The 119,920-nt window shown below is 41.1% G+C and overlaps 1 protein-coding gene across 4 annotated transcripts; it reads right to left on the reverse strand.

Moving 5' to 3' along the window:
• Positions 1-9,424: 9,424 nt before the first annotated feature.
• Positions 9,425-107,392, reverse strand: UVRAG (UV radiation resistance associated). 4 transcript variants are annotated; one of them, XM_075140349.1, is made up of 15 exons: positions 107,145-107,391; positions 90,491-90,608; positions 89,010-89,044; positions 86,506-86,667; positions 84,678-84,752; positions 79,005-79,090; positions 65,359-65,464; positions 62,924-63,050; positions 61,880-61,964; positions 61,312-61,399; positions 60,673-60,733; positions 58,408-58,573; positions 42,075-42,153; positions 24,701-24,792; positions 9,425-13,109 (listed from the first exon to the last, which is right to left on the reverse strand). In XM_075140349.1, the coding sequence occupies exons 1-15, from the start codon at positions 107,223-107,225 to the stop codon at positions 12,407-12,409; spliced, it is 2,064 nt and encodes a 687-aa protein (XP_074996450.1). In that variant the 5' UTR covers positions 107,226-107,391; the 3' UTR covers positions 9,425-12,406. The 4 variants fall into 4 exon arrangements, with proteins under 4 accessions (XP_074996450.1, XP_074996451.1, XP_074996452.1 ...); XM_075140350.1 differs by lacking the exon at positions 89,010-89,044; XM_075140351.1 differs by lacking the exons at positions 90,491-90,608; positions 107,145-107,391 and adding an exon at positions 89,707-89,764.
• Between the last annotated feature and the right edge of the window lie 12,528 nt (positions 107,393-119,920).

Raw genomic sequence — 119,920 nt, forward strand, 5'->3', positions numbered from 1 at the left:
CTGGGAGATGCTCAGCGATGGGAAGTCACTCAACAGCCCAAGTTAGAACATAAGAAATTCCCATTAGGAAATACTTTTCCCCATGAAGGTGGTCAAATGCTGGAACAGGGGTCCAGGCTGTGGGACCTCCATCTTCGAAGATATTAAAAACTCTCCTGAGAAAACCCTGGCCAACCTCAAATCAAACTTCAAAGCTGGCCTTTCCAGTCCTGGTTACTCTATATGTCTTTGCCTGTTCTCAAACTATCCAGTAGCGGGGATTACTATGTCCTTGGATTTTCTCCTCTAGTATTTTCTACTTCTACAGGTCTGAAATTTTCCTAAAACATACCATATGCCACGTGCGCATGCATTTCTTCTTGCCAGAAGGCAGTGGATGTGGAGAAATGAGACCTTTCCTGCTCTCTTCTTTGCATCCCATCTTGTTGATGCTTTGCAAGAGATGCATCTTTTTTATTTGTAACATCATCACCTCTGGCTCTTGCTCCGCCTGTGATGGGGGACCTTTCAGCTCTTCTTCCACCACTCAGCGAAGCTACTTCAGATTTCCCCTTTGGGACACAGCAACGTTTTCTCCTCGTCTTATTAGAAAACCAGCTTCAAATTCCACTGGTAGTTTGAAAATCCCAGCTGAGACCCATCGGACGGAGAGAGCCGTATCTGTTTTTATAAGGTATCAGTTTCATCGAGGGGAGGAGGTGGAAACGGAAGAGATGCTGTCCATGTGCCAGATGGGCATGGAAAAGTCCCAGGCCAAGTTCACACCTCATCATAACAGCTTATTAACCGGCAGGTCAAGGGCTTGAGTAGTAACCCCACTGTGTTGCAACCCTCATGTAGACATGGGAAGGTCCCACTCATGGAGGTAATGGGGATATCTAAAGTCTTATCTGCTTGTGGAGTTCATCGTGGCTGATCGCAGGCTGTTTTGGTAAGATGCTGTGCAGATTTTTCTCTTGCTCTTTAGAAAGTGGGATAAGAGGCAATTTTAGGTTCCAAAAACACACTCAAGAAACGTGTTTAGCCACAGGATTGTGGATTCATCCGCTGCTTTTTAATGAGCTCCCCTGGAGAGCAGCACCAAGACCTTGTTTGGGAGCTGTGCAGGGCAGGGGCCTCCGCCTCCGGTCCCAGGCAACAAGGGCGGATAAGGCATCACTGTGCTGGACAGAAAATACAGCTCCGCTTCAGCTCCAAAAACATTTTGGCATAACTTGCTAACTTGAATTTTATCTGCAAACATTTTCAGCCCGATACCACTGGGAATCCTGATTTTTCCGAGACTTACCAACAGGAAATCCCTGAGCCGGAGGGTTTAGCTGTAATGAACTTATTGTATATTCAAGCACTGAATGTCAATTTGGATTACGATGTCAAAAATAAGCACTGAGAACATGCAACCGTACCCTGGGGTCACCTGTCAGGAACTCCAGACTGAAATTGGCCAGATATAGACCAGCGCAGCTTTGATTTATATTTTTCCCTGTGCAAATACAACAGCTAAGACTGAACGAACCTACTGCATCTTGGAGATGAGCCCCCTCCTCCTCTCCCCAGCGCCTTCTTCCATTTTGCACGGGGCTTCCTTGGCTGGGGATGCTTCGTTAGAGGCTGCCCAAAGAGCTCAGGACGAGTCAGATGCGTTGGGAGGCTAAATCCTTCTATTAGTGCACGCCTAAATCACTGCCACTTGTGTCATTCTGGGACCCAAAGTCCCAGGCACAGTCAGGATTCCCATCCTCCCAGAAACTCAGCATGCACAGGTGAAGACAAGCTCTTGCTCCCCGGCTTTGGGCTAAAGACACACAGGAATTCATGCGGAGCATGGGATGCAAGAGGAGAGCTGCGTAGGAGCAGGAGGGATAATTTACACCTTCCTTTTTGGGCACGTGGCCGCAGCCCTGCCCCTGTTCAGGGGCTGCAGGCAACTTGTACCTGTCTTTCCATCCATCCCCTTTTCTCCACAGCCCGGATGCAGGCAGAAGAAGGGAGGCTGGACCAGAAAGCTGGAGATCTCCATTCGTTTTTCATGCTCCATCCCAAGCACTCTGGGGTGAGAGCTGATCCTCTTCTGCTGCCCATTGCTCACTGCAACCACGGAGCAGCACCCATGGGCCGGGCAGAGCCGGCAGCACGAGCTCACCTCTGCAGAAGGGGTAATACCATCACAGGGGGATGAGAAAAGGTACCCTACCAAGGGGATGCAAAGTGGAAGTTTAAATCCCAGGTACAAGTCCTGTTCTGGATTTTAAAGTCATTCCAAAATAGAAGACAAGAATCAGATGCAAATACACACCTTCTCTAAATAAATGCTTTTGCTAAAGCTTCTATGAGCTAGGTGCTAACGTTATTACCTGCAACCTTGGTGTTCTCCCCAATTAATGTCACGTTCCCTGAGATTTCCTCCTAAATCTTTCTCATGAAGACTCTACAGCTTCTTATGGTTAGCTGGATGGGGAAGATACTTGGAGAAAAGGAAGGTGAAATTTAGTTCCTCCAATGGAAAGTCACGAGACTGGAGTCTTTAAATAAATAAATAAATCAATCAATCTTCCTTCAGAAACCCAGATCTCCCCTCTCTCCCCCATAATTCTCTAACCAGTTTGTTGTGAAGCTGGCAATGAGATTAGACCTTTATTTGCTTTGAGGAAACGCTGAGCTTCCTCTCCCTTGTGTGTGCCCACACACTCAACCACCTGGGAGACCGCGGCCACGGGCCCCAGTGCAGCGATCGAGGTCAGAGGTGGGGTTTGCAGGGCACCTGCAGCCTCTTTTCCTCCCAGCCACATGAGGAGCCGGTCACCTCCATCCCTTCATCCATCCATCCGTCCCTCTGGCTTCCAGTCACTGGGAAGCATTTGCCCCAGTCAAGTAATTAAGAATTCCCCTTGGAGACTCCATGCTCTCCCTTTCCTCCTCTGCTTCGGTGATGGAGCCTCTGATTCACTCCTCTCTCACAAACTACACCAGTACCAAAATGAAGGTCAGGGATATTGGGTCAGACTAAAGCCACCACCTGTTTTACATTGGTTTTGTCAGGGAAGAAGGTAGATCATAGAATTTCTTAGGTTGGAAAAGACCCCTAAGATCATCAAGTCCAACCATAAACCTAGCACTGCCAAGTCCACCACTAAACCATGTCCCTAAGCACCACATCTACACGTCTTTTAAATACCTCCAGGGACGGTGACTCAACCACTTCCCCAGGCAGCCTGTTCCAGTGCTTGACAACCCTTTAATGAAAATGATGAAAAGCCTTGGGTCTCCTTTGCTTTGGCAGGTAGGGAAGGGCCGATGGTATCTGGTTTACTTGTTCATCTTATGCTGAAAATCACAGCAGAGGCGGAGGTTCAGAGATGCTCAGCCAAAGAGCATGAAAAATGCTGCTCTGCTGGTCCCCAACTTGACAAATACTCACTCGAGGCAGGAACGCTTTTCATTAACGCTGGAAGTTTTGCTGCACAGAGCAAGCCCACGCTAATCAGCCCACGTACTCCAGTGCCTGATATCTGGCTAATGTCAGGGCAGGGAGGATTACAGCTTCCCTCTTCGGTCGTCTGCAGTTCCCAGCAAAGCTGACAGCATCTTGGACTTCTCACCCAGGACAAATCCTACCCCAATTTAGCAAGTCTCCTCCGTGGACGAAGGGGTAGCCAAACAACCGCTTCGTGTTGTCACACTACGCGCTGTTGACAAAGTTATCGCTGTAAAAACAAGCCGGAGCCAAGCCAACCGGGGCCCTCCGCCTACTCCAGCATGAGAGCATTTCCTGCTAGCGCAGGGGAAAAGGTTATTAAAGATACGCGTGGAGGCAAAGGTAAAGACTGCTGCTGCAGGTTGTGGAGCTGCACTTGCTGTATGTCAGTGCTCAGGCTCTGAGAAAGGCCATCTGTAAAAGGAGGGCTCCATCCGGTAGATGATGAGTATGAAATCCAAAGGCTAGATGTTAAAACTAGACTAGGTAGGTGATAAAAAGGCACAACAGGACCATGGTTGAATGTGCTTAAGCTCAAGTGGGAATTAAAAGAGAAGATGTTGCGGTTGCAAGCACGAGTTTTCAGCTGCCCAATGCTCCGAACAGTCTTTGTCTCTTCCTCACCGTCTGCGACGCTAGGAAGGATTTCCACGCTTTCCTGAAATACTGTGGCTTATATTGCAAATAATACACTGAAAAATCTAGGCGGCCCATCCAGTATATCTGGTTAGGCAAGACCAGCCTAAAAACTCAGCCTAGCCCGTTGGCACACGCTCTTCTAGCAAATGCAGCTGGGAAGTGGAAACGCGTGTGATGTTACATGACCATTAAGAACCCCTTCCACAGAAGATCTATGAAGCAGAACATCTCGGTGCCTCTTGCCCTTTATCCACATGCAGCTGGATCTCCTCGTTTAGCGGTCGCTCCACACGCGCATGACCAGCTCTTCGCAACCGCGATACTCATTTTTCACTCCAGCATCAAGCCTATGGTTTCAGCTGATGGGAACGCGCTTAAACCTTGCTGATGGTTCGTGGTTTGGCAAGCATCCGAGGAGAGAAATATCCAGCTAGATTTTTTTTATTAAGAGTTGCTGGTAGAGCCCAGCAACTGCAGAGCTTGTAATTAATTGGGTTGCAAAGACCTGTTACAAAACAGTGCTAATGACAGGAAAAAAGGCAGAGGTGACAGACATCAACGGCTGGAGAAGCCCTACAGAATCTATAGGTCACTCTTTCCTTTGAAGGCCATCTCAAGATACATGAAATAAATTAACCTTTTTTTGAAACAAATGAATTCAATTCTTTTTTTTGTTACAAATGTGACTAAGAAACAGAAAATAAGGAATGTTTTCAGAGATCCCCAGCTATCCTTCAACCTGCCAATGCTGTTTTAAACAAAGGGTTCCCGGACCGCAGGAAACCACCATCCTGTTGCTTTTGTCCTTCTCTCGCACGGGAACTGAAGGTGTCCTGCCTGAACAGCCAACACAACCCGCGAGAGGGGAGGAACCGCCCGTCACCAAGGGAGAGTCGTGATCCTGCTCTTCAAACCAAACATCTTGTAGCCAGAAGCACAGTCCTGCATTTCTGATCGCCAGGAGAGGGGCTGCGCTTGCGCGCTGCCCCGATTGCCCTTACAACCAGTGTGGCGTTACCTTTATCTGCTTCCAGAAAGGTGCTTTTTAATTCCAGCCTGGCAGCTGAAACTCCTCCTGTTAACCCATCTCGCCACACAAGGTCCACCAACGCGATGCCCACCCCAAGGCAATCGCAGCCAGGTCGTAAGGAGGGACCTGTAGCTCAGCTCTGCATTCGCTGCTGGAGCGTTATCTGTAGTGAACATGTGAAAATAAAATAAAAAAAAAAAATCAAACCAGCGTTGTAACCAGTGTTTTGTTTTTGAGGTGAAGGAACAGGACACTGATGCTGTGCAGATCATAGAATCATAGAAAGGTTTGGGTTGGAAGGGACCTTTTAAAGGCCATCTAGTCCAGCCCCCCTGCCGTGGGCAGGGACATCTTCAACCAAATGAGGTTGCTCAGAGCCCTGTCCAACCTGACCTGGAATCTGTCCAGGGATGGGGCATCTACCACCTCTCTGGGCAACCTCTGCCAGTGTTTCACCACCCTCATCGTAAACAATTTCTTCCTTAAATCTAGTCTCATGCTGGATGTTGCAATACAGCAGAGAGCATCTCTGCTGCTGCAAAGGACTGGCGTCCGGCATTTCAGAGGAACCCCAACGCACTTCTGCAGCTGCATAAAACCAGCAATTGCAGTGCTAAAAGCTCAAACTCCTCCACACCCAGAGCTGTAGCTGCCCAGAGATCTTTTAAAACCAGGCATATTTGATTTCTGGTCTCTAAGGGAGAGGCGTTAAGCTGTGGCCAGGAGAACAGTGGTCCATTAACAGGAATCCTCATCGTCTTTCAGATCAGACATCAAGACATGGGGGATCTTTGTAGTTAGACAGAGGTGAACTTGGTTTATTGCCACTCCTTCCAGCATCGGTTTAAACAGCTGTGAAAGAAAGGAGGAACTCTATGAGATTACTATGAAGCTGAGATGTTATCAAAACATCTGCGTTGTGTCTATCAGATGCCCAATCTCCCCTCGAGGAATCGTTCCCTCTCGGTCCCGCATAGGGCACATACAACCGAAGCCACAGAAAACAGATACACATAAGGGTCCTCTGTCTTTCTGCCAGCACGCTCATGTCTCCAATTAAACCATCGAGGATGTTATCGGGTTGCAGTGAAATTTCACCATCAGTGCAAATTTGCAGGGAGAAGAAGATTAGTATGAGAAAATGATTTCCAAACCCAGGAGCCATGTTCTGAGCAGTGCTAGCCAGGTCAGATGAAACCGCAGAAGACAAGCCCAAACTCTGCCAAGACTCTTTCTAATTTCAGACCAACGACCGAAACCAGTCTCTTGAAAGCAAAACCAGAAAAGCAAGGGCTGAAAAGAAGAGACAGACAGATTTCTGCTGCAGAGCTTCACCGAGGAAGGGCAAAGACGTCCATGCACGTCCTCCATCAGGAGATACCCTGCAAGGAAAAGGAGATTTTCTTCCCAAAAAGTGCCTCACTTGCTTGTAGCATGTGCAATTCTCAGCTGAAAACAGAAGCACTCAGCACCGGCAGCATTGGCAGCAACGAGCCGGCCAGCTGGAGGGACATTGCCTTCCCAAGCGGAGAAGCCCAAGGAGACTCACAAGCAGAACAGTTGCTGAGAGAGAGAGCTGGGATTAAAATCTGGGTAGGCATGGGTAACCCAACCATCGCACCACGCTGCCCTGGTCTGCCACCTTCTGTAGGAAGGAAGATGAAGAGAGAAACTTCTCAACGGCTGGATTTCTTCTGCCCGTCCTGCCCACGGCTGCAGTCCCCAGACCCAGGCCAAGGTGCCTGGCAGAAGCGTGACGGCTGGGCTGGCAGGTTTTCCACCTGTACCAACTGCACGTTCAAGCTTAAGAGCTTTTCGTGCATATGCAGCTTAATCGACTGAACTACCTTATTACGCTATTTAAAAAATACAGGCATTTTATATGAAATTTTTTGGCAGCTGGGACTGTTTTATGTTTATAGATCTATTTATACCAGCATTAACATACAGCACTTCAGGAGTTGTCCATTAGGAGTTGTCCATGATTTCAGTTTAACGCTTGAGATGTGACCATGCAACCTGATCCGCAAACACTTTTTTAAACAGAGCCACGGAAAACACCCCGCGTAAGACAGCCGACGAGATTGACTCGAGCAGTTCGGGCTCAGCTCACATTTCAAGCACCATCACCAAAAGGCATCCGCTGCTTTCCGTGATATTCGTTGAAGAGCGCTATCCCTCTCACAAAACGGGGATGAAGGTTTTGCTGGCACTGCCTGCAACTGAGCCATCAGCACAAGCCCCTTCCGACAGGTACCTTGCAGGAGCCGAGGGCCGGTTGCTGCAACGACACGATGCCTCCGGCGCTGGCGCGCAGACCCTGTGCCGCTGCTGGCAGGCGGACGCGTGACGGAAAGCCAGAGCGTCGTTGCCAAAAGGCCCCAAATCAATAATTAGAGCAAGTGTTAGATTTATTCCCCATCTCGCCTCTGCCCGGCCAAGGAAACTACATTTAGTTTTGCCTAAAAAAACAGCCTGAGCTTGTTTCAGTTACCGTGGGTGATCAATATAGGCGCTCAGCATCAGGCTGGGGGCTGCTGCCCCGCTCTCCTGCAAGAGCTGGCTGGCCGTCCGGGCTGGCAGGCACAGCCGAAAACACGGGTTACCTTCTCCTCCGCTAACGTTCTTGGGAGGGAGAACGCTTCCCCTGTGCAAGAGCAGAAAGCGTCCGCTTGCTGTAGCTGGGGAAAGTTCACCGGGGTTACTCGAGCCAATTCAAGGCTTAATGGAGCTGTGTCAGTGAAACCTTTGTAATACCCGACTACCAGAAAGCATTTTTCCTTTTTAAAATTTTAAATTTTTTTTTTTATTGTTATTTTTTGATGGCCAGTGCTTTAGTTTCTTTTAACAAGTCAGTGCCACACAGAAAGGGACTTCTGTCCCTGCTAAAACCAAGACAATCCAGACCAGCATGGATACGGCTGTTCTAGAAGTCAGAAATTCAGCAATTCAAGTATGGTTTTATCAAAACAACCTATTGAAGGTAACCTAATAAAGCTGGATTGAAGAGTTCATCAGATTAAATGACAAGCTAGTCAACGCAATACATACAGGACAAATTTCAGCAGCAGCAGAGCTGACGTCCGACAATCAATTCCTTACCGGGAAAAAAGTTTTCATACTATTTAATGAAAAATTGTAAAACAATGTTGCATTCTGCCATACACAAAATAAGCCGATATCAAAATAATCAGCAATTAAAAGAAGTCTTAGCTAGTTTTTTTTTTTCCCCGCTGGAAAATTAGAGTCCTTTTTTCAGCTGGGGTGAAGACCCCCTGCCTGCAGACAGGAGGGGCTCGCGGCTGCCCAAAGACACCAGCTAACCCAGATCCACGCAGAGGACACAGAGCACATGCAAACACTTCCACCTGAAAAAGGTCAAAACCCAGAAACCGAGGAGAAATACCCTCTTCAGCCGTTTGAAAGGTGACAAAATGAGGTGGAGAAGAGCCCAAGGTTTATCTAGAACAAGACCACTCTCAAGCAGCACCTCCAGCTATATTCCAGTAAAAACCTTTACCATTCCTAGTTTATTATTCACTTTAACGCAGCTACATTTCGATAAAGCTGTTCAATATTGCAAAACAGCTTAAAGTACAATTTCTCTCCTGCATCTTCCCACTTCGGCTCCAGGACTATCCAGTTGGCGTCTTGGCGTTTTACTCTCTGCTGACAGACAGATTGGGTGGGAGAAAATAAAAAAAAAAAAAACAAAACCACCCACACCACTAAAAAACCTGTTGCTCTGATGATGCCTGGGGAGTCCCTGTAGCTCTTCACATTACGCTGCTTCCCACCAGCGACTCGGTGTCGAGGACAGTCTCCTCCCAAGACTTGTGCAGCAGACTCCTGTTCAAGGGGAACGTAAGTTTTTTAGGCAGACATATGTTGCTTATTAGCTCGGCTCACAGAAGGTGCTGGATGAGTAGCAGTGCCTCCCTGATGAGGGAACACGGCCTTTCCACTATCCATAAAAGTTTTGCAAATCCAGCTGTCTCCCAGCCCCACCGTAGGGTGTTTTTCCAGCTGCGTGCCATCTTTTTGGAAGGAGAGTGAAAAACAACTGCAGTACCATCTCGTGTGAAATAGGATTTGGAGCCAAGAAGGCAGTCAGGTCTTCTAGCAAACCCTCTTGCCCAAATATTGCCACTTTGATCAATATGGGCTTGATGGACCATAAGCCAAAGATTTTGGGGGGGGAGCTGAGGAGGACACCGTGGTTCAAATCAGGCTTGTAAAGAAAACAAACACAAAGGAGCCATTAAGAGAAGACACACAAGTTGAGAGATACTAATCAGTTTTATTTTATAAATACAGATGAGCTTTCCCGCAATTACCAACATAGTTTTAATGTGTCATTTACTATGGGATATTCTGCTGTTGCTTATTTTAAATACCTGGTCAAGCAAGGATAAGCCAATGCTGTTGTGCTTGCTATAAAAATATAGTGGGATATGATCTTCCAAAACTAATATTCTCAAAAATCTTCGGAATTCCTAGTGAGGGGAAAAGATTGCAATGAAATGTTTTCTCCACTTGAAGACATTTGCAGACATTTAACAGTGTCACAGCTGTGCAGGAACTGAAAGGCTCTTGACAGTTTAAAGCACACTGTGATATATCATCTCACCTTCAAACCTACTATTTGTTTCTCTCCCACTACGCTATTTTCAAAGTAATTTACGGGGGCGGGGGGGGAAATAATCACAAAAAAGAAAGCCACGAGGTGGCTGCAGTCCATACAATCCCCCATCCTCAGAGCAACGAGAAGTTTGCCAAGGCTTTAATCAGCCCTACGATGCTGTCCCCCTTCACACCACCTTCTATATAGAAAGCGATGAAAGTGGAAGAGAAACATGGGGACAATTTAAGGCCTACTAAAGATACATCCACAGAAAGCCCGTCAAAGAAGCTTTGTGCGACAGATGCGGAAATCAACCATCGCGTTTGACACGTTAACAATTACAAGGCTCAAACAGGAACAGCAACACAACATCAGGGAGGAAAACTAGACTTCATTTGGTCGGGTGCAACCTGAGAAAATGCGCAACTAATGAAAAAAAAAATCCAAAGCCCCGCTGATGCTCTACGAACCTAATTTCACGCGTCGCTTAATTGCATTGAGACGCTCCGTGTTTGCCTACGAAACATAGCGACTTCACGACGACTCTTTGGGTTGCTTTGAAAAAAGTCACCACCACAGACAAGCTAATGCCTTTCCGTTAGAGAGGAAACCCAGCGTGCCTACGAAGAGGTCTGGGCTGCTTTGAGCGCGCCAGACCCCACCCCGCAGGGTGCGCGACTGACTCAGCGTTACCCCATTTCACCTGAAGTTATACTGCTACCAGAAGATGGTAAGATATAGTCACAGGACAGAGCATCTTATGCCCACTTCATGAATAAGTGCTATGCTTTCAGGTGTTCATTTCTGGCTCTCAGGATGCCAAAGCACAGTGAGAACTTCCTACCTATCTCTTCTCAAAGATGACGGCAGTACTTTAAGATGCTGCAGCGTTTCCTTTAGGGAAGCTTTTCATGAGGTTGGAACAGAGGAGCCTATTCAGGGGTGAAGATACTCATGAACGTGTCCAACTTCATGCCCAAGTTTGCACCTGGAACCACGTTCAATGCCTTATGGAATCGAGGTCTCTGCTTCTGAGCGCTTCCATCTAGCACATCGTACTGGGCCAGACCAAAGAGAATGAATCGCTGTAGAAAGGCTTGATCCAACAACTCAATTGCAGACATAACCGTTAAAAGCTAACAGAAGAAATGTGAATATTAATTTTAATACAATCATTAAGGTGTTACCTGGAAAAATGCATATTCTAGAACAGTGCTATTATGTATATTGGTTCTCACATACACATCTTGTTTTGACAACAGATAGTTGAGATTATACATATCCACATTTTAAAAAGTTAATTTAGGCTAGCCTTACGGTGAAGTTAGGAAAAAGACTAGGTCATTGGTTCAAAAGAAAGCATAGACCAGAGAGGAAAAAAAAAAACCAGGCATGATGAAGTGTTTTTTATTCTGCTATATATTTTTATATTTAAGAGCTCACAACTGAGCCCAAATTCTTGGGTATACAATATAGAAAGCAAGAGCAATGAAATCCGAACTGAAACAAATACCAGGAATCACAAAGCAGGCTGCAAATTGCTTTCCCATTAGTGCAGCTGAACACATGTGCCAGTGGGAACCTACCTAACAGCAAACCGCACCTCCAGCGAACCGCTGAAGTTTCTTCCTTTAAAGTACAGATGGTTAAAAGGATATTAATTTAGAGGAATAACGTTAGGTGCCTCCTTTCTACAGAGCACGGAGCGATTCCACCAATTCGCCTAATTCCGAAGTGCTGACTGCATTTTCAGTCTGGGTTTTTACGAAGATGTCTGTGAAGTGCCTCACAGCAACGCTGTCCCCGTTAGACACCTCGGAGGGTGGCAGCTGAACCCCACTTAGGTCGTGCATTTGTTACGAGGTCTGTGCCCAGCTGAAGTGGGGAATGGTCAGGCTGAGATTTTTATAAGAAACCTTGGAGGTGATTTAGTCCTCAAGGCTTCTACTGGTAGGAACAGTGAGTATGGAGGAAAAGGTGGGAAAAAAATGTCATTTCTGATTAATGTGGTGCAAGGAAACTGCAGATACCACACAGGGTGCTCACTCTCTGGCAAGTTTACACCACCAACTGAAGACCCATCAGTGCAAACTAGAACTGCAAAGGCTACAGAGCACAGCCAAGAGAAAGCTGTCCAATTGTAACAAATTCATGGTATTTCTATAACACTGACTACATTGCTCAAGAAAACACAGGAGTACATGGGAGAAGGTAAAGAGGTCTTACCATAAATGTATTTTTAAATTAACTTTTTTTTCTTCTGAGAAGATTAAAATAAATTTCACTCTAAATAATAATTAAGAAATTAACAAATATTCATAGAAGGGCCTGATCAGCACTAGAAGTTGTTTCCAGGAAACCCTTTTATAAATGGATTCCAATGGCTAAAAAAAAAAAAAAATTCCAACCGATTATAAATACCAGACATAAGAGGACTGGAAGCAGAATCAAAATTTACCTGGCCTGTGAATATACCATGATCCTGTGTTATCGTGCTTAAGTCCGTTTGTCTAACACCATAGGAATAGCTTTAGCTTTTTATTTTTTTTATAATTAATATAAAGAATAAGTGCAATTTTATCTCTATTCCAGATCACTGATTTCACCTCAATGTCTGCTACCAAATCCCTGTCCAAGCTCACTTGTCCGAACTTTTACGCGGTCTGCGGAAGCTGGACATGTTTTCATTCAGTGCATAGATCCTTCGAGAGAACTCCTCAAACTCCCCTAGGACTTGTTCATCACACTCCACTGCCACGGCGTGCTCCACCGGGATGGAGTTAAAGTCTTCTAGCTGATCTCCCGTGCTGAACCCCGTTGCTTCCATCCCCATGATCTCCTCTGCTTGCTCCACGGTGCAGCAAAGGACAGGGCCGAGCGAGGGACGAAACTCACAGGGCTGCTCGTTGCTTGCAGTGCCAGAGCACTCACCCGGCAGAAACGCCCCATTTATTGCACTAGTATGTCCTAGGAAAGACTCCTGCCGGTCTTGGGTATTGTTTAGGCTCCCGTTTTCTCCATTTAAACTGCTGCACAAGTCCTCGCCTTTCTTGGTATTTCCTTTTGAGGAGTCCATAGAGGTATCCAAGGAGGAAGATATCGATCCAGGTTTTTTATCTAACTCTCCTACACGGGCTGTGATGGCAACAGGCTGTGTTAAAGCAGAGTTGTAACTAGGAGGAGGAGTTTTGTACTGTAGTCTTTCATTTCCCGTGCTGGCTCGTTTTCGGAGTCCTTTATCTGGAGAAGGAAGCCCACTGGAAAAGCCAATATCCAATCTGCCAAAGCTAGAGCTCTGTCTCTTTGGAACGGGAATTGCACTGGATGTATGGTGCCGATCACTATAAAAGAAGGAAAGGATAAATCACAGCTGTCAGGCATGCTCACGAGCAATACAGATGTTTAACCAAAGGCTGAAGCAATTATTTTATCACAACTCCGGGCTCTGTTTGGCCAATTACTTGTATCCTAAAGTGCTAAAACCCCAAATGTGTTTAGTGCTATATGAACTACAGAAGACACCCCAGAGGACAACTTTACTGAAAACCGGTAAGATCGTGTAGGAACATTTACAAAGCTCCATGGTTTGAAGAGTCAATCACCCAAGAAACCACCACGTTATGTTAATTCATACTGTTAACACCATTTTATAGGACCAAGCTGTACTTTATGAATTATTACTGTTGACCATATATTTATGTATTTATGGCCTGTACTAGGCCATCATAAACTCTTCAAAAGTGAGTAATAATGGCCGAATCCTCCAAGAGCAACTTCTTCCAACAGTGGACTTCCCTGACAGCTGCACAAAGGAGAAAAAACACACTAACTTTGCTATTTGCAGAGGACTATTTTTTCCAGATCTTCTGCTTTTCTGTGCCAATCGTTCCAAAACTTTTTGGACAAACGTCAACCTCGGTTTCTTGAGGAACATGAACTAATCAAGCTTAATTTACAAGTTTGATTTTATTATTTAATACCCTTCCACAGACCACTTACACTGTCTCAGGGTCTATAATTTGGAACATCCGGTTTATGTCATCTGGGGTGTGTTATATGAATTTTCCTTCATCGGCTTAATCCTTATCCAAATATAATCACCATTCTATATGCAAATAGTATATTGTACATTAACATATGCAACTGGTTCATTTTCCTTCCAAATTAAAAAAAAAAAAATTACAGCTATTACTGATCTGCTGAATATATAACTCCAAGATTCAACTGCTGTCAGTATGAGTCTCCTTCATTAACTCAGTTTTAAAGAAACTCCTTCTACTCAAGGCCTGATACGTTTTGGGATGTGTCTTGCAGGCAAAAATCTTGGAATAGCAGTTATGAGTAGTCCCTAGCGTGGATCCTTTTCCACATTATTTTTCTTTTTTAGCTCCCCTTTGTAAATAGAATAAGCTACATTGCAAAAAGTCCCTCTGTGAAAAATAAGCATCCCCACGGGAGGGCAGTGTGGAGGACTACTGCTCTTTAATTTCCTCTCCCATCTTACTTACCTCCTCCCAGGCTGCCCCTTAATACATGTGTAGGGCTTCCTTCTCTTCCATAAAAACCTCAAATTACCTTAAGGAAAAAACTGCTTTTCAGAATTTCCAGTTGCGGACAGTGAAGTGGAGATAAGCGCCACACATGCAGCCAGCAGCAAAAACATCAACTTTCTTTTTAGATTTCAACTGCTGTTTCAGACCTTTTTAATGCAAATTCTGCATAGCATTTGCAGCATTGTTGGCAAAGGTTTGGAGCATTCCCAGCAGAGGTGACAAAACAGAAATCAGTATGTGCCACAGATGCTGTTTACGTGGTCTTGGAGATTAGCCCTCAAGTCTCTTACTGACCAGAGACTTTAAAATACTTTAACCAACCCCTAACACAATCAACCATTTATTTTTAAAATGATGTAATACGACAAACACAAGAATCTGAGGCAGGACACTTGTGAACTTTACTCAGGCAATGTGCACTGCAGACATACTGGTGATGGTCTGTTTTCCCCTCGCCTTCCCCCAGCTTAGTGCTTTCAGCCTCGATTCAGAAAATACATGAATACTCGGTATTATTTATTTGATTAGATTCTGTTTATCTTAAATCTTAGATAAGAAACTTTTTGATATTACCTCTAGGTTTGCTGAATCTTCCTTAAGAAAAAGCACAGGAAATAAAATAGAGTGCTATGTTTTCAGCTTTAACAGCAAAATGCAGCAAAACAATGTATTTTGCTCTGTATCGAGTTATTAGAAACTTTACAATTAAATGGTAAGTTTCAGGAATTTACCCAAATTCCAAAATGTGCATGTATTCACAAAGCCGGATAACATTCAAGACACTTCTCTGGGTCCAAGGGCGCATCATCCTATGTTTATGTGAACTAATTCCTCACGGACAAGTGATAACTGACTACTGCAGATCACTGATCAAATTATAAGACACGATGCAATCAAGTAGATGGTGCTTTTCAGTGCAAGATATCTAAGGTTTTGCTGCTTTTCCCATTCCAGATATAGAGATGTTGCGGAGCTGAATTATCTCCCTTCTACTTGGATGAGATAACATGTAACATGGTGATCTGCATGTCTTACCAAAGAGATGTGGCAAGACGCATGTCTCAAGGCCAAGCACTGGCTGTGTGTTGAGGAACTCGGCAGGAAAGGCCTCCCTCCTCCCCTCTTCCTTACAAAACGGAGTCCAAAGCACAGGCTAGGACCCGTCTTGCAGCTAAGAGGAGCCTAAGCCTGCCACGAGTCTTGAGGAGTACAAGGGGGAGCCTCAAGGCAGGAGAGCTATGAGCTTTGTGCTACAAGAGTTTGGCCATGTGCACTGTGCTGATCCATCACCTTTTGGCTCTAAATGCTCAGAAAAAAGAGATAGGCAAAAAGGAGAGATGGGTTCTGCGCTCAGTCTAGTATTTTAGGTGGTAGTGGGGGGGGGAAAGCCCTGTTGCTAAAGTTTGCTTTGTTTTATTTGTACTGTATTGACAATTTAAGATCCAAAGGGCAACACACTTGCTTTTTGCAGCTCTAGAATGAGCTGTACGTTCCTAAGTCTGGACCTATTTGATAAATCAGTTGTCTTATATCATGTAAAATAGTGAGCACGTATGCAATTCAGAAAGAAGATGGGCTGTATGAGAACACCATTCTCATACAAGCTCCTTTTCAAACTCGAAGACCACTTATTGCCATCCCTTTCTAAAAGAAATGGGCTATTCCCAGAACTGATTCCAGTATTACATCCCCTGCAACAATAAAGATAAAGATCATTCTTCTTGGTTTCTATCAAGATGTCAGGGATGAGTCAAACAGGAATGTATTCCAGCTGAACTGGAACCTAGAAGGGCTGCAGATTCCAGGGAAACAGACCCCACGCATTTGAAATAGAAAGCAAGACTAGGAACAGATAAAATAACACAAGATACACAGGCAAAAAAGGATAACTTTTTTCCCCATGTACAACAGATGGCAGATGCATCATGTTAGTTGTTCTGTAGAGTATCCTTTGCAAAGCACCAGATCTGCAACACCCACTATCGCAGTGAGGGCTTCCTATCTCCTGATCTAGGCACAATGACAAGAAGGGTTTATAGGAAATTCTGCCATTTGTCTGGATTTTATTCAATCATCCACAGCCTTGGGACAGGCATTTAAGAGATTAAAATCTAATCCAGGAAGAATTTCAAGCTGTACCTTGTGGATTTAAGTACAGATGAGTGTTTCTCAAAACAATCACAAGGATATCTACTCTTTACACATTATTTTAGTGATAAAAGCTTTTGCCTGAAATGTAAGCAGTCAGAAGAGGGTCCAGACAAGTTACAAACACAGTGGCCTGAACACCAGCCTATACACGCTTGGAGTGGCTCCTCCTGTTGAATATATCACCTTACAGCACAAGATGCAAGATCTCACAAGAGTAGGATCCATCTCTGATGAGGATGACGTGTCAGGAAAGAAGTAAGCAATCCTAGGTTTAATCCTAGCTCCTGCAGCTGCAGGGGCACACCATTGTGCAAAACGCAAGTAATTCTTGGAGAGATCAAACCCAAGGCAAAGCCTCTTCACCATCTGAAAGAGTTAATACCTGCTACTCTTGTTTGTTGCGCTGGACTGTGCTTTAAACTTGCTCAAATTCATTTTTCTTAGATGCTTTAAAGGGCAAAGACAAGTACGGCATGAGACTGTCTAACTGGTAAACCCCAAATTACCTTCAGCAAGTGCTGTTCAGTCCAATTTAGGCACAAGAGCAACTTTTCTATGAAGCAGAAGAAAGAAGCAACAGCTGAAGAAATTTAAGTGTCTGAGTAACCAACATGAAAACTGTGGTGCCTAATTAGTTTGAGAGAAGCAGCTTTACAAACTGTTCCGGTGGGCACGTAAATTTAACTTCCTCCTAAAAAGAAACATGCCTAAATTCCTTTGTAAATCTAGGCCTTACAGGCAAATGGGTGAGAAATTAATTAGTTTGTAGGACCAGGAGAGTTTTTAAAGAGCTTGTTATGACAAGGCTATTCAAGCTAACACCTTACGTATGCCTGAACAATACCTCTTTAGTCCAGCAGCCAAAAAAAATCTTCCCTTCCTTAGTAAGTTGAACTGGCAGAATGATCTATACTAAGTGATCTAACAGCCTAAATGTAGCAGCAATACAAAGCTAATCTCCCTCATCTACAAAATAACTTCCCAGTTAATAGAGTACATAAGGGCTGCCCCATAGGGCAGTAAAGCAGGAATGATCTTCATTTATCATGCAAGCGTTCAAACTAATGAATTAGAACAAAAAGCACTTGCAGCCAGGTTCCTTAAACTACATGCAATGAAATGGACCTTACGTAAGACAGCAAAACCAGGTTTTAAGCTGCTGGAGACATACGCAGGCAGATTTCTGAAACCGTCCATTGCTGCCAAGAAATATGAATAGGATGGGTTTAGCTTCAGTCAGGAATAAATACGGGGATAACAGCCCAAATGTGAGAAAGCCGGAATGGAGTCAATAGAATGGCTAAACTGCTCATCAAATATTATCTAAGGAATTTAGATAAAAGTAAAAATGCACGAAGGACTTTGGAGATCAGCCATCTGAGAGTTCATTGCCTAGGCTCCTTCCACAGTCACTGGAGAAAGAACACAAGCACTGGCAAGAAGGGTGGGTAAAACCCTATTGAGAGCCATTTATGACCAGCGGGACGGTCACCCTCTCCGGATGCCTCCTCTTGACCACAGGGGCAACCTAGGCAACTAGTTTAGGCTGAGTGACGAGTGTCTAGAAGGCAAACATGAGAAGATGAATAGCTCTCTGTATACTTTTAAGCAGAACAATGGTCATAGTCTTACAGGCAAGTAAAATAAAAACAAAATGGGTCTAGGTACAGTGGGTTAATCAGTTAAGTCAAGGGGTCTTTTCCAGTTCCATCACCTCCCTTCCAGGTGAGAATGAGAAGTCAAACTGAGGTTTTGGTTCAAAAGTAATGTTTACCGAGAGGCACAGAGCTCAGAAATACTAGATTGCTATTAATCTTCATGAAAACAAGCTGCTGACGGAGGGTCTCCATTCCATTTGCATTTTCCTTGAGGAAAAGGCTGTACTGTTATCAGAATTCATAGCACTGCATCGAGGCAAAGTCCAGAGAAAGAGATGTTTTATCAGCTTCACAGCTCATGGAATTAATAAAATATATTAAAAAAGCAAGTCATGTTAGAAAACTACCATCCAATTGCCCAGAAACTTTAGAGACTGTAAGGTGTCGTCACCAGTGAAAAGAGTTTGGCTTGCAGGAGCATAACCCTTTACTCTACGGTACAACCTTGACCTGAATTACTAGGGTTGAGCTGATTCAGCTTCCAGCCGCAATTACTTGGTCAATCTTCTGAGACAGCAAACAGATGTGGACACCTGTCCAAAAAGAATGGCCTGCGACTAGTGGAGGATAAAAACTGATTTGATGAACTGTCATCAGGCCTTAATGACTTTTAGTCATCAAGTTGGATCAGACTAGAACTGGTTACGTATAGGCGTATGCTGAATTGCTATCAGGAAGCAGGGTTTCTAAATTTAAAAAAAAAAAAGAAGAGAAACCTCAGATTTATTGGACATTATAGATAAGAGAATTACATCATCACCAATTTCAATGTTTCAATTGCATCCAAATCTCAAAAGCCAATTCATAATAGTCTAACTTCAGCTCTAAGTTTTACTGCCAGCAAAACTATAAAGTAGCTGTGTTCTCCCCAAAATACTAGTTTTCACTAGTCAGTAATTAGACCATTTGGGCATTCTTACAGACCTAAGGCTCAAGACACAGACTCCGTGCTGTAAACAGACGAGATAAAGTGATTAAAGTAGGACACAAACATTTCTAAAGTTATTTTCTTAGTGAACAGATTCTGGTTGTAATCCGTTTGCAGTTCTGATAAAATGAAAAAAGTTTCTTCAGTCAGATTCACTTGCGATTATTTAATCTGTCTACAAGGGGCTCAGAGAAACTGTAAAGCAGTATGAGAGACAGAATACAATTCACAGGCTCAAATATGTATCTTTTCCTCCCCACAAAATGTTTCCTCTGAGGAACATTACTGGATCACAGCTGGTCAAAATACTAAATCTTGATTGTCTGGCCAAAAGCCAAAATCCACAGCTACAGCTCTTTGGTATGAGAATACTTTAAAAAAAATAACTTAAACACCATTTGATCTTTTTTGTTGCAAACTATGACCTCATGGCAGTAAGAACGCTAAATGAAGGTGTTTAAGTTGGTTTATAGCCATCTGAAATGTTTGAAGCTCCAAGAGCAGCTCCGAGCCAATATCATGTCAACTGTGCTAAAAAGCAATAATAGTTTCTCACCTTCTTCGAGATTACTGGTTAAATAACACACAATAGTGACAGGGCTGCAAAGGGAGGTTGCCAATATGAAGTTAAGGTGAAATTGCGTCTTTTGGCAGCTAAGAAATTCTGACACACGCTTTAAAAAAAAAAAAAAAAATCTTCATAAAGTAAGCTACCAGAGTTTTCTTAACTCAAACATTAAGTTTTAGTCTCCTCTTGAATCTAGCAGTGTATTAATCAAGACATACCTTTGAAACACAAATTTAAGCCTTGGCATGCAAGTATTTTCGGGTAAAGCTTTTAAATGCAGGCTCAAAAGGACATCTCCCTGACTACAGGCAAGACTTTCTAAAGGAATATCTTGTATTTGCCAGCATTAGATAAGCCTATTGTCTAATTTTTTCACTAGGAAAAAAACTTCTCACTGGACTGCTCAAGTTTGCAGCGTGCTCTTTACTTGCCATTAATAATCACAAATGCTATCCCTCAAAAGTTACACAGAGGAAATTAAGCTGAAGAATAGGAGAGAAAATGAAAGAGTCTCTTGATTTAATGCAACCATGATCTAAAGAGCCTGACTTGTGAAAGATAAATCTGAACATGCAAAAAGGAATAAAACAATGTTCAAAAGGTACAGACTACGTGTAAGTAAAGATTTGGTGTGTCTCAAAAGCTGGAATAAACTGCATACTCAAAAGAATTTAACAGAAAAACTGCATAGGGCCTTTTGCATGAGGAAAAGCTAATCTTAAAAATGAGCTGCTTTTCTGGAAGCCAGTGAGACTCCAGGACTAAAGAGCTGGAAACAGAGAGAATTATTCCCAAAAGGAAACAGAAAAGATTTGGGGGACCACAACTGGGATAGTCTAAATCAACAACAACGTTGGCTCATCATCTTTCACCTTAAGAGTCAACATCCAGATTTTATATCAGAAAAATAAGTTTTTGCAGTTCTGTAGCCTCCATAACAGTGTGTGCAGGAACCAACAGATCTGTCTTGATTTCGTCTACGTACCGTACAAATAATATTTTGCAGCAGGGGTAAGGGGGAAGAAAAGTAAACACAGCAGAATATAGGTGCCAGGAGAGATATGAAGAGGGAAGCAGAGCTTGTAGACCTGCAAGCTTGCTGCAATAACTCACGCGTGTTGGGATGTGAAAACACGTATTAATCATTTAAGTGTCATACCTGAGAAACCAAAACAACACAAATCTCAGCAGGCAGAGGGACCCAGCAGCAACGCAATTAAACCTCGATGCAAAGGCACCGGACTCCGCAGACCTTCAACAGGGCCAAGGGCTGCCCCAGAGCTCCAGGCAGAACAACGGAGTTCATGAAAGCCCAAAGCCGAGACTTTAAAGACAACTGCCAAAATTGTTCTGAAAGAAGTATGAAATAGGTGGGCTCTTCTACAAAAGCTGTGGGGTTTTTTTGTTTGGTTGGTTTTTAATCTGAAGGGGTAAAGAAGCTATTTAGTACTCAAATCTAAACTGATGCTTACCAGAGAAAGAGGTTAAGCCTGAAATAACTATGTATTTCAGTTACGCTGAATAACTAGGGGATTCAATTCCATTCCAGACTGCAGAGGAATATAGATGTCTCTAAATAAAAGCAAAAATGAGGACGATGCATGGGCTAGGAGTTAAAACCAGTCCTGGTCAACAAGAAACTAAGTACAATGTAAGTATTGTTTTTTTACCAGCGTGACTATGATTTGACAGAACTTAAATTCAGCAAAACCCAGCTACAGCACTAAGAAAGGAAACTGAAGACCAGCAACAAGAAAACAAAACAAACCAGGCAGTGCAAGTGAACCTGTAGATAAGAAAAACCCATCACTGCCTCGTATGTTCCTGCTCTCATCCTGCAAATGAAGGATAAACTGGAAATACTTTACTGACTACGGTTTGCGGCAGAGGGTATCACATGACTCACCTACAGCACCCTGAAAACAAAAAATTCCTTCAACTCTCCATTTTAACAGCTGTGGCTTTTATGCTTGTTTAAATACATGTAATCAGATATTATCCACAAGACAGTGGGCATCTGTACTCTGCTATGGATGTGCTCAACTGCAATGCCCGATTATGAAAGTCTAGCCAGTTTTCCCCTTGAGCTAGACTCCCTGTAAAGCCTCATTTCCATTTATATTATTAGGAAGTACTAAGAAGCATTGTTTAGAATCATTAGCCTTAAAAAAAAAAAGTTTAAAATGAACAACTATTCATAAAAGTTTTGGAGGTGAGAAGGAAATGAGGCATAGACATTCATGGCGGGGGGAAAGGAGGGAATGCGATACTCCCAGAGAACGATGCTTAATATTCCTACATGTTTTGAAATATTATCCAGCCAAAAAAATGTGTTTTGTCTTGCTAATGACTGTGTATCACCTATAGGAAAAAAAAAAACCCTGGTTGTATGATGGCAAAGCCTCTAAGGCATAACTAAAGGTTCCATTATCGGTTCTTCAAAGCCAGCACACACCAGAAGGGAAGAACAGATACCTACGCTTTGAAAACGATTCCCATTTAACATGTCCCAGAGTCATCCACCTCCTCTTACTCAAGACTGAAGGAGACATCCACGACCTGCACCCCTCCCACTCTACTGGTGAGTACACACAAGTGCCATGGAAGTCAGGGTTTAGGTATTTTGCCCCTTCATTTTCAGATTTGCTTAGGGGGACCGCACGTCATCTTAGGACTTTACATCACAGCGATGGATACCCCATGAAAACTCACGGTAGTATTTTCCCTGATGAAGAAAGCTTTTCTTTATGCATCTTGCTAAGGGATAAGAAGAAAAGCAGGGAGAATCTTTTCAGCTGTGCTTGAAATCACTGACAGAATAAAACTGCACAAGGGACTGAGCTTCCTTTTCTCAGGGCCTGTTTACTTCCACTGTTTTGTTGGCCGAGTTGAATTTCCATCAGGCAACACTTTTTACAGTATTGCTCAAAGATGATACTTTTTCCTACTACTGTATTTGTTTTCCTTTGCCAAGACTCTCCTCCCAAAGTAAGTGATTTGGAAACTAGCTTAGCGTTCACATTGATCAGCGTTTCTGTGCAAGGAATGAAAGATAACAAAGGCAAAGAGTGACACAGAAATCAGGGCTGGAAATAGCTGCGGCAGGACGACGTCCCATAGGATTTTCACCACTGTTACCCACTTTTGTCCCAAAGGTCCGATATATTGAGCTGTGCTACTCTGAGGCACTAACCCTGTTTGAAGCCTGCTCTTATAATTTTCAAATAGAGCAATAACAAAAAGCTTGGTTTTGTTTTTGCATAAAAGGACGTGTGATCACATACTGTCTTTAGAACTGATGTGTTGTTCTTCCCATGTTCTACATATTGCAGGGTGGGGGGAAAGAAGAGATTTTTAGAGCTTAGCAATGTTTTAAGACCCTACTAAAATACAGCAATAAGAATCCTGTTGGAATAGTAAAATCAGAACAGAGTTTGCCCGCTGTTATTCAACCCAAGACTTTTTATCACATAACGCTTTTTCTGCATTAATTTCAGAGAAGTATTTCCATCACCAGAAAAATTCACCTTACGCTGTGCTGCCTCTATACCTGTCGTGCAGAACATGACGAGACTAGTCTGCGTTACACTAATAGAGGCTCTGCTACTTCTGCTGGTTTAAGATGAAAGGAATTCAGATATAATATGAATAGCACTAGAAAGCTTTAACTCCGCCGTTAAAGAAGGGCCAGTGCCACAGTGTTTAGTGTCATTTCACATCAGATTTAAAAACTAGCTCAAGCTTGGTTTTGAGTCTCCCTCAAAAGCCATATACTAGTCCAAAAATACTAAGGTTTGGCTATTAGTGTTTTGTAGTTCGTTATCTTATTAGGAAGAACTAGTTTCCTTTAGGAAGACTGGAAGCACTCTTTCTCTTCAATTTAACATAATATGTGCCAAAAGAAATTATTTCTCAGATCAGCTGAAGCAGCGAGGGAGTGCATATCCATCACCAGAACATCACCAGATCTTCTGGCAGCAAAACCTGGTGGGGTTAGCTCATAGTGGATGGTATTTTCAATACTTTGGAGTATCCAGAGCATCAGCATGAGGCCAGGTATGACACAGGGACCACACAAGACCTGTGCAATTTTGGGGCAGTGAATAATTAACCTAGGGATCCTAGAATGGCACAATGCTATGTTTGGGTGGGGTTCAGGCATCCAAAGAATGGAGATAAGAATGCAAGACAAAATAACTGTTTAAGGAAGAGGCTCGTGAGCGCACACAATTCAAAGAACATAAATTAAAAAATGAGAATACAAAGCATCTAACACCTGCGGAAATACACTTGCTAGGGAATCGCCTTCCACATTTCTGAAGTTTATCTCAGTGGGTTTAAGGAGAATTCGTCAAGCCTCATGCTCAAATAACTGCTGCAAGATAAGCCTACACTAACTTTAGTCTTACAACATAGAAACCAGTCTGCTTTGATTTTCTACACAGACAGTGGAGAGCAAGTCTGGATCCTCCAGAGTGCATCAGAGCAGAAGCATCAAGAATTTCCCTAGAAGGTTATTATAACCTTCAGTTACTCATTAATGTAGCTTCCCATTTAGCAGCAACACTCAACATGCAACAGCTATTTTCAACACAAATTATGCTGATTATAATTCACAGATTCCCATGCAGCTCACAGGAGTTACACATTTAAAGCAAATGGGAAGCCAGGTACTGACCAGGCTAAGAGCTGTTCTGCTAAGGTTGTTACACCTTTCTACCCTCCTGGACTATCGTAATACAGAAGGTGCATCTGCCACCAACCCTTAGATACAGTCTTAAGGGAATGATTAATTCACCTCCCTTTAGAGAAGAGCATTGCTTTTCAAATAGTCTTCCCCCCGCCTCCCACTCCTGCAAGAAGTGTTGTGGGCCCATCACACGGATGATATTAAAAGAGCAGAAGAAAACAGTAGAATATTGTGGACATCTTACTTAGCCTATATTTTGTGGAAGTCACAATCTTCACCAAGCATGCTTAACTCTTATGAAGAGGAGCTGCTTGTCTGTGAAAAATTTTTACAGCTAAATTTTTTGTGGCATCCACCTCTTTTTAATTATGAAAAAATACTTACCATCTAACCATTAGCCCAAGCTCCATGAAGTTTTTCAGGTTAGGAAGAGTTTGCCTTAGATCTGGAGTACTCAGCCCATGTTGATATCTAAGCTACAAGAACAGAAAAAACTAAAATTAGCACAGCTTTCCAAATCCCAGATTCCAATGAATATAACTTTATGGTCAGTTAATTTACTAGGTTTTCAAAGAAAGTGTAGGATAATCAAGCAGTTTCGAGAGATCTATTCCCCTTAAGGAAATGTTCCATTTAATACTCATAACCTCGTATTAGCAAAACCCACCCAAGAACAGAGACAAAATAATCAGTCAATCTGACTGTTAACCTTATTACACCTTTTCCGTTTCCAATCTGTAACAGGAGAGCAGCCACACAGCTTAATAAAAATAGAGCCATTAAGTGAAAAGACCAAATTTCAACACAATGTTCTATATTCACTGATTCAAAACATTTATTTGTGTGCAAGTATCATCTGTCATCCTGAGCCTATCAATGTATGCTGGAATCAGTAGTGGAATTATTACAGTAATATCAACCAGTAAAAATACATACTGTCACACAACTGATCTAAATCTGTGTTCCTTATACAGTTCACATCAACATTTAAACTGCTGCTGCTATTCTCATAATTAAACCCAGCATTCAAATACAATGCCATGTAGCTAAGAGAAAGGCTTCAAACATTGACTTGCTTTAACCCAAGTATTGACTCCTATGTGGGTGCAGACGTAAATGAAAAGATTCAATACGTTGACTCCATGCAAACCGCAACTTGCTTTTACCCTCAGATAATCAAATGAAGTACACATGACATAACTGTCACTGCTGGTAATGATAAACTACTTATTTAAGAAGAACCCAAACTAAAAATACCTCCAAAGAAAACAGCACATGGAAAGAAAGAAAGACTTTTTCCCTTCAAGTTTCAATTTCAAAACTTCAGGGGAACTTTGCAGGGAAATTTGTCCCTTGTGTGGTTAAAACATTAAAAAAAAAATCCCTAAATTCCAATACCTTTAAGACTATTGGAATGAAGCAGTATCAATGTGATATGCAGTCCTCAGCGGATGTTAACACCCTCCAGAAGTCACAGCTGGCCTCCAATATACACACACAGTAACTGATACTGAGCGCGCTTCTTGCTGAAACATGGAACAATCCCACTCAAAGTTAAATTTGCTTTTTAGAATTACACACCTGTTTCCCTAATTCATGAAAGTAAGGTGTAGGCAAGCATCCTCTAAGTTAGAAAGATTTCTGACTTCTCCCAAACAATGGACCAATCAGTTTTTCACAGAAAAAGACTCTTGAAATTGGGAATGATTTCTATGCTTGTCTGAGTTTTAGAAAGAAAAATTGCTTTGGAAGAAAATCATCCTCAGTACTGTATTGTACAACAGGAGGCCATTTATTACACAGTTTATTATTTCCATATGGACACAGTCAAGTCATATGGTGGGCTTGGATTCATATTTTCTGCTACAATGACAGAACCTGGATTAAGACAACCATACAATATAAATTACTAAACGATCACCACATTCTCCTGATGGGATTACAGTGGATTTGGTTAACCAAAGAACTAGCCTGGGGCAAAAGAAATTAAAAAAAAGAAAAAAAAATCAAAACCATTACATTTGTTCCTCCTACTACAATCAAATGTTCATAGAATACCCCTTTTTATAGTCATCCTTAAATTCTAAGGTTTCAGAGCATGAAGAGAATGGGATTAAGGGATCTCTTATTTCCAACAGCCAAGATCAGAGGAATGCATGTGAGACACTCTTGCATCAAAATACGAGCAAAACCACTGTTCCTGCTAAAACACATTTTCATACTGCAAATAGTAGAGATGCATAGTAAGTAAAATTAGGATGTAAGTTTTGTGAAACCTCTAGAAAAAAATGATTTAACTTTATAAACTGCATTCTATTTTGGCTTTGTAATAGCTTAAAAACAAAGCACTATTGCCTTATGTGTCTGTATCAATACAAGCTGACAGCGATGTATTTATGAAACAAACCTACAAGTAATCCCAAAAGCTGTTGAAAAAAACTCATCTGCCTTCTAGCGACAGGAGGAAAAAAGAAGAAAAGAAAAAAAAAAAAATCAGTTGAGGCATCAGAGCCATGAGTTACTTCCCAGGTTTTAGTCTGGTTCAAAATTACCTCCTCATTAATGCATCAAAGTTAACTCCTGCTTCGCAGTGGTCTGCAGTAGTTTCACATACCCCAAAACCAGAAATCTCTCTACCTCTATTGAATGCGAGAACCCACTACACGTATAGCACACAGCAAATGGGAGCATGCAGGGAGGGAAAAAAAAAAATAATTCTCTTTTACTTAAGAGAGCAGAACTCTTATTCCTCCTGCTCTCACCCTCTGACAATGCTGCATCATTAGTACAGACTGTTTTTTTCCCCAAACCGTAAAGCATTTCTCATACACCCTTCCTTAAGTTTAATATTTTTTAACAGCCAACACCACACATACCAGGGTAGTTACTCCACCTCATCCAATAAATAGCAAGACACTGAACAACAGTAATAACCTTCACCTGTGACCCGTTACAACAGGATTCATACAAGTACCCTTTAACACATCAAAATCAAATTTAAAAAGAGAAAAACATAGGGAGAGGACAGCTGCTTTGCCCATGAGAATTAAAAGGGGCTTAGAGCTTAGCATTCTGGAAGATGTAAAGAGAAAAGAGGCAAGAAGGAGAGCAGTGAAACCTGACGTCTGGGTAGGAAAACAAAAGCGGAGAGAGGTGACCGTGTGCTGTCTTGATTCTCCTAAGAAACTGAGTCCACATTTCAATTGTTGCTATTAAACACCACCCATCTCCACCCGCCCCACACTAAGTTTCCACAGGATCCAAGTATCATTTGCAAAAGCAGCATTTTATTTAAAGATTAGATTGTTCCTTCAGGATATTACAGACCCGGCCATCCAAAGGAAATGTGCCTGGTTTACTCTGAGTGAGCAAGTGTCCAAGATTTGTGTTCACATTTATGACCGTGTATTCTCCATGGGACTGTGAATAAATCATTAATGATGTTCAACTAATAAAATATTAATTGCCATTTCCTTACAAATATTTAGCTCCTATATACAGCTTTGTTTTCCCAAGCGCTGTGTGAAATGTCACTTGATTGAACAAAAACACGTAGTAAACATGAACTGGAAAACAAATAAGCTGAGGACATCAGGCACTTCAGACAGGAGTCTGAGTCTGCTCTCATACCAGTTACCAGCTACACTTATTCCACAGAAACAAGTGTTGCAGATGAGATGCAGCATATTTTATGAACAGTTCAAGACAGAATAACTTAAGGGTACTGATATTTAAGGGGGGGAGGGGGGGGAAATCTCACTTTGTAATTTCTTTCAATTACACAGATTTATTCCTTCTACTCATCTCAAAAAGAGAAAGTTTCAACATTTTATTGTTCTTTGTTGCTTTGGCTTCTGTGTTAACTGACATCACTCCAAGTTATTCAATTAGAGATGTAAAGAAGTGGCTAGTAAACTGTAACTGGGAGGGGAAAAAAAAAAACACCAAGAAAAAAACATATTCATGTTTCTACAGGATTTCAGAAAACAAATCTAGGTTCATCCAGTTTGAATCCTTTCTCAGAAAGCTTGTATCCCAAACCCTTGACACTACAAATCCACCGTGATAAACTTAAGAATTTCAGCATTATGAAAATACTTTGAAAAGAGGATAGACAGTATTTATAACTGTCAGTAGGTAACTGCCTAGACTGCTTTTGTAAAATCTGAGTTTTTTGTTTGTCCTAAGACAATTTCAGGAAGCACCTGTACAGAAGAATCTGTAGAAAGAGGAGATTAAATTTATGTTAAGGCCAACTCTACCTCTAGAGAAGACCAGCCTATCATACCAGTGGGTATTTTATATTATACTTGCTATTTATTCCAACATTACAGAAAACCATAAATGTTGAAATAAGCTGCGTTTAAAACAATGGTTCTTAGAGTGAAAGGTAGATTTATTCTTAAAACTTGTATAGCATTCTAATAAAATGTTTAAACACTTAATTTCCATCAAAGACTAAGAAAATTGTTCCAGCTAACACAACCACAGTATTAGCTGTAGATGAGGCAAGACAAACAAATTAAAGTTAACTCATAACAAGCCAGGCATCGTTGGTTTAGACTCTTTAGGAAGAGGAAAAAAAAAGAAATAATATTCAGTTACTCCAGTTTCTACCTGCATTTCCTTCTGTGCAATGGTTTGAACTTGTACTGGAAGGAAGCTGTCTGTCCTCAGCAGTGAATCAGCTCCATCCTGAGCGTCTCTAAACCACTCCTGCCATCCAAGCACCTTCCACGTAATTTATTTTGTCAGCTAGACTGTTACACTTAATTAAAATCATGTCAGACAATAAAAAAGCTTACCACCTTCCTAAAGGTAACAATTCCACAATAAAACATTCATTCATCAAATCATGACAAGTGTAGCTACCTCATTTGTTAACTAATTAAAATAGAAACCTGCAAAGGTTCAGTTACTCTCCTATAAAGTTCATAAGATAAGAAGTACTAGAACTATTAAAGCTTTTAAAAAATTAAGTTGGCTTAAAAAGAAACCATTTAGCCATCTTTCTATTTCTGGGTAATATCAGATTGCACCCAAGATCAAAATTAGGGCTTTTGCCACTAAGGGGCTGCCTCTTAAGAAAAATAATGATATCCTGCATTTACGTGCAAAGAAGAATAGCCCATTTCCTATACTAATTCCTGTAACAGTATTTAATGAGTAATGGTATACAAGCACATATATTTACTTCCAGCCAGACACCACAAAGTACCTTGACTGGAATATCCTTTTTTGGGAGTGCAGAATGACTCCAGTTCTCAACTCATCTGTTCATCGTTTACCATATTGTTTCCCCAGCCATATCCCTCTTGTTTTAAGACATGTGGAAGCATTCTTACATCTCAGACTATGTTAATAAAGTTCAAAATACCAGCCACTTCAGTACATGTTGTGCATAATACTCGAGCCTACACTGAAACCTCCAGCATTTTTGATGCACTTCCCTTAGTCTCTACTGCAGGCAACTGGTCCTTGATGTTGTAGCACCGACTGTACCTATACAAGAGGTGGACCCAACCCACTACTACACTGTGCAAGCTCATGTACTGATGTTAAGGCAGTCAAGAGCAATTTTGAATTATTTTCAGTTAAATGAGGAGTTTTTCTTGATAGCATCAAGCATTTAAAAGGACATCTGCTCCACAAATGTGAAAACCCACAAACAAAAATAGAAGCAAAAGTGTACTTCCAATCAAGTTCATGGTATTGGTTAGAAGCCAAGCATTTACATAAGGTTTTCAGAGGATGTCAAATGCTGGGACAGAAATATAAAATGCAAGTTTTAATAAAATGACATAGTTAATTGTTTTACAAGATCCTGGATGACTTTTCAGAGTATGAAGGAGCACTGGCTGGGATTCAGATGACTAAGCACTGCAATAATGAAAACAGAAAGTGTTGTTATAATGCCTGTTGCTATATAAACAACCTTGGGGGATCAGTGAAATAATGCCTGCTGCTATATAAACAGTTGTGTGTGTTTATACCTTTTAGGGGAAATTATAAAATTTTAGATTATTTGCACTCTTAACATGTTGCTTGCCTTTGTTTTATTAAATCTAGCTAGTTGTTCTAGCTCTGAACAGCTATGTGGGTTTACTGAAAAACCCTTAAGATGCAACATTAGTGAAACACATTGTGGTATCCATTAGCTCTTTAGATACCATATCTCAAAACTAAACATTTAAAACTCATTTTTATTTTTCATATTTAGAAGACTGTCAGTATACATCTATCACAGTTGGGAAGTAAATATAACCAAGGCTGCTTTTTTCTTTTTCTTTTTTTTTTTTTTTTTTTTAAAGCTTCTTGGAGAAGTAGGAGAGGAAAAAAGCAACATAGCAAGTACTGTGATTATAACAAGTCCTTAAGTCCTCAATCTTGCTTTCACAAAGAGCAAATAGAAGACTGCCACAGTAGTGACAGCCCTCATCCAAACAAGAGGAAATACACAGCTATTTTTATGGAAATGCCGACTTGTATCTTGATATGCCAACGCCTGCCTCCTTCTCCCAAGTGGACTTCAGTGCTGTTCAGAGGTCCACCCTGAAAAGCAGATGTTTACTTTGCAATTCTTCTAAGAGTACTAAACTAACAAGAAAAACAAGTTACATCAACATCCTTGAAGACCCATGTCCTTCATTAATCCATTGGGCACACGCTTTAAAGTTCCTCAAGCTGACCCAGCGTACTTAAAAAAGCCTTCGTTAAAGCCATCTTAAAGGACTCCCATCACAATTTTGATTTAGCAATAACAAATAAGGCATACAAACAGCAATCAAAGCAGTAACAGGAGATAACAATTCCATTTTATGCTGCCCCTGCAAAGGCTGCTTACAATCACGCTGTTATTTTTCAAAAAATGCTTAGTCAAAACTAGTCTGATTTCCCCCCATCTACAAGGTAGATGCTGCTATCAATAAGATACAGATCGAAGTAAGAGAAGAGGAAAGTAACAGTGACAACTAACCACCGAGATGCTCAAAGCCACTGGTCCAAGAGAGCCAATACTACAGTTAGGAAACGTTGATCTCTCCATTATGGCTAAGTGCCTGCACACATTAGGTTTGCATGGAGCCCTAACTGATTCAGTTCTTACAAACTGCATCAAATTCATATGGTAACTTTTTTTCACCCACTGGTTCCTGCTACCCCAAGAACAGCCGGTCTCCTTTCCTCTCCTCTCAAGCTGGAGAATTTTAATTCACTTCCATCTGAAAGGCAGGGGAAATTCATGCATGAAATCTAAGTACAGGAGTGATTCAGCAGTGAGCAGGAAAACTATATTCTCATCCGATAACAGATCAGGTTCTGTTTTACCTTCTTTGATTTGCCTTAGAATTATATTAAGCTGCTTCTTCCCCTCACATCCACCAAAACACAAAGTCTGATCATTATTCAAACACAGCAGCAGCCTGGACACCAACGCTCAGCAACTTGTAATACTCTGCCAAACATTTTCAAAGTAGTTTTCTTCTAATTTTTAAAACTGAAATGTGATAATAGGCAACATTTAATACTGGATTTTGGTTTCACAGCAATAGTGTTTATTGGAGATAGACCACAAGAAAATAAGGAAATAGGAGTACGTGTTTGAGTACATGCAGAAAACACTGTAGAACTAAATATTTAGACGAGCCAAAACCCGTGTTTCCTCCAGGACTCTCTCGCTCGTATTCGTGAAGCCCTTCCTGAGAGTAAACACAACACCCCTCCAGAGAGGTCTCAAACGTTAGCCTTCATGGTTCGAGTCTGGTGTCCCAGTAAGGATATGGGAAACCATCGTCAAAGACAGGCTGGGGGAAACAGCCACTTACATAAGTAAACTATTCCTGTAAAATTTGGTGGTTAGTGGTCTTGTTATAAAAATAACATATATGGGCCCCCTTGCCCATAAAGGTGCCTCTCATATACCATGACCATTTTACAGAAAGAACATTAGAAAAAGCAATTTAGAAGATAGAGCAATTACTGGCCTCAGAAAAGCTTCCCCCCTTCCCCACTGAAGCACTCAAATAACTAAAACCATGTTTACCGTTTGGCTGTAGTCTTGCTGCATTATAGCTTGATGAGATGAAACTATACAGCATAACCTTTCCCGGTTCAGGTCAGGACTTCTTAAAACGCCTCGGTATCACAAAGTGATGTTTATTGGATTATAAGACATGGGCACACTTACTTCCTATGACCTCATTCATCCTGAACTTTTGTATTAAAAATCATTACATCAGGCACGGAACAAAAGGTCAGATGTGCAAAAGCCAGAAGGAGAAAGACAAGTAACATTTTGTACCTACATCTTAGACATGACGTTTTCTTTATGCATTTAGCTCCCCAAGCGTAATTTTGTACGGCACAAGAACACCTGAAGCTTGCTTTTTACCTACAAACACCAAAAGGGCAATAATCTCAGGAGTGCACAGGCAGCTACAGAGAACTCACCCACCTTGTCCTGGCTGGAAATCAGAGTGAATGTAGCACAGAGCCCAAACTCATCAGCCAGGCGGAAAGGCTGCATGGCTGCACCAGGGCTATTCCATCAGCTTCGGGGGTGGACGAGCATCCACACCCATCTGCACAAGCCGGCGAATTCCCCTCTGCTAGTGATGAGGTTTCATTGCTCAATGACAGTTCAGAGCAACATAGTAAAGTTTCCAAATAAGTTTCTGGAATTTTCCATATGGTGCCACTCATTCCGCCTACATTCATTCATTACCTTCATATTATGATAAATCCACTCCAAAACCAGGCAATTTTCCCATTTGGCATCAGTCTAGCTTTACCTTGTACCTTAAGATGTTGCAGGAAAGGAACCCACAGAATTGTTCCAGTGTGCACAAACAATGCACTCCGTTAGGTATTGCAAACACAGTCTCCCAGCTATTTGTTCTCTCATGCTATGTTGGGAAAGTCCTTGTTTTAAAATGGGTAGAAATTGAGCTTTTGGCAGTTTTTCTAAAGCATTCATCCAGGTTTGTGAAACCTCTTCCTTCAAGTGAAAAGACTCTTGCTTCGAGAAAGCATTACTCAAAGAGCAAGCGATTCGCCCATGCCACAGAGCCTAAATGTAGGAAGAATTTGGGGATTTTCAGCTCCCAGCCCCATGTTTCACCCAAGCTGAACTGCTTCCCAGGTATCCATTATGCTGCTTTTAGTGGGCAAAGGAGACTGACTTCTAAAAAAAGATAAGATTGTGAATTAAATGGGAAAACCTCTCATTCGAGGAGTATGGAATCAGTAGTTTAACCTGTGTAAGACTTGCTTCCTATCAGGATAACACCGTCATTCAGTGAACACCAAATGGCACTAGGACACACCAATACTGCAAATCTTTTCTCATATGATGGAAGATATTTCAAACTTAAAAGCTGAGGTCAGGGAGCATTAAACCAAGGTCTGTTCAGCAATGGCCCTCCTGAAAACAACTAGCAACTTATATTTGCTAAATTGAACCAGAGCTTGTTTTTTCTATTTACACAATATTAACTTGAGAAATATTCACACGAATTACGCATGAGGCCAGCAAAGAAAGATACAATAGCCCCTTTAGTATTTCCAGTCTCTTGAAAAACAAAATACTTTAAAGCTCTGGATTTCCAAGCGTTCTGGACTGATCAAAAAGTAAATAAGCCAATACATATCAGACACTTTTATTCCTTTTATTGAGAACAACTTGCTCTAAGCTTCAACCACAACATATAATAAGCCTGAAAGGCATTTATGGATGATTAAGCAGCTGTCATACCCATAGCTTTCACAGGATTTGTGCCCTGATGTGCCAAATCCTATGCATAGAAGTATGAGACAAATCCTGCCTCACGGAGCACAAAACATACATATTAAAATATACAACAGAAGAACAAAGGACGTGGGTGGATGGCGAAGTGAAAATAACAGAAACTCAGCAAAAAAAAAAAAGAAGTCACAGCTTGTCACTTGCTCGTGAATGACAGATAAGTGTAATTTTTATGCATTAAAACAAGCAAAGTTTCAGGAAACACTATGCATTTTAGCATGATTTTTTCCCCATTAAGAGATGGCAACGTGGCAGAAAGTGAGCAGGCTCCTGAAGGAAGAGATGGACTCACAAATGAGGTCCATGAATTTCACAGGTGTTTACACTTCATATCTGAAAGTCAAGCCGTGTCTCCAGAGCACACACCCTACTGATTAGGAAAAATTATACACTACATCTTTTTCCTACACTAACACAGTGTGCCATGGCTGGATAACAGACTTCCTACTTTTCTATCTTTTTCAATTTCAAAATGTAGTGCTTATACACACTACAAAGCAGTTTAAGCTGGCAAATCACATGTGTTTATGTCAGCTTAACTGTATCAGGAATCCATTTTCCTTTTGATTACTAAATTTTGGTTCCATTTTAAACACATACTCATTTTTTAAAAAAAAACTTAGCTGAAGAGTTAACGCACAGAGACGATGACAGCTACGTAGTACACAAGTGACCTAACACACAGAGCATGCTTGCAGGGGGTGGTCCCCAAAATTATTTGGGAGAAGTGACTCTAGGCACAGCTGGTGATGCCACCTCTCCTATTCCACCCAACCATGTTGTTCACCCCACAAAGCGACTCTAGGCACAGCTGGTGATGCCACCTCTCCTGTGGCACAACAACCACATTGTTCACCCCACCTCATCTGCTCCGTCCTCTCTGCAACCAGAGCAAGAAGCACAGCCTCCAGCGCTGCCTGGGCTCAAGCTGCAGGTGCAGTGATCAGCACAGGTTGGAGGGCCAAGATCTGCTCCTCCACAGAGCAAGTTAACCTTGGTCTTTGCTGATCAGTACAGATTGCCTATGGGCAAGGGTAGGCAGGCTTTCATCTGAATGAAAGGGTGACTGTTGTTACAGCTAATCCAGTCTCATTTCAACCTATTTTATCTTGGCATAGGTGATAGGAAAGGAAAAAAAGAGAGCCTTCCAACAAGTTTGCAAAAAACATATGTAAATTCCCCAATTCTAAATGATCTGGCTAGGTATCAGCCCATTGCTACCCTAGGAGACTTTCAGGAATGAAACCTCTGCTAAAAGTTTTTGGCTCTACGCAGCTGGAGAAGGTACTTTGTGGTTTTTCAGGTGCAGTCCCTTCCTCTTAACATTAAAATGAACGCTTGGCACTTTACAAGATGAGGACTCAACTCTGGCTTCAACCTGTGCTCTTTCAAGAACACTTTTCCCTATGCAGTTAAATTGGCCACAAATTCAGACAGTGCATTCTTTCTGAACTGTACATTTTATGATCTTAGTTTAGAGGCCTCATAAAAGATGTAGTGTGCAAGTCACAGTATCCTACATTCAAAGGGTCATAACCACTGCATCTACACCGATACCCACAGAACTCTTAAAGACACTTCTGCTCGGTAGTGTTTATTGCCAAAACAAATTTCTAGTCCTAACATTTCTGCCGTTCAACTTCCCATGGAAAAGTTTAATAGTTTCTATTATAAAGTTGATTTTCTCACATGTTAGATAGTCTAATAGAGCCAGGAACTGGACATCTTGCCTCATTTCACATTTAAGAGCTGAATTTCAGTTCAGTTTTTTTACATATGGCACTAGTATATAAGCATTCAACTTTTATTCCATGCAACTATTAGAAAGATATCAGTTTGACTGCAACTAAAATACATCAAGAAGTATTTTGCTTTTCTTCTATGCTTCTGTGAATGTTGCTTGTCCAATACACGAGGTAAGTAACGCTGAAACAATAACCGTCACTCCTGCGAGAGCACTGGCGGATCAACATCTCTAGCAGGTTACATAAAGCACGTAAATGTTGTCTGCCACCATGTGGACACAGCAACTCACAAGTTACTTGCGTGGATCTGTATTGCATTGATGTGAAAACAAACATCCTTGGCGGAACTAACGAAAGATTGTTTGATTTTTTCGTGTCAAATAGCAAAGTTCATCTGTTGCTAATGACTGTCAGATGAAAGCAGAACTATTCTTTGGCCAGGGCTGAGCAAATCATGCCAACGTGAATAGGAGTATCAGACTAACATCACTCAACAGTCGTCTGACAAAACAAATCAAGGCTGGATCAGAAGAGAAGCCTTGCCTCGTGAGGCGATCGTGAGCACACATTCAACATGAACAGGAAAAAACCTTAACTCATGCAGTGTAACAAATCAAAAAGATTTCACAAAACCTGGAAGTGATGTCTGGGGAGGTATGCTCTCACTGCCACCAACTGCAGAGCCTCCCTGACAAACACCAGTGATGAACTGGGGTAGAAACTAGACACACTCACTCCTTAGCTTGGTCCCAGGGAATTAAACAGCTGTAGAACACCAAATTCATTTGATACCCAGTTTTGCGAGTCTCTTTTCAAGAGCTAGTAGTGTAGGCCAGGCCAGAACACCACCACTTCTGAAGCCACATCCACTAAAGCCAGATGGAGGTAGTGACCAAGGTCACAGCAACGACAAGACTCAAAGGGGTCTCGCAGTGATCACAGTTCTGGCCTATGGTTCTATATGGAAGCTGGGCTGAGACTCAGAATAAGAAATCCAGATGACCAAAAGACAAATTAACTTCCACCCCCTTCAGTGGCTGACCAAAATACCAAATCATCATTTGATACTCAGAGTTGCAAATAAGTTGATTGTCCCGCGCAAGAAAATAGCTGCAGTAAATTCCCTTCTGATCGGGACCAGAAGAAACTAGCCCTACAGCTATAAAGCAATTATTTCCTCTCTGAGGAATCTTGCAACTGGGTGAGGAATAGTGACTGTCAAGTATCACGCAAGAGAAAACCTCTTGAATACCTAAAGGAATTGGACGTTTCACAAACAAGATGGTCACTGCTCTCTTCAATGGCTACACATCATACACACGTGGATTAGAAATAACGATCAATACAGGAAAGAAACCACGTAATATCATCTTGTATACAACTTTGGGCCAGATTTTCTCCAGTAGTGACACTGTGCGTGCTCACTAAGGACTCACCTCAAGAAGGATGGTCACTAAAATAAGATCATCTCTTCATATGTAGTGAAGAGCCTACACTGAAGTCAAGCCCAAGCAAACAAGGCTCTGGGAATGAAGCAAAGAGATAGCAAAAACAGCCAGTAAAGAAGCGATAAAGCTTCTTCCCTTCTACAGCCCTGAGATTTGAAACTCAAAGCCACTGCACTCTCACCCCCCATACTCTAAGGTTAAGAAAAATTTTGAACAACTGAGAGGAGCACCAAGACCAATGCTCAAGGACTTGTGAGAGCTCAGCTTAGCAAGACCCATGTCTATGCCCTAGCTGAGCTGTGTGCCACATGCATTATGTTCAGAGCAAGGAGAGCTCTCTGAGATGCTAGCTTGCCCGTGCTGGGTGTTTGCTTATCACCCACAAAAACCCTCACAATGTTTCAGTGAGTTCCTAATATTCATCCACTATAACAGGAGGTTTTCACGATGTAATCTCAACTCCTCTACTGTGAAAACCAATGCAAGAGTTCATTTCATTTTCCTACTAAAGCCTCATCTTTCTCAGACACTCCACACACATCCATAACTTAGCAGCTGCAGAGTTTGTGGGGCCAGCTACCTACTGAATGATCTCCCAGTGCCTAACGCTTTCGAGAGCTGAGCAATTCACTCCCATTTTTAGCAACTGTATTGTGCTTCACCTTTGACAATGCTGTGGAATGAGAGTGATTTTTTCGGTTGGTATTATTAAACATAAGTCACTAATTTCCCTATGAAAAAAATAACACATTTGTATGTTCATTAGAGTCGAAGAGCTGAAATCTTAACTGGAAATTTATGGTCTTACCTAATATTATCCAACATAAAAAAGCTACTCTGTGAACTTCGTGAGGGATTCAATTTTACAAATAGAAAATAGGGGGATTGAAACAATTTGTGCTCACGTACAGATGGAAGTTATTATGAACTCTCGGAATTAACACACATTGTTTTGACTTCGGAATGTAACAGCAAAGCAAGTTTCTCCAAATAAATGCTCTACCAAGCTAGCACTGAGCTGCTTCTAATTCCAGCTGAATTCCCCAAGTGCAAGATGTGGTTTTCATTGTTATTATCCTGCTGTTTTACAAAACAGTACCACTTTATCTCTAGAAGAGTTTTTATTTCAGTAATTTTACTTCGTATCAACCCAGCCTCACTTCTTCCCTACTCGCGTTTCTTCTTGCTGCCAGAACTCCAGGTAATTGTGAAAGAAAAAAAAAATACAGAAAACTCTGAAATCAGGGAAGCTTATACAAATCCTTTCAAGTATTTCTTTAAGTTGATACAAGTTTTCCTGGGCTCTGTTTCTCACCCACAGTGGTCAAGACTTGCATGAATGATTTAAGTAAGGTGTTGGAGACCCAACCTCTTCTCTTAACGCTCCAGTAGAGTCAGCACTGTTCCTCCCTGACACCTCCAATCTTCCCACAGCAGCCAGAGGGAATTAAGCAACCGATCCGCATTCATTCACAACAGAATAATTTGCAGGACTCGTTCCTTGAATTAAGGCCAACACCTTTGGGCCTTAAAAGGATTCCCTCACAGGTTGTGATGGTCTAGAAATGGGAGGTAGCTGCTCACTCTCCATCCAAACTTCATTATTTTCACACATTCACATGAACTAAGCATATCTGGAAGCTTCTCTCAAAGCAGCCTTAAGATCTTCTAAAAGCAACTTAAATTCAACAGTTCCAACCTTCAATGGAACACACAAAGGATTCAAACAATCTCAGGTTTCTAGATCAAGTCAGCCCCTAAGTACAGATGTTTTGTGATATATTTCTACATGTTATCTACCTGTTCTGCTTTCACACTGCATTCACAATGGAATTTCCCCTTGGCAGAACTATAAAAAGCTGCAATACTTGACCAAGGATATCAAAACAAAGGTGACTACAACAGTTTATATGGACTTCAGTAACACTTTCCTGATTAAATAAGTAATAGAAGCCCCCAACAAATCCCGATTTGTTTTTATTATGTTTTTATATTTAGCAGCATGCGATCTCAAGCATTAACATGTGAACCACTGGTGTTGCACAAACCACTTCAAAGTTTGGCCACTGACTACTCTAGCTTGTACCAGCACCAGTGACCTCACGTAAATTTGGAAACTTTTTTATACAAATACGTACTTAAAGTCTTCATTTACTTTTATGAGTTTAAACAGATGCCAGTGATTTCAGAAACCAACTGCAAGGACTTGGAAGGCAACATGGATGAGTGACCATGTGTTCAACTCTTCACAGTCATTTAGAAATAAGACAAGAACAAAATCAGAACGAGAGATTTCAGTAGGTCTAACATCTCAGAGACAAGTCAAAAATAGGAAAACAAGTGAAGTGGTGGCAGTTACTATAAAGAAAGATACTATGGCACAAGTGCCAACTAACCCAGACTACATGAGATAATGGAAAGGCTACCGACTTGGGCTCAATGAAGAGTTCATAATTTCAGTCAAGAAAGAAGCACAGAGCACTTGCATCACATAACTGGACAGCAAACTCCAGAATAGGAACAAAAACATGAAAAGCAAGCAGCATCACGACTCACAAGTTACAGAATGAACTAATGTATTTACATAAGTAGAGATTAAGGAAAGTGTTGATTTGATAGCAATGGAGAGAGAAAGCTATCAAAGCATTTGAAGGAAAGAGATTTAATCCCTTTTTCTCACTAGTCTTCCCTATGAAAGTCAAGTGTGAAGAGCTGGCTGCCACTGTTAATACCAGCAACAAAGAGGCACAGTCTAAGTTACATTAACAGCTTGGTTAAGTGAATTTCCAAGATTAGCAGGACTTGATTAACTTCATCTTAAGATATTTCAGAGCCATTGGAGGTTATCTTCCAAAATACACTAAGCACGGGCAAGATACCAAAAGTCTGGAAAATGGTAAATGCAATCCAAGCTTAAAAAACAAACACCACAAAAAGATCCAGAAGCTTTTCTTCAATTTGGGGTAGGGAATGGGGAAAAAGTGGTGGAAGAGAACTGGAAAGAGAAAAACAAACCGAACAACTATAAGCATAAAAAAGACCAGATTTTTCAAGAGTAAAACTGTCAGACCAATCTAATTTCAAGCCTTACAAACAGGTTAGAAACTGAAATGTCATATTTCTGTTGGAATTTAAATAAATCTCCTGGCACTTTATGGTGTAATATGCGCGCAAGCATGCTGGGGAAATGGGATACGGATGAAGTATGAATGAATACAGAGCAAGTAAGTACTCTGTGTGTACTTAAACAATGGTTCACTGATGAAAATGGAAGTGCTAGTGAAGCGGGGCTCCACCTGGGTCTAAGCTTTTCCCCAGTCCTATTCAATATTTTTATTAGGTGACCTGGATAGAGAATAGGCTCACAGGCAGAAAGCACAAAGCTGAGACTGAGTTCCCAACCTACCTTTCCCCATCTTCTGGAGTTACGTCACCAAATCAGAGACATGATTAAGAAAAAGGGGCATCTAAGGTACATTCAAGGTACAGCATGTAAAACATGAATTAAATGAGTCACCTGCACAAATTCAGAATGGGCTATTTTGTTGCTGTGCAGAAAAGACTTGGGGTTGCTGGTTGCACTGAATCACAAAATTCACCGTTTCAGGCTGTTAAGAGTACAAATCTATTGGAACATAATGAACTGAAAAAAAAAATAAAAGACCTGTGAAGCATTTCTCCCATCTTACTCAATGTTTTGAAGGCAACAGTTGCACAGCTTTGGGCACTGCACTTCAAGAAAGATGTGGATTCAGATGGAGAGTAGGAGACAACAAGAATGCTCAGAAATTAAGAGTCATGACCCATGGGATAACACTTCAGAAAGGAGAAGTTGTCTTTCAATGCATAAAAGTTTACAAAGAGGAAAAGAATTAAATGAACAGATTATTATAGTAAGTGATTATGTGATTAAACAGAAGCAAGACAGTTTTGGATTAGATGTCAGAAAAGACTTTAATGGCCAGGACAGCCAATCACTGGAAAAGACTACTTAGATCGCAGGCTTTCCTTCAGGGAAAGCTATACAAACATCTACCAGGGATGGCATAAGAGCAGCTGACCCAGCCCTAGGACCAGGCAATAGTCTAAATGGCCTCCCCAGGTCCCTTTCAGACCAACTTTTTGAACATTGTCTGAATTCCATACCAAATGAGTTAGCAGCAGGTATTAGTACCATCTCAAATACAAGTTTGTAAACTTGTAAATTCTGATGCGCTTGCCAAATTAAAGGATGATTTTTAAAATACATTATGAGAAAGGAAGTAAGGATGATTAGAGGTTTTGGGTTTTTTTTCTTTTTTTTTTTTTTTAAATATAAAGCCATGCATTGGCAAGACTTAAGGTTTTACAGCTTCTTGTGTTTTCTTATCGTAAAAGTAGAATACTAGTTAAGGGAATAATACAGCAAAATTAAAGCAGCAATGAGAATGACACGAATGGATCTTCAAGTATGACAGAATAAAAAAAAAAGAAAACCAGAAAACATTTACAATTTTCAAAACAGTGTGTACAGACTCAAAGTACTTATTTGAAAAGGAAAAGATTCATTATTAGCTGGCAAGACCACTCCAAGCACCACAAGAGAAAGTCTCAAGCCCAAAGCAGTAAGTTAAGTGAAAACAAGGATTTGAAGAACGCCTCCACTAGTTCACAGATGTTCGCCATAGAGAACAGCGTCACAAGACAGTAGATGCACACTCATGCCCTACTGACACTAAGCAGATTATGAATACTCATAAAAAAAAAAATCTCAGTGTACCAACCTGTGCAATATTTTTGTTGAGAAGATACACTCCATATTCAAACTGAAGCTTCTCCCCTCCTTTTGGATATAAAGGAAATCTGATGGGAAAGAAAAAAAGAAAAAAGCATTTAAGGTGAAATTATTTAGATGCTTCAGTAAACTTTAAAAAGCCACAGACTCCTTTTCTGAGAAGGTAAAGCTTTAAAAAGCCTCCCTTGCTGACTTCTCCCAGGAACCCCCTCCACAGGATGTACTTAGGAATCCTCTGCAACTCCGCTCAATCAGCCTTTAAAAAAACTGATGTCAAAATTCAGCTAATTAATTACATTTTCTAAAGTATTTTAGGTTTTTAAAAGATGCTTTATGACTCTCCCAGTGAGAGGAATGTTGCAGCACTAAGTGAAGCATGTTTTAAGAAGCATGCAGCATAATACCAGGTCCTACCTTATCCCTTTGTATTCAGCCATTCACATTTGGTTAGCTCATTTCCAAATAGAAATAATCTTCTAAGAAAGGTGTTTTCTTTTGATTGTTATTTTGTGATTGAAAGAGCACAAATCTCTTCCCACACAGAAGACATTTGCAGGCTCATTTACCAACACACCAGAAGACGACTTAGAGAATCCAAGCAACTCCTTTCCTTTCAACAAGCTTCACACAGACACCAAAGGCTAAAGTCAGTTACAGCCCTTGCAAATATTATATTCCTAATGTTTATCTCTCCTATTTAATAAGTAAAGCATTTTTCACAATTTTAAATACCTAGGTGTAGTAAATAGCTTATAAGAAAGTAGCGCAGCTTATTTTTGTCTTAACTGCTGCGTGAGATCAGAAAACCAAAACTTAGCCCCTACATTATTGAAACTGTTTGACAGTCTGCATTAAAGAATATAATTTTATGGAATCTCTGCTTAAGTAAAGCAGTTCTCATCAACAGTTTTAATATTTGCACACTGCATTTCTTAGTATTGTCTTTTGACTTTCCTTACCACCAGAGGTTATGAGGTCATCATGGTCAATAGAGTAATCTTAGTACAATCTAAAATTTATGTTTATGGGAACTACACCATGAAACGAGCTTTTGCCTTTTCAAGAACCGTATGTTCTGTAGCTCCTAATCAAGATGCTGGGCGTATTATCTGCACAAAACCCACATTACATCAGAAACCGAAGTCTCTCTCAAATATAAGACAACAAATATAGGAGATCGATATCTGCTAGAAACAACACACATTCTAGAGGGATGATTACACAAAGCGTATTTTATCATCAATCAGCCCCACAGTAGAGTACATTTGCAAGTTTTAAGGAGAATTATATAGCGCCATTAAAGCTAAAGGTTAACAGGTCATGATCACAGCAGATCAAATATTAAGATGTCAGCTTCAAGTTTTACACGATTTTCAAACTCACTAGGTCACTTCAAGTTGAGGAATATAAAAATCACTGTGAATAGTATAGATCTAGCTCACCTTACTTAATAGATCTATAAATCCAACTAGTTCCCCATGCAAGAAAACCAAACTTTCAAAGTGAACGCATGCTACAAAAATTCCACGATGCATTATCCTAAGTGTAAAATACAAACCAAAAGGAATTCATTTCAATATCTACAATTACACTACCCAAATAGCAGGATTTCGATTTAAAGGATACCTTTGCAATTAAAAGTATAAAATTCACTCAAGCCTGACAATAAAAGTACCATTAGGAACACAAGCCACGTTTCACTAGAAGATAGAATTTCATTAAGTCACTAGTAATGGGAACCATGTACTCTATTATTAGACACAGAGCTCTTCGATACATGCAGTAGAGAAAAGAGGATAAAAACTCTTTTACAGTGCTCGCTACCATTCTCCCACACACAGTTTCTTTTAAGTGGTAAAGACTAAGCTTATCACATTGGTCCTGCTTTTTTGCTAATATTCACATTTCTGTCCTCTAACTTCCATTAATTAATCTTGAAAGACTCTAAACTCTAAACATACATCCTCATGTCAGCTTTCATAACACAATCATTTGCATGAAAGTCTTGAAAAACATCAGTGGATGTCTTCGTGTATGCACATTTATGATGCGGAGAAAAATACTACCAACTTTTACATCTCTCTCTTTCTGTGTTATCTTGCTTGCCCATTAAGCCTGGTCACAAGCCATAAACTTAAGGAAGAGGATCCACGACACTTTATACAGTGCTTCATTGAGTATAATTGAATGCAACTTTAACTGCTGGCTCCCTATGTGAAATTCTTGCCTGCTCCTTAGAAAAGCACGACTGTAAGCTAAATCTCTCACTTTGGCATGCAGCAAAAAGTTAAGTCTACTGTGAAAGGTTTTAGTTATACTTGCTCAAAAAATACATTTGAAAACTACTATTTCAGTATTTTTATAATCACGAAGCACTCAAAATGCAAAATGGCATCCACCTGCCCAGTCTACTCCATGTACCTTCCTTGTTTCCATTCTTGCTGATATGTTTGGGAAAAAAAAAAATTATTTAGATCCTTTAAAATGGAACAGATACTTATTCTAAGATGACAAATTCAAAGGAATAAGTATGATGTGTTTAGTGGAAAAAAGAAAAAAAAACAAGCTATGGGTGTCTGTTGTGTAATCACCAGAAGCGATCATCTGAGAGAAGTTATCAAGTAGTAGGAAACTTGTTCTGAGTACACGCAGAAGCTGAGCTCTGGTCCTCCTCAGAGCAGTACGCGTACACGCTGTAAGGAAACCATACACCTACCATGCTAGCAGGCGGTAATTATGAACAAAACAGCCACTGCTCTGTGAGGTTCAAAGGGTGCCCTTGTAAAAATACATTGATATTTATCTTATGACTATGGAATATTACTTTTCAATAGTGTGTAGACTACTTAAAACACAGCCCTAATATACCCTTGAGTTTACAGTAGATATTCTATTCCTGTATATAAAGAGCACACTGCTCAGCTGGCATACAGCAGTAATAATTTTAACAGTGACTTACAAAGAAGTTCTTAGTTCAGAGAATACTAACTTAATGCAGGAAAAAAAAAAAACCACATTTAGTAACTTATAACAGGTTAACCCCATTTGGAGTTGTTTTTGCACCTCGTGTTTCCACTGTACTCAAGGCTATTCTTGCTTCACTTAAGACATCTGACATGTCAGTGGAAAGGCAGTTTTAGGATCTATGACAATTGTGCCAAAGATGCTGAAATTAAACAAGTCCCACTCTGAATTCAGAAGGTGGAGAACACTGTATAAGAGGGATCCAAACTGCACACAAGACTGATTTTAACCAGATGGTCAATATGTGCCTTTCAGATCTAAGATAACATAAAGAGGATTCTCAATCTTAAAAGCTTACGTTTGTTTTGGAAGTTTTATGTTTTGCTTATTTAATGCTGAAGACTGTGATAAATGCAAAGTTTTTATTAATTTCTTTGAGTCATGTGTCCTGTTTTATAGGACTTACCGGGATACAAGTCAGATGACCAGTGTTATCCAGCTGTACCACACTGCAGGAACAGAGGCAAATCCATAATAAACCACAAAACATACACATGCATGATATTTTTCGACACACAGCTCACCTCCCCTTCCATAGCATGTTGCTTTGCACAAAAATTTTATTTTTCTACTTGTGATACCACAATGACAGAACAGTTTCTTCCACAGTGAACTAGAACAATATCATGCTTAGAGCCGCAAAGCACGCACAGGCTTCTACTAACATTAATACGTTCAAGACCCAAGGTTTTTAAGTCTCACAAGAAGAGGTTTTGATTGCCGTTTCTCATGGGAGACAGTATATATAGGAAAAAAAAAATAGAAGCGGTTACAAGGCACTTTTAATCATCTCTGAATAATTGGAATAGAGATAGCTACTCATCTGCCTCCACCTTACCTCTCTCCCATCTCTCCTGCCTGCGGAGTTCCTAAGAATAAGCATCTCCCCTCTACCTGCAATCTTAATTCCAACAAGTCAACATCAACTGCTTTATTTCAACCTATCCCTTATTAATTACTGCCACACTTCCTAAGCAGTCGTCAGCTGCTGGATAAAGAACTCTTCAGCTTAAACCTGGTCCAAGAAAAAACAGCATGGAAGTCGGAAGGGACCACATTATTAACAGCTGGTCAAGAAACTCTCCTCTGCCATCGACGGCACCTAATATTCAAACCAGATACTATTCTTAGCACTGAAATCTTGTGTTTAACACAACTGGCTGCTAATAACCACTGAGCAATTCTAAGAATAAAGAACCGTTGGGTTTTTGAAGTACATAGGGCAACTTAGTTTCATTCTATTTACACATAAGGAGGTTTTGCTGATAGGCAATGAGTAAGCAAACAAGCATGAGCAGGTCAAGGCTTAGAGTACTGCTGATCTACATAACCAAATATATCTACCTGTAAGAAGCTGAAGTGAGACCGACAAATCAAAGTGTGCACTCAAGTATCAGAATACAGATTAGTGCAAGCCTAAGAGGAAGAATCTCTAATTTCCTTGTAAACTGCCCAGGCAAACAGGGGTGGAAAAGGAAGAAATCCTAACAGGAGTGGCTAAGTGAAGTGTCAACATCGGTGTTATTTTACGCTGTGGACCCTATGTAAAAGTTTCTAGAGTATAGGCCTCATTAAACCCTCCCAAAAGAGCTGTGAAAAGGAAAAAGCGAGGCGAAGGTTATGTGCTTTGTTCACAGAAACTCTGATGGGGAAAATTAATCCCAAATTTGCCTTTTAAATAAAAAAACAGGGCTGAAAGTCTACTTTCTCTCCAAGTTAAAACTACAGAACCAGCACCCTACCATCAATAACGGAATTAAATTTTGAGTTCTTCAAGGATTTCGCAATACTTCACAAATGCTAAGTTTTAAAATAGTCAGTTTGAACATTTGCATGAGAAATACCAGTCTGATAGGTATCAAGCTTACAGGTACCCAACTACACCATCAACAGCACTCTTAGGAAGCTGTTATGTTGGAGCCAGTCTTTAATGAGATTTTTTTTCTAACATGTTATTTATTCAAGTAGCACACATCTTAGGCATAACAAGCACGCAGCTATACATCAAACTGAAATGAAAAGCATAATCTTACTACAGTAAGATCACATTTATAAGGTTACAAAGAACGTAGACACAGTACTAAATTGTCAACTCTGGTTTAAAAGTCTTTCTATAAAAAAAAAAGAAACTCAGTAGATGTATTTCCAGTCAATATGGAAAACTAACAGCTAGTTGCCTTGATTTCCACTCCAGTTGAATCATTAAGATGCAAACAGCTGAACAGAAATGTCAGTGTTAAACCAAGGCAAATTTCAATTTTCAGTTCAAGATGTATTCTTGAATACATCTAAAAATGGTCTAAAAACATTTGTGATCTGGGAGCAGTATAGGATGAGCAGACAGGAGTTTCAATGACTGCCTTTGCCAGCTGTACCTGTCCAGGGGCCTGAAGACATTTCTATGGACTCTACGACATTTTTGCAGCAACCCAATCCAAAAGCTGCAGCGTGCCACATGAGACCACCAGCCATGGCCCCGTGTTGCTGAAACTACCTGTTCATCCAGACACAAGCAGATCATCTTATAATCATACAGCTACCGGCACAAAGAAGTCTCATGTGTCGTCTCTAAGGCAAGTTCAAACCACCCTATGGTGGTAACACTGCTCTCTAAATAAACTTCATCCCTCCTTGGGGTAGGAAGACTGTCTAAATTACTTTCCAGTGTTGATTCCAGCCTTATTTTCTATGATTCAAGGCATAACGAAGGAGACTATGCTTATGTGCTGCTGAAAGTAAGCCTGAGAAATTTCAGGGGCAGATGGTAGAGAAAAGCCTCTTGCAAGGATTTTTCTTTTTCATATTTACAGTTTAAGATGAGATGCCTACAGTTTGGATCAATCAGGTTTGGTGGTTTATTTCCTCATAAAAAGTATTAGTTACTTCTTAATAAAAGAAAGGGTTTTAACCCATCTCTTAGTGACTTTGATTACAGGGACTAAACCAATGGTTTTGATAAGACAGCATGGGCAGGAAGTTTGCTACTACAGTGTTCAGAAAACTGACGACAGAAAAAAGGTCTTTTAAAGATTGCTTATGTTGCCCACAGATCTTGATTGTGAAAAACTAGAGCTTTTTTCAAAGCTAAAAATTTGGAATTAGCCTCATTTCAGTGTTTTAAGCATCAGGACCACCCTTCTTACAGCTCATAAATAAAGTGTCTTAATGATTCTACTCGAACCACTAAGAACTTCTCTTCACTGTCCTACCTTTTTCAGCTGACCTTAGATAATTACTTATCAGCCACCAAGATCTCGTTTAATTTTATCTCCTCAGCTAATCTTTAGCTGTTTTACACAGTAACTTCAGTGTTTGATGAACATGCAGTAAATCACCACAGGACTCTTGGTTCAGTCAGATGGTAACTGTTAGGAAAAGCTGAAAGAATCTTTATTCCATACATTTATTTCAGACCTCAAGTATCTCTTATGAATTCAAGTCCAAATACATTTACTCTTGTGTTCTGTGATTTATGAACTCCTCCCTATCCAGAAAAATCACATATGTACCAATATATTGGTGGCCAATTTTTATTGTCTATAACCGCCTGTCTTTAATACAAACTATTTTTAAAGCTTAAGGAATTGCTTCATTTTTAACTGCTTTCACCTGCTTCTGCTTTGGTATTACACCATATGTTTTAGATCTTTTATTCTCTCTTCTGTTCAGACTTCTGCCATATCCCAAATTATATTAAAGTCTCAAAGTTTAATCTCTACTTCAGAAAGCTCTTTAGGGAAGAAATCAGTAAAATAATGATTTTTACACATCACATCTAACTGTTTTCCACAGGCTGAAGTGTGACACAATTTAAATAGCATATTTCATCCCATTTGGTAAACGTAGGTAAAATTCCCAATCTAGTTTGGAATTGTGTTAGATAACCTTAATTTTCAAAGGATACAAAAGTTCAGGGACTGCTAATATTTGTAGCTTTGCAAGCTAAATTAACAGCAAGGACATTCATGTTTTAAGAACACTTAATTATCCAGTAGTTAGCTGAAGACCAGAAACTTAGTCCATCGACTAAACGAAGCCGATACCGCTGTATTTTCTTATCACCGTATTTGCAGTACCTTTGATACTTCCTGCCCAACTGCATCCACTGAATTTGTCAGAGAACAAACTTGACATGGCTTTTTCCTTCACTTCTTATTTTCAAGGACATAAGCAGAATGGCTGCGGGGAGATGACTGTAGAGCAGACTTGGCAGAATGCAGCTGAAACCCAATTACTCACTATTATACAGATAAAGAAGTGATGTAGTTTCTGACTGTAACAGTCACTGGTGTGATAGCAGAGAGTCATCCATCAGATCTAGGGAACAACTGTGCCTCACACAGCTCTACCAAAAAATAGGGCAGTTTATAAAATTATGAATTGCAAGCTCAAGTCCATGGATAGGACACCCTATACGAAGAAAGAATTAAATAGCCCAACCCAGATAAGATAATGACCTGAAAAAGTCACAAGTTCTTGCTTGATATGACTGAAGTATGAGGAGTGTACAAGAATAAGGTTTAAATATTTACTGACGTTTGAGTTATTTCAACCTCACCCCCTTTCGGGGGGCTGCGAGGGGGGCAGGCAGGGGAGGAAGGAGCTAGTGTTTTCCCTCCAACCTAACCACATCCTGTTTGCTCATCGTAAAGGAATGCTGTATCCAGAGAAGAAAGCTTGAGCTATTTAAAAGTGCTGGGACTTTTCTCAACCAGAATAAAGCAAACCTTGAAAGGCTTTTAAGTGAGAAGGACTACCATTGTCCAGCCAGCTCACTTGAAATCACTATTCCCCAGGACACTTCGAATCGAGTATTAGGAAAAGGAGGCTGCTAAAGGGGCACAGGCACCAAAATATCCAGCGCTTCCAACCTTTTAGCACTCCACCAGAAGACCAAACACAAGAAGCTTTGGCTGCACAGCTTCAAAACCTGTTTCTTTCTCAGATAAGCTGTACCACGGTTATATCGGCTTCAGAGCAGAGACTGGCACAGATCTTACATAGCAGACCCAGGCAGCTGAGTGCTTGTTGGAAGGAACACAACTAAAATGCAATAGTATGAAACTGCCTTCAGTACCAGACTTCTCAATTATAGAGATACAACACAGAGCACTTCAGATCCTTTTTAGATCAAGCTACTAGTTGACGGTGGAGGCCACAAACTGACCTTAGGGTGACTACTAGCCTACCAAGAACAGCTAACTAGTCTGCCAACAATCAGCATGATTGGAAAAGTTTTAAACGAAAAAGTAAGATCCCCACCTGGTGAGCAACGCTGAAATCAAATGAAAAGGCAGAAAAAAGGATTACAAGTGTGCACTTTGCTTTGTTAGAGATGAGATTAAGACATGAATATGAATCACAAATCACAAGTGAATTCAGATTTGATTACTATATGGTTTTTAGTTTCTACTTGAGAGAAAAAGCTATACTTGTAAAACAAACTTGATGACAAAAATACAGACTGCCAAGGGAAAGCATATCCTCATTCAAGCTTTATACAATACAAAGATAATTAGTTTACTGGGAAAGGAAGACATATTGGCAGTTTAACTTTATGAAATGTATTTTCAAAATGCCTATCTGAATAGCTCAACAAGAAGATAATCGAAAGCAGAAGTACTGCCATCTTTCTATTAAGAAGTGTAACTGCTGTGACCTTGCTCTTGGAGAATGTACAATAGCTTCAATATGTACAGGCTATATACAGGAAAAGAAAGCAAAGACCCAGATTATGAAAATCAGGCAGTTCTTGATAAGACAGTCACCAATTTATGTAAGAGGGTATCATTCTACTAGTTCAGCAAATAACGCTTTCAAACACCTCAAAAACACAGCCAGCAAACCACGGAACAAGCGACACTGATGGCTTTTTGTAGATTGTGCATTTCCGTGACATATTTCAGCTTGAATTCAAGGCTTGCTACATACACGCTGTGATGGATATCACAACGCAAGGACTATCTGTAAGGACAGAGCAGACAACCTCGCTATCAGAACTTTAAATCTCCCTGCCACTGAAGGATCATTTTTAACTAGAGGACATGTTATACAGGTCAAGTCCCTGCTTACTGAAAAATGAAGTAATGTTTTGAAAAATAATCTCATCAGGAGTATAGTGTTCCAATGGGAGTAAATTAAGACTAGTATGTCTTCACAGAAACATTTCTCAGCTGTAGATGTCGGGGGTCAGTGGTCTCATCTAGTGCAGTAAACAAAATCTGCTTTCTCAGACTGGCCAGGAGCATGTAAAAGATTCTAGTTGCCAGAAATAGTATTAACAATATCTAAATTCATTAAAGAACACCTGATCTAATTCTTAATCCACGCACAGTAATATTTGCTGACCCAATGAAGGCAAAAGCATTATTTTGGTGATCAAGAATAAAATAACCCTGGATTCTAGCTAAATATCCTCAGGAATGTGGAACGTAAAAATACAGTTCAAGATAAGTTCATGGCAAAAAGCATTCTTTGAGCAATATAGTTGAACACTTAACACACACTCAATCTACCACAAAGAATCAACTTTGCTTTGACAGCTATTAGATTTCTCAACAAACCATCTCCCTCCATCTGATTTAAGTTTGCCAAGATTTCTTCCCAAAGCTGCCATTTTATTATCTCAGCCGAAGTACCAAATATGATTGAAGACTTCTTGATTGAGTTGGAAGATGTTAATGTCAGTGAAAAGTTATTCTTCACTTGCTTGTGCCATGATTTTTCAGATTGCTTTGTTGCAAGTGGCTTATCTGTTGCCAGGCCCAAAGCAATAACCACCTTCAGCTGTAGTAAGTCTACTACAGCCGAAACTCTGATTTTCCCCTTCTTCGAAACAGGAGCAAGGCCACAGTAGTGAAGACCACTTTTAGACTAAGCTCATTCAACAAGCGGTTTCCAAATGCTCCAAAATTACCCATGTGCCTGTTCAGCAACACTTATCTCTCCTTATTTGCAAATCCAGGTTGTCACACTTAACAGAATTGAAAGACAACACATCGAGAAAGGTAATTTGGAAGCAGTCTTGTAGCAGAACGGGCTTTGATACAACCTTCGCTTTACTCACAGGCCTGAGAAGTGAAACTTTTTACATCAGAACTTAGGCTGTCAGTAACTCATACTGCATGACTTAACACTGTGTGAACCATACACAATATAATGGAAGTTTTCTTCGTCGGTGCAAGTGAGTATGTCTGAAAATACACCACCAACATATCAAATTAACTGCTTGAACACATGCAGATTAAAAGTACATCTGGCCCAACTTACTGTCGTGGTTTAATCTGGCAGGCAGCCAAACACCACGCAGCCGCTCGCTCACTCCCCCAGTGGGACGGGGAGAGAATCGGAAGGGTAGGAGTGAGAAAAACTCGTGGGTTGAGATAAAGACAGTTTAATAGAACAGAAAAGGGAAAACAATAATAATAAATAATGATAGAATATACAAAATGAGTGATGCACAATGCAATTGCTCAGCACCCGCGCTGACCGATAACCAAGTAGCGATGGGTACTTCCTGGATCACGCCTACCCTTCATATACTGAGCATGACGTCACATGGTATGGAACACCCCATTAGCCAGCTGGGCTGGCTGTCCTGATTATGTTTCCTCCCATCTCGTGTACCTAGCTCAGTCAGTAGGCACGGGAGCTGTCCTTGGACTAGGAGGGCACTTAGCAACAACTGAAAACATCAGTGTGTTATCAACATTCTCCTCATACTAAATCCAAAACACAGCACTAGGAAGAAAATTTAACCCTATCCCAGCCGAAACCGGGACACTTACTCTTAACTTTTCCACTTCTCTGAAACTTGGCTCCCTAAACTAATTAAAAGCATCCCAAACTGGGGTAAACCAACCCGCTGGTTTGAATTCAGGACTCAATCAACAAGCCACGCAGATACATTAACGTTGACCACACACAGTGCTGCAGCCCTTTGGCTCTGCACTTGTCGGCTTTAGCTGTACAGAAGCTGTATTGGGATAAACTCACTCATGGCTTTACATCCTTAAGGAATCCAGAAGTATTCTGATGATCCAACAAAGGCAGCTGCGTGTCGTGCTTGACACGCTCTTCAGTTGCTACAAGCGCTACAAGTGAAAGACGACCTGTTTTTTATTATTCATACCTTTGCACTTCCCACATGGGCTATGGCAATGAAATGCAACTGGCCTTTTAGGTATTGGCACCCAGAGAATTACAGCTTATTTCGAGTGCTGCAGTGCCTCTGTGATATAAGAGGTCGGACATACTCAGACTTTGTTTCCAGACAAAGTCTGATGCCAGCAGAGCTTCACAACCCTGGCTCAGAAAACCTACTTCTAGAACACCTACCTAAAGTAAACGTCGAGACAAAAAAATGGCTAATAATTACAATCTTCTGGCATGCTCCAAGTGTACAATAATGATGAAGCTGAGCTCCAGAAAAAGACAATTTTGAGGTATAACTCCACATCCCAAAAAGAGTTTCTGGAAAAGGACTTCAGGATCAGACCTATCACTTTTAGCTGCAAACACAGCGCACATTTTGATCCTGCTTTCTACGAGAACACAGTAGGGCGACGGACAGACATTTCCTAGTGACAGCAGAAGGTGTTCAGGCAGGACAAGAAGTAGCATAATTTACAAAACCAAGCAGAATAGAAGTCATTCCAACTAGGCAAGTCCGGACACTAATCATGAAACTACCTACCATTGCTACTAATGCCATTCCCACTCTTATGCTATAGAGCGATTTCTGCGAAAATGAAAAATGCAGATAGCTGGCACAGATTTGTTTCAAAACTAACAAGTACTTCAACTGTTGCTCAATACTGTTACTTTATACAGAAATTCAAGCAGCTAAAGCTATTTGTCCAGAAAAACAAAAATTGATTGTTCTCAACATTTAGTTCTTCTGAAGCTTGGTTTCAGTCACAAGACAGAGCTCTGGCAATGGAAGTGGTCTAGTTCAATTCTTCAAGTGTCCCCGATATCTAAGCCACAGGTAAAGCACAGCGTGCTCAACTTCACTCCTCCTTACGCCATTTCACACAAATGCCTGGTTCCTGAGGTACATAAAAAAAAAATCATAAAACATAACTGTAAAGAGGTCAGATGCCTTTGAATGCAGATGTCTAAGACTGCATTGCAACTGTTTGTGTATCCTTCTCCTGTTGGTGTCTGTATTTGTCAAGCTGAGTGGAAGAAAAGACCTTCCATGAACTGTAAAATGCCAAGGAAACCTTTACAGTAGTTTATCATGTCAGCTAACGCCAAATATTCCTACAAAAAATACACCAGACTAGATCAGGCTTCTTCCACGACTGTTTAGGGCCTGTTTGGTTTTTTTATTATTTTATTTTATTTTTAAACTTTTTATGTATTTTTGACCTTTATAACATTAGGTGGCAACAAGTTCAATATTTAAACATACAACACAAGAAAAAAAAAATAGCACCTCTTCGAGATCAAACAACTGTGAAATGCCTGTATGTGCTCCAGTAGCTATGCTTGAAAACGACAATGTTCTTTTTGCCTTTTAAATACAAAACCTTTTTAGATCATGTATTCTACCCCTTCTTCTTTTTCCCCTAACCTGAAGTATGACTTTGAGGTGATTACTTTCTTACTGCTGTTATTTTTCTAATCCTCCTTTAACACATTTCGGCAGGAAGAAGGTGTAGCATGCACCAGAACAGACTGCATGTAGTATTTCACTTCTCTTTACTATTACTACAAAGAAACAATGTTAACAAAATTATTTCTTGAAACCATTCTCGTTGCCAAATTACCTAGCAGGGAAGTAAGAGTTCTTGAAAACTCTTTTAAAATACACAGTATGAATGAGAATGCAAAAATACAACAGAAATAATTGCTCTGAATGTGGATTTCACTAGTCCAAACACATGTAGGGTACCGGAAAGGTGATTAAACTCCAAGGAACGTTATTTTTTTTAGAAGAGCAGACATATTTCCAAGCTGTCTAATGTGATTTGATGAAACAAGTATTCTATTCTTAAATATTCAACTGGCAGGTTGCAGACGTGTCACGTGAAGTTTCAGCTATAAAAAGCAGCAACCGAGCAAAGCTTTGAGTTAACAGATTTGCCAAAAGGCTCCCAAACAGATGGCATCAGCGTGGTTTACTGTACTCACTTTAAAACGAACAAGGAGACTGATATTGTTTCAAAGGATTCAATAAGCTTCCAGCCAGCAAAATGCAGGCATTTACTTTGCAAGATGTTTAGCTTGTACCATCACTGAAAGAAGAGAACTGCAGTGAAGACTGGCTAAGGAATATGACAGTAGCAGCAACACCAGCACAGGCAATTTCACAAAGTATGTCTCACTCCAGACATAACACTCCTTATTTTGCTCTAAACTGGAAGCTATTCTTTATTTAAAAATCTGGGAGCAGACTAACAGAAGCATTAAATGCAGGGCTTGACAGACAGTGTCAGAGCATATCATAAATAGTTTAATCTCAGCATTCTGACTATGTTTATGAGGACATGATGAAGTGCTAGGTTTCAGTTCCACAAGACCAGTGCCAAGGAATTTAGGTGGTTTATTCAGCAAGCATGTTTGTTTGTCCCTGGAGCGAGGAACTTGCTGCTGTCCTAAGTAGCTTAAATTTTGGAGTTATATATCCATCATTTGCTTTGAAATCTTTCAGACTCCAGAACTTTTGAGGACTGGTACTCTTTCTTCCTACACACTTGATGCACTCTGGAGATGTTGAAATGGACCACTGAAGAAGTGCCTTCATGAGATATTTAGTGAAAATTATATTCTTGCCTCAGCTTTGTGGTTCAGACAGTCATAAAAGTAGATTTGTGGGAGAAAACTTATAGCTTTTTAGCAGTACCAAAATGATTTTATGGAATACAAGAAGGAAACACTTATTTAATAGATTATAAACATTAATATGTCTACAATTACAAAGCTGACCATATATTGTATGCCACTGGCAGGTATTCTATACCTCATTCTACCTTCAGTAATGTGGCCAGACAAGTGCTGGCCTCCTACTTCTTTTGTACACCCTTAAGTTCCAATTGCAGCAGACAAAATTGAATACTTCTACAAGAGCCTTGAAATTTAAGTGACCTGGATCATCCAAGTAAACAAATCTGAAGCAGATAAAGTATTTCCCAAACGTAACTTACATGCTGAAAGCTCTCAAAATATTTAACCAGCTTATTATAAGGGCTTTAAAAAGCCTGTAAAGAAACTTGAAAGTGAAGTAACACATTTATACAGTATAACATTAAAAACAAACACATGTACTTATGAAATTGCTCTTGAGTGAAAACATCAATTATTCCCCCAATGCACAAGTTTTAGAAGGTCTTAATATAGATCTCAGGGCAACTCTGCAGTCCAAAAAAAAAGTACAAAGCCAAGTAAAATGTTTAACCTAGTCAATAATCATGATGCTATGTGTTATAGTAAAGATTGAGTACAAAGAAAACCTCACTGTAATTACTCAACAGTTAAGGTTGGAGTTTGAAAAGCTGCTGAAGGACAGGTGACTGAAATAAATTCAATAATGCATGTTAATTGCTATGTTCAATTCAGTTAGGAGCAGGTGAGAAACATGAGCTATTAGTTTAGAAAGAAAACTGCAAGTTAAGACATTTGAGGTTTTCTGTAGCAACCAAAGTCCTCTGAGAGTTTCTAGGATTGACTCTCCAATAGCTGGGAAGAGAAGATCTCAGGCAGGGGCTAATCCTGAAAAAATCTTGCAGAACACAGGTAAATGGCCCAACAGGGATTCATATACTTAGCTAAACCTTCTCCTTTTCAGAAATCTGTTGTGAAATAAAGTATTAAGTCATGAGGGTTTGGAAGGCTATAGCCTGAAGGACTAAACCTTCCAATCTGTCTCAGACAACAGGAAATTGGTTTAATCTTTATACACCCACACACAGGCAGCTCTACTCCTCAGAAATTTGTTTTCCAGATATAAATGTTCTAGTTTGCTACCCTTCTGAAAGTGATGTACAGGAAGGAGTATGATCATATGCTTAGAAAACTAAACTGAAGCAAAACAGATTAATGGTCTATTAAGTTACCCAGAAAGTGTTTGGACAAGTTATTAAAATGGTATCAAAATTAATTTGCAAGACATAATTATATAGTCATATTTTATTGTGTCAAAACAGGAAGACCTCAGTGAGTTTAACTCTTAAGGCAAGTTACCTCTGCTGTCCTGCCAAGACGGACTGAGCTTCAAAGAGAAATCAGACTCTTGCAAGCATCCCAATACTGTCAACTATGCACAATGAGACCCTTCCATCTTCATTTGGACTATTAGGAATTAGTGTTAAAATATTATAATACTTTGATTGCATACTTCCGAAAAGAAGAGGGTTTTTTACAGGCTTCGTGTCGATAGAGACAGCCACTTTCCACAAATTCATTTCCCCTCAGCCATTTTCTTTGCTCCCTTTTCAAACCTACATACGGAAGAACAACGTTACTGGTGCTCCGAGCCTGACTTTGCAGCATCCATAGAGGCACAGGATCAGAGCGGGGCAGCTGACCTCCCACAGCTGGTCAGTGTTGCATTCCTTTGAGTTCTCTGGTTGCAGGCTACAAAGTGAAGCTTAACCAATAATTGCCACTATTTCCATATTAGAGCACACAGGTGCAAAGACAGTGGGAAAATAGGCAAAGTGCCAAAATGCAGGAGAAGGCATTCAGAAAGTGGATTTAAGGACAGCAAGATAGTTTCCTAGTAGCACAACAATAACAATAGTCTAGCTATGTGTTGAAAGACAATGATGACAGAACAGATGAAAAACTCTTCATTGACTATTAAGTTGATTTTTAGTAGATAACAGTTTGCAGTGCTCTTTCTCAATTGATTAAAATCCTCTGTGTTAAGAAAGCTATTTATTTTGTCATGATCACCACCACTACTGCAACGCTGGCAGTAACTCCTCAGTGAAACTACACTTGCTATCTGCAGTTTATTCCCATAGCCAGTAGCAAAACACGAAAAGCAAGTTTTCCAATCAGTAGGCAAAACTTACCTATAAGACATACTGTTTAAATTTTTCTATCATTATTAGAAGCCTAATCAATGGTATATGCCTGCCAACAGACCTAGAATGACAAACCTGGCTTAGCTACTCTTGTTAGATCCCAGAACTCCAACATGAGAAATTCAAACAACTGTCCCATGGCTACTGAAAGCAGGAACAAATAACTTCAAACTCTGTGTCTCTACAGACTACCCAAAACTGTTGAAGGTGTTTTTTGGTTGTTTTGGAGAAAGTACATAAGCATATTTACGACATACTTACTCTCGCTCTTTCTCCGTCAGTTTGTCATTGATATTATCTTTGATTGTAGACCGGGAGCCCTTGTGAATTATAGGATACCTGAGTGGCACTTGTAAGAAGTAGGATATCATTGAAACCAAGTGAGCGGTGTAGCCCAGGGCAACAGCAATGCTTCCGTCATCTTTTGCTGTCAATAACAAAAAAATTCCATTATTTAATTAATTGGATCTCACTTCAGGCTCAGCACAAGTTCATCCTTCTTGCTTAGGGAATGACATAATTAATGAAGCTATCAGAAGTTATAACTTAAGAATAGATGCAAGTCTGAAATAAATTTAGACTGCTTTACAATTGTTTACAGTTCACTATTAAAGGGCAATGTAAAATGGGTGATGGCCTCTTCTCCTTCCAATTTTACACTTTCAAAACTAAAAGTTACTCTTCTCAACATTTGGTTGCGGGGGGGAGGGTAAAGAAGAAATGGGAAAAGTGAAACAAAATTCCCAAGACAAAATTCAAGTCTTAAACTTTCTATATTTCTCTAGATGTAGCTGACATGTATGACCGGGGTCAGGGAAAAGCTGCATTCCTCCGTAACTTTATTCATTAGTGAGATCAGTTGGAGAGACACCGACCCCAGGGTATGAACTCTGTTCTCTGCCAATAACTAGAAGAACTTAGATTAACCCATTGTTTTAAAGCATCGTTTTCAATTTGACATTTAAGGTTTCAGTCTTAAAGCTTCACCTGCCAGGAATACACACAGGTCTTGCGGTTCAAATTACATCCTTTAGCCATGTAAGGGCTTTTCCTTTCTGTTTTCTCTATTTTTCTTCTTTGTAAGTGAACACACCAATACAAACAACATGACACTCATCCCTTCTGAGGCACAAATCAACTCAACAGAGGATCTTCTAAGAAAACTTGTAACGATGTTCAATGACAACTATGAAATCATACTGAGCTCCATTAGAACATGACATGATATATAGATTTAAAAGTTACACCCCTTTCAAAAAGGATTTTGTAAAAAGTGTTCAATGTTTGCAGCAAAACTGGCTTTTTAAGGAATGATTTTTTTTTAATCCTTCAGATGCCCAATTTTTTTTTTTCTAATATTATTATGTACTAAGAGTCTGAAGTAAGATACATGTCAGATAGCTGGTTTTCAAATTTAACTGCATATTTCACAAAGTTGAATGCTTAGTACTTCTTCCTCATAACACAGTATTTCGAGAGACTTTGATAAAGAATTAGCAATTTTTTTGTAAGGAATTAATACCTGTAAACTGAAAATGCGACAAAAGATGCATGCCACTGATTTCTCAAGAATTACCAAGCTGAGTTCATTACCATATTTAGTACAATCAGAAAAACAAAGCAATAGACTGATTTTCGTCATACTGACAAATTTGTTTTGAAGTTTATTCCTCCATTATTCTAGCCTCCAATATACATGTTGTTAGCACAAGTTAATACCTATGGGACGGCTTTAAAGAGTTAGACGATTGAGGTTTTTGCCCAAGAAACCACATGCCTTGCAGAGTGAGCAAGTACTGGGAGCAAGAATTTCTCAAGGGGATTTTAATGAAGTTCCAATTCATGTCAAACATTTGTAGACGAATGCATGCAGTTACCTGTACAACCATTATACAGGCAGGCATATTATATATTTTATTCTGCAACAGGATGACTGTAGACAGTTAAAGTAGAAGCTGACTTGTAAAATACTCCATACTGTCAGGCAGCTTTAAAATCTTCCTTATGCAAAATATTTACTTGGTAAACTCACCAAGCAACTACAGCAAACTGAATGGGGATTCGTGCATATTGCCCCATCATGATTTACGGACTGAAAGTAGCCACAATGGAATTTTAGGTCAGACACAAATATTTTCCAGAATCTCTAAGTTTGGAAGGCACCTCTGGAAATTGCGTAGTCCCAGCCCCCTGCTAAGCACAGGGTCAGCTACAGCAGGTTGCCCAGGACTGTGTCCAGTTGGGGTTTGAGCATCCCCAAGGATGAAGACTCCACAGCCTCCCTGGGTAACCTGTTCCAGCGGTTCAGTGTTGAGTCTTAGACTACAGAGGTACTTTCCTAGGAATCAATAGTAACTTCCCTCGTACTAGCTAGGAAGCAGGAATAAATAATGTATAAGTTTTCTTCTAGGCTAGACCTTTCCAGTCAGAAACTTGGACCCTAAGCCATTGCTATCAGTTTACTTAATTTTATGAAGTTTAGAAGCAGTGTCAACAGTAACAACTAAATTAAGAATATCCAGCTACCTTGAAAGTCTTCAGAATTAGGAAGCTTGACTCCACAAACAAAGTAATCCTTTTGATCATTCTGTAAGTTTAAAATCAACAATGGAAAGTGAGAATGGAACAATAACATCCACAAAACAGAAACCTGCACAAAATACGGTAACAACAAAGCATTTTTGTAAAGAAAAACTAAATATTCAATGAAACCCAGAGTGACTTTGACATAGTGTTTTAGTCCGCATTTCATATAATTCAGAAGTAAATGCAACTTTTTTAAAGAAGGAAGAGCTTCATCTTAATCAATTCATTATATAAAAGGTTTCAAAGCTCAATATTTTGACATCTGTTTATGTGCACTCCATTAAAGTTCAGCTAGCCTACTGTCAGGGTTACTTTATATAATAAACAAAATGGAACGTATCCATTAAATTACAGCTACAGCTATTCTCCTTTTATAGTGGAGACTATTTGAGAGATGCTGGCATAAGTCCTCTCCCCGTGAGGTTTGCAATCTAAGGACCAAATCCAAGAAAAAGCTGGAAAAAACAGCATGAGTGAAGAGCAAGTTTCATCACAAATAAAATATGATATTTGCTCGCAGTGTAATAAATAGGAAGTTCACTTCACATCAAGCAGGTTTTTAGAACATTAAAAACATACCAGATCAATAGGGTAGATATAGGATAGCTCCGACAGCAATTGCTTGCATCGAATAGTCTGCTGGGCATTTGTCTTCAAAAAAAGTTCTCTTTGGGAAAGAGATCCCAAAACCATTAGTTTCGTCAAAAGCTTTAAGTAAAGGTATCAAATCCTTGTATCCCTTCTGCATCTTCCCAAGTATCACCTCCCCTCCCCAAAAAAGCTAGGTAATTCCACAAAAAAAAAAAAAAAAACAGAAGACAAAGCTAACTTTTCATTTTCGGTTGTACCTCATATTATAGGCATATCTTCATGATGACAATTAAATATTACAAAGCTGTGTTACACTAAAACAGACCTAAAAGTCCTATCATAGTCTACACATGCAACCAAGCATCCTTTTTCTTCTCTTCTAGACTTGCCACTGTTAATTATCACTTTAGATATCTACAAATTGTAGCAGAGACGTATTAAGAGAAGTTTTGGGGTGACATCAGGAAGAAATTGGTGCCAGGAGTCCCACTTCAAATGGCCTACTCTAAAGCCTGTATTTCCTTTCTAATTGCAGAAAAAGCATAGGTCCTTTTACCTCTTAGCAGTGCATTCCTTTCTTAATTCATGCAGGGATTCGTTATGCTCTTGAAGTTTCTGGTATTCAGTCTCAAATGCATTTTCTAAACAACATGAGGAATCAGGAAAAAAAAATAGTATCAAATATTTTCTTAGTTCTCTGAAGTTTTAAAAGTAGATACTGACACAAATGTTGGCAATAATCCTCCACTTACTCTTAGATGCCCATTTTCCATGTTATGCTGCCAAACTAGGGAATGACAGTGCAGGAGGAATACCTGTCTTCACGCACTATACACCATCCACCAGCCAAATACGACCAACAAAGCTTCCTTCTCCCTCACGTCCACAGCAGTGGAGTAATTCAGTTAAGGCATCTCCATATTTGTGTAACCAGAATTAAGTAAATGGCAAAAACCTCATTTTTAGTAATGACTAATTATTTTAGACTCAACTAGGTATTTTAAAAAAAAAAAAAAAAAGGTCCCGCAACAAGATGAAATATCCACATAGCTTGGTTTCTGGTGAGCTCCAGAGAGACAGTGAGACAGCATTTTATTATAGGACACTTTCCCAGTAAAACAAAACACCAGGAAAAGTGAGCATTTCACCTTTCACTTACGTAATAAGCTATTAAGAGAGATTTTTGTCTTCTAACACTTAAAATGAGATCGTAAACACAGGTACAGTAACATTCCTCATGACATTACAACGTGCCTACATCAAGCCACTGTTTACTGCATTACAGTGCAGCTCTTCTGATTTTCTCATAAAATTTTAATTAAGCACAGATTTAAGATTGCTTTAGAGAGGTATCATAGTAAGAAGTTATTTAGAGACAGGATACCAGAAACTGCTGTCCAGAATTCAGTATAACACAGGTGGTGAAGAGATTATATCTGGCTGCAAACTTCAGATTAAAAAAAGCACAAACATTAGAGCCAGACCAAAAAAACAAAACATCACCTTCATTTTGGTCACCATGATCATTAGCGAGGCTACTACTCTTCTGATCAGCAGATTATGACTATCTGCAACAAAGCAGTAACGATTCTACACTTACCTCTGTCATGCAAAGTATTTTTCTCTTTATGCAACAAGGCTACTTCTTGACCAAGGGCCTTCTTCTGCCTCTCCAGTTCATTACGTAGCACCAGGATCTTCAACTGTAAACATTCACTCTCCTTTTTCTATTGGAAGAAAAATAGATTTAAAAAAAAAATTGTAAGTTTTTCTGCACACAGGCAGTTCCATAAAAGGGGTGATAGGAGGAAGGGAAAAAGTCTGGCAAACACTAGTCTTGTCCTAACGGCTGAGCTCATAGATTACGACAGGCAATAGATTAGCAAAGACCCTAATCATTTTGCTCCTCTGGAAGGAGAGAAACTCAGCTGTGTCCCACACTGCTTGTTCCTCCTGTGGGATGCATTTCCTCGCCTGTGCTCACTGATGCAGCTTGGCCCAGGGCAGAAATTAAGAGGGGAAGGAGAGGTGGGAAGAAGCTTCCGCAGGACAAGTACATAGAGACTAAGAGCAGAGCGCTAGCGGCACGACGAGCACTAATTCTCTGGCGAAGGGTTCAGCAACAAGCGGGAAGATGAGCAATGAGGAGTCTATACTAAGTTGAGGCAGGGAGCTGGAAAAAGGTTGGAGATGTCTGAGCTGCACTATTAGATCCAATTCCCAACTTCAATGAGGGCGATGAGACAAAAAAAAAAGGATACTAAAGCAAAGAACACACAGCAGGGAGCAGGTTACGTCATTACACACAATTGTATTTGAAGGATTCCTTCTTTAAAAGTTTTAGGATTTGTCCGGTATGTACTCTAAATCTATCCCTGTGTTTAAAAAGAATCTGTTTTTTTCTTTGATGCACTGTCTCCACTAAGAAATTGTGCTGCCATATGCATACTGAAGCAGAATTTTCTATTATAAGTGGGTTTTTGTTTTAAGGAAGGAATATTTACCACGTTTAATAGATACCTGCTGAGAATAACTGAAGACAGATTCAAAATGGAAGAGAGAAGTTGCATCCCTTCGGTCCAGTCATAGCCCTGCACAGAGTTCAAAACCTGAAGGGGCAGTCGGGCGTACTTGTGAGCAAGTCTTCTGTAAGTACTACAGATACTGTCACTTGGTGTAACTCAGCCAGCTTTCACTTTTTCAAGCAGTTAATGGAGATAATGCTACTCCAACACTAGCTGCCTGAAAAAGTCAGCTCTTGCTGAACTCTCCCCTCCACTTCATATTTGCTTCAATTACACATGTATGCCCAGCGTTCTGGTTCAAGACTCCAGCAGGAAACGTGACTCAATATTAAGGAATGAAACTATAGTTCACACTAGGGGAATGGAAGCCTAACAAGAGTTTCCACTGTTAAACAAAGGAAAAGAAAAATAGGTTATAATTTTCTTATACCATAGACCATGGTTGCTAAGAAGTTGCATCACGTATACTATCATTGTCATTTTTGGTTGTAATGTTCTTCAAATAGATTTGCTCACACACATTTATAAAGGAAAAGCTTTTGCATAGGAGGACAAGGATATCCATGACTGAAAAAAAGATGGTTAAACACCTTTTAACAGCCAAGATACCAGCAGAAGGCAAAGAAGCTCTACGTTGGAGTCACTCGCAAGAGATGTTAAATGCCCCTTAAGGGAGCTGATGACTTTGCTTCTTTGCCTACAATGCAAGCCTGTAATTAGAGTGGGTAAACAAACTCCCATTTTTCCATTTTGTCAAACCCTTAAACACTTTTGGAAGTTAGCTGAGTACTCTCAACCCAGAATCTACCTTAAAGTAATAAAGTAACTTCACATCACAAGTTTGCCCTTTCCTACACAAGGCACCAGACACGTGCCAGTGAGTACCAAGATAACGAAGTCACCACAAGCCACTCTTGTTCTGTCAATTCACTGCTTTGAACTGAGCTCAGCCTTTCTGGGCAGAAAGTAGAAACTAGTGCCAGTGCACTTTTTTGGAGAGGGGAAGAGGACAGGCAAAACAAACTGTCAAAAGCTATTGCAAGATCTAATACAATTCCTGCTTAAAATGAATGTGTCACTTGAGTGACAGCTTTTGCACTAATTCTATTCACCCAAAGGGAGCAGGGTGCACAAAGGTACAGCCAGTAGACTCACCCCACTCTAAATCCACCACAGGTTCCTGTCAAGATTTATCTGAATCATTAAAAGTTTGTTTTTTCTGATAAAACTCTCTCACGCACTGTGAAGTGTTTATGCTTTTATAGTATAAAAACAATTATACAAAATAAAGGATCCTAAAAATAGAATAAGCAATCTATCAATCCATCTGAGTAACACACAAATCTAAAATCCATTACATTACACTTCTCAGATGAGTTCCCATTTGAAATGACAGGTTTAAATAAAGATTTCAAGTTCAAGCGTGAAAAAAAAAAAAAGCTTATGGTCAACACATCAGCCAGATGCTTCAGCAAGCCTGTAGAATAACGTTTGAAATAGTCAGACTTACCAGTTCGTTGCTTGTAGATGTACATCTCAGCTTTTCTTCAATCTCCCTTCCTATTTTCTGAACAGTTACCTGAGTCTGTTTAATTGCACACTGGGCTCTGTGAAGCCTGTAAGAAGAGAAGTTACAGCTGTACTAAAGGCTCCCCACACATGTCCTAACGATGAACGCATCAGCCGTCTCAAAACCAGCAGAGATAATACGGATTCAGATTGCCAGCTTCTATTTTGAAATTAAACATTAGGAGAGGAATCATAACTTGCACAGTTTATAAATGAGCGTCCAAAGCAAACCAGCAAGTCTCTAAATTCGATCAAGTATCAAATGTCCTCTTCATTTGTTAAATTCAGTAGACACCTAAGCAAAGCTGCAGGTGAAAGAGCAGGTAATTATAGGGATCTCATGTAACCATTAAGTCATAACACCGTTAACATCAAGACAGATACACACACGACAGTTACCGTGAGCACTGTTAACATAGGCCAGCTTTAAGAAGTGCAAGTATCCTTTAGAAAACACACAGCTACCCAGGCCAAGACCACAAACCACCCTTTAGTATCTCCAAATATTCTCTGGGCTCTTCTGTTACACAAACATGGGTTTCTTAACTGAATCACATTTGAAGCGTGAAAATGATGATGGTGATGTGTTTCTGATCATTAGCCCTGGTTTCAGGGTGAAGAGGGGAAAACTGATTATTTGCCATATTTATTGGAAGAAAAATCAGGCAGAGGAAAGCAATGGCAAAAACAGGTCTAAGACAGGCATTAACATCTTTCTTAGAATTAACGTAGAGTGGAAATTAACACACGTATTAGAAAAAAATTAGAGTCGGTCTGCAGTCATAGACTATGTCTTCTAAGGCATGCACCCCCAGGCTTACTTTTCCCATTCATAGTTTCACTACTAATGGCTTCTCCTTTTGTAAGGATATTCTTCAGGCAGCCTTGCTGCTGGGGTAAACACCTAACTCAACTAAGGTCTAGTTGGAACAGCAAAAATGCGGTCAGATAACCTACTGTATGACATTAGCGCTTGGCCAGGAAAACATAACAAAAAGACCAAGCTTGCTTCAATGCATGTTTTAATGATCATCTCCATTTCACCAAAATTAAAAATCTCTGCCTCTTCATAGGAATGCTTAATTTTACTAAAGCAAGGCTATGAATGTGCTGTGAGCCAACGACCAAAGCACTAGAGCACATAGAAGAGGCTGCTCAGCTCCTTCCTTTTGCATTCTCTAATCTCTTCCAGATTTATAAACAATTGAGGCATTGCTATTTAAAGTTCTTGGCTAACGGTTTTTAATGGTCTGTATGCAGCTAGACCAAGATAACCAGGCTACATGCTTCAAGTATGTGTAACCTCAAAGCATTACTCCTCCTCACGCCATCTCCCCTCAGCATCCCATCTCAGCTCAACAGCACACGTTACTTATTGGTTAACTGGTGTGAGGACAGTACCTAGCCCAGCAAACAAATACACGGAGAGGAGATTATACATGGACAACAGGGAACAAGCAGTGCTAGTAATATTAAACAAGGTCATTGCGATTTAGGACTTTTATATGTTATAACTTTAAGTGAACACATTTAAGTCATCAGACACCTTTAGTTCCTTCACACTGTTGCTTCTCCTAAATGGCACTCTTTGTAACAGTATAATTTCCAACAAAAATCTAAGTGATTCCTCTGGTTTCTTTAGAGCGCCTCGGACTGCTTGTAACACACGCAGCCTAGGCGCTTTTTGCGGGTAGCTGTATCCCATCTAAATCATACATCAAGAAGCATGGCTCTGCCGGCTGCTGAAGGCTGCTGGGGGTGGAAGAAGGCTGCTGAGGCCAACCGCGCTGGGTGCTGGGTCACCCCAGGGCTCAGTCTCACATCCCTAATGGAGTACTGAGACCTCCTGGAAACACTTATTTCCTAGTGGGAGTTACTACTTATACCTCCCACCTTCCTGAATACATCTTGAGGCTGCTGGCTAAGTAACATATGGTTACGCAGGTCAAAGCCAAGGTTTGCTGACCATCCTGAATGTCATTTAGATCTCTACTGTCACATCGCACAGCACGGTCTAAGTTTCCTACTTCAACAGTTTCCAGCCTGTCCCTTTCCAAAATGGTGGAACATTTTCTTTCCAGATATAAGAAAGCCTTACCCAAAGCTAAAACTTACAGGTAAAGAGTAATAACAGAGTGACATTTCCCTTTCCCTTTCTCTCGTCTTCATTTAATTTTATACTGGAAGAACATTCTTGATTTAGTCTGTTAGGGGATTAAGAAAGAAATTCTACAAGTCTTCGTGTCACGCCATGTAGGTAGCAAAATCTGACTGCTGAAAAGTGTTTTACTCTTTGAAAAAGTATTTATGACACTGGTAAATTGTTAGAAGGGTCATTTGCCATGCGAGTTCCTCACAGTAATACTCAGCTAACAACCTACAAATTTTATAACAGCTTCACGTTCTTCTGCCTGTGTCCAAGTATAAGGAACAAACATCTATTCAGACTGACCTCTCAAACCAGTACATACCTTAGGATACTGCTTCAGTTCTTCAATAGCTAAAGGTTATTCCCAACCTATAAAGACTGCTATACAGAATAATTCAGCAATAAAGTCTGTTCTTAATAATAAACCGTTTTCTTTTTAAGGCAAACATCATCCAGGCATTTCTTGCAACATTAAAAAAACCCCTACAGTTAAACTTGGCTGCCTTGATACCAAGTAGTGCCATTTACATTGAGCCAACCAGTATCAGCAAGTTTGCTTTCTTGCAATCCCAGTATGTTCACTGTTGTTCCGAGAACTTTAAAATGGTAACAGTAAGATCATGACCACATCCGAAGTCAAGCCTTCCAAGATGAAAATTTCGGGGACTTCACATCACAAAAGCAGCAACTATCAACAGAAATCTCCTTTCCCCAGCCAAAAAAGCCCCCACTGCACCCACATGGAAACCTTTGGTCATCCAACAATGGGAATACGAACTAAGCCATAAGAACATCAGCATGGAAATTTTGTCCATCATTTCTGCATGCACAAGACAGACTTCGGTGGAGGCAATTATGATTGCACCAATGAATGGAGATCAGCAAGTTGAGGCCATAAATCTGGATTAAAATTTATATATAATGAATGGAGAGAAACTTCAACGCTAATTGACCGCATATTGTTTCCATTTCTAGTCTGAATGCAAGTCCGACGCTACAGCCTAAACTTAGCACAGTCTGTGCTTTGAGTACAGCCCGGCTTGGTTTAGGAATTGTCAACGATGAGCCAACAGATGGCATAATCTACGTGCTATCAGCCAATGCAGGATTCTTCCAAGATTGTTCAAGAAGGTTTTTTATTATTTATTATTAAAATTAGCACTTCCATTGCACTTTAAGAGCTAATTCAGGGCTTCAAGAAGCCACTGGCCTGCTACCAAATTTCCTTCAGCAGTCAGGAAAGCCAAGCCAGTTACAGCAGAAACTCAAGTCTTTTTAAAGAGATAGCTTAGCCAGCAGTGTCGTCATCCTGTGTCTGGTCTGCAGGCTGTGCTGGTGCCTCTGCAGCAGCCCACAGCCATTGTCAGCCAGCAGCGGAGTAATACGAACGTTAAGTGTGACAGATTTACTGCTGCTGCTTGGGGCTCTGAGCGCTGCTGTGCAATTGTCCAACATCAGGTGAGTTGCACGCTGCTGCCTGGGGAAGAACTGAAAAGCAAAGCAGACATTAAAATTCCTCACCACCCTAATCTAGTTTGGAGGTGGAGATCCATGAAGCTGTTGTTCTGCTTCCATTCTTGTATCCACCTGCTTCGAGATGGGGGAGACTAAGAGGAAACAAAATACTCTCCCTTCCTTTGGAAGTTTAAAAGACAGTGGGATAGACACAAAAACATTAGCCATGTATTGTAAGCTGCATCCCTGATCGATCTAGGAAGAACCAGCAGGCAAAACTTCAACTTCTCTCCTCTTCACTTGCTAGTTCCCAAGTTGCTGAAATAGGGGCTATTTGGGGTATTTCTTCAAGGCTTTTCCAGTCTGAAATAAATTGTTTCCTCTTCTCCCCCAAAAAACCCTACTTTCTACCTTGGCTGTAAGATTTGAAACAATTCTAGCATACAATGTTCTGCCCATCAATTCAACGTGGGTACTGACTTGGAGGAAAAAAAAAAAATTGCCAAGTTTTGGACTTTTTCACCATTATAGGATTTCTTTGCAATAACGTCCTTGTCTTGTTTGCTATATCAAACAGTTTTCCTGACATCCCAAAGGCTGCACAATGTAGTGGTCCAACATAACTTGACTTTACAACTCGGGAATGTGCTGTAACAACACATTTGCTCTCTTTCAGCTTGCAGTAAGTTTGAGGCAATGTTTGAAGGTTCAGCTGAAGTACTTTTCTTTAAGACACATTGCAGTATCCTGCAACTGAGATATCCCTCTTGGTCATGAATTAGTCTAGTGATTTACTAGTTTATATAGCAAGTTCATTCCTGACTGCAATCTTTAAAAAAATGAAAGCTGGAGCATAGCGACAGTTGTGCCTATTAAGCTACATATGCTTATATTTACATTAATGAAAGAAAGAGTCTCAACTTTATTAGACATTTGATACATGATTTTGTAGTTCTATCGTGCACTCCAAATATCTATTTGCTTCTATCAGACACATCTGGATTTTTCATGTACAGAGTTTTAAGCCATAAATACATCAATTAATTACAGCGGTCACATATTACAGCTACTTCTCACAAGAGAAATAAATGCCTATGGTCTTGTTTGCCAGAACAACCTTAGTTTACAATGAGACTAAATTTAAACTGAGAATTACTACCAGGGATTTAGAAAATAGAACAGAACACTTCTGGCAATAAGTGAGGTGTAGGATCCTGGAAGTAAAATACCCAAACCTACTATTAAAGAAACAAAAAAATCCAAGAATACAAAAAATGGAATGCACACTTCTTTCTATCAGTCCAGAAATTAGATTATGGAGAGTGCCAGCCAGCTATAACATATTTTTTACATAGCCCCTTAAACCATCATTTGCTACATCTGCTTTCCCACAAGAAAAATTTTTCTAATTTATAATCATATACTCCCTTTCCCAATTTCCTCGGAAACCTATACCTACAATTTGTCAAAAGCAGATGTAAGGCGAGAGAAGACGGTAGGGAGTAAGAAGAGAATAAAATGCGAGTCTGACTTGTTCATTTATGGCATTAAACCTCTACAAGAGCCAGAGCTGTAAGAAACTCAAACAAGACAGTGCTGTTGAAGCACAGATACTTTCCATCATTCTTTCAAGCAGTTTTGAATTGACTTACACGTGTAAGACTCAAATTAAGTTTCTGAATAATCAAGTCCATGTGGACACTGCAACACTGGATGCTTTGAGCTATTTGCAAATGGAGAAGAAAAGGAAAAAATATGTCTATCAGACTGGCAGCAGGGGAGGTGCTGGCCTCCAGCGTAAGGAACGTTTAAAGGAGCTAGCTAGTATATATATCACCTTCAATACACACGGGGCATTAACGGAAGAGGAGAGCCTTAACGTGAAGCACAAACAATTTTTTCCAGAAACGAAGTCACAAAACCTGAGATGTCTCTAGACCTCTTATTTCAATTCATAGATTTCACTCCAGCATTGGGGTGGATTTACGGCTTGATTTTTTTATTCAAAGAACAAATGTATTTGTGGCAAATTACAGAGGAAGGTTGGGGTTTTTTTGTTCTTTATGCTGGTGCTTATCAGTTTGTGATTACAGAAACCTTGCTGCCAGGGCAACAGAGAGAATCACATTCAAGATGTTGTATATAGCAGAAAGATAAATTATATGCAAATACAAATTTCTGAAGGGCATAAATTCGTAAAGACAACTCCTACCAGGACAGGACAGTGACACTGACAGAATCCAACAGCCTTTCGCTGACGTGTAACTTGCCAACAAATCTTAATATAAGATTCAATTCTTGCTCTGAGACAGTGAGCGAGGCTAAGACTGGAGTTCACTGCACAACTGAAAAGGAAGGTGCATGAATTCAGGTTGAATGGGTCACAGGCTCCACCCAAAAAGGGAAACAGCCGCCTGTTCACTGTATTCTTCCAATCGCAGTCCACACAGCTGATAACGTGCTTGTGACAACTGAGCATAGTTCTTACCCACTGGAGGGAGAAGGAGGAGAAACACCAGTGAATATTCAGGTGACTCATTTTTTCAAGTGCATACTACTACGCTTTTTCCTGGAAGCCATTCCCAAACTCAAATCAAAGTTTACTTCCAAAAGAAGTAGAATTCTGCAGCTGAAGTAGAGAAGCGAGATCTCCCACCAGACAAAGGGATGGTCCTGACACTCACAGGAGTATTCTGCAGCTTCTCAGTCATAGGTGCATTCCCCACCTTACCCTGTTTTTAATTATCAAAGAGATTAGAGCATTTTCCCCAATGCGAGATCTTTAATCCATTGTATTTGTTCTCAGTTAAAATGCAGTATTGACTTCCCCTGATGTGGGTTAGGTATTTCTGAGCATTTTGGAGATATGACTGCATTCACTGAAATCTTTGCCCAGGCTGAAAAATAAAGCAATTAGCTGCACCGTTCTTATGGCCATATCCAGGACAAAGCCGTAACAAAAATAAAGAAGAGTCCCAATGCCATTGTTGACAAAATCCTCCCTCTTAAACACTTCCAGGTATCTGTTAGAAAATTATTCAGTTAAGTGACATGCTCTGTTTTTCATCAACTCTAATAAAGCCAGAAAAAGGAGGACTGGGTTATGATTTCGAATCTAATTGAACATTGCTTCATCGATATGGTCTTTTACATGGCATCACAAATAAAGAAGAATAAAGCTATTTTTGAAATTCTGCACAGCTCTGTGTAATCTCTCTCCTAAACAGTGCTCTGAAACTGAATTTGATTAAGAGCTAGCAACATGCCTATCATGCTTACACTAAAAATCTGCCACTGTAGGGGTGTTTTAATTTCACACGGCATATTAGGAGAGCTGAAGATAAGAGCAGCAGCAGCAGATGACTACTAACCCTGCGGTTAAGTTAAAATACAAAAAAACCCACCTCTCTTATGCTTCATGGACTGTTTCAACTTGCTATGACCCATGCTGCTCTCTTCTGCAGATTTTGGCAAAAGTCAGTCTTGTAAATTGATTCTTCTGATGACGGATTAGCCTCATTTCTATATACCTTAGTACCACACAACTAAAATGCCTGGGAACAGATTTGTCTGAAAGTCTGATTCCACACATCAAAATCCCTGAGGAACCTCTCAAAAAAATTCAGATCCCAGTTTCCATCTCCATTGCTACTTCCCAGGAAGACACCACCCCACAATTCCAACCCACATGGTTTTTAGGCCAAAAGAGATGACACTTGTTATACTGTTCGTCCACTTCAGTACAGCTTATTAAAGTATACAGGGGCACCCAAGAGGTCCGATTACAGTTCATATTTATTTATGCTGGCCTTGGGCCACCTGGGTTTTCATGTCCAAAGCCAAGGGGATGCCTGCCTCCCCTTGGCTGCCTATACAGTACGGAGAGCCAAGTCTTCCAGGTGGAAATCTTTCCTAGTTAGAAACATCAAGCTCGACCATCACAGAAAAACAACCACACTTATCACTAGCAAAGGGAAGTTTTAGCAGAGGAACTTACTGATTTAAGAGCACAAGTCAGGCTAAGAAGAATCCTACTACCCATTCCACAGTGGAGACGGTGTATTTCCACATCTGCTGGGAGGGGGTGATGGCAGCAGCAGTAGCAACATTAAAGTCTGAAAGTCTGCAACATGAGCCAGCAATTTGATGGCTAAGATACTCACAAGAAAAGCTAGAACAAGGCACCGCAAGAGCATCAGGCTATTAGCGACAGCCTTTTCTTGCCATGCACTCGCCACCTTCTCAGAATGTGACACTGTTCCTACTGCATGAACATCCATAACGACAACATTTAGAAAGGCTTTCGTCACGGCTATGAGTTGGAATGCTTCTCTGAGGAAAGAGCAGCAAAGGAAAAAGCTAGAAACAAAAGACTTAACTGTCAGTGCATATTTTAAAATGAAAAAAAATGTTTCGTACCTCCCCTTATGTCTAAATATGCATCTACCAGCATCCTAAAGGGAAGAGGGAAGCAAAGAGCAACTCTCTGTTTCCATGCAGTCTGAACTGCAGAGGCTAGAGACTGAACCCTGCTTACCGCACAGCTCCACTGGGTTCACTTCTTTCACGGAGATGAGGGTGGAAGTAGAGGAACTTCAGGGAAGTTCAGAAGACAGTACAGCTTTGTGTGGCCCACCTCTGGGGTTGTTATTAGATGCTGTACAACCCTCCAAAGTCAGAGAGCAGCTGATAGCGTGTTTTCTTCCTGCTTTCCCTCCTTTTCACCCCACCAAACATTTGGAAGCCTAAAGTTTGGAATTGCTGCTTATAGCAACTATACAATAGCAAAGCCTGACTGAGCTACTGCCTGTCAAGTTGGGGCACTCTGACATTATTCAAGACTGACTTGTCTTGTGCTTCTCCTTAGCTGTAAAAGGTCAATGTACCCCTGAGATACCGCTTAGCACAAAGCGGTTCAAGCCCATGAAGACCTTGCTCACTCCATCATTCCCCACTCAGAGAGCTTATGAAAAACAGCTTCAAGTTTAGCATAATTTCCATGTTTTAAAAATAGCTGCCCAAAGGCAGTTACTACATTTGGCACCTGCAATTCCACTGACTCTGTAGTCTCAGAGAAACTACTCTGAGCTACTAATGAGTTTTTCAACACTACAGCTGCTTATGTTGACTGCGTACTTTTGTCTCTATTTCTAGTTTCAGAGATCAACTTGTTTAAGTTCTGTTCATTCAATAAGACTGCTAATAAAGATGGAAGAATTTAAACACACAAACAACGTATCTGTTAAAAAGCTTCTTTCCTAAGATAGGCAGAGTTAAACAAAAGCTGATTTTATATCGTGTCCCCATGTTTTAGTCTTGGTCACTTAAGAGAGTTGATTTTACCACCCTCTCAAAGTTTCAGACTGCAGACAAACACTACCTACATTTGTATTCTTAAATAACATCTCTTCAGTGAGAAGACATGCACTCTTCTTTAAATAAACAGTTATATTAAAAATGGCAAATCCTGAAACAAAGCCTGTCACTTGAAGCATACCCCTGGCCTATGACAAATTATGAAATCTGAAGGAGACAGGCATACTTAAGGCACTGGGACTTAAAACAGTTTCTAGTAACTTATATTTCTATTTGTCATGTATCAACATGCCCAATGTTCAACAGTGCACCGCAAGTTTCTTTGAGCCCCTCACCTAGAAAGTAGTAATTAGTTCAGAAGTTGAGCTCTGGTCCTCCTCACAGCAGTGCCTTATCACTGGCAATCTTGGACCATTTAAAGTCACTGAACCTGGGCCATCATTGCTGTGATGTCAAATACAGGGAAATTGTTCGCTTAGTGCTATAATTTGGTTCGAAAAGTCATGTTTACTTGTCCAGGGCGCTGCAGCCAGATTTATTTGCTTATCACCAGAACTGCGAGAACCTGTTCTTTTTAATGAAGGCACAGCCTGTGTGGTCTCTGGAGTTGCTCTAGTTCTCAAGATTTAATCCACTAGATCAGATGCGCATGTGGCTAGTAACACCTAGCAGTATTATTTAAATCAACTTCAGCCAGATTAGATATTAGCAATATTACAGCAGTTGCCTGGAGCTGGTCTTTTACTCATCTCCAGCACTCAAACTGTACCGATACCAGATTTTGTTGTTGTTGTTGTTAAAAAACAATAGATTTTTAAACAAAAATACAACCAGAATGTTTTCAATTTGCCCTAACTGGCTGGCTAAATAGCACAAACATGCCATCCCATCTGCTGAAGGAATGGCTAAACCAGAGAGAAAGCGGTTTTGACTGGAGAGATAAAAAAATAAGAAGCAAAACTTCAAAGGGGCAGGTTTCATTAGTTCTTAGAGCACTTTTTGTCTCCAGGCAGAATCTGGGAGCATTTCAGGCACTCACATGCTCAGAGGCACAAAAGGCATTAGCAGGCCAATTGCTCTAAATGTCACAATACCATGAAAAGCTGTTGTAGAATACAATATATTCTTTTTGTATTTAGGAACTGAAGTAAAATTTTAACATAGAGGATTTTAAGCCCCTTCTTTAGTGATTGCCAGCATATCCCATCTTCCCAACACCACTTAATCCTGAAAGGTCTATTTTTCAAAGTTTAAAGAAAAGAAAGGATAGACAACTAAGCGAATATTAAACATAAACCTATTCCCATTAGTGCTGCAAATGTGCCGAGAGCTTGATTATGGAGACATGTCCAGAACATGACCTCAGATGAATTTGGCCCATCCTGAGTGTTATGTGAAAGGTGAAATGTGTTACTGTATAACCTATTACTACCAGCTACATAATATTTAGAAAGCCTCTAAGTGACCTCTTTTCAGGAAATCTGACAATATGGCCAAGGGACAAAAACCTCAACATTTTAGCTTTCCAGTTGGGGTGTTAATTTTTGTTAGTTAGCCTTTTTAAAACAAATGGCTGGAAGAACATTTGTCATTTCCATATGGCATGAACAACTTATTAGCAGCACTATGTTTGCCTGAGGATCTTGTCCCTGCCCCAAAACAAGAAGGTTCATGAGCTGCAGAGGTGCTGAGAACCTCCTGTGTAAAGCTAAGCTGGCTGGGTACTTAAACTTTTCCTCCTGCTTAATTAACTTGTAAATCCATGTAATTAAGCATCTGAGCACACAGGCACTATTTTAATCCAACAGTCAAAAAATTTTCTACTGTTCACACACTCTGGCATTCCCAATTAATTTTTTTAATCAACATAATTTGAGCCAAGCACGTGCTTTTCATTAAGGCCTATTCACAAACTTCATAAGTTTTAGCTATTCACTTCTGAGAAGTAAAAAAAAAAAAAAAACCACAAAAAAAATTAAATAATTTCTTCCCCAAAGAGCAGTTTTGATAGCAGACAAATCAACCATAGAAGTTCTCGTTTTGCAGTCTTTCAAGAGTTAAGGGCTGAGCTAGAACCTACTCTCTCTCAATCGATTTTCATACTGTACAGCTGATCACAGTGGCTACGCCACACCTGGCAGCATGGTACCATCCGGATAACTGGGATGCAGATACCACCATCACCAGGACTTGCTTCCTTTTTTGAGAAGTTTAAACAAAGCCAGTACAAGCTGTTCTTCATATTCACATGTCTCATGAAAACATTAGGAAACCACATGTGCAGCTTGTGAATTTTTACTACAGACAAATATTGTATCATTAGAAAGTCTTCAAAATGTGGGATTTATGTGACCAGATGCAAACCTTTACGGTGTAGACACCTCCCTATTCTCTTTACAGCCAATGGACAGAAGCAGGCAGACAGCAATTCATTTCCTCCTGAAGTATACGTCCTGTCAAATGAATCACAACTCAAATTATGCCCATCTCTCTCTTCTGGTTGTAAGTGGAACATGCTCTCCCAAAAACTATCTTTGGAAGGAGTTCACGGGCTAGTTACTCAAGCCTGGACTCCTGGAGGAGATGGCAAACCAGAGTGCTTGGCAGGAGAAAAAGGACACCTGACAAAAAGAGACTAGAGATTATTTTTAAAGAAATAAACGCTATCACCAGTCTTTTGAGCTAGGTATCAAAGATAAGCAGCAGTAGAGAACGTGTACCTGTAAAAAAAGCAGAGTTAATGTGAGAGGGAGTAGAAAGAATTCAGGACTACACAGAGGACTTTGCCTCAGTTTCCAAAAAACTTTCCCAGCTAGGAAGGAAACAGGCAGAAATAGCACCTAGGTATGGTCTCAAATTATAACTTCTAACTTTTGCTGGAACTAGACAATGCAATATATACTCCTTGATAGGGTATGTAGAATCCACTGAAATATAATCAGCAGTTGGCCTGGTACTGAGGGCTGGAAAAAAAACCTGTTCCTTTCAGGACAAAGCAAAAAGAAAGGAGGATGTCTTAGCTCAAAGGCAGGGCTAAACAGGAGCTACAGCCAACAGCGTGCCTAGAAACTGTAAGAGACAGTGCCTGGACTCTCACCTTCCCAAGACTGAGCAAAGTGCATGGCTCCAGTAATCAGGTTTCAAAACAGCACTGGTGAACATCCAGCAAGGGGAGCTTTATCAAAGCTGACATCTTCATTTCTGGTCAGATTTATGATAGACAGTCAGAAACTTTCAGAAGAAGGACCACAGTTCAGATTAGACACGGTTAGACAGGGCTCCAGTCGGTCAAGTTCATGACCGGCTGGTATAATAGTGAGTGTTTTTTTCTGGAGAGTGCTTCATACTACAAAGAAGTGCAAAGGAAATGGGGGAAAAAAAACATATGAACAAAGCAATCAGGACGACCGGCACACATTTTCTTCTTTAACAAAGACTTAATGTCAGGTAGTATAAGAGTTCTCTTCTAATGGACTGTGCCAGAACGTAACCAGAACTTCATAACACGCCCCCTGGTTGTTTTCCACTAAAAGTACAGGAGACAGACATTTAGAAAGCAGCCTTTAGTTTAAATATGCTTTACAGAATCAAGAAACAGCGCATTTAAATTTTAAGAGAGCTTATAAAATAAAGACTTCTGAATAAGCAACCTAGAGTTAACTTTTCCTACCACTTTCTTCGCTGTAGAGCTAACGCTTCATACAGGCAACAGTGACACCTACTGTTAATACTATCAAATGGATTCGAATTTTACAACTGATAAAAAACCAAACGTGTTTTTCCAAGGACTTTCGAAAGCGTATGAACATTTTCTTTTCAAGGGTTTCCTTTGTAGCACATCTATTGCTATTACTGCAAAACTGAAGTTATCAACCTGTCTTGCAATGTGCCTTTTGAATACAAATTCCTCAAAACCAACCTACTGACAGAGTTTAAAACCTCTATTATATTTCCCTACAGCTAACATTCTTGAACTATTATAATTAAAGCAGATTTGAAAAAGGCCTTCTTGTTTACCTTCATATAGCATTTCGTGTTTTTCACTACCAGAGGCACCTAAGTAACCACGCAAAAGTGCAGTTACCGTACCTTCCTTATACCATACATGTGTTGGAATAACTGGGTCCTGACTATGCAGTGCCTCTTTTCTGGATTACAAGGGAGAATTATGCAAAAGGTAAATTCAATTCAGTGGTTCAACATTAAAAAAAACACACAAAAAAAGCCCCCCACACATGTCAGTGTATAGCTGTTTTGTTTCAACTACAGCATCATTCTACTAAATTAAGTTTTCGTAAGTTCCTTTTTTTCCATTGTTCTAATTTATTTAAATGAATTTTATTTTTGTTGAGAACAGGGTAGGGGCTTTCCACAGAAACTCTCCACCAGGGAAGCTCCATGATTTCAACACTCGCAAGGCAAATCCATGGGCGAGCTCCACAGCCAGTTCTAGTTCAGAGTGCTCGAGCGTCCACATGGCAGAAGCCTAGAGACCACCAAGGAACATGCATCAAGGCCCATCTCCTTGCTGCCAGCATTAAATCGGCACTACCTGGATATCTCCCGTGCACATTCCAGTCCAGAAGCTTTTTTATATTTGGAAAAGCTTCTTCCACACACACTGAAGAAGTTACAATAGCTACACAGAATATTCTCAAAAACCTTACCTAAGCAAAGAGAAGACATCGTAAGAGTTACGAACACAGTTCTGATCCACCTGGAGAAGACTATTCTTCAGGGTACCTGAGTGATCCTTAAGGCAAAGAAAAAATGTTAATTTGAGAATCAAAAATTTTTTCTATCTTGACTAAAAGCATGCACTTTTGGTAGGAGAAAAAATGATCTTGCATTTAATGTATTTTAAGTCTGTTTTCATACAGTTTTATGTATGGTAGGTAGAAGCAATTTAAGGCGGCAATAACACCAAGTTCAAGTCTGTCCTACAACAGCACTTACCTATAAATATGTTAATGACTTATCACTTTATCTGTGTTCTAGACATGGAGTGTGTTTTCTTGAACTTTATAATCCATTAATGAACAAATTGTATGCACAGAAATACTGAGGGATGCAATTTACAGTACTGCCAGTCTTCAGCTTCATATCTGAGAACCTATTCAGTAATGTGCCAGAGATGTACAAGACCGTGAGATAAAGCTCTATTCTTTATCCACGCTGTAATACGTTTAAAAGATCAAAGCAATCTCACTTTTGAACGATGTGAACAAGTTTCTGGAAGTTACAAAAAAATGTGTGTCTTTAAGAGACCGAGACTTTAAGAGACATTCTGCACGAGGCATCAAAACAGTAACAGGCAAACAGCAATTCTTCATGCTGCAAAGGTCAGACACCGAGCTTTTCCATATCAGGCATACTCACACAAATTCCTAGAAATGCCACAGACTCAGAACTGTTTCTCCACATGATAAAGCAAATTCTAATTAGGTCAAACCACCTGGCAGCATTGTCAGGAAGTTTATGGATTGTAGGAAAAGAGGCATTTGTTTTAGTGTATGAAGTAGCCCCAGCTGGCACATGTGATCAGCTAATTTTCCAACAGTGACACAGACGTACCCCGAGAACCACAGTCCCTGCCTACGTATTCTTTCCTGCCTCAACAGGCTGCTTCCATACAGAAGATGTTGAAACGCAGAGTTACATGTCAACATCTACTGACACAACTGTTAGCCACAGGCCATGCAGCAGACATTCCTTTCACCAAACACGAGGTTCCACCTAAATAATCGTGAGATCTATACACTACATTATGCATCATATCGCAATAGAGGCACCATATCAGCAGCTGTCTCAGCTCCTCATTTCCATTCTCAAGATGTTGGATCCTACATGCTGAAATCCATACATATATACCCTGAAAAAATACCAAAATAAAGACATCTTAATGCCTGAACGAACTAGGATGGTGGAAAACTGAAAATGCACAACTACCAGCATCACCATTTTTCACCGTGAAGCTGATCTCGTTTCACAAAACACTGCCTTCAGAAAGCAAAGTGCCAAATCTTTCAGAGAACAAGTGGAGTGGCCTAGAATAACTAGTTTCAGGAGGGAAAGAATTTGGAGCAGCAACATATTTTAGCCTTTTCTTTTTCCCCTGTACTACAGCGTGTTGAAAGGAAATTCCCAAGAGTCAGACACCAAGTGGTCTATACAAACTGTTCTACCCCAAGGAAACTTGCAGAACGTGCAATGGAAGGGTTTCAGACTTAGTTATTAAAGAAGTTTGCCCTTTGAAAGGGGAGTTTGTCTACTCTGCCACCACATTTATTAGATACAGGCATGTGTATTGTAAACACACGAAACGGCTTTGCTTGTGTGAAGTGGCCAGGATCTAGCTGCTAAAAAAAAAAAAACAAGCCTATGCAGTGAAAGACTCTACCTGCATTGATGGAGACCACATATTGGAGAGAGAGAGATGGAGCTTTCCAAAGATAAGGGTCTTTCCTGCTTGACAGCTGAAAAAGTAGCTACAATTCAGTACCCCTGAAGAATATAACTTATTCTTCTGTTCCCCTGTACTCCTGACCACAGCCAAATGTTTTGAGTTATGGAGAGCTATACAGACTAGTTCTGGTTTCATTTCTTTAAGGAGACAACAGAAAGCTAGTCATTAACTAAAAGCTATATTTGCTTCCTAAATGCACTTTCTGAAAAGATATCACTACAAAGAGCAAGTCATCTCGGTTAGTACCAGCAAGCATAAAATGGTTGAAAGAAAATTTGAAAGCCAGGAAGGCGCTGAGGAAACCAGAGGAGGAAAAACCTGGGAAACTTTAGGAAAGCCAGTATAGCACCCAGAACTGATTTTCTTGAACCTGGGTAAAAAGTGGTTTAACACACAAGTATGCAGTCTCATACAAAACCAAGCAGATTCAGAAAACTGCTAAAGGATTGGGAATACTTTAAGTTGAGGTTGACAGGTTCAAAAAAAACCTCTGAAGCTCACATCTCTCCTATTCAAACATTGGTCCAGTTCAAGCAAATCCAAACAGAGTTTCACTGTATGATTACTAGAGAAGATGAAACTAAGAGAGGAACAAGTACTTCAGTGGTCCCATGCCAGAAAGGAAACAGGAAAATAAACTGGACATGGTTGTGACGAAAGAAGCAGAAACCTGCTGAAATCTTCTAACAAAATAATAACAAAAAAGCTTGAACAAAAACAGAAGTTGGAGGTAGAATTATGTGAAAGTCAAATGTGGTTATGAACAAAGCGGCTATATGGGCACCACACGTTTCTATCTACATTGAGAAGAAAAGCTGCAAACGCTAGAAGAGCAGTTAACATGAGCACTGTCAGACACCTACAGTAAAGCAGTAATACCCTTCAGGACTCAGAAGGCACGCACAAAGGCTTTTGAATCCTTATTTCCCAACTTCTTTCTTGCCATGAGCTAAGTATCCATCCCAGCAGGAAAACTGCAACTTGAATAAGAGCATTACCCAAAGAAAACGTTCATTTTTTCATTGCATATCAGCAACAGCCAAGTTGCTGCTGGACAGAAGAGATGGAAGAGAGGTAAAATTCCTAATACCTATATATTGTCAAGGATACAGAATTTAAAGGCTTTTTGACATCAGTAGAAAAAAAAAGTGAAGAGTCAGTGATAATATTAACAACAATAAAGAAGCCCTTGATATGGTTCTTTTATTCTGTCACGACAATAATTGCTATACCACAATTGTCTGGTTTACCTAGAATTTCTCCACCAGTATTGCTGCTAGAGTTTTCTACTTTGCTCCGTTATATGACAGGAGCTTCCTACAGAGCAGGCATTTTGAGCACAAACCTGCATTTTGAAGGTTACCTTATATGCAAGTAGGCTTGAAGGTTATAAAAGAGCAGCTAAAGTGCATTACCTAGTGAAGCTGTAAGCTTCCAGTGCTTCGATTTTAAATTAAACAATTTAGCAATTAGAATATTCCTATTGGAGCATATTCCTCTTGCTGGTTTTGTTTACCAGGGAGATATGCATTTAATCAATCCACAATTTTCATCAATAAAAACCGTAGTTGTGGCAGTCCCTGATGTTCTTGCCCTACTTCAGTTTATTCTGCTACCATAGCTTTTAGGCTCCCACCTCTCTTATCACAGGTAAGCTCACAGGACAGAAAATGGGAATTTGCATTTAGTTCCAGATGGATCAAGCAATGCTCAGAAGTACACCTACAGTGCGTTTTGAAACTCTGAGTTCATGAAATATCGCCAGAATGGTTTAGTCAGCTTCCAACAATTTTCTTATTTTGGCTCATAAGTGGTCTTAATTAATGACAAAGACATTCAATACACTAATAAAATGCACTTTATTGTAATACTTCATAAATCTACTTTGGCAATTAATTCATTGTCCAAAGAATTACTAAAGTAACAAGGTTTTTTTTTTGAGCAAGGGTGGGGGCGGGGGGGAAGAGTACCATACCTTAACTTTGCCCATACTGAGATGTGCAAAAATAGAGGACACTTCCAACTTTGACTGAAGTGTCTTTGGGCACAAGGTTTTCATTAGACTTGCAAAAGGATATTTGCAAGCATCTATTTTCATAGCAAGGTTTCATATGTGTCAGTGCAAAAAAACTAAAACTGCTACTCCATCCATGTATTATCTCAAAAATTGAGGCTTGTGACTAAGATGCCTTGAAGTATTATGAAGATGCCACCGCCACCACAAAGGAAAAAGCACCCCAAGAGATCAGAAAATACCCCCACAACCAAGCATAAAAAGGGACGGTATTGAAGTTTCCACAGGATCAGAGCCACACACCTGACACCAAAAATCCCCTCCTACAGAAGATTTTAGGTGGTGCTTCATAAATAATACTTAGTATAACCACCAGAGTGGGGCTGTACAATATTTAGAATGTCCAGCATTGACATGAAAATTATAAAGCAAGACCAACTAGGAGTAGAAATACCAATTAGGTGTGCACAGCTTCTGAAGGTTACAGGAAGAGTTTGCTTGTGCCAACTAGTTTGGCTTGAACAGCAGACAAGTCACTTAAATACAGGAGGTATGCACTATACAAGAAGAGATTTAGGTCAAGGAACTGACAAAGAAAGCAATTGGAAGCTACAGAGCAGGGTGACAAAATAAATTTCTAGCTCTTGCAGCCAGAAAGAGTTGAATAAATTATAGGGAAGGATAAAGAAGGAGATTATCTGTGCTCCACATAGGCTATGACTGTATTTGCAACTTAGCTACAGAGCATGTACAAGAACCAAAACCGAGATGTACTTTTAGCCCTGATGAGCTAGGGAGCAAGTCCTGACAACAAACAATCAGGAAAGAGGATAGCGTTACCATCATTGAATTCAGGCCCAGATTATTAATACTGAAATCATGAAAAACTAGAATTGCACCCTGCTTCAGGAAAACTGAGTTAACAGCACCAGGAAGCAGTCTGAGCTGTGTACCAAACCATCTACAATTTGAAGGATAACCATCAAAATACCAAACACAGTTTGCAGGCTTGCATACAGCCAGAGAGTTTTGCATACATGGCCACCTTGCCCCTTGCTCCGCTCTCCCCACATACGAACGGTTACCCGTGTTGTTGACTATAACGCCATTGCCTCCATTCAAATCCCCACAAGACTGGACTTGCTGGTTGTGGCTAATGCAGAAACTGTAGCTGTGTGTCAAGAGTCATTTTCTCTCCAGCCTGGGACTCCTTATACAACCCATCTATACCACAGTCCTCCCACCGGTAGCTTGGGATTAAAAAAAACTGTCAACTGTGCTATTTACAATAGGTAAGTTTAAACTTCATCATCAATGTAGTAATCAGCAATGCTATATAGTTAATTATGGTCACAATATTGGCTGGACAAGCACAAATACTACAGTGGAGCCTTTGGGAAGGGATAAAAAAAAAAAACCATGGGTGAAACAGTTGCAACACAGAGCAAATAAAAGGCTTCCCATTTAAAAGCTACAAACTCTGGTTTTAAGAGTGAGAACCAAAACTTAATGTGCTTTTATATTTGCCATAAGAATGAGTCTTAACAGCCACACCATTTTGAAAATGTTCTACATTTGAATGAAGTGTCTGCCTCAAAGAATAAAGTCAAGGCTTATTTTCAGTAACCAGGCTTTGTTTGGACTTGAAATGCTATGCTTTGAGTCTTCCCAGAACAGTTCAGATGTCCATGCAACAGAGGCAAGATAACAGTTCTTAGCTGTCATGTCAAAAAAGTATTTCTTCTCAAAACGAAGCATTTTATCGTTCTGAGCATCCAAGTGTGAAAATTTAAGTTTAGAAGTTGAGTTTCAGCTTGTCACCAGCACTAACAAGCCAAAACAAATACAAGATACCCTTACCTTCTGTTCAAATGAAGCTCCGTAATAACCATCATTGAGACCAAAAATAATCTCATTTGGGTTTCTTGCATGTATCTGTAAGAAGAGAAGAAAACAAATCATTTTACGGTCAGCTTACTATGACTTTACACTGCAAACGAGCATAAATTGCTCTGTTTGATGGTCAAATGCAGTTTTTCAGCACCTGTAATTCTAGAAGCACATGAAACTTCAGAAAAAACTGAATTTAACCATAGAAAATGCATTTGCTTCACAGCTTTAATAACAGTCACTAAGTATGTTCAGTCATTCTATCTTGAAATCAGAAACACTGGCCAGAGCATCTTTCCTATTGTTGCATTTCCAGCTGACAAAAATAACTAAGAGACCCGGAAACTAACCAAAGAGATAAGTCTCAAGAGTAATTAGCTTTCACATGATATTACCTAAAATAATACTCAAAATTAGGCTTTTGTGGTCATCGTAGTCACAAAATTAGTGTTCAGTATTATAGCTAATATCCTGCTATTAATGTAAAGAACATTACTTCAAATAAAACCATGCACTAGAGGAGCCTATTATGTAGGGAGCCATTTCTTCTGTCCAGTAAAAACAAATTGAAAGAAAGCTACAATATGAAGGGTACTGGGTTTGGCTGCGATGGAGTTAATTTTCCTCATAGCAGTCCGTATGGTGCTGTGGTTTAGATCCACGACTAAAACAGTGTTAGTAACACACCAGTGTTTTAGCTATTGCTGAGCAGTGCTTGCAGAGCATCAAGGCCCCCTCTGTTTCTCACTCTGCCCCCGCAGCGAGTAGGCTGGGGGTGTGCAAAAGCTTGGGAGGGGACACAGCTGGGACAGCTGACCTGAATTGACCGAAGGGATATTCCATACCATATAACGTCATGCTTAGCAGTAAACAGGGCATCAGTCTGTTGGTGGGAGGTGGTGAGTGAAAGCCTTTGTGTTGTTCTCCCCCCAGCTTTTTTTTTCTTTTTTTTTTTGCTTTCAGTTATTAAACTGTCTTTATCTCAACCCACAAGTTTTTCCTCACTTTTGCTCCTCTGACTCTCTCCCAGCCCACCAGTGCAGGGGGTGCTGGCCGGGATCAATGCACCATGTGAAGCTAGAGCAGTCATTCCCTATAAAGCTTTCTTCCCAGGCTTTGAAACATCCCAATTTTAAAACTAAATTTTTTTTTTTTTTAAAGAGAGAAATAAACTATGATTTATTCTAAATAGATCCTTCAATTAACCAATCAAAAAGTGCCCATTGGAATTAGGACAATCTATTTGACTCAGAAGGCACTGTATTTTTTGTTTTTTTATTATTTATGTGATATGGGTTTCTTTTTGAGCCACTTTTACTATAAGCTCTACAATACAGAAAACACCTCATTTTTCACCTCTTTCAAAAGGCGACTAGTAAGAGACAAACACCAGAATTAAAACAGATCTTATACAGTGAGCTCCTTGGACTGAAGATCTTTGATGGGATGTCATTACCGTGAGAATGGATTAAAACTGTAAGATACACAAACATTATGACCTATATTCATTTAACTATATGTACAATTATACTGCTATTTCCTTGAATCAAGGCACTGCAATTTAAAGCACCAAGTGCTTGCAGTATCATTTAAGAGGCTCAGTGAACAATGGTGGCTTAAAATATTCAGCTGGTCAAGATTTAAAGCTCTGAGGCAAGCTAACATGAATCTCTGCAATCAAACTTCAAAATACGCCCTTCAAATGCATTCACTTCCTTTCTTAGCATTCTTTATATTTGTTCATCTGGATGTTTTGTTTCCGTAAGTAAAAAGTTGAGAAAAACTGTTTTCACATTACCTGCTGGCCCAAGTACTTTAACCCATCTAGATTGACCTTCCATTCGATCAAAAGCTGAAAGTGCTCCTTCTTGCCACCCCAGATCCTCACAACAAAACAAGAGACAGAGGTATCAAGACGATCAGGCATTATTCCAAAGTCCAGGCTCCTCCATGTCGGATTCTGTACATATTCAAAGAGGGACAAAAACAACTCAAACAAGCTGAAAGTAGTCCTAAAATTGACAACTCAGAAAGTGGCAAAATCCATGTCAAAGACTAAAAAACACTTAAGAATAACGAACACCAGCCATTTCAAGGTTTACACAGAGTTGAAGCCAACAGGCTCTGCTGCTTCCTTATTCTGTTTTCTAGAGAGAATTCCTGGGTTAAAAGCTACATGCTGTAAAGTACTTCAGAAACTCAGAGTGGGCTCTGCTTCCTTCCATTACAAGATGTTGAAGAATTTACTTCAGAATTTAGTAATTCAGTTTAGCCAAATCAGGAACTTTAAAAGTGGAAGTAACATTCCTTTCCAAGTTATAATTCAGCTTCTAAAAATTAGGATATAACTTACATTGCAAGAGTTAATTATTGGGGAATAGATCAGTGTTTTAAATTTAAGTTTGCATAATTTATTGACAGGTTTGTTCACATTCTTCTCCTCCTTGACTGATGCTGATGGCAATCCTCAAATGTTGTCACCAAGAGCTCCTCTTCACTCCAAGAGATCAGACTTGCATCTCAAGCTTTACAGAAGCAGCACACATTAAGCTAAACTGCAAACATCTATTCCACTAGAACTCAGATTTACAAGCATGAGGCATTCCAAGAACTTGCACTCACCTCTGATAACATTTAAGTTAAAGATTTACGGAAACTGTTGTAATTAGCCCAAGTTGCAACCAAACCAAGTTAATCCAACACTACCAGTGCCAAGAGCCAGATACCAACTTCAGGACTTCCACAGGCCATAAATCACAGGGTGTCCAAATGCAGAAATGGGAAAGTGCTTTTTATATGTATCTCCCTCCTCTGCTGCACATAGAAATGGTAGCTCCTCCAAAACAAAAGGGAGGAACCCACCATCCCATGAAAGAACAAGCCTTTCCTTCTCGTGCTTAAACAGCTTGGAACAGGCCAAGCATCTCTGAACTGGTATTAGGCAATTTAGAATAAGATGCCTCTGAAAAGAAGGGAGGGGCAAAGTCACCCAGTAAGTATTACAGAAGGAATGCATTAATCAAGTTTTCCTAAGGAGAAGGGATATTTGGTAGCTATTCAGACACAAGAATAACAGGCCATTAAAATACCCATAGAGGACGTACGGAATTTGCTCAAGACATCTTTTATTTAGATTTTTGTCATTCCATCTCATATTTCCTTTAGTTAGATTCCCTTTTTGTTATTCCTTTTCCTAATTTAGAATAGGCAGAACTCAAAATGCTAAAGTCTCGAGGAACTTGTCTCTTGAACAAGTTAACAGCCTTGTGGATGTAGACAGCTTTTCCACCATTCAGGAGGTTTTCAAAGCATTTACAGCCCAGTGTGCTATAAATGGTGCAGTTCTACCTTGTTAATGTAGACATTAAAAAGTCTGTTTAGCAGGTTTTCAAACTCCCTTACCCAACACTTGCAACATCCTACTCCCACAAAAGAGACCTACCCCTTCCCAGTTGTAATAAACTGTTCAGTTCTGGTCCCTTCACTGATCTGAACTGGAAAATTTAGAAACTCTAAGACGTTTTCAAACTTCAGTTTCTTAAAGCTATTAGCTCTTCAAAGAATATACGTTTATATATGCAGGTACATGATCCTTGCTGTTCACCTATACAACAAGAAGATGTTCAAAGAAATCAGCGGTATATTCTGCAACACTGTTTGACTCTCCCTTTATTCAGGGTGTTGCAAGCAGGGCCTCTGCTTCTATACCAAGTTGCTAAAATGCACAGCATGAGCTTCTGATGGATCTGTACACCCAGTAAAGTAATATACAAGTGCTCCTTGAATAAGCAATTCACAAACATTTAAATAAAAGCAGCTATTTCTGTCGCTAACACCAGCAAGAACAGCAAAAAAAAAAAAAAAAAACTGTAAACAAACCTGGGTTATGATGCGTACAATTCTCAGAATCTGAAAGAAGTTAAACCAGTAAAAATCCAGCTAACATTACTTTGCCTATTTGGTGTTCTCAATATTTAAAATGGATATATATATTGTAAAGCTTAACCTGAGCACTGAATAGTTTTCACATGAAAATGCCCTACCCTTAATTTAGTCCTATCTGCAGGAGTACCAACCGATTATAGCTGCACAGCTATAAATGAATGAACTTGCATTTCTACTATTCAATAACTCACTATTCCTTGTGAAAAGAACCTGAAAAGAAGAAGAATGTGATGCTCCTAACAGAACTGAACAGTGGAAATACACATTTAACAGTTATGGTATTCAGCAGAGAAATCACTATACTGCAGTAACAATACAATTTTAAAAAGCAAGTTTTTCCGTATTAAAATAACTTACCAGAGAATTCTTGATCACCTCACTCTTATAAAATTCTAAAGAAAAAACGAGTAAAAAAACACCTTTAGATTAGCTTAAGCACGGATACAAATCTTAGTATTTGAAACACAAAAAGCTAAAATAAGTAACACTCATGAAAGACAAATGCTAGTGGGTCTAGTTTATCAGTAACAGATTCATGAGAAAGACTTTAAAATGCAGTCATGCTTTTGACTAGAAGTACTCATTCACACTTAATTATTAGAAGTCATTACTTAAATTTAGCATTTCATCTCTATACCCAAGATAATCCTTCAGATTTACTGAGGCTTTGGTTTCTGGGGAAAGAACGTGCCCCAGTACTTTACAATATTTGGATGACATTTGCAAAGTGACTAGTTTGTCATACGACATCTTCCTGGAGGAGTGCAGCACGGATAAACTAATTGCGCTGCTTTCCTGAAGAGCAAGGGTGACCTGTTCCAGATGCTTAGAAAGTGAACAGCCCAATTATCTCATGGAGGTGCCAAGAACCCTGTATTTAAATGGAAAGAAGCAACTGCTGACACATGGACCTTGCCTTTCGCAGCCGAAATAAGAGCTTAAAGTTTTTAGGTAGACAGCTCTGGAGGCTGGAATACAGATTTTGTACAACATCCCTCAGTCCATTGGAGACCAAGGATAAAGCTTTGATGGAGTGCAGAAAAGTCCCACACACCAAACACTGTAGAAACAGTGATCAGTCACAGGTTCAACCGACCACCACAAGAAAATCCAGGTAGCAAGCTCAAGTTAAGTATTCTCATCCTTCTAAAACAGCGACCTTGGGGAAAAAAAAGCAAGGTTCAACCACACTAGCCGAAAATAAAAATTAAGAGAAAAACAATATTTGCCTGCAAAGCTCCAACTGTCGATCATATCAAAAAGAGCATAAAAATGTATTTTTAATAACATCTCTCCACAATGAAGAACTACACATTGTAGTGGAAAGCAAAGCATTAAAGAGAAATGAGATCTAACACTCAAACACAGTTATCAAAAGCAGAACAGATGCCTGGATGCTTCTTGTCATTGGCTGACAATTCTATTTTTGGAAAACTTTGATAATAGTAAGTGCTGGTTTACGCTCCGAAAAATAACTGGTACATGCAGAGTGGAACACTCCCCCCCACACAAAGCACCTAAGGCTCCAAAAGCTTTAACTTTTCTGTGCTCTTGGAAGTTCCCAAGTTTCCTAAATTATCGGTGAGGGGAGAGGAGAGCAGCAACAAGAAGAGGCTGATTTAAGAGACACTACCAAATCTGTCATCTGTTTTGCTTCTTTGCCTGCTAACACTGAAAGCTTATATGAAGTTCAGGAAACTAAAGAGCTCTTTTCCACTGTTAGTATACACGATGCAAAAAATGGCAGCAGGCTGTCAAGCCAATAAAAGGACAGAGAATTTGTAACGTAAGAATTCAAAGATTAACTAGCAATAAAGTTGATAGCAAGCCTGGTTTACCTTTATATATCTTGGCGTTATCACACAAGTGAAGAGTGAAGTACGTATCCAAGAGGCGATAACCATTCTTATTGATAATGTTACGTGCAGCGATGTTCCGAAGATGACGAAGCCGGCGCTAAAAATAAGAAAGAAACCTAAATAGTTAAAGAACTTCCTTAGAATGAAATTGAACCCTTTTAATTTTTTTTTTTTTGTATTAAAGCATTTTAATGATTTCCAAAGCACTGTTGTCAAAAAAATCCCACCAAACACTCAATTTTCTTTGGCAGAAAGCTAGCATGAACAATAAGCATTCAGCAAAGCCATAGAAATTGAGTGGACAAGCAACAACTAGCACCTACGAGCTCAGATTAAGCAACACCGATATACAAGACAAGCTATTCTTACTTGTGTCCTAAACATAATTTTTATTCCACATGTCTAAATCACCCCAACTATTCAAGAAGTTTCAAGCAAATATGTGACACTATTAGCATCAAACAGCAGCAGTATCACCCAGGTGTTCTGCATCATCCTATTGGAAACACTTCCTACCCGAAGCTATTTTCAACAAGCTTTGTGGACAAAGAGCTCCAACATAAACCACCACCTAATCCAAAGCCATAAGTAACTGACTGAACAAAGCTTCCCGAATTCACAGTAATCCTGGAAACTGCTGTAACAACCTTAAATAAAAGTAAAATACAACAGAAAGACATATCCAGATTTTCAGGGAAAATTAAAGGCTGTCTGTCTGTCAGCTCCCTTCTGGTGGGATAATCGAGTCCTTTTCTCTTGGATTGAATACATTGTCACTAAAATCTTTAGTTTAAGTGATTTCATTCAACTCCAACACTATGTTAGTTTGCTACAATACTGTATCTCAAACGAAAATCATCTGATTGAATCAATCCCCACCCCCCAAGTGCCAAATAGCTTTGATAGTTGTGGCTAAAATCCTCAGCTTCAAAGCATACTACGCCCTTTGTCTTTGACAAATATTTAACATTACTAGCTTATTGTTAAATCTAACTAGTTAACAAAACAATTTTGTAGGACTGCCCAGTCACTCTTAAATCATTGCTTTGCTGTGGTTCTTATTTTAACTTTGAAAACCCCTGCATGCTTAAAACAGACTACCATGAACTTAGCACTCGGCAAACTGCCACTTCAAATATATCAAGTTCTCACCAAATCCTTCAGTATCATATTCTCCCAATCAATCTCTCAATTCCCATGGGGGTGTTGACAAATGGTTGCCCATCCTTTCTGGATCACCACAAACCACCTACAAGTCTCAAACAACTGGTTTAGTGCCTCCTTTTACCACAGATTTCATTTTACAGCATACTTCTTTTTCCCAAAGGCTTGTTAATTTGTAAGTCTGGATCCACCTTAAAAGCACACTCTCGCGCTGACCAAAAGCAGATTTAAAATGCTTTCGAAACCAAAAGACAACTTTTCTGTTTGCAACTTGTCCTAAAAGGCTTTTAACAACAGTTGAAAGGCCATCATCTGTTTTGGAATCACAATAGGACACTTGATATCACTTAAGTGATACAGTAGTTTTCCTTCCTGGAAATATGCAAGAAGAGTATTAAATTTCTGTTCATGTGACAGACTCAAAACCACCAGTGGATTCATTCTTGCAAAGACTATTTATGAGTTTGACTAAAAACAGAGCCTGAGATGGGATGCCCAGATACCTCTAGCGTGTACATGCAATACAATGTTAAAAAAATAAAATAATAACCTTCTAAGCTTCTTAATTGCAGAACTACATGGTCTTATTTTTTTAGAAATTGGTATCAAAAATGTCAACAGAAGGATTAAGCCTCACTTAAAAAAACTATATGGACCTTGTACATTATTTCAAATCTAACCTTAAAGCTGTGTAGTTTTGCTAGCCATTTTTATGAGCAACTTAAAACACTCCTTAAGAAATTGAACTTTGAACATACATTGCACTCCCTATGAAAATTATTTCAGGGTTTTATACTCAGGTTTTTTATTTTCAGGGTGCCATATCTCTCCCTTAATTAACTCCAGTAGCATACAAATCAATCATCTACCATGCTCATTTCCCCCCCCCCCTTTTTTTTTTTTAAATCCCTTACATCACAAGAAGAATAGCCCACATAACAAAGAGGGCAACTTTCTCCAGGTCTTTTTAGCATTGCAAACTAATTGTGTGACTGGTTTAAGTAGTATGTTACAATGAAGTAGCCCTCAAGCAAAGCCAAACAAGTTTCTGTCTTCCACTATATGCAATGAGGCTTGGAAAAAGCTGTAGTGTCATAACCTACAGCTGCCTCTCTGGACAAGAGTGGAATCCTTATCTCCATGCTTTGTGATGTCTTTGCACCCTTCAAAGTCTGAAATTCCCAAAGTCTAAAGTCTCACTTCTCCCAAACCAGTTGGAAGAGGAACATGAAATTTGGGGCTGTGAGACCACAACACAGTTCAGGACTCAACATGCAACAGGTAATGAATGTCTATTTAAATGACCAACTTAGTCATCACTCTCCTCCTCTCTCCTGTCCCATTACTTGTCCATTTAGCTTAGCTGATAGGGAACAAGTTTCCAATTACACGGACAGTTTTCTTGTTCACATTCTTCAGTATGAGGTCATGATGACAGAGGGACTTGGATCCTGAAAATAAACTTTCCAGTTTGCCCACTACATTGCTGCTGATATTATATTGCGTTACTCAGATTTCCTCAGAACTCTACAGAGGCAGCATTCAGAGTTAATTAACCTCTCCTGACCAAAGATAATTAGCTTTAGCCAGGAGACCATCAGCTACGAAGACATATCCAAAAGACAATTCATATAGGCTCTAAAATTCTTCATTAAGGGCTTGCAGCCGTTCTGTGACAAACAGTAAGTATCATTTTGAGGGAATTTTCAAATCTATATTAAGCATTACCTCCTATGCGTTTCATATAATTTTTGCTCGAGCTGTTAGAATACGCAAAACAAAAACCCCACTGTGTTGTAGTTCAGCTATCTCCGGCATCAGCCAAATCACCCCACTGCCAACACCCGCTGCTTATTCGCGCTGCTGCATCGCCCTCCTCATTTGTACCACCATAAATAAGCACTTGTGCAGCTGCCCAGTGAATCACACTGGGGAACCGATCTGGATGAAAACTAACCACCTCTCTCTTCTGCTGGGTTAGTTTCACCAGATCAGTTCCTCAAGATGGTTCACAATGTGGCTGAACAAGCAGCTGTGCTGATGGAAGAGGGGAGAGCGCAGCAACAAGCAGCCAAAGGCAGACAGGACCGGGTAAATGAAACCGCCAGCTTAAAATGTGTGCGGAGCCTGGCACTTCCACAAGCAAAGCGAAAAGCGGTTCACCATGAGGTATCAGCACATTTCAAACTGCAAAAGCAACTCTTTATGGAGAAGTGACCCATTACACTTCACACTGAATACAGTAGCTGCAAATAATCCCGAGTTCTTTCCTTTCCTTTTAGGTGAAGTAGGAAAAAGCGGTCACTTCTCATCAGAGGTAAGCTTTAGCTATCTTCATCACAAGGAGGGATCCCCACAGACGAGATGCTGTGCACCTAGAACAGCCATTCCAAAAAGCTCAGTTTAAAAATCAAAATACAAGTGCTAAGAAACGTAAGTGCTCTGGCAGCCTCATGACTCACATAACTTAAAACAGGCCAGCTGTGTTTGCAAGCCGATAGTGCAGGATCTGCTTTCATAAAAAAGATAAGCAAGATATGCAGATGAGTATAGATAATCCTCAGCGCTATCTCCTCAAGCAGTTGACAGTCTATCAGCAACACAGTACTGAAGATTTCAGACACTACACCAGGCATCTTAGTAAGATATCCCACTGCAAAAAAAGTTATTTTTCAGCAGAGCACTGATTGAGGTAAGCTCTGATAAGCAGAACTGATATCATTAAAAAGGGTATTTAACTTTTCCAACCGCTCTGAATTTAGTGCAGGCAGCCTGAACGATGGTGTATCTGGATCATTGCTTAGCAGAGTAGTAGGGCAGGTTTAACAGCTCATTCTAGGGGGTTTGTGACACACAAGTTATTTTGATTACCACAATTGTCCTAGTCCTTTGCACTTCCCAAGAAAGACAATGGAGCAGTGAAATTACATGGTAGGCCTTGTTATCATTTGATTTAATTGCCAGTCTAAGTTGCAATTGAGTAAAAGCAACTGCTACACAGCAACTCTACGCTGTCCTACATGGAAGAAATTAGTGCTTTCTTCTACCTTGAAAATAAACGACTACAAACCAGAAGAGATCCACTAATTTTCCCTCAGAAGAAATCCTGAGTAGCAGCTTATATTTTAAAAACACTGCTGGAGGTAAAGATATCACAGGTTATAAGCATACAGCTATCCCGAAGATATACAGAAAGGCTGATCACGAAAGCTTTAAATGAGCAGAGCCTACCATCAGGTTTCATCTCTCATGCCTGCAGAGCCACAACACTGCCTGCCCGGAATTCAACAGCAGCATCTTGCCAGAGCTGCTTCTGAGTGCAGCGAGACCATCCATGCTCAGCAATGACCAGCTCCTCTCCAAAGTCAGAGGTCTCTTTTCTTATTTAAGAAAAGCACTCAGTTTTCATCATTCTGAAGAACTATTATCAGTTGTTTAATGTATCTAATTTTCCCATTCAATGACTTTCTGGGAACCTCTCCAGATTTACTGTAGGCCATAAATAAGTCAGGCTGCTACAGAATAAAGTATTTTGATCAACATCCTTGTTAATACTTTGCTTTTCATCAGATGATCCCAGAACTCTTCAGGCTACCAAGTCTTCTCAGGTTTAAAGCACTGAAACTGCCCAGTTCCTTCGTGCTTTAGTTCCCTCAACACGACGATATCATCATCTTTCACTACCTCTGCCTAAAATACCACCTTCTGCATCTAGACACTTGTTCCCATCCCGCACAATGTTTTCTTGTGCATTTGTGCAGTCTCATGGTGAGGGTCAGAGAATTTATCCAAGCTACAACTGGCAAAAAAAGAAGCTAATTTTAAGTATAAATTCCTCCAATTCAGCTCACTACAGCTACACAGATGTGCCCACCACAAAAGCAGGGCAGAGCAGGCAGGAGTAGAAGGCGGCAGAGTTTTTTTAACACTGCAGTTTCTTGATGGCTTAAACTGATCCACACACCACACTCTGCTTCCCTCTGGGCCTGAGAAACTGAAGTGACATAGCTATTCACTTCGGTTTTTGTTGGGTTAAGTCTAACAATCTTGTACCACTAATAAAAATCACTGCAGAGATGGAGGGTGGGGAGGAAGGGAAGAAAAGGGAATAGGTCAAAACAAGAGAGAGAAGTGCACTGTTGTTAACAAAAGGTCTGGACTGTTCGTGGAACCACAAAGAGAACAGTGACTACCTACAACAGCCTAAAGTATTCATGGAATTTCATAATTATTTGTCCAAGGTCACATAATGGGTAGCAAAAACAAGCACGCCGAGTTCTGACTCCTCTTCCATCTTAACCACTTTATTATTCTCTTACAAGAATCTGATGACCCTGGGAAAAAAATAATACTTGAAGTATATCCACGCTGGATGAGAACACAGGCAAACACCATTTCTCTATCTTTGCTACTGGCCTACCACACTTACTAGCTCAGGCTCCCAGTATGAACTGTGAAGCTCATGTCATTAATACGGGCAACAGCTAAGCCTTATTCTTTATCACACAGAGCCTATCATCATTAGCAGCTGAGATGATCTAATGGCTCACTGCTGGGAAAAGGGAAAGGGGGAGGTCTGGCTTCTTTCTGTCCCACATCTGCCTCCCCCTGCCCTCTCTCCCAGTTGCATGGTCTGCCCGCTTTAGCACTGGTTCTTTCTGCAAAACTATTCCTGAATTCTTGCTCCCAGCAAAAACACCAGCACTCTGACACGTTAAATCAATTTGCAAAGGTGTCAAAGGAGCATCGAAAATTAAGCAAGGCAGGCAGTTTAGTTTCTTCCAGCAACAGCCATCCGAGATGCTGTCAAATAACCCCCTCTGTGAAATGAGGGTTAGGCTGAAAACTCTTCTGGATGTTAATAAAAGAATGAGAGGGGGCCTACTGCATCCATGCCCATGAGCAAGCTTCAGAAGTTCTGTTGGAATAGTCTAATTTTTAAAGAACTCAGTAAATTTGAATACATTTTCCAGAATGAAGTTTAAATTCAATTGGCCAGGAAGAAATTTTTATAAATCTATAAAATATAGCAGGCCTAACTAAAATCTTAACAGTCTTTAAAAATCTATATATAAGGCTTTACTCCCCCTGCCACCTCGCCATACCTGGTGACATCCCCTATAGCCCATGTAAAGTGCAAAGCATCATACAGGTTCAAGAAAGCATTTCCAATTCAACAAAGAACGAGTCGAGGGGGGTGAAAAAGAAAAAAAAAAAACCACCTTACTTTTGCCTGAAGTGTAAATACAAGGGTAAAATCAGTGTAAGAAGGCTGGGAAACCATCCTGTACAAGCAAAGTCGAAGTTTAAAGAAATTACTTAAAAAGCGCAGATACCAAAAGCAAATCACCACAGAGGCCTGATTACCTGAAAAGCAATCATTTTTTCTCCAGAAGACATACTGTACAGGACTTTCAACACTGGCTACAAGTTCAGCACCAATTCTCCTTACTGAGCCTTTAATGGAACATCCTACCTATCAGATGGTTTTTAACATAAACACCTAGACATAGTCTTCATCTCTGGACACCATCTCTGATTTTCAGACTGTTGCCCTCCTCCTGATTGTTTCGAAGGAGAATATTCCATAAATTCTTTTCAGGTCAGGATCAGCTCTGACCTCTGTACAAGCTGGTATGTATTCTGGTTTTACCTGGCTTTCACATGAGTTTCCTAGCTTGCTTGCTTTATGACTCACAGTAGCTCTGGAATAATTTAAGCAAAATCCTTCCAACTATTTTAGCTTTGAAGCAGGGTGCAAAGATTAGTTAGCAACACAAACGTTACTACAGCAAATCCAGTTGTTTCGAATGTAACAAAACTGAGCTTGCAAGGTCAGCTATTTGGGTCTCTGAATACTTGTCATAATTAAGTCACAGAAAAACACAGGGCTCTGTGTGCTTTGTAGCTCACAGCAGTCAGGTTGAGGTTTTTCTTTTTTCTTAAAAAGCATAAAAGCTCTAGCTCTAAAAAAAAAAATCTATCAAAATATGAACTGCCAACATGAGCATTATTTATTATCACAGCACTGCTCTATTCCCACTTCCTCAGGGTTTCACTAACTACTTGCTTTCACCTATCCATACCAGTTGGAACATTAAGTAGCAATCATGTGATCTGAGTTCTTGGAAGTTAAATGGTAGACAAGAATTCATACTTAATTCAATTTTACATAAGTTTTCAAGCTGCCTGTTTTCCAATTTGATACGCTCCACTACAAAAAAAAGGTACCTCACAGAAGGTTTGGGTCAAGTCTGCTGCAGTACGCAAAGCTTTTAATATCAAAGGAACATACAGTGGGAAGTTTAGATACTATTCGGATGTGTTAACTTAAAACTACAGGAAGGACAAGAAAATGCTTGTACTCCGATTTACACACTTGCTAGGAAGATTTATTTTTAAGTTTTGTAATTAAACAGTTTTCCACAGCTCGACTTTCGACAGCTCAGAGTCAAGAGAAACACACGTGATTTCAGATCTACTTCAGAAGCAAAGCAGAAGCATTTGATACGCAATTTTGTAGGACACACCATAAGGAATTTTTGGAATTCCACTTTAATGTCCTTCTTGCACACACTTGCAGATAGCAAGGCCCTCAAAGCTACACAACCATCGTTAGTTCAATGAATCGCTTGTGGATTTCCTTATAATTGCACCCCCTTCATATCTCAATTTCCTCACGTCAAGTGATGGGATCCAACAGCAACTCGTTTCCCTTTCTAAGGCTTAGCTACTTTCTGGCAACAGTCTTTAAAAAGTTAGGCCTGCTATGAATCACACCTGAGGCCAACACCAGTTCAAAGATGCACAGTAGGAACGTAACTGCATTTTTTCCTGTGATGATGCAACATACACACACACCCAACACTTTCTTCCCTCACATTCCTAAAGATTTGATGCAAAGAATGAGACACATTGAATCTGTGCAGTGTGATTTACCCAGAACTAAATGACCACCAGAAAAGTCAAAACTACTTCCATCAACATGGGCTCAAAGTTTTCACAGATGTGCAATTGTGGATTTTAGTTTACAGTTCCTTAAATCAAGGTGCTTTCTTTCCTTTACACTTACAGGTATCTGAAAGGCTTTTGAAAGGTTCGCTTTAGACAGGTAACACCTATGAAGCTTTCACTTGAACACATTAAGGCTCAATACAGGTTTCTAATCATACATACTCTGCCACAACTACTCCTGCTTCTGTACTGCACTGAGAGTTTCAAGGACAGTCAGCAAATGGAAGATGTTGTCCAAAAGGCATCGAGCCTTCCTTAATTCATATAGGGAGAAAGTGAAAGAGGAAGAATAAGGAACATCTCTGTATTTGACATGGCCCATGCAGAAGTATAATTATTCTCCAGCTACTTGAGTGCAAAAGAGCTCTTCATTAGCTCAACCCAGAATTAAAGAACGCAACATGTGAAGTCAATGTTATATCTAACAAAACATGTGAGTCTATGGCACAACCTGCTCCTTTAATGCTAATTAAAACAGCAACAGTAGTATCAGAAAATAATTAAGATAGCTAATTACATAATAACTGAAAAAAATTAAGACAGCTATATATTACTCTTAAAAGGTAGCTACGTCCTTTGGTCTACCCTCCCTTGCACCCTCTCTTACTAGCTAGCCCACTAAACTCCTTCCTCACTAAGTAACTGAATTCACCCTGAGGAGCAACTCAGAACTCAACTTCTACCTCAGAGCAATGATGTAAACAGCTGGTAATTGTTCAGCAGGCGCAAGAAATCTTCTCTTTGTACACCATAATCACATGTAGAAAAGCTACACCGCTTTTTTAGAGCTCAGAACCAATGAGACAACCAACGCCAAAACTGATATTCAATGCAAGCCCACGGTGTTCACACTCTTCACTAATTTTCTGCATCCTCGTCCTTCTTTCCACACCGAAAATTTGTGCTCATCTCTGCAGACAGACTGAAAGAGCCCATTATTTAAAACATAAGGTAGGGACAGGTACAGAAGACACGGGTATTCAGTCTTAGGATACAAACAGGATAGCTGGTTAAGTGTGATAAAACAAGACATAGAATATACTTAAATGTAACGTTAGCAGGAAGGGTTGAAAAGCAAAATCATAAGCCCATGCTGGGACTTAGGCAAATGAAGTACTTTCTGTGTATTGTTTCAACAGCTGTGTTTGGTTATGGTCACTACAACATCAAGAGCGACAGACCAAGCGAGCTGGCAAACACCATAACTCTGAAGAATAAAAACTGTCAGCACGCCCTGGAAAAATTGCTCTAAACTGGGGTTAAGAAAATCTTACAAGCACTGATTGCTGGCCAGACAAAGCTCCTCTGGCTAGGTGTTTATATAAGATACAAATAACAAGGAACTAGATACACAGTCTTTCCATCTTTAACCAAGACCTTTAAGAAGCAGCAGCTAGAAATCTTTTCTTACTGATGTTTTCCTCTGAGTTTGTCTAAATAAATATTTACTCACTCGCAACATGAAAGAACAAACCTATAACTTTCTTTGACACCCCATGGGAACTATGCCATGGGGTAGAAAAGAGAACATCGGGGTGCAAGTCCCACCTCATTAATAACGCACAGTAGTGGTTCAGAGAAGTCTCTCAAGCCTCTTAACATCACCTTGGGCAAGAGAGCATTAGTCCGTATTAGCTGTGGGAATGACCTGGGAATACCAATTAAGCAATGGAAAACAAGATAATGCTCAGAAGGAAGGACCCAAAAAGTAAACAGGGCCTTATGAGTAAAGCATCAACAAAATCAAAGCAAAGGCGCTTTTGACCTTAAAGAACCACTTGATTTTAAGTATGCACCAAGCTGCACAGCAAACAGCGTATGCTGATTAATAACCTGAAGGATATTAATGTTTATCATGTTACTGGATGACAAACCAAGGGCAGACCAGTAAGCCTCTCTTCATTAATAAGGAATGAGTCTTTAGTTACCAGCTACCAAGACCTTTCCTTCACTCAATTAAGAATATTCCCTAACCCCCCACAAATCTCCCAAATAAAGCATCAAAACTGATTTACTACAGCTTTCTAACAGAACAGTCTCTAACTTATCGACAGATCATCCAGTCTGCAAAACACACTTGCATTTCTTAGAAAAAAAAAAGGTAGTACATTGTAGAGAGCAAAAATCCAGCCCCAGATTAACAGTCAATCTTTTGGGCTACAATTACAGTTTTACAATAACTTTAACAACTATTTCCTCCAAATTCTCTCCGACAAACACTAGACATTGATACAGCTGGACATGGATACAACTGTAAAAGACCACTAGGTCAACACTCACATTGTGGTGTTTTACTGGAGCAGCACTTCCCTCCCCACGCGACATTTAAAGACAGTGCATGTCTAAGAGAAGTGAAAGCAATATTCAAATACGACACTTTCCATCTGCTATTCTGATTTCCCCCAGCGTATTTACTAGGAAAGAGGAAGTAAAATATTTAAGAGTCAGTCTTTGTTTTCATATTACTCAGTGGAATATATAACAGCAGCTATATAAAACTATTTCAAAAAAAGATGCTCTTTTCACACTTTTAGTTGAAAAACTAGTTCACGCGCAGCCCTGAGCCCGTACAGTAGCTTTCTTCACTTCTCCCACATAGAAGACCTCTCAAACTCATTTGCCAGCACACTTTGAATCACCCACTTCTGCCATGTTACTCAAGTTGTTGCATGTATCTTTACAGAAAGTAACTCTGACAGTTTAACCTTGTTCTAATTCACCCGTACTCTTCTCATCTTGCTTTACCTCTACTCACTATACTAAACATACACCCAAGGTACTGGATCACACTGGATTGTCACTTCCAACTGCTGAAAACATGGTTTTACTTATTATTGGAATCCAGAAGAACCTGCAATCCAGAAGTACTTGTTCTTTTTTTCCTAGGAAGTTCTTTCCAGAAGTACTCACAAAAGAAAATAACATCTTTTCCTTTAAAGTTCACTTCACTCATGACTTCCATTCCTTTGCATCCTGGGTTCGAACAGGGTAGCAATGCAAGTTTCTGAAGCGTGTACGTTAAGCTCGTGTAATTACTAATATCCCAGAAACTCAAAGACTGATAAATGTTTATTATATATCAAATTTTTAAATGTAGCTCAATGGAACAATTTATTGTACAAGAAATTTTACAGAATAGATAGAATCTTCACTTCTGTGGTCATCAATGAGATATTCAGATCTCATCAGCAACTTCACATTTCGTTACAGGAAGGACCTCGGAATAGGAGTATAAACCTGAAAAGGACCTTCACAGTCTTTGAAGTCAATCCCTTTGTTACAGGCAACCACTTTATGGAAGGTAAACATTACAGCGTGGTCTCATGTTCAAAGTAGATTTTGGGGGATTTTCTTCCTACCACTTAGGGGTCTGCTCCAGAACTTTGTCTGGCTGACAGAAGTTTTTTCAATTCCTAAATAATATTTTCATCTTCGGTATTCAAAACAAAGGACCCTTCCCTGCCAAACAGGTTTAGGACAGGGATAACCCGTTGTTTGAGCAGTGGTGGGATATCCTGGCCACATGATAGTTTTACCTGGCTACTGGAAACGCCAACACGCATTTCATGAAACCAACATGCATCTAATCTGACAAGTCTGTATCAGTGCTGAGTATAAACAAATACGATGCTCTGCAGCTTGCTGAAGTTCAGAGTGCAAGGAAGCCTTGTGTGGCTCATCATGGAACCAGTTCAGGTCCCTTGCTCTTACCATCTCAAACCTCTGTCCCGCACTATGTGAGCTAAACTGTTCCCAGAGTTAAGCTAGTATGGAAGCCACAGGAGCCATGTTTGCTAAGCGTTGCTCTCGGGCTCCTAGAAATCCATCAAACTCCAACTGGTTCTTCATGAATCCCAGCCTGAAAGTGAATGGAGGCTGCAGTGTCCTTGGGAAGTTTCACTAAATGTTTGCTCTGTTTTGCTCTGCCCTGAACTTCTGATGTCTGTGGCTGAAAGCTCATTGCTGCTCCTTTCCACAGAAACTTTCACCATCTGACAAGAGATGTCTATGAACTGAAAGATGTAGAAGATATTGGGTCAGCTGGACTTTGGTCTAACACTATTCACAGCTGTGCACAGCGGCACAGTTTACCCCTTCCCTTTCTACCACCACGTCCATATTCACCAGAGCACATCTAACTCCCTCCCACGCAATACATCCAAAGTCTTTGAGCAGCTCGTCTTAGAAACCCACCTCGGACATCACTCTCAGAGCATACTGAAACGTGATGGACCAACACTGAACTGGAACGAAAACTTCTGATGGAAGAGACCTAACTCCGTGTACGGCTCCCAGTGTATCGCCTAGTACCTATAATATCTAGCTTTTTTTCCCCCATTACCCAGGCTATCTCCAGTGAGCAGAAAATTGCTTACATCAAGGTATCAATAATATGGGTCCAAGAGTTGAACAGTTTCCTGGCGAAAAAAGCAGATACAGATGGAGGTGATCTGTGGTCCCATTATAGGACTGCCTTACGTACAGCCCAAACATCATATATTGTTTTCCCCCTACAATTTGGAAGTAAGCCATACACGATCTTCAGAAGAAAGCTTCTTGCAACTGATCATCAGTCAGGCCATTGGAAATTAGGAACATGAGCAGACCAAACTTTTTCGCTTACAACTGGCAAGCACTGGTGGCAGAGATGCAACCGGCTGGGGAGCGTTTTCCCTGCGGTTGGTGCACAGTCAAACCACTCGGGAACGAGCTGTTGAAATACCACTTTGCAACCAGCCACGTCGCAGAAGTGCTAAGCTGTTACACATATGACTTAGTACTCACCTACTACACTGGAATCCACATTGCGTTTTGTTCGCTTTTTTTCTGTCATCCATCTTTATCACAACAAAGTGGTAGGGAACATTTTTGTCACTTTTAAAATGGTTCTAGCCATGATTTCTGAGGGATCCTCCTCTGCTCCACCCAAAACCAAAACCACTTATACCTATAGTTTATTCATGCCCCTGGTTAGCCATCTAGACAAGAGGGATGCTTCAGTCTATGAACATGGATCTGACTGAGTGCCTGAACCACAGGCTGACTGGAAATCATTTGTTTAAAGAAAAGTATGGGTTCTTTTTCTTCCTTACGACTCCCTAATCACTCACTACAAACTGTGCATCAGTACAGCTGTTTGTACAACAGTACATGCAGTTCAAGTTCAAGCTTGCAGGTCTTCAAACACTATCTCAGAGTTCATTAAAAGCTTCGGTCTCTCTAACATTGGAATTGATAGCAAAAGCTTATCAATTTCAGCAGGCAGGGAAAGTTTGAAGCACTGGAGGCACTGGTTCTGGAGTCCACGAAGATGTGCTTTCCTGTCTCTAGACAACCACATATGACATCTGTTTTGGTCAGCACTTAGCACAGTAACAGTCAACAAATCATTTGACTGCAGCATGACTCGCTCTCTATGTTAAGACTGCATTTTTTGTCCAACTCCTTCCATCTAGAATATAAAAGTCTGAAAGGTTTGGGTCCCCCACCCCCCATTGCTTTGAACTGTTTATATTGACAGGACTGAAAAGTTCATTTGGAGCATTTAGAAATCAGTAAGTTATCATGGCACTCCTGGCTTTCTTGCATCAAGCAGCTGGGAAGAGATAATGCTACAGAATCTCTGCTTTTAAAGCGTAAGTATTTCACGACACATTTTCAGTTCTGTTAGACTCATTCTTCCAGCAAAAGAAAATTACATCCTGGCAAAATTACTTAGGGATACAAATTGGAATTTTATGCTTAACCAGATGTATGTCTTTACAGCCACATCCTCTATTTCTCCCACGTAAAATGGAGAATATAACAGCAAAAGGCATTCTTAGGCCAGGTCATCCTGCCACCAATGAACAAATGAAAGAATAGTCTCACACAAGTATGGTCATACTGGCAAAAGGTTTTGGACATGATTTTTCACTCCTGCAAATATGTCAGTAGAAGGAACTTTGTTTTCTAATCAATGTGAGTTTCCCTTGCACAATTAAATCTAGACTAAACCCAAATTGCACCTTCAATACCTCAGTCGTTAAAAAGTCACCCCAGTCATTAAAAGCACTCACCTTAAGTTCACATTTGAGAATTTGTTCTTTAGAGAGATTTATAGTCATGACTCAGACCATCTTATTCTCACCTTTATAGTCAAAAAATGCAGCACTGGGTGTTCTAGAGAAAATTGCCTACTAAAACAAATCACCAAGTTGATTTCTGGTAGTTGATTTCAGGTAGAAAACAATTACTTTGCGTTACGTAGCACCACACTCGGATCAGCCTGATTTCTGCATTATAGAAGTGGTACAATAGACTGGAATGATTTTTCCGTTCTTTTTCACGATTCTGCAGTAAAATATCTCCAGGGTGATAGCCCCTTAAAGGTAAGGTATCTTGCAATTCAGTAACAGACTTTTAAGCTCCGATAATACAGTGAAGGAGGATGATTTATCAGCGTTACCCAACTGTAGTTTCAGAGTTTCTTGATTTGATTGCAAGCGCTGACACAGCATATAGATACCTCAGCACATGGTCCTTATATTTGCAGAGCACACAGCAAAACAATACCTCAGACTTTGTCACAGCCTTACACTTCCCACAATTAACATTTCTTCAGCAGCCGTACAAGCATCCTACGTGGCTTAAACTAAATATTTACTTGACTGGAACATCCTATAACTGATCATTCAGTTTCTGCTCCTACAAACTCCTACAAAAGTTTCTGCTCCGAGAAAAAAGACTGTGTTTTGGTCTCACTTTCACAAATGAAGTTCCAATGACTAATAACTAAAGCTTCTCCCTGCAGCATTCACTTGGTTCTTGCACAAGCCTGGGAAAGAATAAAACCAGCAGTGAGAAGGCCATACTTGATCTCCTGAACGATCCCCTGCTCCCTGTAAAGTTCATCCAAAGCAGTGCTCATGTGTATGTTAACACAGAACAGGCCCACATTTTAGAATAAGTACTTGCTCTCAAATTAGGGTCAATACTTGCACAGCTCCGGTGGCCAAGAGCCCTTTGCCCCTAAGTGGATGTCTGGTAAATCATGTTTATCCGAGGAGCAGTTGTATCTTCATTTCAAGTTGACATCTAGTGATTTTTCCCTAGTAACTCTTCATTTTCACACCTGGTAACACGTAGTTCAAGTAACTCAGATCGTGAGTCAACTACTTAATAACGTCAACTGCACCGAGGCAACGAACCAAAACTTCAAGTGCAGACTCACATCTTACAGTATTTCTAAAGAAAAGCATGCCTTTGCTAAGTGATTATTTCCCCCTCCACCACTACTGCTTAAGCTCCCGTACAGTAAAAGTCACTGCATGCAAGAGGGGAAAGGGCACAGACTTAGTTTGATACGGATTGCTAAACCCCCATGCAGAGCCTAGACTTCCTCGCTTAACCTTGCTCCTAATGCTCTCCAAAATTAAAATGTGGGACGGTTGCCCAGTGAACCAAAAGCCAACTATCAGCAAACAGGAAAAACAGAGTTAGCTGAAGGAAGGATGTGATGGGGAGGGAACATTTCACCACTTTTCAGAATACACCATATGTTTTATCCATGCTCACCCCTCACCTCGTTAAGAGATACCGCAGGAGAGGAGAGGGACCCCACCTGCTCCTGCCTCATCAGTCACCCAAGCTTAATGTCAATTTATCTGGGTGTTATCTGTGCTGCAACTCCCAGCTTACGTTTGCACCCAGCACCTCCATGGGCGCAGAAGCAGCCCCTCCGGGAGAGGGGAACCCCCCCTTGACTCTCCAGTACTGGCAGGAGAGGGGCACAGACCTTGCCCCCACGCAAAGGGGACCTCACCCTCTGATCCTCCTACTGCCCCAAGAGAAGGGTGCTCAAAACCCCCTGCCTCAGGGACCCTCCTTCCATCAGCTCCGGCACTCTGCCTCAGGCATCCCCATACCTCGGGGAACCCCCCCGTACACCTCAGGGAATATCTCTCCACCCCTTCACCTCAGGGCACCCCACACCCCAGGGAGCACCCCCCTTCACCTCAAGGCACCCCCCCTTCACCTCAGGGCACCCCATACCTCAGGGAGCACCCCCACACCCCAGGGAGCATCCCCCTTTCACCTCAGGGCACCCCACACCCCAGAGAGCACACACCCCCCTTTCACCTCAGGGCACTCTCCACCTCAGGGATCACCCCCCCTTTACCTCAGGGCACCCCACACCTCAGGGAGAACCCCCACACCTCAGGGCGCACCCCCCTTTCACCTCAGGGCACCCCACATCTCAGGGAGCACCTGCCTTCCCATCAGGGTACCTACACACCTCAGGGAGCACCTCCCTTCACCTCAGGGCACCCACACACCTCAGGAAGCACCCCCCTTTCACCTCAGGGCAACCCCCTCCCTTCCCCTCAGGGCAACCCCCTCCCTTCCCCTCAGGGAGCAGCCCCTCAGCTGAGGGCCGCCTCCGGGCCGCCCCCCGCCCCGAGGCCCGCCGTACCTGCTGCGAGGGCAACTCCACATGCAAGGCCCGGGTGGCGGAGCCCGGGGGTAAGGCGGCGGGGCCGGCGGCCGAGCTCATCCTCACGGCAGGGCAACGGCCGGGCAACGGCTGCAGCGCCTGCGCATGAGCCCCGCGGGCCGCTCCCCCCCCGCCGCCGCCGCCGGGCACCCAGGGGTTAATGGCGGCAGCAGCACCGGCCCGGGCCGCTCGCTACGGAGCCATATTACCGCAGTGCTGGGGGGCGGGCGGCGGGGGCGGGAGTGAAGGCGCGTCCCGCCCGCTCATTGGCCCGCGCTCCACCGAGGCGGGAGCCCGGGTGCGTCGTTGTCACGCTACTGGCTGAAAGGAACGCCAATCAACGCTCCTCTCCGCGGCCTCTGTCAAACCGTTGGAACGGGAGCTGGCGCCGATTGGAGCGCCGACTTCCGGAAGGCGGGACGGCGCCTGAAGGAGCAGCTGATGATTGGAGGAAAGCGGTTTTGATTGATATCGCTCGTCCTCCGTCACGTGTGGGGGGAGCTGTTTTTATCACGTGGTGGGACGAAAATATTTTGCTGGGTGGGTGCACGGGGGGGGGGGGGGGGGAGGCGCTGTCGCCATGGCAACGGGGAGCGGCCTGGCCCCGCCGTGGCCCGGGCCTTGATGAGGGGGTGGCCGGGCCGGGGTCCTCGAGGGGGTGCGGTCCCTCGGCTGGACCCTCATGGCACGCCAGCCGGCCCCACATCAGGCCAACCTGCCCCGCCTACAGGCCAACCTGCCCCACATCACATCCATCTGCCCCATATCACACCTGCCTGCCCCACAGCAGGCCAACCTGCCCCACAGCATGTCAGCCTGCCCCACAGCATGTCAGCCTGCCCCGCAAAAGACCAACCTGCCTCATAACAGGCAACCAACCCAAGATCACACCAACCCATCCCACCCCACACCAACCCGTCCCACCCCACACCAACTCACCCCACCCCACACCACAGCCCACTCCACATCAGGCCAACTCTGATGACAAGGCCCACCACAGCCACCCCCCTCAGCGCCCACCTCCATCCCACCCCACCCAGGCAACATCCATCCTGGACTGAAGGACCATCCCCAACCGGGGCGACACCATCCCCACGTACCACGCAGCACCGGGAGCGCCAGTCCTGTCCCCGCACCCCGCCGGGGCCACTCGTCCCCAGCTGCAGCGCCTGCCCGGCGTAGGCGGCCGCGCTGGAGACGCTTGTCCCCATCGCACTGCCGGGGACCGGCACGGGCTGTGCCGAAACACCCGTCCCCGCACTACCAGGAACGCCGGTCCCACCGCCCCGGCAGCGGCACTGGGAACGCCTGTCCCCAGCACGCGCTGCGGCACTGGAAATGCCTGTTCCCACCGGGCCGGGCGGCTCTGGAAGGATTGAGCGTGGAATGTAGTGCTGGAAAGTCCTGTCCTCCTGTTCTCCTGTTCTCCTGTCCTCCTCTCCTCTTCTCCTGTCCTCCTGTCCTCAGCCCCGTGCCGCTCCCATACCAGGGTGACCTTCCCCACTGGTAGCCCACCAAGCCTTCGATCACCTGCAGTACTCATAGTTTTGCAATATTTATGCTGCGTTGACGTGCGTTGTACCGGCGTTGTCTTCAGGGCGCATTTTGGTCTTGGGTATTCAATGGTGAACTCATTAAAAATAAAAAAAAAAAGAGGAAGAATAGTGAAAAGTGGAGTAGAAAGTCAAGTTTGCTGGAGTTTGATGGCCATCCTTGCAGAAGTCATCCTCTTCCATCCTCTTCCATCCTCACCCTCCCTTGCAACCACTCGCCATGGTCTACCATTCCCCAAAGTACTTCCTAGGAGTTGGAAACAGAGCTGCCAAACTTTTCCCCTTGCTAATTCCCCATTTCACCACAGAGCGACACATCGGTGTGGACTTTTTTTACCAGATTATGTGATTCTACGCGTGGGTCCCCAACAAATTCGGTACCTCGAGCTTAAGTTTCAGGCATCTTGAGCCTGGAGTTGTGCTTGAGTTCTGGCTGTTGCTGTCTCTGATTAGGAGTTATTTCAACACAGTGACCTGTCTTTGGAAGATCTTCTGGGAACCAGTGCATCTCCATTTTTTTCTTCTGCTGAAAAAAATCCTACTATTTCAGTATTTTCAATAGTAAAGTGCTCCATTTTCAAGCATCCAAACTCCTGAGCCACGTTGTAGAGATCAGGAGGTTTAAATATAGTAATTTTGGACCTGTTTTATCAGCTTGATTCACCTCCTGGTTTCTGGTTTATTACAGTGCTCCTTCCCTTTGAACTTTCCATCTTCACCTTGGAGGATCAAAACTTGCCTTTCAAGGTGAAATTTGGGGTTTTTTTTGCCCAAGGTGTGAAAAATGCACTTGGAATCACAAAAATGATCATAAAATCAAGAGATTCGGGAATGCTTTATGAATTTGAAACTCTTTAGATATGCTTCCTCCAGTGAGCAAAAACTAATTCTAGCTCAGAATTATATATAAAATCAGAGAGGATCCCAGTTGTAAGAACAGTTATTCCTGAGACAAATCACTAAAAACAGTTTATGGAAACAGTGTGAAGATGCCGCTGCTTGTTTGCCCAAAACGTCAAAGGATTTTTAAAAAAAAAATCAATCCTCGGATGATACGTGCCTTTTCTGTGACTAACTTATGCTGATTTGGTGAATTTAAAGTCCATATGACACTACCATAGCAGGATTTTCCTATTTTTCTTCATTTCTACAGGAACAGATGACTATCTCAAAACTTTCTTAAAATACTGATGTTTAGAAAAGTCAAATGAGTTACTTAACATAGCACCTCGCCTGCCCTGTATATGGAGTTTGCATTTAATTTGCTGCTTAATGTAGACTGAGAGCTCTAACCCATAATTCAGGGACTAAAAAGCAAAATTTCCCCCAGAGGAAAATTCAAATATGACCCCAAATCCCATGTTGATTTATTAATGATTTTGTAGCAGTGGAACTGATATGGCTCCAAAGAAGTCCCTGAAGATTTCCAGCTCATGCTAGCTAAGGTTTTGGCCTCAGATTCTAAATTTCAGACTTATCTTTGCTTTTTGCTATATTAGTGTGACAAGGAGCTGTTTGCAAGGGCATTATAAAACGCTCGTTACACACGATACCATCCCATGAGAGTATTGAGGAGTTTCTAGGGATAAGGTTTCAGTTTTACATTTGATTTCCATCAGCTTTGAGAGGTTAAGTCCATCCCTTCCATAGTCCACCACAGTGAGCATTCAACACGATGAGAGTCATTTAATAACCCAGATTGTGCCTGAATTCGAAGAAAATAATCATCCCTTTTGGGCTTAAAATAATTAGTTAAATAAGGATTGGTGGATTATTTTAACCAGAGTATTTGCAAGTTGCAGCCGGGGAGGACTGCGGCTTCTCTTATCCCCGGTTTATGAATAGTCACTCAGAGCAGTAACGCTGGAGCACTACTGCCAATCTCAGCTGTATACGTGGCATTACGTAGGACCCTATGTAATTTACTGACGCCCTAGGAAATTGTCATTTGACTTTTTTAACCACATAAAAAGGCTGGCGTTATCTGTCTGCATCATTTTGAAGATCACAGCATGACCTTTATTACATCCTGGTGGATGTTCCTGCAGCTGATGATCATAAAAGATGAAATTCCCGTGGCTGCAGCGAGTGCGCGGATGCACGCAGCGCTGCCACCGCCATGACCTGCCCATCTGCCCAAGCTGAGTGGTTGACGCTCTAGTGGGAAGGGATGCCATCCAGAGGGACCTGGGCAGGCTAGAGGTGGGCTCATGTGAATCTCATGAAGTTCAACAAGGCCAAGTGCACCTGGGTCGGGGCAACCCCTGGTATCCATACAGGCTGGGGATGAAGGGATGGAGAGCAGCCCTGCCGAGAAGGACCTGGGGGCACTGGTGGATGAAAAGCTGGACATGACCCGGCAATGTGCGCTCGCAGCCCAAAGGCCAACCGTGTCCTGGGCTGCATCCAAAGCAGCGTGGCCAGCAGGGCGAGGGGGGGGATCCTGCCCCTCTGCACTGCTCTGGTGAGACCCCCCCTGCAGTGCTGCGTCCAGCTCGGGGGTCCTCAGCACAGGACAGACATGGACCTGTGGGAGCGGGTCCAGAGGGGGCCACGAAAATGGTCAGGGGGATGGAACAGCTCTGCTGTGAGGAAAGGCTGAGAGAGTTGGGGTTGTTCAGTCTGGAGAAGAGAAGGCTTCGAGGAGACCTTATTGCAGCCTTCCAGTACTTAAAGGGGGCCTACAGGAAAGATGGGGAGGGACTTTTTACAAGGGCATGTAGTGATAAGACAAGGGGTAATAGCTTTAAATTGAAAGAGCGTACATTTAGATTAGCCATAAGGAAAAAATTCTTTACTGTGAGGGTGGTGAAGCACTGGAGCAGGTTGCTCAGAGAAGTTGTGGATGCCCCATCCCTGGAAGTGTTCAAGGCCAGGTTGGACGGGGCTTTGAGCAACCTGATCTAGTGGAAAATGCTCATGGCAGGGGGGGTTGGACTAGATGATTTTTAAGGTCCTTTCCAACGCAAACCATTCTGTGATTCTGTGATTCTATGCTTTTCAGTTTTCTTCAAGTGAATCCAACAGGCAAACAGGAAAAAAAAGAGTTTTCAAAAACATCATCTGATTACTGAGCGTGTCTTGTGTTCACATGTGGTCTAAACTCACACCAGCAGCTCCTCACTTTGATCTTATGGAAAGCCAGAAGCAGTTTCTTCTGGACATTTTTTGTGGAAAGCAAAGCCAGAAAATAATTAAAATTATTATTAACAGAATTTCAAAATGCAATTTTAACAAAATAGGGTAAACAGTCTTGCAAAATAAAGCGTATTTTCGAAAACCCTCTGGAGAAAGCTGGATGAAATACCACTCAGGAATTGTCAGAAATGCCGTTTGAAAACTTAAGTGCCATTTCTTGAAGCACTACTCTATCAGTGCTCTTTTTGCTTGGTGGCACTGAATTTGAGACACATGGGCTAGTGTCCTTTCAAACGACATGCGGTGGAGAGATAATGCCTGCAGGTCATTATGGAGATTATCTAATAGACTTTATTGCAAGTTTTGGCATGCTAGAAGCTTTGGGAACGGAAGCAATGACCTTGTGGCTAACAGTAATTCCTACTTCTGCCACAAATCGGGTCAAATATGCTTCTTATTGGGGTATGAGATCATTGCAAAATCACTCAAATGAGCAAATATACCTCACTGATGGATGGAAGGATTCCAAGTGCAGCGCAAAATACTTCAAGTTTGTGAGCTATTTAAAGAGGAGGAAAAAGCTTAAGTTTTGCCACCGAATGCCTATTAAATAATGTAATTTACAGCCACAGATGTGGGGTTAAAAGAGTTTGGTTAGCTTTGCCTTTGGACAGATCAAGCTCAAGCAACAGAGACTAACATAAGAGACTGGGTTTGTGGGCGCTAAACCCTGGCCCCTTTTATGTCCAAGGTATTTCTGAGTGTCTGTATTTCTAGTTGCAGGCAAATATGTTTGCTCTATCCCCCGAGGTTGTTTTAAACTGCTATAAGACACTTGCAACTACCTAGTCATCCCTATGCAATATATCAGAGGCTCACAGTGAAAAGCCCAATAAAGGCCAAATCTTTTTGCTCTGAAGGCCCTTGGTTTTGAATTAATAGCAATATATGTCTGTGAGCATCAGCTGAAGAGCCATTAAGATATCAGCTGGTACTATAAAAGCACTGGTCTACGTGAAGATGTTCAGAAAAATTCTGAAAACGTGTGCTCAAGTTATACTACATAAAACTCCAAGGGGGATTTATTAATTTGCAAGTAAATTGGCCATTGTTTGCACTTCACCGTCGCTGTCAGCTGCATAAATGATTTTGTTAATTGATTTCATTAACTTATCAGAAGTTTCCCAATATAGATAAACCCTTCCTCAGATAGAGAGACTTCATTGTATTTTTGACACATCATCAAGCTGTTCTGGTCACATTATGTGCACAGAGGAGATCCCTGTTCAGTAGAAGACATCTTCAAGTCAGCTCACAACCCTTAGAGACAATTTCCATGGAGGACATGGTAGGGGATTCCTGGTGCTTTGGAGTACAAATTATGCTTAGAATATCTATTATTATCCTGGTGCTTATTATTTTAATGGAAAAACTTCCTTCTCAGACTCGAATATGTATTTTAAATGAGATAGGGGAAAAAATGTATTTTAAATGAGATAGAGTCATGAAGGAGAACAGCAGCACTATCTCAGCACAAGGTGGTGCCCACATCAATCTTTACAAACCAGCTTTATTCCCATACTGACGAGGTTATACAAGAAGTAATGGTAATTTTGGTAATTTCTTTAGGCACTGAGTGTTTTTTTGGTATGTGGACTTTAGCATTTGGCACCTGGGCTCTTCCCTCGTCAGAGTCTTCACAGCACAATTGCAAAATACGGAGCAACAGCCCATAAACCAAACCTAATTTCTGGGAAAACACTTATTGCTTTAAACCATGTCGCTTTAAAAGCACATGTGTATTATTTCTTTGAAGCCTTCAATATACTAAAACATTGTGCTTTGGGGGAAAGGGTGTTGTTTGTTTTGCTGTTTTTGCTGGGGAGCTTGAGAAACGTGTTGGTAGACTGAAGTCATCCGACCACGATAGGCTGATCTGAAATCTACTGAAGTCAACAGATTAAATTGAAGCATCTTTGGTGGGTTTTTGATCAAGTTTACGGTGAGGGTTTGCAAAAAAAAACCTCATCAAGTCATGCTGGCTTGGGATGAGGTTCACCAAATGGCCAAGACATCATGATGCAACTAAGTTCAGCGATGAATGCCACTGTAGTAGTTGTACCTGAATTAGCCCTGACACACCTTTTTTCAACCTTTTCTCACCCACCTGTGATGGAGTCAATCTGTTCCAACCTTCTTAACTATCCTAGAAAGTTTTGCTTTAATAGCAAATCCAATTTTTTTTTTCTGCTGCCTTTAAAATCTGTTGTTATTTGCCTTGTTTTCGGGGAATGATGGATGCATGAATCTAAGATACTGGCAAACTTTAGGGATATTGCACTCAGTTTTGCTGTAGGAACTCACCCACCGGTTGTAGTGTAACCTGAGTATGTGAACCTGAATTTTTTCTTTGCAAAAAAGATATTTCGGCAGGTTTACTCCTGCGAGAGAGTTGCCAGAGAGTTTAGACGTTGTTTGAATTAGCTTGTTGAAAAATCCAAACAAAAGCTTATTGTCCAAATGAGCTGGAGGGGGGTCAAGTGGCAGGGGGTTGTAAAAACTGCCGCCAGAAGAATGTTATTACCTCATCACTGTGGCCATAAAGAAAAGCTTTTACCAGGCAAAGGTTTAACAAGCTCAATAAATGTTCAAAAAACCTCACAAAAGCTTCTCGGTTTGGAAATAACACGAGCTATTTCTTGATGCATTATGTTTTAAGTGTGGTAAAAGAGAATTGCTGCCACGCGAAGTCGTGCTGTGATCTTCCCAGGTTTCACAAGAGAGGCAGAATCAGGCCAAGATAGTTTGGGATGAGGATGTTTTAAAAGGCCTCCTGGAAATGGCCTTTGGGATTAAAGCCATGAGCCCGCAGTGTGCTCACCCAGGGACACGTCTGCATTAAACACCGGAGGTTTTGCCTTTGTGGGGATTACACGTGAGCTTTGAGCGAGGGAGTGCTTGCATCCTTCTCGATCAAGGTTTGGCAAGGGGCTGTTTTGCCCTTCAAATTGCTGTTGCAATAGTTGGGAAAATGTTATTTCGGATCAGATGTAAAGCCAAAACCCCAACTCATTAAATGTGCTCTAGAATGGAAGATGCTGTACAAATATACGTAATTACTGAACGTGCTTCATAAGTGAACAGAGGCAGCTGAACCAATTTATTTAACCATACAGTGAACTAAAAGGCAGAGTAGAAAAAAAAAAAAATAGGAGGATTAATCAGCTGGGGATAACGAATAGTATTTTCCAAGCTTTTTTTCCCAGAGTTTTCAGCAGGTTATAGAAGGCGGCCATATCCGTACTCACTGCTTTGGGATTACACCAAATATAAATGTTACAGGTCTTAGCTTATGTACTACAGTGTTGATCATTCTGGGGACTGTCCTAGGGGTGGGCTGATAAAAGTGGGCTACCTCTGAAATTCCCCGTTCTAACACACATGCTTTGTCTGCTGTTGATGCTTCTCCTCGGACTGATGGCATCATGTCTACGTACATCTTCTGTGGTTTTTTTTTAAATTATAGGAGTTGGTGTATACGGAAGGGTTAAAAGATGGGATTTTGGTCCGTGGATGGACTCTGGGTGAGAAATAGATAGCTAAGAAAACCATAGTCAGCATAGAAAACAGACGGTTTATTGTCTATTGTGTGAAAATGCTGAATACAGGAGGATAAGGAAGGTTGAGAAAATGTTAGGGGAGGACGTGAAGGACGTGGAAGACGTGCAATAATGAAGAAATATAAAGTACAATGTATAATTTTGCTTGCTTTGTTACATTTTGCTGTTGGCTTGAGTATAGGTTAATACATAAATGCTGGACTATGGTAATATGTCGCGTGAATAAGACCTACGAACCAATAGACGGGGTGGCTATGGCCCGTGCAGCGCGCCTGATCGGCGAGCTCACGCGCTATAGGCTCCCTATGTTCCAATCGAGGCGCGTTTCGGCACCCGCTGGCCACGTGTGTCGGAACCCGTTTCCTTTGCAAATGTATAAATACCGGGATTTTCCCGAAGAACAGTGGGCCGGTGTACAGCGAGGTCACCGTTGCCTCCGTGGGGACGCCCATGTAAAGCTGGCACCCACCGACTGCTGGGCTGAGTTCATGGCACAAGACGATACAAGAATGTACAGATGGTTCATCTTTCTCCTGGGCTTCGGGTTGGTAAGACAATCGCTTTGCAAAATACCCTTAGTGTAATGCATGATTATAGTTAATAAAGTGCTTGCTTTTCCCCTTCCTTATAGTTTGTGTAGTCTATGTGTGCTCACCCTCTAAAGGAATCCTCGAAACCCACTCTAAAACAGTTGGAAAAGAAATTAGAAAAACTGTTATAAGATCATACATCATAAGCATACATCGTTAGCCTCCGATAGCTTAAGTGTATGGCACAGAAATAGCTCAAATGCTGTTTTCCCTTGGGATCATTATTCTTTAATGTGAAGTTTCAGTGTATCTAACTTGAAAGGAAGACAAGCGATTGCTCTGGAGAAGGAACTGAGAACAAGCAACTTCTTTGCTGTGAAAATAATTCTACAACCTCAGAGCAGCCACTAAAGCATCTTTTATGTCAGGGAAATTAAATCAGCTTTCTGCTTGCTCACAAGACACTGAATCTGCACAGGACCATCCGCACCAAAGCGGCTCTGTGACCTTTTAGCACATGGGGTCCATCACACCCACCCACCTCAAAGTGGTCGTCACCAATCACTCTCTTTCACTGGAGACTACATTGAAAGTGCATGTGAATCAACCAGAAGATGCTTTCTGATTTCAGTGGACCGTATATTAAGGCCAAAGGCTGGCTGTTCACCACTCAATAAGCACTGGGTCTGCAAGGACTGTCTTCCAAGGAAGATGCAAAAATCCTAAGGTCCTGTACAGGTATGGTCATGAAATATCCCCAGCCACATTGCCAGAAGTCCCTGATGGAAATTTATCTCTGAATTCTGCTTTAATTAAAGTCCCTCCCTTTACTGCATCTGCATTTTCATCTTGCAGAGGTGGTATTGTGATTTCCTCACTTAATCTGATGTGTAATGGTTGTGCTTTCCACCCCAGAAGTGGTTGCATTTCACCAATGGGCAAAGTAAATCCTTCTGTGGAATATTTCTAGAGCTCTTTAAGGCCCTTTGAATGGAAAGCCTCTGCAGGATGATCCATTCATGAGTATGAAAGCTAAGCATACATAAGGAGAAAAAAAAAATCAATACACACATTGGCTGGGAGCCCACTGGCTGTGAAGCCTCCCCAGGACAACATTTGCACCAAAACCTTGTACTCTTATCAGCTGTAAGCACCTCCAGGACAATATAGTGCCGTTATACCAAACAGTCAAGACTTTCTTGATCTTTCACTTTTTTGGTATCATTTGTAGGTCATAACATTTTGACTGACTCTTCACTGATGAAACCTGTACATCCATTTAGAAAGAATTTGTTGGAAGGGACATCCAGGCCCTCTGACGTGACAGGGAGGGAGAATGGATGGGTAGTATGGTTGCTGCTGCTATACAACCTATTTGGGTAAGATATCTGCCATCCACTCCCTCCAACCGCTCATACAGGAGAGCTATATGCTGCTTCCTAACCCTCCTGTTAGTTCATTGAACAAGTCGTGTCTCAAGACATTCAGCAGCCCAGTCACTTGGTGTCCCGATCCGATGTCGGGGGAGGTTTCGATATGATCCCAAGAGCGAGATTAAGACACAAACAAGGTCAAATGCCGCATATCCTAAACAACTTTTATTACCAAACGTAAAAATTAGCAGCAATAGGATAGATCAGAACAAGGATAGAAATCAAGGATAGAGTTGCAAGAACAGTCACCGCCATGGATCCGCGGCATCCTGTGCGTCCAGTCTCTCGGTGTTTCAGCGGTGGGCGGTCGTGCCGGGGTCCAAATCCCTCGGGATTTCGGTTTTGGCGATGGGCGATCACGCTGGGGCTTGTCTTGGCGGCCCCTTTGATCCTCACTCAAGGGCTGCAGTTTTCCACGTACCTGCACGTTGCTACATTCCCGCGCATGCGCATACGCTTCACGCGGCTCCCGCCTCGCTCTGCAGGCGGCTAGTGTGCGGCTAGTGTGCGGCTAGCACGCGGCTGCCCGTGCGCACACGCTCCTCGTGACTTCGGCTGAGTCCAACCGAGTCCTGCGCACAGCGCAGCCCCCGCAAACCGGAGGTCTCCGCGGCCGCGGCCGTTCTTATCATATTCAGAGGATTCTTCGCTTAGACAAGCAATCTTTGAGAGAAACGTTCTACAGTTCAGTCTCTCACACTTGGTCAGGGATAAACCCGTGGTCAGGATGGAGGTCGATGGCTCTTCGTGCTCTTGGCATTGTGGGCTTGAGGAGGAAAAGCTCAAGTGACAGTAGAGAAAACTGGCAACAGCTTGATGGCAGCTATTGGTGTCTATGGCAAACTCTAGTCAGAGAACTTCGTATTTGAGAACTGAGCTAGTTTCCCCAAAACTCATGTTCTCAGGGTGGGAGAATAGAAATAAATGTCAGTCCAGCTCTTTCTGATGCCTGACTTGGAGAAGTTTATGAGACAGGAATGCTTGTATGAAGAAACCAACCATCAGAGTGTTTTGGGGATGCCACGCAATGGGAGTATGAGCTCCTGGCACAGGGGCTAATATTTGGCTCGGTCAAACATGATGGGAGTAACCTGCACTGTGTAACCTCGATCAAAGCACAACAGAAAGCACAGAGCAAAGCCAGGAACTATTTGGGGAAAAAGTCCTGATGTGTGATCAGCTAGCAAGGGTGGATCAGATCTGGGAGAAACCAGGGAACCAGTAAATGATCAGACCATGGGTGGAGTTCGAATTCCCACCAGGCTTCTCTTACAGCCTTTTATAACCTGTTACAACATTCTCACCTCCAAGTGCCCCAGCCCAGAAGAAGAGAAGATAACCACAAAGCAGAGTAGAGAAAGCTCTGCATCAGCATTTTTCTTCCTGCCCTTTCAGCTGCAAAAGGTGGTCCCTTGAACCTCTGGCAGAAGTAGGCAGGAAATTGCCCATTTTTGTGACGGTCAGGATTTTCCTTTAGAGGAAAAAACCTCATTTAACTGAGCTGTTGCCAAATAGCACCATTTTCCCGAGGATCATTTTACAACATGAAGCTTAGAAGGATTTGCACTGTAGAAATTCATTTGTTATTCCATGTGGTACTGCTGCTTGGGCTAAATTGACAAAATATTTATCCAGAGGGTAATGCATCCATTTCTCCGTGTCTCCTCCTCGTACAGGCCGTTCCACTCTAGGTTAGTGGTTTCTCGGCATTGCTACCTGGCATTTCCCCAAAATGCTTTTTCTTTTTTTCGTATCATGGAGTTACTGACAGGCACCTCATGAGGGCAGCATGGCCTCTCTTTTTCTTTCCTCCACCTCTCTTTCATTAGACCCTTCTCTGCTTCCAGACCGAATCAAAAAAAGCTGTGTACGCACTACAAATGGCACTATTCTGCTTATACTACTTTAATTAATGAGGGTCTCAAAGCAAGCTGGTGACATCCCACCTCACGACATACTGGTGCCATAGAAAATATTGCTGCCCTGCTTCGCAAATAGGGAAAAAGCAGTTAAGTAACCCATGTAACATGCTCAGGATGCCCTGTGGCTGGTAGTCGAGGAAGGAATAAATCATTGCAGGTGGCCTGCACCTGGCTGCCATGCTTTTTCCATAAATTTAGTCATGTACCCTTTTGTTCCAGTTCTGTTTGCTGGAGGGAGAGCTCTGCTTTGAGGCAGAGGGGATAAAATAGGACAGAAACGATGTATAACACGACATCTTTGTCTCTAAATTGGAGAGATGTGGATTTGATGGATGGACCACTCAGTGGACAAGGAATTGGCTGGATGATCGCACTCAAGGAGTTGCGGTCAACAGCTTGATGTCCAAGTGGAGACCAGTGATGAATGGCGTTCCTCAGGGGTCGGTATTGGGACCGGTGCTGTTTAACATCTTTGTTGGCGACATGGACAGTGGGATTGAGTGCACCCTCAGCAAGTTTGCCGACGACACCAAGCTGTGTGATGTGGTCAACGCGCTGG

Source organism: Calonectris borealis, chromosome 1, assembly GCF_964195595.1.
Source record: "Calonectris borealis chromosome 1, bCalBor7.hap1.2, whole genome shotgun sequence".
Taxonomy (NCBI): Eukaryota; Metazoa; Chordata; class Aves; order Procellariiformes; family Procellariidae; genus Calonectris; species Calonectris borealis.

Coding starts and splice junctions, on each gene's coding strand:
- UVRAG (XM_075140349.1), bottom strand. CDS start 107,225: ATGAGCTCGGCCGCCGGCCCCGCCGCCTTACCCCCGGGCTCCGCCACC. Junction 86,668..89,009: donor AGGTGATCAAGAATTCTCTG/GTAAGTTATTTT, acceptor GAATATGTACAG/AATCCGACATGGAGGAGCCT. Junction 42,154..58,407: donor CTGACGGAGAAAGAGCGAGA/GTAAGTATGTCG, acceptor CTTTCCCATCAG/ATTTCCTTTATATCCAAAAG.